Genomic DNA, 144,179 nt, shown 5'->3' on the forward strand with positions numbered 1-144,179 from the left:
ACATTATCCCTGTCACCAAAAAGCATTGATCATCATTGACATATATCCATTTTATTGCAGATGGAGAAACAACTTCTCCTAACCAACTGCATGTCCAAGATGACCAACCTGCTGCTAATTACATCCTGCCACCCATGGACGAAGACATGTTCAGAAAATCCTGGACTACATTGTCCCATCTTCTCTGGGTGTGGCAGGGGCTGACTGCATCATCAAGTCTCCAGAGGAACCACCTACAACCAAACCTATCCCATCTGCAAGTTCCAGTACAGCTTTGGACTCCGAAGACCCCTAGGTAGTATTTCAAAACCAAGCAGAAGGAGTCCAATGACAGATGTTGGATGAGGTGCGGTTGAGAATGGAGAACATTGTGGGTATACTAGAGGGACTCTGTAGGTATCTCAGTCCCATTAAGGACATCTCTGATGCAATTAGAGGCACCTACACTCCACCCCAGAGATGGGAACAGTCCCTGGCTGACATCGCTGGTGTCATGAGAGAGAAGCAACAACAGCATCCCTGCCAATGTGACTGGGGCTATACACACCATCCTTCAATCTGTGGGGCAGAAGTAGGACTCCTATCTCACAAAAATAGCTGTCATTCAACATCACAGTATAGCTGTGCTGATAAGTCAGCTGGCCCTTCTCAGCAATGTGCTGCCTGCGTTGTTGGCACAGGCAAATGCTGCTGGAGACAGGCGATCCACATCTTCAGGCCTTGATGTGTGTGTGCCTCAGATGCCTCCTGTACAAACACCACCACCCTCCCGGGAGGCACACCACAAATGAAAGGAGGAAGATGTGGACTTTCCCACTTTCAGGCGGAGAACTTTCCAGTAACATTTGTTGTTGGCCTTTGGCCAGTTTCTCATTGGACCTGTGTTGAGTAACATACCATTGCCCTTGTCATCTAGAACGCCCTACTTTGTGTTTGCCCATCTGATGCTCTTATCCATTTGCAGACTGTCAATGTGGCCTCCCTTCTCTAATGGCCATTTAGATCTCTTTCTCACAGAAATACTCTTCTCCTCCACATGACATGTATCCACCATGGACTCTGTCTGTACATCCTTTAGCTCTCACACAATGTTGGGGATGTTGCTGCAGTAGCTGCTACTGTGATTGTTCATATTCACACACCTGTAAATAAATGCATTATTGTTAACTTGCATGTTGTATATCTGTTGCTGATTGGATTAAGTAGAACATGGTGGATGTGCTAACCCTAAAGACACTGCCTACTGTCTATTGTGTTTCATAGACCCATGGAAAAATCTAAACAAGCTAAAGAAAATAGTTAAGGTGAACCCTATGTCCAGCTAAACTAGCAAGTTGTCACGCTAGGTCACAAGCATGAAGTGCAGCAATCAGTCAATGGCAAGGGTGAATGAAGTTTATGCCCAAGTGGGGGGCACTGCCACGGATACTAGCCAGCAAAAAACACTGATGTGACAATAAGATGGTGCAAGGCTGACAGTGTAAGTGGCAGGCACCAGTGTGTGACCAAACACAACCTTGATTAGTGACAATTGGTTGACATATTCATCTATACAATGCAAGTACCATAACTCACACACACAGTACAACAGTAGGTGAGTATCTGTTTGGCCTGTGTGTCCATTCACAGCAAGAGGGCATTTACAGTGCACAATCATGGTTGAAGATCCCCTAAGTGACCCCACTGCAAGACTGACAAGATCTTCTAGATAGGTGTTTCACATATTAAGGCATGTATACAAACAGTGCCTGGAAATCCTACATCATGTGCTTAACACAACCTAAGCATATATGACGACTCCTACATAGTAAATCACTAAGCAGTCAAGAAAGTGGAAACATTGTTTATTATTATCTTTATAAAACTTTTAAAATCTAAAACTACCTACACCTCACTACTTAATGTATGCTATCTAAGCCATGACTAAATTAATCTATGCTAACTAACCTACACTACCTTAACTTAACTCTATCTTAACCTACCCAACCTTAACCTATATTACTCTACACATATACCACAACAGACATGTTAATCATCAACCCCTCACTCACCTTAATACACATATTCACACAATACAGACATGAACTACACCTGCATACAAACTAGCTAAACATTAAAATCAAAACAAGCATATCTATTTTGTACTTTTTGTGTTTTGTTTTTAAATAAACATATCCTAAATATCAACCCCAACCCCAGCCCACTTAACAACCTAATTCACCCATATCATCATCTCACAACATCTCATGAATACATTTTTAGGGTCGAGCACAAAGTGCTCTGTCCCTGGTGTAATCTCTCTATGGGCTTGTAACCACGCACATGTCAAGCCCATCAGTTTGGTTGGTTCGTGGGCTTGTCTTTTAAAATTAGCTTGATTTAGTTAGTGAAAGGCATGCATACATCATGCCTTTTTTGGTGTTTAGCCAGCCTCAAGTGCACCAACCAACTACTGAAAACATACGAGGCTCCATGTTTTCCGTATGGTTTCTGCACTATTTTTTCTTTTCATTTTGTAGGCAGCACAATCTTGCTGGGCAGTAGTCGAGCGCTTTGCATGACATTGACCCTGTTACATGGATATTTCCACTTTTGCCTGTTACGTGGATAATTGCCAATATGTTTCACTGCAAGAGAACTTCTGTTTCCTTTTGGGTGTCTTTTTTGCTTACATGGCGGCAGTCGGCTTGCTTATGTGAAACTGTTTTACTTTTCAGTTTATATGGCAAGAAAAGTCTGGTTAGGAGTTTACAATGCTAATAGCTATAACTCAAGTAAATGCGAGACCCATTGCATTGCAAATGCTTGGTAAAATTACTAATACTAAACAAACCTGTCCCTATGCTCCACACTATAAAAGCTAGATATAAGAAACAGGGGAAAGTCTAAATGTCCAAGGGAAAGCTTAATCTGTTTGGCGATCCGATCCACCGACCGTTGCAATGTTTGCACCATCTACATTTATGTGGCTACTCGTAAGTCAATACAGCCACCATTAGTTTAAGGTCTGCAAGGTCTTTACGGGCCTGTTTTTCATATTCCATGTGTCATGGTTGTGGTCGTGGGCTGTGGTGCTTGTTCCGGCTGAGCTGTAGAGGTGCCCGGAACTGCGACTGCTCTGCCACCATGAAGCACATCAACATCCTGGCTAGGGCTTGCCTTGGCCGGTGCTTGTTGGTCCAGAGTTCCAGACTTCCAGGACCCGTCCACCTTTACTTTAACGTACAACTGTCCCATGCACAGTAAGCTTGGGCAAAGTGCCTGATGTAGTGGTAGGTATCTCTCCAACCTGATTCTGTAGTCATGTTCCTGATCAGGCGTCATGTTGTCTGTTGGAGAGGAAGAAAATATGTATCAGACAAAGTTGAACTTGTACATGTTGCCATCATTAACAGGCTTAAGTTTTGAAAAACATCACATGCGGAATGTCCAGCCCCCAACAAATGTATTGATCGAAAAATGACCAACCATCATAAGAAACATACACTTCTCCTAATCTAACAATGCAAAGTACTCAAGTGTTGGCCTTGTAGGTATATGAAATGGCAGTGTCTGCCTAAATAAACATATACACGTAATAATACTAAAACTGATTAGGGACTATGATGGTGTGTACACATGGTCTATCTAGGGACTCCCTGGGGTTTGTTATGCAGCATACAAAAGGGTAAATTCTATGGCCAATAACCTATGTGAAATGAGTATTATAATGTTCTAACAAGTATAGGTATTGTGCCTCAACATTGTGTTACCGATATGCCTAATGCACAAGGCCACACACATTGTTGCATAAACTGACTCTCTGCTAGGTACTTGAAACATAGATGGAGGGTGGCTACCTACCTTAAATTAAACAGACCTGTTGGTCACTTCTCCAATGTTGACTCATGGAAATACCAGGAATCCTATTACATAGCCCATGAAATGAAATTCAAGCAACACCATTTGGCTCTTTACCTTTCCTAGTGTCTGCCTATAACATGTCAGCAAGGAATGTCACCTTCATGCACATCACCTCTAATCATATCCATGTGATGAGTGTGTGCATGCATGCTGTAGATCTCATATATGTAAGTATCTTGTACTGTGTCTTGTAGGTATTTCCCAAAAGTGAATTAAGGGTGACAGCTTTTTTGGGAGCCAGTATGGATAACACCACCAGTAGGTGGACTGTGAAATGGGCTGTATGCTGACAAAACAGTGCAGATATGCATGTGGTCCTTTGGAGATTGGCCTTTTTCTTCACAAAACATTACAAAGGTATGATCATGTGTCACATATAAGACATTGGGTATATGAGGATATGAGTCAGGCATTTAACTGTATTACCATGTGTGGACTGGTGACATGTGCCACATCTAGTCATACCTATTCTATTTGGACTGAGGTAGGAATCCTCACATCCTATCTGGACCTGCCATGCAAAATATCCATACATTGCCATGTGGACAACTACACTAGCAATGTGCATCAGGCAGACAGATTGAAGTTGAACAGTCCAAAGTCATGTTTACATAGAATTTCTCTCCTACATCCTTAAAACCACCATAGCATTTTGCACAAATGCTACTCTGTCACTCCATCTCACAGGTCACTGACATGAAGTACTCTGAGGGATGCTCAGGTACCCAAGATGCTGAATGACGATTGCCATACATCATGATAAACAGGGGCTAGGTGGTGAACCCAAGTAAATGATTACTATGGACAATGAACTTGCACACTCACAGCAACACACAGGGGTATGCCATTTCCACTGGTATTGGTCTAATAAATATTACATTTTAACTTTGCCACCTCACTAATACATATGAAGCATCTACCCTAGGAAGGAATGTTGTTTTGTGATTCCTAGCCTGCTCACATGGTCACACATGTTTATTGGATTCCAAAATTTGTCAAGACACCTAGGTAATGGTGCATGTGTAAATCCAGAAACACTTTTCTGTTTGAATTGCATGAATGTCTGAACATCCTTTTAATCCTTCACAATTTACCAGTTGTGGTAGCGATGAGAAATCTATTCAGCATGTATGGGTATAGTATGATGTGAAAACACAATAGGAGGATTATTCCATTTGAAAATATATTCACTGGGTATAGTTTCCCCTAAACATGTGATATTGCCTATTGGCAATGTGGTCTGGGATATGTGTTAAACCCCAAACACACATGTGTCCTGCTCAAGTTTGGACTTGGGCAAACATACTGTGTCTTGAAAATCTCTTCCCATCTCATGCAACCTTCCTGTCACATAATTTTTGTAAATGTTTTTTTATTTTCTGTCAAAGGTATGGGTGAGAGACATTCGAACTTATGACCAACAGTTGGTCTTGGGGCTGGTGATGATACATGTGCCATAAGCATCCATACCATAGCTGGCCAAACATTACCCCAGCAGATTCTGAGCCATCCATCGTATGGACCTGCATACATTGGCAATACATGCACATTGACATTTGTCCCTATCTATTGCACATGCAACTTTGTCTTACTACAGTTGTGATATAACATGTAAGGAAATTTGTTTTCAGGCAAATGATGACACCACTTACACATCTTGATACAACCAATATCAGAGATCACACATATCATTTCAGAGCACAGAAAACAATTAGGTGGCACTCACTGGTAGCATTGGGATCCCTGAAGGTGTCCACCTCAGCATTGGTGTAGGGTGCAGGCCCACCCACAAGACAAAAACATGGTACATTGCTCTGTGAATATTGAACATGTACACTTTGTACTTATGAAGCACAGTACATTCACCTCACAAATGTGTGGTATTGTCTGCACGCTGGACATGTAGCTTTTGGCAAAATTGACATATCTTAATGATGAACATATCTATGTCATGTTGCAGTGTTTACGGATAATAACAGACAAACCACTTCTCATGTGCACAGAGTGAAGACAATGTACCAAACCATCCTTCGTTGCTACATGGTGCAAGCCTGACTTTGATGGCTTTGTGAACAGAATAATTTGCTAGTATCACACTCTGCAAGGTATTCATTTTGCTGGGTCCTTCTCAACTCAATACATGTTCTGAACAATGCTACACACATCAGATAGTAACCATGCTTGTTTTTCTTCTTTACTTTGCTTCTTACATGTTAATAGTGCACAGTAAATAAACATGCATGTCCTGTACAGGCTCATTAAGGAATTGTGACCAAGTTTCAAAATACATGTATGTTGAATAGTTTGGGGTGAACGAAACACCCTGTACAACATATGGTGTAATGAAATGTGAGTTTGGTCCCTGCAATGTACATGGTGGGTGGCCTCCACAGTTTGGAGTCAGTAATGACCTCGCAGGATTCCCCAGGGCAGCGGAAAACCGGCGGTACACCGCCGGTTTTCCGTTTCTGACCGCGACTGTACCGCTGCGGTCAGAATGCCCTTGGGAGCACAGCCAGCCTGTTGGCGGTGCTCCCGCGGTCCCCGGCCCTGGCGGTCCATGACCGCCAGGGTTGGAATGACCGCCTATATCTGTTATGGGTCCTGAATGACTCATACACATTTCTACCAGTATGAGACACTATTGGTTACATTTCTATAAGCACATTTTAATTCCACATTTATTCCTGTTCTCTGTATCGAAAGATGTGCCTGGCCTGCTACGTTTGGCAGTGCCACAATCTGACAATCACATTTGGGCAGTAGCTTGATTTGATAGTTGTATTGTAGGTCCATTGCCACTGTAAGTGACATTGTGGCCCATATTTAAACTTTTTTCCTACCATATTTGCGTCACTTTTTGACGCAAAAGCGGCGCAACCTTACAAAATACAATTCAATTTTGTAAGTTTGAGTCACTTTTGTGTCAAAAAGTGACGCAAATGCGGCGCAAAAAAAGTATAAATATGGGCCTCTATTTTTCACATATTGGAGTTTTTGTAATCCATAGATAGGGTGTACTAGTACTAACTTGTTTCACACTCACACATACATGTGTCTCTGTGGAACCACTGATGTCATTGCTGCACTAGCCGACAATGACAGAGCCTTTAATTTATTCACTTCCCTTAGAACGTGAAATCTGATGAAAACGTGGTGCATTCTAAACATGTTACCTGGATAGTTGTATGATTCTTTGCCAGCCTTCAGCTGCTGCTTTTCATCAGTCAATATGTCATGGTGCACTGGGATTAACACATAGGTATGCAAAGTGGGGCATCTCTATGTAGAGCACACTGATGTTATAACTGACATCTGTCTAACACAGACCTGCGCACAATACAATGCCATTCACACATATGTGTAAATTGTTGTGGACTGATTGCCTATTTGCAATGGTTCCTACATCTCAAAGCGATGTTGAGGTTGATATCCTGAGTACACTGTGGTGCCTTGTCCAGGTTGTATTACAATTTATGTTGATGATTGTTTTTGTGCCATATTTGCCAACATTGTTTTGGTGTTTGTGACTTGCAAATTGCTGATTTCATATGGTTTTGCTTTGGCAAATTACCGTCAGAACAGGTGAAGCCACACATTGTTTGCATCTGTCATTGAAGTTATATACCTGAGTGTATGGGCGCCATTATGAGTTTAGCGGATGGAAAACTCTGTCTGTCAAACTCCTGACGGGAGGCCGGTGCCTACGCAGCAACCTCCCCACTGGAGCTATTATGGGTTTCCTGCTAAGTCGTCGGGCGGAAATCTAAGTTTCTGCTCACTGGCCTAGAGAGAAACAGGCTACAGCATTGTCTCCGGTTCGTAATCGAGCCGGCGGAAATGCTATTGCCTGCAAGGTGCGCCAGCATCCTTGCAATGTTCACTGTCTGCAAAGCATTACAAGGGTGCTGGCTAGTGAGGCCCCTGCACTGCCCATGCCAAGTGCATGGGCAGTGCAGGCCCCCCTGTGGTCCCCTGCACCTGTTCTCTCCCAGCCTTTTCATGGCGGTGCTACCGCCAATAAACAGCTGGCAGAGAATGTGGTCATAATCCCCAGGGCAGCACTGCTTAGGATAACTGCCACTGCCAGATTGCTGAGATTCAAGATCCTGGTGGAGCTAGTGGTTCGCTTGTGGTCCTCTATAGGCATTTACCCATGTGTGGGACCTACAGTGACATTGGATGGTACACATGGTCTTTCAGAATAATAATTCCTGACACTTTGATACACATACAAGTATACTGGCATATGTGACACACTTACTAATTTCCAAAATACTTTTTCTCACTAGCCTGAAAATTATTCCTAACTGATACGGAGAGTGTGGACACCATTGAGAAGGCACTTATCTCACACTCCTCTATTGTGTTGGCTTAAGACTCATGTTGGCCTTTTTGGCATACATCATGTTTTATTAGTGATTTGCTACCCAGTGCTGATGATGTGGTCCCATTAATTCACAGAGATTTAAACGTGACAGTAGTAGTCACTGATGTGTAGTAGCTACTTCCATTGATACATTAGTGAGTGCATGTCAATGTAGAACCTTATTGTCTACACGTTGCAGTGCGTTTGGGCCTCTATGTGGACAGGACACAAGGACACAAATATTTAGAAATGTAGCACTGTACACTGAATTGGTTCAGGCACAGGAATATTCCAATGCAGCCCTACGAAAAGTGACGCATTGGTGTGACAGCACTGCTAGAGCATCAAAAAATAAGGACGCAACAGTGGCGCAAACTCCTTGTAAATATGCCTCAAAATTTTATATGCATATACATTTAGGAGTGGGTAAGGCTGTAGGGTGGTAAGGATATTTTTAGGTTTTATATATTCACACACACACATACATGTATGTATATATATAAATATATATATATATAATAATATATAATATTATAATATAACTATATATTTATAAATTTATAAATATTTAAACTATCTATATATCTATATCTATATATATAAAAATATATACATATATATATGCAAACAAGGGTTGTCCTCTATGAAAGCGCACTCCCAACAGGTTGTGTATTAGGGAATATGGCTAAGTCAGCAACTTACAGTGATTTTTATTTACATTTTCATTATTCCTGGCCTTATATTTTCATTCATATCTGGACATGTGTTTATGGGTTCATCCCTCCATCAGCAGGGAAACGTATTGTGTAGTGTTTCACCTCAGTAGGTGCAACCAGTGCTGAAAGCGTTCCAGACATCTCCTACCTTGTTCAAAGACCAAGTGCATGGCTGCTCAGCTGGTTTTAATTGCAGGCACCTGATTACCCTGTTTAATACCAGTTCTGCCCCAATGGGCCTCTAAAGTTAGTTGAAAAGTGCATTCTGGTAAAGGTAGTCCTGTACATTTTATAATATTTCCCAAGTGGGTTACTGGAGCCAAGCGAAATAATAAAAACAGAGTTCATTACCTAATGTAGGCAGATTCAATATAAAATCACCGGGTTTGCTGAAAGTGTCCCAACCTGCTGCTCAAAATGTGACAGTCCATTAAGTCACACAAACCTGCTCCTATATATGCAGTGGTGCTGCCTTCCTGGCTGGACAGACCGGTAATTCAATGCAAACAAGGGTTGTCCTTTATGAAAGCGCACTCCCAACAGGTTGTGTAGTAGGGAATATGGCAAAGCCAGCAACTTACAGTGAATTCTTTTGACATTTTCATTATTCCTGGCCTCATATTTTCATTCATCTCTGGACACGTGCTTCCGGGTTCATCCCTTCATTAGCAGAGAAACGTGGTCAGTAGAGTTTCACCTCAGTAGGTGCAGCCAGTGCTGAAAGCATTCCAGACATCTCCTGCCTTGTTCAAAGACCAAGTGTATGGCTTCTCAACTGGTTTTACTTACAGGCACCTGATTACTCTGTTAAATACCATTTCTACCCCAGCTGGCCTCTAAAGTGAGTTGAAAAGTGCATTCTGGTGAAGGTACTCCTGCACATTTTATAATATTTCCCAAGTGGGTTGCTGGAGTCAAGCGAAATAATAAAAACAGAGTTCTTTACCTAAAGTAGTCATATTCAATGTAAAATCACTGGGTTTGCTGGAAGTGTTCCAACCTGCTGCTCAAAATGTGACAGTCCATTAAGTCACAAAAGCACAATTGCAGTCTTGAAAGATATTTTCAAAAAAGAGGGGGCTCCGGTTGTGCTTATCACGGATAATGGGACGCAGCTTACATCGCATGAAATGGTAAAGTTTTTGCAAGCATGGGGTGTTAAACATTCTTGCACTTCGCTACATATCCCTAGGGGGAATGGGATGGCCGAGAGAGCCGTTAGGCTTCTTAAGGGGACCATTCAACTTGCCCTAGCTAATTGTTATGATGTCAAAGAGGTTATTTCTGATATGGTGTGGGAGTATTGTACCACAACACATAGTGTCACAGATAAAATTCCATTTGTGTCTATGCGAGGGCAGTCACAGGGTACTAAATGAGTCCCAACTTGGTTGAAGGGTGCATTGGACGCTCATGTGGAAGTTCACAGACACAATGGTGCTCAACCTCTTAATGAAAAGGGGGTTCATTCCAAGATGCGAGTGGAAGTGGGGGACTGGGTCAAAGTGAAATCGGGAAGGATTCAAGGTGGTTTGGCCAAGTTCAGGGGCCCTTTTAGGGTTCAGCGAGTTGGTAAATTTTTTGTGGTTTTGGAGAATGGGGAAAGATGGAATTTTCGGAATGTGGCCTTGTATCAAAAAGGAGGCATGTCAGATGAGTCTGCTGATGACTGTTCCTCAGGATTGATGTTCACGAGTGATGAAGAAATGGTTAGTGGGATCTGAAGCAGGGTTTCACATAGAGATTCTGAGGTTCTGAGAGGTGTGTGTAGGAATGGGTATGAAAAAGGTCCTTTTTTGGGAAAGAGAATTAGAAAATAACCTTATTTGAGTGATTATGTTAGGTAATGTACTTATGGTTTATTTGAGAAGGTTGTGTTGCATAATCTACGTCTTGTTAAAAATTTCATTTATTGGTTAAAATGTGCTGATTTCAGTTTTGTTATTAGTTTCACTTTTATTTTCATAATTATTTTGTTGATGAATGGGAGAGAATGTGTTGTGATGTAAGCGTGATCTAGAATGTGAGGGGTTCATGGTTCCAGAGGCGACAGTTGCGAGTAGCCTCTGGGACGGTCGGACACCAGGTTGTGTTGCAGAATATGCAATTATTTCTAAATTGATTTCATATCCGAAGGAATCCTAAACTCCATAAAATCAGGGTCACCGCTAGATCCAGCTCACCCAGATATTATGACAAAAAAGGTAGAAAAATCATTCTGTACACTTTAATTGACATTGTAAATCAGTCACTGATTAGTGGTAATGTCCCTCCCAAATGGAAAAATGTCATAGTAAAACCCCAGTTGAAAAAACATAGAGCCAATCCACTCTTGGCAGAAAATTATAGACCTATGTTGGAAAGTGGATTATTGGTAAGGCCAGGTAGGTACCTATGCTTAGCAATAGGCCACTAACCCCCACTAGGTCCAGTCAAGATCTCAGTAAATTAATCCTTGCTCAGCCCTTTGTAGCAGTTAGGCTTAACTTAGGAGATAGGTGTGTAAAGTATTTAATATCAACAAAACAATGAATAAGTAAAACACAAAGCACAATAAATATCCAACACCAATTTATTAATATAGATTATATTTTTATCCTTAAAATAACACCGAAACAACAAAAATCCAATGTACGAAATGTGAGATATGAATTTCTAAAGATTAAGGTGGTCATTACAACCTCGGCGGTCTTTTTGCAAGACCGCCAAGGGACCGCCCTGCTGAAGACCACCAGTGGAGGCGGTTTTCTGCTCGGCGAATTATGACTGCTGGCAGCCCTACATCCTTTTCCGGATGGAGAGCCGCCAGCAGCCATGCTGGTGGTCGGCGGGGAAGTGGAGGTTGCTCCACCTCCACCGCCCCATCAACAGAACACCGCCCACTGAATCACGTTCCGTGATCGGCGTGGTGGTGTTCTGTTGACTGGGTGCTGGTGGCAGAGCAGCCCCCATGGATACCGTCCTCTCCCGGAGGATCAACGGACCAGGTAAGTTGATCGTCCGTTAGGGGAGGGGGTGGGGGGGCGTTGTGTGTTGTGTGCATGCATGGAGGTGTGCGTAGGGCAGATGTGCCATATTTATCCTTGCTTCTGGGGTGGAAATCAGGGGGTGCTCCTATACAATCACATGCAGGCCCTCACCCTCTTGAGTAACTACTTCCTGGGAAGTGTGGCAAAAATCAATCCCAAGGAGTAACATTCCTCCAAAATCCAAGATGGCAAAAATTCAGTTTTAAAGTTTAGATCTGGCTGAGTCCATCCACTGATGTGGTTAAGGTTCCCATAACCCACGCCTTTCCAGCCCTCTCCTAATCTAATCAGGGGCACCTGGTTGTCTGAGGCAGCAGGAAATAAGGGAGGTCCAGTTGCTGTCTCAAATGTCGTTCCCTCCTTTGAAGTCCAGTTTGGCCGCTCCCCCCATCCTCTTCTACCAACTGCTGAGGCAGTTCCCCTCCCATCAGATGCTTCCTTTGTTTCAGACCAGGCCACTTCACACCTCATCAAGGCAGCTTAGCTCAGGCTTGCAGAGGGTGACCAATCAGAGAAGGACACTGCAGGGATGAAGTTGGTAACATTTATCAAGAGTTCTAAAACTCTTTCCCTGTTCATGTTATATTAAATTCAACAGTGACAAGTTTCTGGATTTATTATAACCTTGAATTTGATACCAAACTTGCGATATTTAGCTCCTTCCTATGGAAACTAAGACTTCATTATTTTAAAATAAAGTCTCTCCATGTTAGCCTATGGAGCCCATCACTACAATGGGGAAAATGACTTTGGCTGTTTGTCCCTCACCAGGGCTCATAAAACATATTTTAAAAAATCCCTGCTTATAGTTATACTGCACCCAACCCCGGGGGCACTTAGGGCATACCCTAGGGGTGACTTGTATGGACAAAAAAGTAGCTTAGTACTTTGGAAGTAATTTAAATTCCAATGTCAAATTTGGGGTTAACTTTAACTTAAAAGCAGCCATCAGTGCACATATGGGTATACTATCTATACTGGGGCCCTCAAAGCTACATGACCTATCACATACTAGGGACTTATAGGTAGGTAGGTGGAGCAAATTATAATTAGCCATGTTAGACCTGGCATCCTTGGAGTGGTCTCCACTGTCTTTTTTGCCTCTGCTTCCTATGTTTTGACTGTGTGCTGGACTCTGTTTTTGCTGTTTTTGATACTCTGGGCACTTTACCACTGCTGACCAGTGCTACAGTGCAAGTGGCTCCTGTGTAAATTGTATGTGTAATTGGCTTCTCCATGATTGGCATATTTAATTTACTAGTAAGTCCCCAGTAAAGTGCACTACAGGTGCCCAGTGCCTGTAAATCAAATGCTACTAGTGTGCCTGCAGCACTGGTTGTGCCACCCAAATCAGTAGCGCTGTAAACATGGCTCAGACCTGCCACTGCAGTGTCTGTGTTTGCAGTTTCAAACTGCCAATTCGACCTGGCATGTGCACCCACTTGCCAGGCCCAAACCTACCCTTTTTATAAATGTAAGGCACCCCTAAGGTAGGCCCTAGGAGGCACCATGGGCAGGGTGCAGTGTATGTTAAAGGTGGGACATGTACTGATGTGTTTTACATGTCCTTACAGTGAAATAGTGGCAAATACGGATTTCATGGTTACAAGGCCTAGCTCTCTCATAGGTTAACACGGGGTTGCCTTTAAATATCTTTAAAGTTCAGTTTCCCTTTGAGAGCAGATAGAGATCTGGGGTTTGGGGTCTCTGAACTCACAATTTAAAAATACATCTTTTGGTAAAGTTGGTTTTTACTTTGTCTGTTTGAAAATGCCACTTTTAGGAAGTAGGCATTTTCTTGCTTAAACCATTCTGTGACTCAGACTGCTTGTGTATTCAGTTGAGCTGTTTGTAAATCCCCTCTACGCAGTGACACAAATGTGGCAGTGGTGTAACCTGCATATCCTGATGAGCCATCTGGGCTAGAATGGAGGGAGCAGTGGTCACTTACACCTGAATGGGTTGTGCCTGACCTCACACAATGCAGTCTCCAACCCCCTGGTGTGTGTCTGGGGCCAGGCCTGGGCAAGGCAGGATCTTGTGAACAACAGAGACTGTTATTTGAAATTTTCCTACTTAAAAGACAGAACGGGGTGTAAGTAGTGGACCCAAACCCCCAGATTTGTATATTACTTCTGCAACCAAGAGGAACCTCTGCCAAGGAGAAGAGCTGAAGGAGGAGTACTGCCCCTTTGCCTGTGACTGTGCTTTGCGGGGTTGGCCTGCAGTTGCGGCTTCTGCCTGAAAGAGGACAAAGACTGGACTTTATGGTATAACCCTCCTTGTGAATAATCTCCAAGGGCTTGGATTGAGCTTGCCTCCAGTTTTGAAGTCTCAGGGCCATCAAAGACTTCCTCTTCCAGCACCTGGACTCTCTGCTGAGACTCCTGCCCTGCCACGGGGTGCCCTATCCAGTCCCTGGACCCTTTAGAGGTGGAGTTGCCAGAACAAGGACTGAAATCCACGCACAGAACAATGTGCGGGGAACATTTTGATACACCATCTGCAATGCAGCTGAAAAGCGACACACCACCCTCTTCATGTCTAAAATTGAGGAGAAATGACGCAACACCCACTTGCAGCTGCTGATAACAACATGCAGTGTGGTTCTCCAACATTGCTGGGCATTAAAAATAAACACAAGTGTGCATGGATCTGAGGTGCCTGTCCAGAAATCGGCGCATCGCTCTCTTGCGGGAAAAACAACGCATCGCCTACCCGACCGAAGAAGAAACAACGCATGGCCTCACTTGGGAGTAAGGAATCAACACATTGCTGACTTTTTCAATGCACGCTCACTCGTGCAACTTTATTTTTGACACAAACCAGGTACTTTGTCTAACAACAACGTTTCCATTGTTTTCTATCAAGTAAGACTCTTATTCTTTTGAAAATTCATATCCTGACTTGTATATGTTGGATTTGTGTCATTTTGATGTTGTTTGATTTAGAAAAATATTACCTATTTTTGTAAACTGGTGTGGTGTTTATTTTGTAGTGTTTTCTCTGTATTACTGTGTATGTTGGTGCAAATACTTTACACATTGCCTTTGAGAGAAGCCTGACTGCTTGTGCCAGGCTACCAAGGGGGTGAGCATGGGTTGTCTTAGTAGTGTAACTCCATTACTCTGACTAGAGTGAAGGTTTCTGTTTGGACAGAGTGCAAACTGACTGCCAAACAGAGACCCCATTTCTAAGAAGCCTAATTTGCATAATCTATTTCACACAGAGCAATGGTTGTGGGACTTGTAAGCAGTGCCCGGGGCACAGTCAGAGTCAGTAGCCCCCAGTAACAGTGAAAAGGTTTGTGGGTGACCAGGGCAAAAAGGAGGACTTTCCCACAACCTATTTCCCTAATCCCAACAGCATGCAAGTTCTCAAGAAACATGTTAACAAACACCTCTCTATTTTTTTAGAGGCGTGCACCATCCTTCATCCCACCCAAACAGGTTTTATACCGGGTTGCAGCACTGAGATTGCTCTGCTAACAGCCACTGGAGAACTTCAATCAATTATGGATGGACAGAGGCAGCTATGCAGCCATGATAATGTTAGAATTTAGTGCAGCCTTTGACACAGTCTCACATCCAATCCTCATTCAAAGGATGGAAGAAACAGGAGTTTCAAGGGCCACACTCAAATGGCTTCCAGGTTTCTTGGAAAACAGGAGCGTCCAGGTCTGCAAAGAAACCTTTTTCTCAACCATTCACCCCATAATCTGCGGTGCCCCACAGGGCTCCTGCCTGAACCCCACACTTTTTAACTTAGACGTTCTCCCCCCCGGCAGAGATAGTGCAAGGACACTTGCACTTGTTTCATATACAGACAACACACAGCTGGTTAAAGCTCTCATGCCAGAAAATGGACAGACATCTACACAGCTGAACTCATGTCTAAAACAGGTCACTGATTAGATTTTAGAAAGTAGCCTGTGGCAAAAAGACAGATGTGTGAAAATCTTAGGCTTTTGGGTAGACTATAAGCTGTCAATTGAAACGGAAGCCAAGAAACTTGCAGGGACATATTTCGGTATATTGAGAACCCTAAGGAAACTTATACAAAGGCTTCCACCATCGATGAGGAGAGTGGTCATACAGGGAATGACCAACTCTTGACTCGATTGTGGAAAATCGCTCTTCCTGGGAAATCCAAAGTATGTTATAAAGAGACTGCAAGTCATCCAGAATGCTGCAGCACGGAACCTCCAAAAAAATCCTAAATCATCACTAAGCTGCTCCAGCTTTAGCAGCCCTGCACTGGCGGCCAGTGCAGAAAATAATTCAATTTGAGAGACAGTGCATGGCAAATCAGGCAATACACAACAAAGGTCCATTCCTCATTCATCTACTTCTCAACCCTTATAGTCCCAGGAGGGCTCTAAGGTCAGGAATCTTAGGTTGCTGACAGTGCCCAAGGTCAACAAGGCGAGGTACAGCAGGTGCTCCTTTGCATATCTTGTCCCCAAACTATGGAACTACCGTCCCACTGTCCTCAGACTGGACCAATCTGAATCTTTCCTCAGAAACTCCTGAAGATGCATCTCTTTTAGCCTCAGGCTATTTCACTACTTAAAAAACATCTAGAAAACCAGCAGATGAGTTGTCATCAGCGCTGGGAGTCCCATTTTGAGAGCTATGCACTATACAAAAACACCTAAATAGAACAGAAACATAAAATGAAAAAAAAACATAGACATGAAGGGGTTTCGGTAAGATGTTTGACTGGGCTAATTTAAAAGTGCCAGCAAGAAGTGAGAACTGTGTAAGTTGGAAGACCTGGCATTCCTATGGTCCCACATAAATAGAGGTGATAACCTAGGTGCTACAAGGTATATTTTAACTTAATCTGGATCCCTCCATTGTCCTGTAGAATTTGTCTAAGAGCTCCCTCCCACTTGTTACTTTATAGGAGGTTCAGTCCACCCTGGTGACATTGTCCTACCATGGTGGAAAGAGGATGCTGATGATGAAGCATGACACGATTAGTGTGTGAGGCTTCCTCTTTCAGAAAAAGGATCCTCCCTTGTGTGACTGGACATACCAGTAACTCACCGAAAAAGGGTCCTTGTACACATCGCTAAGTAGAGGATTTGATGAGAATTTCTTCCCCTGCTTTTGAGCAGGGATTATGAGGAAGGAACACAGCAATTGCAAGTGGGCGATTAATCTGCTCACTCATACAATCTTTGTAGAAGGCTTCTTGGTCTGTGGCAACATTAGCTGCAGGAAACTTAGGCCCATATTAATACTTTTTTGCGCAAAACTGCACCAACGCAGTTTTGCGTAAAACAATTTACCGCCGGTTAACGCCATTTCTTTGCACCGTGCCGGCGTCAAATTTATACTTTGACGCACGGCAGCGCAAACCACAGTTGTGAGTAATTTTCTCTGACGCACACCACAGCGTCACGTCATAAAGGAAAATGACGTTAACGTGGCGGAAATGACCGTGGGCCAATTTACGACACTGCAAACCGGATATGCGCGTTTTTTGACACAATTGCGTCAAAACTCACCGCAAACACAGCAATTTGTGCAGAGGAGAGCCAAAATGGATCCCAGATGCTTGCACAGACCCCAGGAAGATGACAAGATACCAGGAACCAGCCAGGAGGACCCACACAAGACCCAGGACAGGGAGAAGAAGAAAAGAAAGTGTCGCTTCAGTGCAGAGGAGCAGGAAATTCTGGTTAAAGAGGTGACAGAACACCAGCACCAACTGTTTGTCACCTCAAAGTTGCCAATCAGTAGGAGAGAGGCAATATGGCAACAAATTGTTGACAAGATTAACAGTGTGGCAGAAGTACGCAGAACAGTCATCGACAGCAAGGAACGCTGGCATGACTGCAAGTGCAGGACCAAGGAAAAGATGGCCAGGAACAGGAAGGCAGCACTGCAGACTGGAGGTGGAAGTCCAGCACACCAGGAGGCCCTGGACCACATGGAGGAGATAGTCGCAGCCATCATCCCTGAGGAGATCGTCACAGGGATTCAAGGACAGGACAGCGCAGACTGCTAGGATACAACGCACATGCAGGGTAAGTTGCATGGGGAATTAAAATGCACAAATGTTAACTGCCAGCGGGGGGAAATACCAACTACACAATGCATGTAAGTCATTATATTCAGGGAGTGGCATGGGTAAAGGGGCACGGCACCGGGGCATGACCCGTTCAGAGGAAACCTGGGGCACACCACTACACAACACCAACAACCTTTCCATGGGTGTATCCTGCCATTCTAAGGATGTTGCAAAGGTAAAGCCAGGCCAGGAGGGAATGGCACAACGTCAAACTGGCCTCCTGTCACACGTCAGACACTATACTCCCTACATTTACTAGGGCCCAATTAACAACCTCTAGCCATACCGACAACTGGAATGTAACATTGACAACAGTTGCCACTACCACCTCCGCTGTGTGTGCTGGTCAAGTAGCTAATGGCAGTAACGTCCCCATGGATCGAAAACACCCAAATTAGAGGGTTTAGGATGACAACGTTAACAATCCCCTGAAACAAGACAAATGTTCCAGTCCTGTCAAATGTGAATGTCCATAGTTGCCGCACACATCAGCCAATGTCATCCACATTAGGAGGTACACAGCACTAATGTCATACCCATGCTGCATATGTCAGGGTCCATCCTGTGCCTGGGTCACAATGCAACATCCCAAATGTCATACAGCTCAGACAACAGCATCGAGGGGGAGGACACATGTAACTGCTCACAGCAATACACCTGCACAGTCAGAAGAGGAAATAGGACACTGCTATGACTATCAGGGAAATCCAATGTACCACACATTCCCCAACATCAGCAGTACACATTACCAATGCTGACATCCACATTGTGCCATAACAATGCTATACATAGTATATGCTACATTTCAACTACATATAGGTGGATGTGAAAGATCAGAGACTGGGGAAGGTCCAGATTGTTAAGTGTGGTGCTAGTGCCATCAGAGCACCCACAGCCAGTGAAAGGCCTCACCATGAGAATGGAAGTAGACAGAGGGTTGAGTAGAACAAGAAGGTGGCAAATCACTATTTGGCCAGAACCAACCCCTAGAGGAGATGATGCTGACATGTCGACAAACTGACCACAATACATGTGACATGCAGGTGGGGCATTGGCCTGGGAGAATGTCCATCTGAAAGACAGGAGCAATGAACAGGAACCAAGATCACAATGTGAAAATAATCACAAGGCAGGCATGTCACATTACAAAGCCCACAACACTGACACACTAATTGTACCATATTTCATTGCAGAGGACGATAGATCTCCTGCGGATATGCCTTACAGGACTACCCTGATGACATGGATGACGAGCTGACAAATATCAGCCAGCAGACCCTCCAAGAGGTCCTTGAAACTCTCCAGACCCCACCTTCAGCCACAAGGAGGAGCACAGATACAGCAGCCATCACAGAGGACCCACCCACCACCCCAATTGTACGACCTGCCAGCTCCAATACAGCTGAGGACTCTGACGACACTGGCACCAGCTTTGAGAGAACTGTAGTCGGAGTACAGCGGGAGACGGCCAAGGAGGTGCGGGTGGGGATGCAAACTATGGCAGCCTGCCTAGAGGGTGTGTGTTCGTGCATGATATAAACTGAAGAACAGGTAGCAGCTGTGCAAGGGCAAACAACTATCTTGCAGGAAGTAGAAAAAAGGCTGAAGGAAATCAGCACAGCTGTAATACAGTTGACCCAACACCTACAACAGCAATCCTGTCAACACGTGCACGAATGCAACATTGAACCCCTCAGGGCCGACCTGGCTGCCTACCACCGTGATGTGGCTGCTATTCTTAAGGACCAGCAGATCCTCCTTGCTGCAGTACTGCCCTTAAGACCCCCACAGGTAGCAGCTACCGGTATGTCTGACTCCATGTCTACACACACTGAGGTGTGTGTTGCCCCTTCACAACCACCACCACCAAGGGCAGAGGAGGCAACACACACATCAGAAGATGAAGACCAGGAACAGAGCACCTTCACACGTAAGAGTACCGGTAGCACTAGACAATACATCTAATGTACTTGTAACAGCACATATCATCAAAGAGATCATTTATTGTCCCTGAGGAAGTACATGGCAAGCCAGCCTACAAAGGTCCTATCACACATAGCACATCCAAACCCTACCAGATGGGTAACAACTGCCATGATTTTGGCATCATAGTTCTGCCAGTTGTCAGCTAAAAATCATGCTGCACATCCTCCACCACTGCCAGGGCAACAAATATCATTGTACGGGATGACAATCTAGGGCCACATGATCTGCGAGTTGTAAATGGACTTTTCAGTGTAGAATGCAAGTGCTAATCATGAGTGGGAATACTAGGTTCAGAGAAGTGCTTCACTGATTTACATGTCTGTGTACCAAACTTGTATCATCAGTCCTAGGTACACTATTCACAACCCTACGCCTGTGTCCGAGGGGGGGTGGACAATCAACTAATAATTTCTAACAACAAGGACACACAGGAAGCTTAGGAAGGCTGGACATGGGTTTGGCCCAGCACACACACCACAGGTAAGGAGGATCTCCAAATAGGAGACAGCTAACCCTTGGACAATCCCATCAACACTCATGTTTGTAAATGCAGACCTTTGGCCACATCATTTACTACCAGTAAGCCATGACTTACAACAAACTGAGAGATGCAAGAACATCTCTGGCCATGAGTTGCATGCACACCTAGTGCCACATACTCGTAGCACTACATGTGGAGCTACATGCTGCTAGGAAGTTTAACATACAGTTCAACATGTTCATTAGTGAATAGGGAAGCAGAAGTCTGTGGGTTAGACTTTGGCATCCCTATTCTGGGAGAATTCGGGTCTGACTGGCTGACTAATTCACTAATATGGTCCAATGCAACTTTTTCTGAATCAAGTTTTATCCACATTACTCATCCCTATTCACATTGCCGTGCCTACAGGACTGACCTAGAATACCAAAATATGACAATACGATAAGGATTGGCCAACTCAGAGATGGTGATATAATAATATTCCACTCATGGAACAAAACTAATGATTGGCCAGCGCATCACACCTTGCTATGTGTTCAACACACAGGAGTCCATCACACATCACCAGCAAACACAACATATAACAGAAATATCAACACTTACTGGAGATGTCTGGGTCCGCAAATCGAGCCACCTTGCCAACAGTGTAGGGTGCAGGTCCACCGGTAAGGCATGGAAGGGAGAAATGTGCTCAATGTCTGTGCACTGTACAACAATTCAAAAGTCAAATACTATGTGTAAGATCACATCAGAAAGTAAAGCCTCTCAGACATGATGATACTGCATCCTACATACCACGACAAACATGTACAGACCCAGGGACTCCAGTGAGTGATACACACACATCTGCACTCATGCAGTGGCCCTAACTATCATGTGGTGGCAAACATGCTCCTTCATTAGTGAGCAGACAAAATCATGGAGTGTATTCGTCTCATCATGTGTATCCATGAGAGACAGCCAAAGCCACTTTCCATGAGGACTGCATTACCAGTCAACCAGCCATTGTGACTATGACCAATTTATGACACACAGGTACAATGTACAGAGGGCCAGGGACAGTTGTTAGCCCTCAATTTGTTACAGTTTCTTCATTTGATGTGGCACAGCTATGATGAGTTGCACCGACCATAGAGATATGAACCCATGTGCATACCTTTTGCCAGCCATCCCTAATTTAAATGTGGCACTACAAACTCCAAATACCAGTTTAAGATGTAAGCTGAGCGCAGCTATAACTTGTTACCTATGTGTCCAAATCCAGATCAGACGTGTATCCGAAATGAAGCAGGGGCACAATAAATCCTAATATTTTCAGGATTTCCATGATCGGTTTCCTTACACCCTCACCGAACACACATGAGACATATGTTTGCGCCACATTGCTATCATCAATTGACGTGAAGCCTGCACTAATTTTCAGGCTCCTATTGCGTATATAAAGTTAGTCTAGCTGTTGCGTCAACAAATGACGGTAACGTGTAGGGAACTTCCATACCTCAGAGGGAACTGTGGCCTATATCTATGCATATTTGGCACCTGATTTGTGTTGCTGTTTGACAGAAAGGTGGCACTAACTTATATAATACAAATGTATTCAGTAAGTTTGCAGAGCTCTTGCTTCCAAACAGGTCCTTTACAAAGTAGAAATATGGCCCTGTATGTTTCACTAGCATTCCACACGCTCAACAACATTGCCGGCAGATATTGTAAAAATCAGCTAATGTCACTACAGAGCATTTAAACGTGCTCATTTACATGATTTGTACTCACCAACAGGGCCACCAATCACTATCCCCGGGTGGGCCAGCAGATCTTGCTCCCTGGAGACAAGGTCAGCCCAGTGGTGCTTCAGCTGGTGGTCGTTTCTTGGTGTGTTGTAGATCCTCTGCAGATGATGCAACACCTATGCCCACCGGAGCCTCCATGCCTCAGTGTGATGCCCCTGGATCACACGCCCACCTGCCTCAATCATCAGGGGTAGGAAATGGCACACCAGCCAAATGAACCCACCCAGCTCCTCCTCTCACATCCTGCCAAGACGAGGCCTACCCAACATAATGGTACAAAAAATGAAAATAGGGGATAAAGGGTAATAAAGGAGAATAGGGGGAAAATAGGACAGGAAAAATAAAAAAAAAATACTAACAGAGCCCAACTACACCCAAACTAACACTGCCCACAACAGACTCCCAACAAAACAAAGACAATTGTTTACAACACAAATGACCACAAAAACACTCAGACAGGATACCACAGACAGATTTTAATCACAAAAAGACAAATAAAAGACCACACTGGAGACAAATTCACTAAATGCCCAGAGACAAATCGAAACACAGCCACACAGTCAGGAAATATCACAGACTGCAAAGTGAAAGTTAAAGGACACCCACTGTACCTATTCTGTAAACAGGATATCCTATTACATCACTTCCTGCCTAAAATGCGGTGCGTTTTTATTGTCATGCGTCAAAATATTAATACGCATACAGTCTGCGCGTCATTTTTTATTGACACACAGGAGTAGATTTCACCCTGCATCCATATGGTTCAAAATTGTTTCAAACTTAACCAATTTTCGGAGGTACAGTGTGGAAGATACCGCTCAGGGCCAATGGTTCTTTCAGGGCATTAGGCGTAATTTTTCAGGCATAAGCGTCAATTTTAGACGCATGTGCGTCATTTTGTGATGCATATGCGGCAAAATTTCAGGCATTAACTGGGTTTGGGTAATTTTACCATTTTAATGGTACATTACAGTTGAGACAATACTGAGATGGGCTGATTGCACCCACTTTGGGCATGATGGTGTATGGGTACATGTGACACATCATACTACTGCGGACCATGATCCGCTACTTCATGTACAGGATTTTCACTCTTGACTGATGCAATAGATGGCCAAACGTGTGGCCTACATATATGTATTACACAAATCGGGCATGTTTGGCGTCAGGAGAGGATAGCAAGGTGACGCACATAAGTACAATAACTCAATGCTTATGGGTCAATGTGTGTGCTTTGGCTACTAATATTGTTGTTGACCCACTGTGTGACCATCACAAGATGCATTATAGCAAATATGCTTGTATGCATGTGGAGTCAATGTGTCCAACCCTCAGATGCAAGTCAGTTTGGAAATGAGAGAGGACATGTGTTAATCATACATGCAGCAACAACTGCTGTGTGCACTTTCTATTTTTTGGGTAACATATACGCCACATTTAACAAAGCATGCACTGGATAGATAGCAGACGGTTGTTCATGTCAATGGTCCAAAACTTGGCCTTCACATGTCCTGGAATTTTGGATACAGCTTCCTAGGCACTTGTTGGTGAACCCACATGTACATTCTGAGTGGGTACCGTGTTAGTGACACGGAGAGCCAAAGATAAGCCACATTTGTAATGTCACGCCACAGTTGAGGTCATATAACTGAGCCACAACTCTCCTGTGGCAGTGGAGGACCAGCAGACCAAGCAGCACGTGGCCACATATTTCCAGTGATCAAATGCACAGAGGTGTCTGGTTCATATGTGTGGGCCAATGTTTAGCCTGTCTATTTTTAGGGGTCTATGTTGTCACAGTTACATCCAGGTCTAGTCATGAGTCTGTGGCGGCTATTCCTGTATCTAATAAGTATCCTTCGGAGATTAATGGAAGTAAAGCCAATGAGGATTTGAGAACCCACATGGGGATGTTCCTACCCTGTCACTGCAGACATGTTATGAAACTGTCAACAGGGCAACCTTGGTGTGCTGAGTAAAATAATATCTCAGGATTCTTGTACCGGCAGGTGTCATCACAACATTTGTACACAGGTTGGCCTCTAAAATTCCCACTGCATCTGGAAACATCATAGCCTCTGTGCTGATTATTCTCGCAGCTATTCACCACGCACGGCCCATCAATATGTTGTGATCAATGTGAATCAGCGTGTGGACTGTCATGGTCCTAACATGTGTGAACTTTTCATGCACATTATCTGACGTTGCTGGTTCTGCTGGAGGCACCATACCCAATCCCTGCATACGGCCATGGTACATTGTCACAATTTGTCACTCATGCATACATGACACCCAGACAAGGGATAGGCCATGATTTGGGTATTTGGAGACAAGTTCCCAACACTGGTACTATAAATAAACAGATTATGCTATACAATGTATTTGAGTAAGCATTGTAGACCCACCTGACAAAATAACCCAGGAGGAATGTGAGGGTTGGGAAAGCAACTATGATACAAATGTAGCCAGAAGGAACCTTTATGGTAACGCACAGACAGGAGCCAGTCAGGCTAACAGGATGCAGGGTCAATCAGGATCCAGACATTTCACAAGGTAAATACTCAGTGGTCTGACTGAGACTGGTCAGTGGAGGAACAAGACAGTTGAAATGGAAAACTGTGTTAGTCCTGTGTTTTGGAAGGTGACACATTAACCCAAGGGCTGTGGTACACAGCTGATTTATATGGCAAGTCATAACAGTTTAATCAATAAAATGGCAGCTTCTATGCTGTTCCAAGCATCTGCAAGGGCAGTGCATGTTCAAATGGCTGGTCTGCATGGAGATGCTCACAGGTGTGTGCTGCATCAGTCTCTCACAAGTCCTGTAGGTGAGATTCGAGTTCAAATGGCCAACAGTACCTTTCACATGGGAAGCAATCTACAGGTGATAACAGGGCTTAGAGACTACAAGCCAGTGCATTATTTAACCTGACGTCCATGCAGACAGAAGTACAATGACTATGGCATACCATACTAAAGGGTAAAGCACACTGGATTAACATTGTGAATCTGGGTGTGTGTAGAGGAGGGATTATCTGGGTACACATATTACCATTCCAGGGACCTCTTAAAACTGATTGGGTGAGACTGAGAACATGGGTGTGTCAGGACTTAGGACATGGGTTGACATGTACATGGAATGTCATGTGCGCAATGCTTGTCATAGCTGTGACACTTGTGATATCTATTTTCTGCTTATATGGAAATCTAGTCACACATAGTCCTTGCAAACATAGTTGATGTAACAGTTACTGCTGTCAAGGGTCTGGTCATACATTCCTGTTACTAATCCAATTGCACATCCACTGCCTCATGTATGATGCTTTTTGTTCCATTATTGACTGATGGTGTCTTAGTTGTGTGCCATATGCTGCAATGAACCATGTTGCCAACATGTATGTGTGAAATAGGTGTGGTCCTCTGCTATTGCCCTTCAAAGGTGAAATGCACAGGATATATGTCTTTTACAGTGTGTGTGAATGTGACTGTTGATTCATACGCATCACAATTGCTTTGGAAATTTCTGTGTCCTGATCGTTATATCAGCAATGCTCCATGAAGCTACACTCTTATTCTGATAGTTAGAGATAAAGGTAAGCAAAAATGATTACCCATACCATGATATGGTGATTATTATAGGTGTTTATTTACATATGTTAAAAAAGTAGTGATGGTGAGTTAAGTCAAAAGAAATTGTTGACAATATGTTGGGGCCTACGCAATCCTGCAGCTGTGTTTGGTTGGTCCCCCTCATGTTGATGACCAGCATCCTCCTCTTCCTCCTCTTCAGGCATTTGTGACTCTGGTTCTAATAGGGGAATGTTCCTTAGTACACAAATGTTGTGCAGGATGGCACAGGTTAAAATGATCTTGCAGACCATTTCTGGTGAGTATAGGAGGCTGCCTCCAGTGATGTCGAGGCACCTGAATATTGACTTCAGGATGCCAAAGGTCCTCTCGACTATGGTGCGTGTCCTCCTATGTGCTTCATTATAGGCACGCTCTGCTGCAGTGCTTGGGTTGGCAAATGGGGTCATAATCCATGGCTGGATCCCATACCCCTGATCAGCTGAAAGAGAAAATGATTGAGATCATGTTGATGTAGCTTGCCCCATTAATATCACCTTGCATGGCAGTAGTTCTCTTGTGTTGTCTGTGACTCATTGGTGTTTGTGTTATTGTGTCGATTCCTAGGCTTCTAGGATGTACCATCAGCATTGGGTTGTTTCCTTGGCTGAACGAACGTTTGGCTGCTGACTGGATGTCAGCAGTATATTTTGAGAGTTGCAGTACAGTGTGTACTCCCTTGCATTGTGCCTTGTGATACAGGTGTCCCTGTGTCTTCACTGGGGGTAAGATAATAGTTTCATACACAGAATCAAATCAACAGTGGTGGTAACACGTTTGCATCTATGTACCCTGGACATCCCATACATTTTGAGATATGCAATAGTTTAATTTAACCATCAGTGAGACACTTACATTTTGCAAGGTGACAATTAGCCAAACTTCTCCATACGTTGTGATCTCTGATGTGTTAACATTTGACTGTACACTAATTTCACATGTGTGACAAGTTCACTGCAGACCTATTTCTCTGCCCTTTGCAAGTTGACTCAGGTTGTAACGTCTATCTAGACTACTGCACATGGTCTAGTTCAGCGGGCTAACTTTGTTTTGAGGTTGCCGTTTTGAGTTTCAGAAGGTCCGAATGGCAGTACATCTGTTGTGTGTGTGTTAATTTGTCACAATGCATATGTGTAGGAATGTGCACTTTCCATATTGTCCCATCAAGATGTGTTCTTCGCACAGTCCACTTGCCCCTTGGTAGTGGGCAATGTGAGAGCAGGAGTGATGTGAGATATTGGAACGGTCCTCAATGATTGCATGTGACCTTTATTGTAGTCATCATAATGCTATGTGTGTCATGGTGTTTGACCTGCAGCAAATAACATTCCACACCCCTTACACAGTACGTATTGATTTGAATGGTGTTTGATTGGGTGTTATTGATGTGTTATTGAAGTTTAATCCTCGCAGATGTACTGCCAGTTGGGGCCATGTGTTTGTTATTGTGTTGTTTTACATTTTCCCCTTGTGTCTGTGGAGTGGCATCAGTTTTTATTTGGAACAGTAATTTGTCCCTAGGTGTGTCTCCCATTGGGTGAGTATATCAAACATGCCTAGCGATGTCACAACTTCAGTGTGTTCCTGTTCACATGTCGATGTTGTGGTGGATGTGTTGTTTGTCCTAGAGGGTTGCTGTACAGTATGTATATAAGTAGGTTTCTGTACTTACCAACAAGTAGTCCATTTCCATATCGTCCATCCTGGAAGTGTTGATTGATGGTGCAGGGACGGAAGATGAATGAATCATGTACACTCCCAGGATATTTTGCCACGATGTTGGTGATCAATCCCTGGTGATCGACAATGGCCTGCACATTGATGGGGTGTGTGTGCTTCCTGTTGCGGTATAGATGTTCAGTTTCAGAAGGTGGCACAAGACGTACATGTGTGCAGTCAATGGCACCAAGGACATGTGGGAATCCATTAATGAGGTAAAACTCCTGTTTTGTCTCCTGCTGCTTCTGCTGTGTTTCGGGGAAGCAGATGTGGCAGGGTGTGAGTGCGATGATGGCATCCAGTACCTTGGGCAAGAAGGCAGAGAATGATGGCTGTGAGATCCCAGCAACCAGGGCACCAGTGGTTTGAAGGAGCCACTTGCCAACATGTGTAGTACAGCTAGCAGCTTGGTTTCTGGTGGGATGGTGCAGGCTGGGTGACAACTGTGGCTCAATGTTGCGCAGCAGCTGCTGAATGGCTTGCCAGTTCAACCTGTACCTCTGGATGATGTTGTGTTCCCTGAGGCCATGAAGGGTTGTCCTGGTGCAGAATATCCTCTCCTGCCTTCTGTGCTGCCTTTGGGGTCCCTGCTGGTGTTGTGGAAGCTGCTGTTGCTGGTCCTGTGCTCTGCGTCTGCATGCATGTCTTCCTTTTGGAGCTCTGCTGTTGCTTCTGTGTGTTTTCATTATATACAGGTGTGTTTGCCCCATTTTAACGCCTGACCTTACCTAGGCGTTAATTTTTGATGGAAATCGGGCCGTGCGTAATTTCCCGACTCCGCCTCCTGGCCGTGCGTCATTTTTGCGCGGTAGCATAAATAAGGCGCATAGGTGTTTGAGTCATTTTTTGGACGGAAACGCCTACCTTGCATGTCATTAACTCAAGGCGGTTTCCCGCATCCAAAAAATGACGCACATGGCGGGATTTTGACGTCCACGGGCTTGGGTGTCAAAGTTTAAATATGGTGCACGGTTTGCACCGAATGTGTGTCAAAATCTTTGACGCACATTCGGCGCACATGGAGTATAAATATGCCCCTTAGAGCCATTTATTTCCCTTCATCCAGGATTTGGAGAAGGTATTTACTAAGTCCAACAAGAGTAGCTTCTGGTCTACATAAGGACCAGAATTATAATTTAAGTTCATGGTGGTTGGCATCTCAATTGCAAGGGGCTTAATGATGACTATTTCTCGCTACAGGGTTCTGCTGATATAAGGCCAATGTAAGGGAGGTTTCAAATAGACCATTATGCTCTGAGATAATTGAGGATGTTTTTAGGTGTTGTGTAGTGGTTGTTAGTGCTGTTCTCGAATTGTTTTTACAGAGAGGCGTGACATCAGTTGCAAGCAGAGAGCATTTTCTTGTAGAAACTTAACAATTAAATCAATACATAACAAACTAAGGGGTGAAATTAAGAACCCGTAGTGCCTCCTTGCACCACATTAGCGTTGCTTTTGCTGGGTGGTAGGAAATTTGTGCCAGCACACTGATGCCACACAGAAATGTGAGAAAAATGTGACTTTTTAGCTAGATTTGAGATTTGCAGGGGATTCTGGGTAAGAAAAAGTTGGAGGATCTACACAAGCTACAACTTCCTGGACTCCCCCGGGTGTCTAGCTTTTGAAAATGTCTGTTTTTTTTTAGGTTTCCCTAGATGACTGCCAAGCCTGGGACCAAAAATGCAGATGACCCCCTTGCAAAACTAGGTTGTTTTGTGATGGATAATTTTGATGTCTCAACAATACATTTTGGGACGTTTCCTGATGCATGCTTTAGGCCTACCCACACAAGTGAGGTACTATTTTTATCAGTAGAATTGGGGCAATGCTGAGTGGAAAGAAGCTTGTGGCTGTCCACAGATTCCAGAACTTTCCATCAGAGAAATGTGAGGAAAATATGTTTTATAGGTTTGCAAGTGATTCTGGGTACAGTACCTGGTGAGAGCCACACGATTCACCTCATCCTGGATTCCTCTGGTGTCTAGTTTTAAAAAATGTACAGGTTTGCTAGGTTTCCCTAGGTGCCAGCTGAGCTTGAGCCCAAAATCCACAGCTAGGCACATTTCAAATAAAGGGTCCGTCTTCAGTGGAAAAACGTGGTGTCCATGTTGCATTCCCTGTTGCTGGTACTAGGCCTACCCACACAAGTGAGGTACCATTTTTATCGAGAGAATGGGGGAATACTGGGTGGAAGGAATTTTTAGGCTCCCCTCAGATTCCAGAACTTTCTGTCACAGAATTGTCAGGAAAGTGTGTTTTTAGACAAATTTTGAGGTTTGTAAGGGATTCTGGGTAACAGAACCTAGTGAGAGCCACAGAAGTTACCCCATCCTGGATTCTCCTGAGAGTATAGGTTTAAAAAATGTACAGGTTTTCTGGGTTCCCCTAGGTCCCGACTGAGCTAGGGCCCAAACGCCACAGCTAGGCACATTGTAAAAAAAGTGTAAATTTTCATTGGAAAAATGTGAGGTCTCCACGTTGCTCTTTCGGGCACTAAGCCTACCCACACAAGTGAGGTAACATTTTAATTGGGAGACATAGAGGAGCAAAGAATAATAGAACAAGTGTTATTGCCAATTGTCTTTCTCTGCAGTTGCACCTTCCGAATGTAAGACAGTGTTTAAAAAAGAAGTCATTTTGAGACATGCCCCCTAATTCACATGCTTGTATCGGTATCCACAAATTCAGAGAGGTGCAAATAACCACTGCTTCTAAACTCCATATCTTGTGTCCATTTTGGAAATACATAGGTTTCCTTGATACCTATTTTTCACTCCTTATATTTCACCAAATTAATTTCTGTATATCCGGTACACAATGAAAAACCATTCCAAGTTGCAGCTCAGTTATTGGCTCTGGTTACTTCGGGTTCTTGGTAAGCCTACAAGCCTTATATATCCCCACAACCAGAAGAGTCCAGTAGACAGAAAAGTATATAACTTCCTAAAATCTGCCATAGTTTAAAGAAGTTACAGATGAAAAAGTAGACGTAAATTGCTTTTTTTCAACTCAATTTCAAATTGTTTTGATTTCAACTGTTACTTTCTATTAGAACAACTTAAAGGAGCTACACAAATGACCCCTGGATAAATTCATAATTTTGTCTACTTTTCAGAAATGTATGGCTTTCCGGGACCCACCATTGGTTTTACACCCATTTCTACTACTAACTGAATGGAGGTTGAAAGCACAAAAATAGGAAAAATAGGCTATGTCTCAGTAAAATGTCAGAATAAAATATGTTCAAAAATTTGGTTTTCTGACTCAAGTCAGAAAGCTGAAAGCTGAGAAGATGGTGACTGCAAACCCTTTGTTGATGCCATTTGCAGGGGAAAATAGAGACACTTTCTTCTGCAGCACTTGTTTCTCATTTTCCCCCCCAAAAAACTAAATTTAGCTGTGTTTCAGATGATTTCCCTGTCCCCTCCAAGGAAATCAACAAACCCTGGGTACTTTTAGAATCCTCAGGCTGTTGGGACACACATTTGGCACGGATACCTTCTGTAGACAAAAGTTATGGAGTCCTAAGCACAAACTTCTCCAAATAGCCCAAAAAAGCTTTGGCCAGAGAGGCGGGTGGAGGGTGGGGTGGGGGGGGCATAGCAGCAAAGGGGTTAATGGAGGTTCCTTTCTTACTTTCTCTGTAAACAAGAAAACTTTTCAAAGCAACGAGGTTAAACACATTTTGAGGATCCATTCACTCAGAGGACGACAACTGGGCTAAAACCCTCAATATTGTAAAATCTTGAAGAAAGATTACTGGTGCAGGAAGAAACAGCTCTTCTTTTGAGCTCTGCTTTGGCGGTTGTGCAAGCCCTAGCCATTGGGTTATAACATTGAAATATATGTTTTTTCCTGTGAGAGCCAATAATGACAATTACTGGATCCGGATCACACCTTGTTGTGGCTCACTCGACCTGATTCACAGCAGTGAGAATGGAGGCGCCTCAGCGAAATGACAGTATTAGCCATAGGAGCCCTAAGAGTGGACAGCAGAATGGGGCTCATGATCAAGTGGCTTGCCTTTCAACAGAGTTACCAGCAGGGGCACCACTGTGTTTACCAGATTGAGTCAGCTCCCTGGGAAATAAATCAGGTTGATGATTACAAAGAGGTGCATAGTTTCCCAGGAATTATGGCTGTTGATGGACTGGTGAGCAATGGGTTAGGACAGGCAGTAACTGGCCAATGAGGTCAGAGCGGATGCAGACCCCACCATTGGCCACCTGGACACAGTTTCAACTGCTAACAGAGAAGCTGGGACAGTGAATGCACAGGCAGAGAGGCAGAGAGGCACACTAGCATGCACCAGCCCAGCTGGGTTTTAGTACAAGGGAAAGCACCAGCAAAAAGGCAAAGAGAAATCTGAGACCCTCATCAGATAGAAATATGAATAGTTTAAGGGATGCACTACCTAAAGCACCTCTGCTCTCTGGCCTCATAAAAATAACGAGATGAGACAATCAAAATCTGGTGGTGGAAGGGTAAAAGTAAAAACGTAGGGTCTGATTTAGAGTTTGGCGGAGAGGGTTACTCCGTCACAAACATGACGGATATCCCGTCCTCTGTATTACTATCCCATGATAACCTCTACGGCAGACGGGATATCCCTCATGTTTGTGATGGAATAACTTGTCTGCCAAACTCCAAATCAGGCCCTTAGTCACAGATTTACTAGGATTTCTTGCAGCACAATAAGGGAAGTGGCTAGACTGCGTTGCGTGAAAGGGAACTGTGCAATATTTACAAAGATATAGTGCATATCTGTTGGTGAAACGGTCTTATGTAAAGGAGGTAGTAAAATAATTAATATCACCATCCAGTTCACCAGGTGTGACTTATTTGTAGTTTCACCATAAGCATAGTTGATAATGATGGCTGTGTTTGAACTGTTCTGACTGAGGGCGGACCATGATGGGGATGACCCCTATTTCCTTTGTATATTCTATTTTGGAATCTTTGGCAGCACATATACACAGACAGGATAGTGTACAGGTCAGTCCAAAACATTTGAGTGCCTCTAAGATCCTACTGTTTCTGATGATTGAGCAAAGTTCCTAGCATTTAAGTGGAAAATTAGAAACCTTAAAATGGTATCAAAAGTAAGAGTGTTCCCCGAATATAAATCAAATCACTAAAAGCAAAACAAAGTTAATTCTAGTGAATGCATTGGAATGAACTCTTGGCATAAAGTTGAGAAATAGGCATAAATCAAATTGAATTAGATATCTAAAATATTAAAGACATATCAAAACTTGAAGAACTATATAGATTAAATATAGAACTTTGCTAGGTAAGGTTAAAAATGTCAATGCAAGATGTATCCAAAACAACCCTTCATTACTAGGGTGCATAATCATAGTAAAAAATTAACACTATACCTTTTTCTGTTTATTTTGTAGGTGCATTCTTTTTTCAAAAATCTAAATTCATTAGTTACACCCTTCATCTGGGCCAATAAATTTCCATGAATGGCATGTGTTAGACCTGACAGACTTAGGGTGGTCACCCCTAACTTTTTGCCTGCCTCCCTCCACTTTTTGGACACTGTTTTTGCTGGTTTTTAGACTCTGCGCACTTTACCACTGTTAACCAGTGCTAAAGTGCATATGCTCTCTCCCTTTAAACATGGTAACCTTGGATCACACCAAATTGGACTATTTGATTTACTTGTAAGTCCCTAGTAGAGTGCACTACATGTGCCCATGGCCTGTAGATTAAATGCTACTAGTGGGCTTGTAGCACTGGTTGTGCCACCCACTTTAGTAGCTCCTTTACCTTGTCTCAGGCCTGCCATTGCAAGGCCTGTGTGTGCGGTATCACTGTCACCTTGACTTGGCAAGCCTAAAACTCCCCTTTTTCTACATATATATCACCTCTAATGTGTGCCCTAGGTAACCCCTAGAGCAGGGTGCTGTGTGGGTAAAAGGCAGGACATGTACCTGTGTAGTTTACATGTCCTGGTAGTGTAAAACTCCTAAATTCGTTTTTACACTATTGTGAGGCCTGCTCCCTTCATAGGCTAACATTGGGGCTGCCCTCATACATTGTTCAAGTGGTAGCTGCTGATCTGAAAGGAGTAGGAAGGTCATATTTAGTATGGCCAGAATGTTAATACAAAATCCTGCTGACTGGTGAAGTTGGATTTAATATTACTATTTTAGAAATACCACTTTTAGAAAGTGAGCATTTCTCTGCACTTAAATCTTTCTGTACCTTACAATCCACATCTGGCTGGGTTTGGTTGGCAGCTCCTTGTGCATTCACTCAGACTCATCCCAAACACAGAGTACTCAGCCTCACTTGCATACATCTGCATTTTGAATGGGTCTTCCTGGGCTGGGAGGGTGGAGGGCCTACTCTCACACAAAGGATTGCCACACCCCCTACTGAGACCCTGGCAGACAGGATTGAACTGAAAGGGGACCTGGTGCATTTCTAAGCAACTCTTTGAAGTCTCCCCCACTTCAAAGGCACATTTGGGTATAAAACAGGGCCTCTGCCCTACCACCTCAGACACTTCCTGGAGAAGAAACCTGAACCAGAACCTGCACGCTGACAAGAAGAACTGCCTGGCTGCCTAAAGGACTCACCTGACTGCTTTCTACAGAGGACTGCTTCCTTGCTGTTGCCCTGCTGTCTTGCTGATCGCTTGCCTTGCTGCCGAAGTGCTCTCCAAGGGCTTGGATAGAGCTTGCCTCCTGTTCCCTGAAGTCTCAGGACCAAAAAGACTACTCTCTTGCAACTGGACTCCTTGCGCAGCGAAATATTCGACACACAGCTTGTGTCGCGGTGAAAAATTCACTGCTCGCCGAACTGGAACGATGCCACCCGACTTCGTGAGGAAAAGATCGAGGTGGCGCCAGCAGTGCGACCGGAACTTAGACGCACGGCCCACCTGGACAACGCCACCCGACTTCCAGAGGGGAAATCGACGCAGCGCCTGCCGTGAGGGAGAAATTTCCCCACATCGCCCACCGGAGTGACGCACAACTGGTCAACAAGCCCAGGATTCCACGCACAGACCCTGGGGCGTCTGAAAACCCCGCGACCCAAAGAGGCCACCCGTCCGTGCGGCGGAAATCGACGCAACGTCTTCCCCACGTGAAAAAGAACGACACAAGTCCGTGTGTGAAGGGGCGAAACCGCCGCACACACCATTTTCCACACATCTCCTCCTCTCACTCCAACCATGTACTTTGTGCTTGAAAGAGACTCTGTTTGCTTTTTAAAGACTTAAGACACTTTATATCACTTTCCAGTGATATCTTTTCATTTTCATATTGCATCTTTTATCGTTTTGACCTGCAAATATCCAGATAAATATTATATATTTTCCTAAACACTGTGTGGTGTATTTTTGTGGTGCTATATTGTGTTAATGTATGATTTATTGCACAAATACTTTACACATTGCCTTCTAAGTTAAGACTGACTGCTCAGTGCCAAGCTACCAGAGGGTGGGCACAGGATAATTTGGATTGTGTGTGACTTACCCTGACTAGAGTGAGGGTCATTGCTTGGACAGGGGGTAACCTGACTGCGAACCAAAGACCCCATTTCTAACAGCCTGGAGTCATTATAAACCAAGCTGGAAAAAGGAAGATGGACCCTCCTTAAATATGAAACTTTTTATATAGCTGCAGTAGTTTAGGAACTCAAAAGGTTAGTAATTCCAGATGTCAACAGGGAATTTTCAGAGGCAATTCTTTTAGTGATGGTAGGAGACAAATCTTGATTTTTATGCCCTTAGATGCAATGGCATTTCGCTGTGAAAGACAGTTAGCTATTACATACTACAGACACATTGTCAGAATTATGATTGGAGTCTTAGGAAGCAACAACCACTAGAAAAATTCAGGTGAGTATACCACTGTGGTGAAATCCTAGTTTCTAACCTAGTTCTACAACTAATCCCCCAGAATGGGAAATTACGGGATTAGGGAAGGACTTTTAAAAAATGGTGCTATATGTGATCAATTCATTTCCTTACATTAAGGTAGAATTTAATTTACCTTTGCATTGAAAATATTATAAGCACCTGCAATGGCAAAACTTTCTAAATGGGCAGATAAAGAGGTCACCCTCATATATTTATGACATTGTATTTCAGAGATTTGCTAATACATATTCCAAGGAACTATGAGTACATAAATAGCTCAGTTCATACAGTCATAGGAAAATAGGAGCTAGATGTGGTACAGGGTACAGGGTTTACTATAGAAGAATGGAGGCAAATAACTAAAAGAAACACAATAGTGTCATTTTAAACTCAAACCTTAGAAATACACAATACTACTCAAAGTATCAATTATCTTATTTATCAGGGGATTGGCATGCATTTTCAAGTAAACGTTCAAACAAATGTTTGAAATGTAAGGAAGCCTCCGGCATTTGGATACATACACTATACACTTGCGCTGTGTTGCACTCTCATTGCCATACTATATTCTCAGAAATGAGTAGAATATGCAAAATCAATCTTGCTCCAGACCCACGTTGGGTCCTGTTGGCAACCTCACATTTTTTGGGTAAAATGAGTAACAAGATGAATAATTACACCTTCTTTGAATTTATAGTCACTTGGACATTACGAATAAACACCCTCACCTGAACGACAGCGGGAGAAGTTGGTGTCCTGTGGTTTAGTGCTGACAAAATCATGAGTTATTGGTAAGCAACATTTTGAATAGAATGCACTGAATGTTCAGTGTTTTCTCCCGAAAATCCTGTGCTCTGCCTATATCGCTGCGACCAGTTTTGTAGCAATGTCAAAATAGCTAGCCAATGATGCCACAGAAATGTGCCACGTATTCACCTTTTCTTCGAGAATATGTTGCATAATTTGTTTTAGCTTAAGGGTGAATTCCCTGCCTCATGATTGCGGTGGCACCGAGTATACCATGTTAACGGTCTACAGCTGTTAACTCAAAGTGCTTAGCAGACTGTGCAGACTGTGCAAGTCCTTATTTGGCTGTATGATATTTAGAATTGTGGAAAGATATTATTTATGCTTGAAAAAAGAATGTCCACAGTAGCCTATCACATTTCTAAAGCAGTATGCTTACAACTATTAGATGAATATTTACAAAAACATAAATAGTTTACAGCTATTGCTTAATTTTCTTTTTTTCTTGTTCTGGGTGCAACCTTCATGCCAGTTTTACAGGATTTTGTTTACCCAGCCATGAAATATTTGGAGTTGCAGATGTTGTTTGCAGACAGTGGGCAGAATATTAAGATTGTTACAATTGAGTATCATATCAGTTAGGAGACTGGAATGCGGAAATTAGTGCTTGCTTTAGCACAAAACAATGACAGTGACAGGATCTAAAACAGATGACTTGCAATCATTATTGGACAAGTGACTTTGATTTCTTTTTAGCATTATCAATAATACAAAATGTGTTTAAAATAAAATGTATATTTATTCACAGTAACTGAAATAAACCACGTAAGCTGCTTTAACAATATTTATAAGTAAACATTTAAAGGTACTTAACATCTTTCTAATGGGGCTTTCACGGTATATTCTGCTGATGAAACTACCACTGAGGCGCCCACTACGCCAGTCCATGTTATTCCTGAACTTTGCATTATGAAATTTGTAAGCATATTTTGCATCGTGTTTGGCTTAAAGATCATGTACTACGAAAGGCATTTAAATGTCTGAAGAAGTTAAACTCCTATGGGAGGCTAAGTTCATTAGAAACGACATGTTATTGTTTGTGCATGTACAAACTCACAGCATAAATAAGCAAATTAGTTGAAAATTGTGTGAATAAGGCAAATTACCTGTCTTTTCGACTTGCAGACACATTATCATTCCTTTTTACTTGGTTGCAAATATAAATACCTGTAGCAACTGCATGGTTTACAATCATCAGGAAAGCGTGGAAGTTAATCAGTGGAATGCCTTTTTACTCCATTTTCAATGAAATCAACTGAAGATATGATTTGGGTTAGTTTACCTAGACAATATGAGCATTTTCACTCAGACTCTCATTAGGTGCACGTCTCTCCCAGATCTCTTGATACTATGGGGAATGGAAATTCTTGGCATTCCGTTTTCCTCAAGTAATTCCTGTTTAACGGTCATTTTCAGGTACAAAGTGTGCCCAGCTTGAGGAATGTCTCCTCCTAACACCTGAGTGCAGTAATGCAGCATGGGGAATTACTGTAATTCTTGGATAACTGAGTCAAACTGACAATCCAGTTTCCACTTAAACTAGTATTTCAATTTATTGTACTTTGTTGGTCTCAATGTTGTGACAGAATATTCATAGTGCAATTTAGCTTTTTCAAAACTGTTTGTATAATCTTCCCCGCTAAATAAATAATACTCAATTCTTAAAGAAAGTTGTAAGTCTTCACCATGAGGTTTAAGACTCTAGGTAGGTTCAGACGTACTACTTTAAGGAACAATAGTTTCCAGAGGTTTGACTGGAAAAATGTAACAAATGCCGATTTTCAGTGATTCTCCTGGAAAACCTTGGTGAATTCCAATTCTATACCTTTAAACTTGCTGAAGCAAAAATCTGCCTATGCAGTATGCTAGCAGGCACACTGGGTGCAACAATATAACTGCTATGTGTTAAAAGCAGACATCTAAGGCCAGATTTAAAGAAAAGTGGCGCAGTGCAGTGCTGCGTCAAAATTGGCAGCGCTGCGCCAAATTTAAGGGAATACAGCACACCTATGTGTTTCCCTCTGTGCTGATGCTTAATTTAGCTGCCAGTGCCAACAGAGGCATCCTTGCACCATCGTGCAGGGATGTCTGTGTTGAGGAGTGTGATTGTTTATGTGTGGGATGGTGTCCCCGCACATAAACAATCACTAATGGCTCTTTGGCACTTGTGTGTGTGCTGCACAATGCAGCACACACAGAAGTGCCAAAGCATAATTTTCAAATGATTGTTTATGTGCAGACAGGGGCACCTTCCCACACATAAACAATCCTTTCTGGCATTTTGCTTCTATGTGTGCGGCAGAATGCAGCATGCATAGAAAAAGCAAAAAACACGGAGGAATAAAAGTATTCCTCCTCGTTGCGCCCTGCTAATACCACCCCTGGAGATGGCGTTAGTTTTTGGCACTGCCTCAGGTTTACGAGATTTCATAAATCTGAGGCAGCGTCAAAATGCAATGGGTATTGCTGTGGCACTCCCACAGCAACACCCATTGCAAGCACCTTCCACGCACAGTGCTGTGTGGGAAGGGGCCATATTTACAAGGTGGCGTTAAGCAGCAAAAAGTGGCTTAACACCACCTTGTAAATACGGCGCTGTGCTTAGCGCCACAGGAGTGTCACTAAAAGTGACACTCCTGTGGCACTAGGGGCCTATAAATACAGCCCCTAATTTGATGTGATTACAAGACAGCTCTGCCACAACCTGCCAAACAAAGGCAAAGAGTGTGCAGTCTTACATGTGCAGCTGGCTTGGGAAGGAAATGAATGCCCTTCTATAATACTTGAGAGATTCAAGTAACCTGCCAGCAGTTCCACGAAGCAAATACCAATCCATGAATCAGGAGCAGAGAAAGAGGTTGTGAAAACTCTTGTCCTTAGATTGTTAACATGGTTAATAGTGGCCCTTCCAGTACAGTCTACATGCCTGCTACTTGTTGCAGAGGGTCTGGGGTGGGACAACAGAAGCATAGAACTGACTTCAACCTTCAAATGTGCAGCATTACCCTTCTAGCGGGACAGCAGTGAAAAATGAAACTACTGCTGCTGGCACGACGGAGCATAGCATCGAGACCTGTGTGTGTGTTGAATAACTTGATGGTAATGAAGCTATAGGAAGTGGCTTCGGGATTACCAAATAATTCGCTCCTGAGTAAATTAGGGTTAATGGATTAGTATCTGGGGGTCAATGAAATATCACATAGGCCAATTACTGAACTAGGCCAATTAAGAACTACAAACAATCTATCAGCTTTGTTGGTAATTGGGTTTTGGAATGAAACACTGATATAATTTAGTAAAAAAGGAGTTAAAACTAATGACTTTGCACGAAGGACAAATAGAAGGTATTATACTACAATAATGACCTAATTCATTATTTTGGCTTGTAGGTTATTTATTGGCTTTTTACTGCCCGGAGGCATCATCTGGAATGATTAACCAAACATTTCATTTGGTGTACCGAAATAACCATATGTGAACGTAACGTGCCAGCTGCAGCTTCAAAATGGCGCTGTTGGTTTACAAAATCATGCCTTGTGGATATTTAAACTCTCAGATGAAACTCACTAGTTTTGGCGATAGAGTATGCACGTCTGAGAAAATGAGAATTTAGGACCAATATGAAAGAGAGAGAGAGAAAAGATGATCTTGACGACTGACTGCTTCTTTCCCATCATTATCTGGACGGCTGAGAATTTTCTCAGTAAGTCATTTTGATTGTGTCCCCTTCCCCCTTCAATCATACCCTTAATCCTAATGCAGGACTATCAAAAAAGCATATACAGTGCCCCCAAGCCTCGGCAGGATAAGAGCAACTCTGCTGACCTTGCCCCTGCTGCAGCCATGATCAGTAGGGTGGGATACTACAGGCCATGCTTGCTCTCCCATGGCGGGGATCTGGTGGCTGTAAGTAGTGGGGACTATTCCCCATGGCGCAGTTGGCAGAAGTAGCATTTTCGACCAAATGACTGCCCCTATTTTGGTCACTGTAGAACAGAGGTCGTGTCATAGTGTTGCGACGGATACTGCTTGTCATATCTTCATACACTGTGTTGGGGACACGTTTCTTCTTTGGAAACTGACTGTTTTGCTTTATCTACAAAATTAAAAGATCAGGGTAGGTTAGCAACAATTTAAACAAATGACACTCTATTGATAGCAGTAGTGGAATCGTCAGTGACTTGTGAAGCATGGTGGCGATGGGCTAATGATTGAATGGGAAGCCGAGACAGTAGAATAAAGACAGCTAATTGTAGGTAAGGGATAGGCACAAAAGAAGACACAGTTACACATACAGAATTAGCTGCTACTAAAGAGTTAGAAAAAGGTAACGCAAGTGGTAACTGGAGAAATAGTTGCAGATGAGAAATAGTGACAGATGATGCAACAGTGGAACGAAATACTTGACATATGTACCAAAGCTTGCAGATAAGCTAATAGTTGCAGAGTATCAAATAATGGTAGATGGAATCAGGGGATCATAAATTATTAGATGGAGAAATTCTGACAAATCAACAAATAACGAGAATTGAATGGGGAGATGAATAAATACTAGCAAATAAAGTGATAAAGGTAAATGAAGCAATAGTGAGGAGAACTTGACAGACCAAAGGATCATGGTGGGTGACAATGGCAGATGAAAAAATAGTAATAGATAAAAAGCAACTGTGATTGATAAGGCGAGTCATAGAAGAAACATTATGTACAGGTTTAAACATAATGCTACCCTTCTTGACATAACATATGATGTCACTGTTAAGTAATGTTTTCACAATTTATGTATTAAAATTGAATTTTTGCAAAAACATTTTTTTCTAATGTGCTCTCACATTCACAAACTGTAATATCTAATTAACTGAGGAACCTGGGTTGGTTGATGGTGTGTTTGTTGCTACAGGGGCAGAGGAATCTTGTTTAGCACCAAAAGGCACCCTTCATGCTCCCGCTGTGTGGAATCCAGTATTGTTTGTTAGTGCTTTTCCTGCCTGGGAGGAATAGATCAAACTACTGAATCTTATCAAATATACAAAAGGTGATGGGAGGAACACTTGCAATTGCTATCTCCACTGGCAATCACTCGGGTACCATGCCAACCCATCATTCTTTTGCCCACCATGCGACCTCAGTTTGGACACAGACATACACAAATCATTGTTCACCCTTCCTCATTAGGAACTGTGGAGCCCGAACTGCCAGGCCAGTTGTGAACTACAACACAAGCAATGGAAGATTCGTTTTGCCTTCATTGAGACTTGTGAGTTGGGTGCAGCGTGATTCCAGTGGAACAATGGGCACAAGACCCATATAAGGTCATACCCTTCCCACTTAGGGTGGTACATCAAACACACAAATGGTGACAATGGTCATGTGCCTCCCTCTCTTGTAGAAATGTTTGTCCAATTAAAAATCATGGCTGTTCATCCGGTTGACTCCCAGATAGGAGGAGGCTGTCAGGTGCACGATGATATTTTTAATGCAAGGCAAATTCCCTAGGCTATGAATGGTATGAAGCACTGGCCAGGTGAATGCAATTTGATTAATTTTAAGAAGGGCTGTTTAGATGGCAATATTTTATGTAAACTGAGATGTACCTAGGTTCCTTAGGGTGGGATCGAAGCATTTCCTCTTATTTTGTTCTATAGATACCTCTCATTAGAAAACATGTTGGAAATGGTCCTTTTTGCAGGGTTATCCCCAAACATTTGACCTCTGACCTCCTGTTTTGACTGTGTGCTGCATTTTTTTTTGCTGGTTTTAGGACTCTGGGCAGTTTACCACTGCTGGCCAGTGATAAAGTGCAAGTGCTCCCTGTATAAATTGTTTTGATGACTGGTTTCTCCATGATTGGCATATTTGATTTACTAGTGAGTCCCCAGTAAAGTGCACTATGTGTGCCCAGGGCCTGTAAATCAAATGCTACTAGTGGTTCTGCAGCACTGATCGTGCCACTCCATGAGTAGCCCTGTAAACATGTCTCTGACCTGCCACTGCAGTGTTTGAGTGTGCAGTTTTAAACTGCCATTCGACATGGCAAGTGCACCCACGTGCCAGCACAAACCTCCCCTTTTACTACATCTAAGTCACCCCTAAGGTAGGCCCAAGGCAGCCTCCTGGGCATGGTGCAGTGTATTTAAAAGGTAGGACATATACTGTTGTGTTTTACATATTCTTGTAGTGGAACGCTGCTAAATTTGGTTTTCCCTATTGTAAGGCCTATCTCTCCCTTAGGGTAACATGGGATTGCCTTGAAATATCTGTTAGGTATAATTTCCGATTGGGAGCAGGTAGATAGGTGGAATATGGGGTCTCTGAACTCACAATTCAAAAATACATATTTTGGTTAAGTTGGTTATTAGATTCTAAGTTTGAATACACGTCTGGGTCAGGGTGACAGTTGGGATGTTTGTGAATTCACTCTAGACAGTCACACAAAGGGAGCTCGGGTGTCCCCTGCATATCCTGATGGGTCTTACTGGGCTAAAGTGTTGGGAGGAGCTGACACACCTGAATAGGGCTGTGCCTGTCGTCACAAAAAGCAGGCTGGGGGCCAAGGCAGGGAAAAGCAGAGTTTTGTGCACTACAAATACTTCTCTTTGAAGTTTACCTACTTCAAAGACAGAAATAAGTATAAGTACTGAAACTCCGACCCCAAAATTTTGAATCCTTTAGACTGAGAACATTATGCCAGGAAGTAGTTCTGGCTGCTGTAGAAGTAGGAGTTACTGCTACTCTGCCTGTTTCTTTTCTGTGCTGCCCTGCTGCTTGCTGCCTCTGACTGGGAGTGAAAGTACTGGACTTTGCTTTCTACATCCTGCTTTCCAAGGTTCTGCAAGGGCTTGAACTGACCTTGCCTCCTGTTAAGAAGTCTCAGGGACATCAAATACTTTATCTGCCTGTGCCTGAGTTCTCCTGCTGAGGTTCCTGACTTGCCAAGTGGTGCCAAATCCAGTCCCTGGGCTCTTGGAAATGAAAGCTGTTGACCTGAAGAAGAAAATCCATGCATCGGTGTGCTGTAGCAGATATTCCGATGAAGTGCCAGTCTTGCAGCAGAAGAATTGACGCATTATTTGTTTCAGTGCGGAGCTGCATCTGGATTTTCCGCGTATCGTCCTAGGGCATCATTTTCTCATCGACCCTGCACCGCAGTAAGGAATTGATGCATCGCCTCCCCTACGCTGTAAAGAATTGACGCATTGCTTGCATTTCTGACACATCACCTCCTTTGTGACCCGTATCATCTTTGTTTTTTTATGCATCCCAGGTATTGTGTGTTAAAAGGCTATAACCATTGAATCCTATGGATTAAGACACTTGTAAACCTTTAAAAAGAAATATCTTTATTTGTGTATGTTGGATTTTTGTTGTTTTGGTCTTGCTTTATTCAGATAAACATTGCCTATTTTTCTAAACTGGTGTGGAGCACTTTTGTGGTGTTTTCACTGTGTTACTGTGTATGTGTGTACAAATACTTTACACATTGCCTCAGAGACGCGCCTGACTGCTTGAGCCAAGCTACCAAGAGGGTGAGCAGGAATTATTTTAGCTATGTGACTCGCTTGCCCTGACTAGAGTGAAGGGGCCTACTTGGGCAGGGTTTAAACTGACTGCCACCTAGAAACCCCATTTCTAACATTTCTAACACAACACAATAACCTCACCAGGAATTTAGCATATGAAGTGTTTCTCATTCCAGTGATTATACTATACCTGCATCCGAGAGGTTCGATCCATTGGGTACAATGAACAGTAAAGATTGACTGGACTGTTTGCATTCTGTGTAAATGAGTGTTTGGCTGTTTGTAATTCTATGATAACCTTGTTTAACTCGGTCACTGTTAACTTAAAAAATGTTCAGTGCCTCATTTATTTGAAAAGTTAGCAGATCTAAAAAATGGTTTGATGTCACTTGTACGACAGCCCATCACAACCTACTGATAGAATTAAAGAAGACCCAGAGTGATAACATTGAGGTTTCAGGTTGTAAATTTAATTAAAAAATATATAGCTTTAAAAATTGACAATGTGAAAGTAGGCCTATGATAAGTTTGACTCAGCGAGTACATTAAATGACCAAGAGACATTTTGGAAAGTGATATACTCTCCTTTCCTTGGGAACAGTATTATAACTTGTCGAATAGACAACAATTCAGCCTGATGACTGGGTCCCACATTTTAGTAACATCTTTTAACTTACGATCATCTTCATTAATTAGATGATTGTCGGGGTTATAGTGTTAAGGGGGAAAAGCCTGACCCTGATAGGGAACAATGGATTTATATAAAATAACCCCTGATCTGTAGGCCTCGATAACATGAATACTTTAAACTCTGCAATTAGCTCTAATCTTCCATTCTTATTGTCCCAATCAACTACTGTTTCTATTTACAGCAAGGGATATAAAGAAGACCCTACCTGTTATCTCCAAATATAATTGATCCAATCAATTGTCAAAACTGCAGGAGTACTTATAGACATGCCATCCCAGTGGGCCAAGGACAAGAGCATTATTTCAGACCTTTAGTTTGGTTTTAGATCAGGATTGGGTACCGTGCATCTTTTGAAAAATAAATACACAGTCACCAAACAAGGGTCAATGTACTTGACTTCAATGGAATTAAGGACCTGCCTACGATCTAGGAGGATGACATACTCCGAACAAATGTGATGGATATTCCGTCTGTAGTATTACGATCTCCATAGGGTATAATGGAATCGTAATACAGCAGACGGGATATCCATCACATTTGTGACAGAGTAACCCCGTCCGCCAAGATCTTAATCAAGCCCTGAGTTTGGCTTTCGACCATGTTAATAGAACCAAACTGTGGTTCAATTTTTAAAGTTTGGGCACTACCTTTTATTTATTGACCAACCCAATTTGGATCAGTAAGCAAAAAGAAATAAAAGCCCCTAAGCATCACTTCTTCAGCTGCAGTATTGCACATTTTTTTGGTTTAATCTCTGGCAATACCCCCGAGCATCGCTAAAAATCATTTTCAAAGCCAACATTTCCCAAAGGTGAGATTTATTGGCTTTGCCAATGCTTGTTCTACTACTTCAGGGAAGCCCAATGGGTAAGATTGCAAGTGCAGCAGAGCTCTGGCACCCTGGGCTGCATTTCCCACCCCATATTTGCACAGTCATAGAGGTGGAGTTACCCAGGTACTTTCATGCCAACTGTTGCTATTTGTATCACACTTCAAAACACTCTCAGTTGCTTCAAACCGACTAGGTGAAGTGCTGATTTTAAACCTTATATACACCATAGTCTCAGACTAATTGGTGTAATATGCTGTGATACAACTATAAGAGTGGTATATTGTCACCTTTAGTAAAGATAAATAGTTTTTACAGACGCTTCATTTGATGAACTTTTCTTTTGAATTTCCATTATGAGTCTCTTGCACAAATGTATATCTGATTGCATGCCCTCATGTTCACCAGCGACTCACTTCTACCGTTACCCTTCTGCTTTTTAACAGTTGCCTGCTGCTTGAGTGCTTCTTGTGTCAGCAACTTCTAGTAATTTGTAACTATGTGCAGCAACCTGAATGCCTGATTTATTTAGTCTATCAATTACAGCTTCTCTTTCATGGCCTCTCACACAAAGAATTGTAAAATAAGTGCACTTTAGGAAGAAAATATCAGCTTTTCTTTGAACAACAAATGGTACAGTTGTGAATATAACATTTTAAACCATCCTTCATCATGCACGTTTAAAAAAGATGTCAGCTCTCCTTCAAGAAGTTCTCTTCAACATTACCACCTTCACAAGTCTACTTTCAAAAGATGGTGCTGAAAGGTATTTTTACCAATTGTTACCTTGCTTACCACCGAGAACGTGTAATAGTTCCATCCAAAAGTGTTTTTAAATGACCCTCCGAGGTAAAAGCCCACAAGAGATTTGTTCTAAACATGAACTCCTGATGTTTTCTAAGAGCAAACAGTGCTGCGAAATGTTGAGAGTCTCATGGCGTTTCAGAAGTAAAAAGAGTCCTTTGGTGGCTACAAACATTTCAGATTCTGATTTTGTGAGTTTAAAATAAAAAACGAATTGCGTTAGCGTAACCACTTCAGCCATCTTTAATCACCCTGAGGGCCCATCCAAGTTGCAGCCATCTATGATGTATAATGCCTCATTTATATGCTAGGCACTTGGGATGAGAAAGTTTTGATTACCTTGCTCAGCAGCAAATGTTTAAATTTTTATCTATTGAAGGTCAAATTGTAATTTCTCATGACTTCAGGATCCTGCACCCATGTAACTTGTTTGATTTAGTTTCCTTACACGATTTCCATTGATGCATTGTCTCTGTTTAAGCAGCTGATGCTCACTAGGATCGTAGGAAGATCCTCCTGTTGCCAAATTCTTTGATTCACAGGTATTTGTCAATAAACATTTGTAGATTCTTTTTTAAACTTACTCCTACAGATTTTATTTACTTCATAAGGAAATGAATGACGTTCACATTCCTTTTATGCGGTCGATAGAAGAAGAAAATGTTATTTTGCAGAGACGGCTGCATCCCCAACCCCTGGTACACACAGCAGGAACAGGAGAACACAGAACATGCCACCTTATATTCCCAGTAGTAAGCCTGACACATTGAGATGTGCTCATAGCCATCAACCATTTGGTACCATAAGTATCTAGTGGGCTTTACCTACCATCAGCACCAATATGGTTGTATTCTTTGCCAGGCCGCAATGCGCTGTACTTACTGCAAGTACTCACAGTGCTGGACTTACTACTTGTATACTCACCTACCGAGTGTACACTTGGGGTTGTACTTACCATCACCTCCCATAGGTTTGCATTTTTTGCAACATACACATATATATATTTATTGCCAGCAGTTATTACGATATACTTGCTGTAAGCAACCATTAGATTATTCTTACAGTAAATACCTTTTGGATTGTGCTTTCCACCAGAGCCACAAGGCTGTAATTACCACCAGCCCCGTGGGGTTGGACTTACCAAAAGCATTCTTTGGGTTTTTGCAGTAATGGCACCCATTGGGTTATGCTTACTCTAATCAGCCATCAAATTTACTTACCGCCAACTTATTTATGATAATGACTGCACACAAGGTCAGGATCACGACTGCTAAACCGATGAGTAAGGTGTACTCCCACTTCCAGGTATAACCGAGTTGACATGATTGCTCCGACTGTTTTGCCAGCTTTGCATCTGAAAGAAAAAAGTGAGAATTTATATTTTCAACTCATGGTGGGCAGCTTTGGAAAGAAATCAGTGAGATTTCACTAGCAGGTCGCTGCTCCTTACATGCCAGTAGGCCAGAGTAACAAGATGTCCACAAGACTGGCACACATTTTAAGTGTGAGCATCTAGCATAATTGACTTATCACTCTCAGCAGGATGCAGAAGAAATATCTTAGTTTCTTCCAAAACGTTCCACCTCTGCTTCCCACTGCTCCTCCCCAGGAACCGTAGGCACCCAAATATATAAATCCATCCGCAATGTCCTTCCAGGAAAAGACTTTTCATTGGTGGTGGTGTCCGACGAATAATGTCAGGGTCCTTTCATTCATCGAAAATCAAATACGTTCACATGCTTTAAAGATGAGTAATTGGTTTGAAGAGCAAGACCCCGAAGAATACTCTACAGATAACATGGATGGAGTGAGAGTGTTTGTAGACAGTCACATACAATGCAGACTCCACCCGCCCCAACTTTAGTAGCAATTTATCTGTTTTTTAAATTTTAAGTTTTCACTTTTACCCCCTCATGCAAGTTCAGAAACTATCCTGTAGATGTAATTGAAACAGGAATAGGCGCTGCACCTTTTCTGTTACTCTTTAGCCCACCCTGTTCGCTCTCATTATAATCTACCCCTTGTTAATGCTGAATTTTACTAATGAATATTCATGTATTCTTAGTGTTGACTTTGCATTGAAAACGAATTAACTTAGAGAAAATTAATGCATGCATTTGAAGTGACGCCCACCTGAGTGGCTTCCAATGTTCAGAAGGTATACTTATTAATAGCGCATTAATGTTAAATGTTGAGCATTTGTTTGATTAAAGTAGTAATATGTCATATTATAGGTTATGTACTATGTATTAGCTTTATTAATCTTAGATTTTAACTTAGCAAGGTCTTGGGCCTAGTTACACGGCCTCATGTCAAGCTGCATTTTGTAGGCGCCTTATAAAATGGCTGCTTAGAGAATTAAATTGTGATTTTCCACTGTGCTGACCAAATGCTTGGAGCTGAAATACTTTCTCATGAGAACTGCTTGGTAGAACATGTTGTACTAGCTAGGGATACAATGTTTAGTGTAGTAGGTGTAAGATTGACCTTCCCAGGAGAAGACAATGGATGCACTGACTGGAGTATAAGCTGCAACAGTATTGAAACCTGACAAGCCAAACAATGGGAACAGGCGAAGAGGAGCCAATCATCAACATGTGAACCATGTACTAGTAAAACTTTAGATTTGGAGGTTTATTTTCATTGGACTAAATGCAAACATGCAATTCTTTCACCAATGAGGACGTGGGAAGTAGTTTTAGGAAATCTAACTTAGTTGGACTGCACCGGGAGGAGAGACGCCATTCTCCCAATTCTTCTTGAGCATTAAGTGATTTTCTTTCCCAAACTGAATGAAGAGACTTTGCTTTTCTGAACTCTAATGCTGAATCCTGATGTCTTGCTTACCAAACTACTGTCCTATTGACGAAGACTGTCACAGCTTGCTGAACCATACTGAGGCCAGGTATAAGATGATGTTACTGATTGTTATGTCTATTTGCTTTTGTTCCCAGGCACCAACCGCTACTTCTGATCGAGCCATAGTAGATGTTTTTTCAAATTTGTGTGACTAAATTGTTTTGCATGAAGTCCAAACATGCTATTCTAATCTGATGTTAGTTAGGGTTCTCATTGATTAGGTCCGGTATGTGTGATGACAACTGATGTCTTCTCTTTGCTGAATCTAAATGTATAGCATTTCTTTTGTGCAGTTATTCTTGCTATTGATTTGCACTGTAACTTTGGACTGTGTAGTGTCTCAAGCTTTGATTAGATTGCGATTTTTGGGCAGCCAGTATTGTTTCTGTATGTTTATCATTTGATTTCTAGATTAAGTTACGTGACATTAGCATTGTTAATATAGGGACATAAGCATTCAAAGCTTTACATAAATGTGTGGTTATTCATGGCCGCAAGGTCATGGGGTGTGCAAATTACTGACTCCTATTGTTTATTGATGTCATTGATTGTTGCTGTTATTGATTTGTGTTCGGAAGGGTGCAGTCAAAACGTCCATCGGCCTATATGCGTCTCCTTGTAAGTTTACTTAATAAGGTCCGACGCGCTAACACCCTCAGTCACTCTCATTGTTTTCTATTGCTCTCCGACATTTTACTCTCATCTGTCTCTAACCCTTCCTGGTGATTTATCTTTCTCATTTATTTCTCTTTCCCTCGCTCTCAATGTTTCTATCCCCTATCTTTTCCTTTCAATACTTACACTTCCCTCTCCCTGTCTCTCTCTCTCTGTCTTTCGCTGATCCTCTCTCGTTTTAGGGTCGAGCGTGCAAGCGCTCTGACCCCTATTGTAATCTCTCTATGGGCTTTTAACCATGCCCATGTCACACCCATCACTTTCATTGGTTCGTGGGCTTGCCTTTTAAAATTTGCATGATTTAATTTGTCACAGGCATGCATACACCATGCCTTTTTAGGTTTTTAGCCCTCCTCGAGTGCACCAACCAACTACTGAATACATACTAGGCTCCATGATTTCTGCATGGCTTCTGGACTACTTTTTTTTTTACTTCCTACACAGCGCGATGTTGCTGAGCAGTAGTCGAGCGCTTTGCATGACATCGACCCTGCTACATGGATAATTGCATATTTGCCGATACTTTGACTGCGAGCAAACTTCTGTTTCCTTTTGTGCCTCTCCATCGTGCTTCATACTCATGCCGAGGCACTTGAAATCGGTTTTCTTATGTAAAACTATTACTTTGCATTTTATGTGGCAAGAAAAGTCCATTTAGGACTTTACAACGCTAATAGCTTTTTAGTTTCCTGGAGCCAGGGCACAGTTGAGCATGCTATGTTGTATGGGATACTGTTTTCCAGGGGGGACCATGGAGAGCTTTCAACGTGGGAGTGTTGTGGTCTGACCTCTTATCTTTTCTGATGATATGAGTGGCTTTGAATAGGGGAGCTCTCATAGAAGGCTGAGCTTTTTTGTTCAGACCTTTCCCCCATTGAAGTGTGAGACAGGACGGCGGATCCAAAGTTTTTGGATAGGATGGACGTCTTTCATTTTAATAGAACACGCACTTGGGCCAGAAAAGTTTGTTGGGTTTAAATGCCCCAGAGATGATGGTATGTACCACTTGTGATAAATATGTCCTCGCCACCACTCGAAGGCACTCACAATCAGGGCCTAGGTGCCACTTCTGCATATGCTGTAGAAAACAAGTACAGGTGGATGGCATATCTGCATGGTCGGAGGTCCCTAACTCTGTGCATTAGCAACCTTTTTGACATTCCAGATTTAACTTACTCTCATGCTGCGGAAAAAAAACGTTATTAATCAGACCCATGTTGTTTACAAAGGTACACATTCAGCAGTCGGAACTGTGTACACTATTGGAACACATGAAAAATGTAGGAGGCTAAGCGTGTCATGTTCCTAAAGAAAGGAAGGAAACTATGAAATACAGTAATAATCAGGGTTCAGTGGGCCCCAGTGTCACTGCGCCATCTGCACCAGTGGAAGCTACACCCCTAACTAAACAGCCGTATGCTTTCTTGGTGTGAGGATGACATCTTCACAGTGCAGTGACACGTAAAACTGGTATTGTGGTTTCACGTGCTCCCTAGGATCAGACAGCGTTAGTTGATATGTAATTCTAAATGCGGAATTATAAATATCTAGGCATTGGACACAATGCTCTTAGTAACAACAGTTGTCCAAGGAAAATAATATTATATCCCACAGTTTCCCTGTGACATGGCCTCAAAACTAAAAACGCCCCATACAAACCCCTTCGTCTAATTATGCATGTCTTGGTATTTACATAGCACAAACCTAGCTGTATATTAATTGTGAAGGAACAAGAGGTGATCTTGCACAGCGAGAGGGATTACACAATTAATTTAATTTTACAGTTTTGTGCATGGCAAGTAATTTGTGCGGAATCAATCGATCAGGAATTTGTAAAGCACACTACTCACCATTTAGGGTCTCAAGGCACTGAGGAGGGGAGGGGGGGGGAAACGGGGGGATGGTGCTGCTAATGCTCGAACAGCCAGGTCTTGAGAAGTTTCCTGAAGGTAAGGAGGTCTATGGTCGGGCGCAGGTGGGTGGGAAGAGTGCTCCACAATTTGGCAGCGAGGTGTGAAAATGATCTACCACCGGTTGTAGTTCTGCAGACGCGTGGGACGGTTGTGAGGGTGAGGTCGGCGGAGCGAAGATGACAGGTGAGGGTGTAAAAGGAGAGTCGTCTGTTGAGGTATTCTGGTCTGGTATTGTGCAGTGCTTTGTGAGCGTGGGTGAGGAGTTTGAAGGTGACTCTCTTGTTGACTGGGAGCCAGTGCAGGTTTTTCAGGTGGTCTGTGATGTGGCAGTGGTGGGGGATGTCCAGGATGAGGCATGCGGAGGCGTTCTGGGTCCGTTGCAGCCCCTTCTGGAGTTTGGCTGTGTTTCCTTCGTAGAGGGCATTGCCGTAGTACAGTTTGCTGCTTACGAGGGCTTGGGTGACTGTTCTTCTGGTTTCAGTGGGTATTCATTTGTAGACCTTTCAGAGCATGTGGAGGGTGTTGAAGCAGGAGGAGTAGATGGCATTGATTTACTGGGTCATGGATAGTGAGGGGTCCAAGATGAATCCGAGGTTGCGTGCATGGTCGGTGGGAGTCGGAGCGTATCCGAGAGTGGCAGGCCACCAGGAGTCATCTCATTCGGAGGGGGTGGAGCAGAAGATAAGGACTTCCGTCTTGTCGGAATTCAGTTTCAGACAGCTGCACTTCATCCATTCAGAGATGGCCTTCATTCCATCGTGGAGGTTGGTCTTGGCAGAGTCCTTGGTGTGGGGAGAGGATCACCATGTTGATCCAAGTGCTGAGATTAGTACCCGGACAGGGATCCACAGACTCTAAACTCTGCAGCTCTTGCCACTAGGGCACATCACGTTTAGCCAGCAATTATGTAGGCATTTGTGGAGCCCCCAAACAAAATGACATTTTTCCGTTTGGGCACTCTCTTATCCCAAGCAATGACTTTCCTGGAGTTATTTGTTGCACTGTGGGGCACTGCTTTGGCCGTTTGTTCGAGCATCCCCAAACAGTATCCTGCAGTGATTTCAGTGTTGCACTGGCTCTGATTGCAGCATCCTCAGAACACTTTATAATGGCTCACTATCACACCTGCGTGCCCTTCTCCGATTCCAGAAGTACACCTCAAACTCTAGCGTCACTTTCTTATTCCAAAAAAACAAAACAACAAATGCAAACCAGTTTAGGTTCAGGAGCAAAACATGAGCCTTTCACCAAAATAAAAGAAGCATTTCCGCATCATTTATTTACCTTCGAGGCTCCTGATTGCTTCAGAATCGGTATTTATTTGTCATTTTAGCACGGAGGCACGGCATCCAAGTACACATAAAAATAGATAATAACATGTTGTATTAAAATGAACAACGCGCCGCCAGGATTCACATTTTAAGGATATTTATAAATGTGTTAACGTGTTTATATAGATCAGTCTTAACAAACTATGTCACACTAGTCCAATTTCTTTATTTTTGTTAAACCAATCTAACTCGGAACAGAAAAGTTTTTAAAAAGCGAAGCGCATGCGCTGCCACACGCAAGGATGTCAATGCACCTGCATTAGCAACATAATTGCACATTTAAAAAAAATAAAATGTCCCATGCCGCTCAGCATCGGTAAAAGGTAAGGTTTTTGCGGATGCTGAACTGCATACATGTAAGTGCATTTCAGCATGCATAATTGTGCTAGTAGTACATGTAAGCAAGAGAATATTTTACTGACTTTGCACACTGGCAGGATTTTTTATTTTTAGTGCAACTGAAATCTTCATGTGCACAAATAATTTTCCTGTAGAGAAACTCCTTCCTCTGTAGCCCTCCCTTTTATTGGTGCGTTCTCTTTCCATTCTCACCCTGGAAAGGGATTTGTTTTTTCAGCCTCTTTGTGGCGCTTGAGTAATTCCCACAGACCCTCAGTTGGTTGTTTGCCAAAGTTCAACCCTGCCGTGGAACGTCCATTTCCCACCCTCTCTGCGGGATTCACTCATCAGCAATATCACTCCATTGTAGGGTGACACTGGATATGAGTACACAGATTTATGGGTGCAGGGTCACCCTATGTGAGCAGCTTTCACTCCTAAATGGAGACCATTATGCACTGAGGAGCATATTTGCAAGAAACTGGTGCATCAGTGCTGATGCTCCACATTTCTTGCATTGCCCCTGCCCTACCTAGCGACACCATGGGTGAACTGTATTTACAGTACATGCATCATGACACGCGTTAGTCCAATAGCGTCAAAAGGTTTGATACTATTGTGGCACTTTGCTGTACTAGTGTCAAACATTTTGACACTACTGCAGCAAAGTGCAAGGAGGCCCACTGATTACAATGGGTGTGTCACTTTAACACATGCATTGAGCAGGCATTAAAAATTATGCCAAAAATGGCACAGTGAAATCTTGTAGATTTCACTGTGCCATTTTGCGGGCCTCCTAACCTCAGATGCTCCCCTTGCATACATTACGCCTGACACAGGCATTATGTAGTGCAAGGGGGTGCAAAGAGGCACAATGCATATATTGAGCCACTTTGTAAATCTGGCATGGTGAAAATTGCCTCCTAGAGCCACATTAGCAAACAAAATGACACAATTGTGCTGCTAGGGTCTTGTAAATCTGGCCCTAAAGTTGGTGTGTGGATCGAGCTCAGAACTCGCAAGTACTCCAAGTTACTCAGGGCCACTGTACACAACACTACCTTGTGCACATACATAAATCCCTCTGTGCTGATAGTAAAGTGAAAATAAACATTACACTGGCCCCAAAACACTGATTTCTGTTCATTCATTAATTCTTTATTTATTTCCAGAGGGTAAAGATGCATTCGAAATTGCTGTATTTTATCATTTTATGTCCAGCTAACTAACATCTGAGCTTATTACATTATTTTTAGTTTAATCAGGCAAACATCAAACAAAGGATCTGAATTACAAACACCAGGAAATATTTCACATTTTTATTTCTGGTGTTAGTCATGCCCTTTGATTTTCAACACAAAATATATGTACAATACACTTATTTAAAGGGGCTTTCAATCAGCTTTCTTCATCCACTGATCTGTTTGTATGTCATTCACACTTTCCTTCCACCTACAATGGCATACAGGAGGGGGCAGTGGTTCAGCCCAATTCAGCCTCTGGATAACTTCACTTTGAGACTGCAGTTTGCTCTTTCACAAGCAGCACATCAGCACACAAGCTAGTTCCCTTCTGTACCAAGGTTTTTGGTTCTCATCTATCACTTTCTGGCCCATATTTATACTTTTTGACGCACAACCGCGCCAACGCAGTTGCGCGTCAAAATTTTTACCGCCGGCTAACGCCATTCCAACGCGCCATGTGGGCGCCTTATTTATGGAATGACGTTAGCCGGCGCTGCGGACTGGTGTGCGTCAAAAGAAATGACTCACACCAGGCAGCGCCGGCATATGGGAAAATGGAGGTTGGGCGTCAAAAAATGGGGCAAGTCAGGTCTGAGGCAAAATTCAGGCCTCAACCCGATTTGCGCCATTTTTTTTTTGACGCACAACCCCCATGGGAATGACTCCTGTCTTAGCAAAGACAGAAGTCATGCCCCCTTGCCCAATGGCCATGCCCAGGGGACCTAAGTCCCCTGGGCATGGTCATTGGGCATAATGGCATGTAGGGGGGCCCAAATCAGGCCCCCCTATGCCACAAAAAAAATACGGAAAAAAATACTTACCAGAACTTACCTCAACTTCCCTGGGATGGGTCCCTCCATCCTTGGGTGTCCTCCTGGGGTGGGCAAGGGTGGCAGGGGGTGTCCCTGGGGGCATGGGAGGGCACCTCTGGGCTCCTTCTGAGCCCACAGGTCCCTTAACGCCTGCCCTGACCCAGGCGTTAAAAAACAGCGCCCATCAGGCTGTGCGTCGTTTTTTTAAGGCCTGCCCCCTCCTGTGCGTCAAAATGACATCACAGTATAAATATGGGGCACAGGCCTTAAAGTCATTTTTTGGAAGGGAATGCCTACCTTGCATATAATTAACGCAAGGCTGGTTCCCCCTTCCAAAAAATGGCGGACATGGTGGAACTTTGACGCCCGCTGCGTCGGACGTCAAAGTATAAATATGGGGCAGGGTTTGCGCCGATTGTGCATCAAAATTTTTGACACACATTCGGCGCAAACAGAGTATAAATAGGCCCCTTGGTGTTCAGAGTCTGATGTTAGAGCAGGGTGCTTTATATCCGTGAGCCTGGTGATGGCACAGGCTACATTCCGCACTTCCTGAGTTCCTGTTTCTGAGCAAATGCTGCTGTAAATTCCTTTTGGAGTGTCCTTTATCTGTCTGCTGGTATTCCACAGCTTAACAGACTGCATTCACTTGAAACTTTTCTGCATTAAGCTATCAAAAGCTTCAATATTATACACATGAATTTAAAATCAGACAGTTCTTCGGACACCCTTATTCTGGGTTCAATTTCACCAATAGGTCTTTACTGAACTTTGCCCAGGAGGATAACCAGTGCCTATCATATTAATATTTCATGCCTTCTTTTCTTAGTTATTTCTTTCTCTCACTCCTGTCTTTCTTTCTTTCCCTCTTTCCCACTTTCTTGCTTTCATTCATTTTCCTTCTTTCTTAATGTTAGAAATGGGGTCTTGGGTTGGCAGTCAGGTTACCCCCTGTCCAAACAGTCAGGCTTAACTTAGAAGGCAATGTGTAAAGTATTTGTGTAATAAATTATACACTAACACAGTAAAGCACCACAAAAATACACCACACAGCATTTAGAAAAATATATAATATTCATCCGATAAGATGCAGGTCAAAATGATTAAAATGCAATAAGTATATGTTGAGATATCACTGTAAAAGTGATATAAAGTGTCTTAAGTCTTTTAAAAGCAAGAAATGTCTCTTTCAAGCACAAAGTACCTGGTTTGCGTGCAAAATCTCTGCAAAGGACCGCAGAGGAGGAGATGCGTGGAAACAAAGGGGTGTACATCGATTTTTCAAGCCGCACACGGTGATGCGTTGTTTATTTTCATGCAGGGACAGCTACGCGACGATTTCTGGCGCTCGGTTGTGAATCCTCTCCGGGCTGCGGGGTTTTCGGATGCCCCGGGGACAATGCATGGATTTCCTGCGCTGGCAGGACGAAGTCACAGGAGCTGCGTCGATTCCCCTCTGGAAGTTGGGCTGCATCGTTCCGGCTCGGCTGTGCGTCGATCCAGTGGGCCCTGCCTCAGATTTGCAGGCACTACGCTGGCGCTGTGTCGATCTTCTCGATGTGAAGTTGGGCTACGTTGTTCCGGTTCGGCATGCAGTGTTTTCACCGCGGTGCAGGCTGTGTGTCTTTTCTGGCAGGCTGTGCATCGAACTTCAACGCACAAGGAGTCCTTCTTGTAGAGACAAAGTCTTTTTGGTCCTGAGACTTCAGGGAACAGGAGGCAAGCACTATCCAAGCCCTTTGAGAGCACTTCTCACCACAGCCAGAGAGCAGCAAGGCAGCAGGGCAACAGCAAGGCAGCAGTCCTTCACAGAAAGCAGACAGGTGAGTCCTTTGGGCAGCCAGGCTGTTCTTCTGGGCAGGATGTAAGTTCTGGTTCAGGTTCTCTTCTCCAGGAAGTGTCTGACTTGGTAGGGGCAGCGGCCCTGTTTAAATGGCAATGGCAGGCCTGAGACAAGGTTAAGGAGATACTTAAGTGTGTGGCACAATCAGTGCTGCAGGCCCACTAGAAGCATTTAATCTACAGGCCCTGGGCACATATAATGCGCTTTACTAGGAACTTAGAAGTAAATTAAATAGTCCAATTGGGTATGATCCAATGTTACCATGTTTAAAGGGAGAGAACATATGCACTTTAGCACTGGTTAGCAGTGGTAAGGTGCACAGAGTCTTAAAACCAGTAAAAACAGTATCTAAAAAGTGGAGGGAGGCAGGAAAAAAGTTAGGGGTGACCACCCTAAGGCTGTCAGGTCTAACATGTGTCCCCCTCAGCTGAAAGTGGGGAGAGCTACCCAACCTCCTGGGAGCTCTCTTTGCTAAGGCGGAAGTATCTGGAGAGACCATCAGCGTTGGCGTGGTCAACCCCCTGGCGATGCTCCACTGTAAAGTCCATCCCCTGTAGGGAAATGGACCACCTCAAGAGTTTAGGATTCTCACCCCTCATCTGCATGAGCCATCTGAGGGGCCTGTGGTCTGTCTGAACCCGGAAGTGAGTCCCAATTAGGTATGGTCTCAGCTTCTTCAGTGCCCAGACCACAGCAAATGCTTCTCTCTCAATAGCACTCCACCTCCGTTCCTGTGGTAATAGTCTTATTCTTAAAGACTACTGGTTGGTCTAGGCCCTCCTCATTTAGCTGTGCTAGAACAGCCCCTATGCCATGCTCGGAAGCATCTGTCTGCACAATAAATTACTGGGAGTAGTCAGGGGACTTAAGCATGGGGGCCGCGCACATGGCTTCCTTCAGGGAATCAAAGGCTTTCTGACAAGCTTCTGTCTAATTTACCAACCTAGGTTGATTTTTGGAGGTAAGTTCTGTCAAGGGTGTAACGATGAATCCATAGCCCTTGACAAACCTACGGTAGTATCCAGTGAGGCCTAAGAAGGCTCTCACTTCGGTCTGTGTTCTAGGTGGTTGCCAGGCCTTGTTAGTTTCAATCTTGGCCTGGAGTGGCTGCACCTTGCCACCACCTACTTGGTGTACCAAGTATACCACGGAACCCTGCCCAATCTGGTACTTACTAGCCTTGATGGTCAGGCCTGCCTGTAGCAGAGCCTGAAGCACCTCCTTGAGCAGGTGTTCCTCCCAGCTGGAACTATAGACGGCTATGTCATCTAGGTAGGCTGCGCAGAAGGAATCCTTGCCACCTAGGACCCGTTGACCAACCGTTGGAAGGTAGTGGGGGCATTTTTCAACCCAAAGGGTATCACCCAGAACTAGTATTGGCCATCAGGTGTGGAAAATGCAGATCTCTCTTTAGTCCCCTCAGTCAAGGCGATCTGCCAGTACCCTGATGTGAGATCAAAAGTCGCCTAGCCTGTCTAAGAGCTCATCAGCTCGGGGGATGGGGTGAGCGTCAGTCCGTGTGACTGAGCTGAGACCCTGGTAGTCTACACAGAACCGTAGTTCTGGCTTGGCACCGGGTGCAGCAGCCTTGGGTACCAACACCACAGGGCTGGCCCAGGGACTGCTGGACCTCTCAATAAGCCCTAGGGCCAACATCTTGGAGACCTCCTCCTTGATGCTGGCGTTCACCTAATCTGACAACCTGTAAATTTTGTTCTTAACAGGGGGACTGTCTCCCGTGTCAATATCATGGACACACAAATGGGTGAGTCCAGGAGTAAGGGAAAACAGGGAAGAGAACTGCTCAAACAACTCATAGCGGTCTCCTCTCTGATTCAGAGTCAGGGAGTCAGAGAGATTGACACCCTCCACTGACCCATCACCTTCTTTGGCAGAGAGGAGGTCGGGGAGAGGTTCACTCTCCTCTTCCATGCCTTCATCTGTCACAAGGAGCATACTGAACTCAGACCTCTCAAAATGAGGCTTGAGTCGGTTATGGTGGAGAACCCTTAGGGGGTGTCTAGGGGTCTTGAGGTCCACTAGGTAAGTGGCATCCCCCTTCCTCTCATTGATTTCAAATGGGTTAGACCAGAGGTCCTGGATAGCTCTAGGCTCTACTGGCTCCATTACCCAAACCTTGCCTTCAGGTGAGAACTCGACCAGAGTAGCCTTCCGGTCATACCACTCCTTCATCACCTCTTGACTGGCCTCAAGCTTACTTTTGGCCTGCTTCCAGAGGCGTTGGGTTTGGTTGCGGAGGGCCAGCATGTAGCTGACCACATCCTGGGGATGTGTCTTGGGAGCTTTCTCCCAGCCCTCTTTAACTATGCTTAGCGGTCCCCTGACAGGGTGACCATAGAGAAGCTCAAAGGGGCTGAACCCCACCCCCTTCTGGGGCACCTCCCTATTAGCAAAGAGCAGGCATGGCAAGAGGACGTCCCACTTACGCCTCATAGCCTCAGGTAGGCCAGTGATCATGCCTTTAAGAGTCTTGTTGAATCTCTCAACAAGCCCATTGGAGTGAATATGATAAGGGGTGGTAAACTGGTAGGTCACCCCACACTCATCCCACATGGACTTCATGGATGCCGACATGAAGTGTGTGCCTCTGTCAGACACAACTTCCTTAGGGAATCCCACATGGGTAAATATTCCCATCAGATCGCTGGTCACCACCGGTGCAGTCACTGTTCTCAGAGGGATTGCCTCTGGATAGCTGGTGGCATGGTCCACCAAAACCAGGATAAACCTATTGCCCAAGTAAGTTTTGGGGTCCAAGGGACCAATGACGTCAATGCCCACCCTTTCAAAGGGGGAGCCAACAATGGGGAGTGGGATCAGGGGGGCTTTAAGCCTTTTCCCTGTCTTCCCACTAGCCTGGCAGGTGGGGCAGGCCCTGCAGAAAGTATCTGAGGCTACTCGCATTGTAGGCCAATGGAAGTGGGTGACAAGCCTGGCAAATGTCTTGTCTTTGCCCAAATGTCCTGCCAGGGGGATGTTGTGAGCCAGAACCAGTAGGAAGGCCCGGTAACACTGGGGGACCACGAGCACACGTGCTGCCCCAATAGCCTGAGCCTTAGGCTCACTGTAAAGGAGATCATTCTCCCAGTAGATGTGGTGATCGCCAGAGGCTTCACCAGCTGCTTGGGCTGCGGCCTGTTGCCTCAGACCCTCAAGGGTGGGGCATTCTTTCTGCGCTTTGCAGAATTCTGCCCTGGTTGGCCCCCCGTCTACTTGCCAGCCAGCAAGTTCAGGCAGGTTGCCCAGGTCAGCAATGTCCTCTCCGGTTGGTTCAGGGCCCTCCTTCTTCTCAGGAACACCGTCCACTAATGTGGGAACATCCAAGGCGGGTTTCCCACACCTCTTGCCATTCCTTTTTGCAGCTGTCTGGGCCATTGTTCCAGGCTCCAGGCGCCCTTGACTCCCTTTCCGGGCAGCCATGGTCCTTGTAGTCATGCAGACCTACTCAGGCAAACCTAACATCTCCAGGTGGGATCTGAGCTCTACCTCTTTCCAGACAGTATGCTCTAGATCATTGCCTAACAGACAATCTACAGGCATGTCAGGACTCACAGCTACTTTCAGAGTACCAGAGACCCCCCCACTCAAAGGGAACCAGAGCCACTGGTACATGACTCTCACGATTGTCAGTGACTATGACCTGGTGGAATGTATTAGGGACTATCTGCTCTGCTGACACCAGCTGACTCTTGACAGTAATCATACTGGCTCCTGTGTCACACATAGCCTCCACCCTTTGCCCGTCAATGGTGAGCCCCTGCCTATACTTTGAAGTATTGGCAGGCATGTGGGCTTTTGGCACCATCTCCTTATCTCCCAGGGATACTAGGGACATCTCTGTCTGCCCCCCAAAGCTAACTGGGAATATCTCCCCCTGAGTGCTACAGTAGCCAACCCAGGTGTCCGTCTTCCAGTGGTGGACTGTGCTCTCTTGGAACACTGAGAGTGGCCTTTAGAGTGTCCATGCTGGTAGCACTCTAAGCATTTAGGGATGAACTTCCCTAACTTCTTATCAAAGTACCATGGTTTCTTATCAAACTTATAAGAGGAATGATTACCACCCCTCTTGAGAATTGTTTTGGGGGCCTTTTGAGTGTTCCTTATTTTTAAGTTTTTTTCCCCCCTCTTTCTTCTGTTGGGAACCCTGACCACCTTTGTGGGTGTCCCCCCCAGATGCCTTTTTGGACACTCTAGTGCTAACCAAAGGTCCGCTTCCTTAGAAAGCTTCCTGGGATCAGCTTACTATTTACTAAGTGCTGGCGCAACTCAGTAAAAGAAATACTAAGCATATGCTCTCTCAGAATCAGATCGTATAACCCTTTGTAATAATTTACTTTGCTGCCCGCACCCATCCATTCAGTGCCTTATTGGAGTAATCAAAACAGTCTACCCAAGTCTGTGTGGAAAGTTTGGTGCTGTCCCTAAACCTCTGATTGTATTTCTCAGTATGCAGGAACGCGGCCCCCAGGTAGGTCCCCGGTCTGAATCAGAAGCAACGGGATACCGCATACCTGTTTCTGGGCACGTGCATTCCTATGGAGCCTTTATTTTAATTTGGGATGGGCGACTTGGCGACTAGACTGACCATGATGCGCAGTTGGTACGGGTAAATGACCGGAAAATATCTGCTTAATTGAATCCTATTTAGGTCTATGTAATATTATCAGGAGAAGTTATGTTTTTGGTCCTGAAGAAGCGTCACTGGATCCTGTGTGACCACCCAGATGTGAAACATGTCGACCTAGCACTATCGGAGTTTGGATATTGTCCACCTCCCTTTACATACATGGAATGAGAGTGTGGTTGAGCTTTATCTCCATAAGCACTCCCTATATCATTTTTTAATCTTGGTCTAAACCATATTCTGAATTATTAAATGTGATGGTTACGGTTTAGAGCCAATTTTACTCTTCACTTTTCTCCCCTGTATACACCTATAGTTTGTGTTCATCCTTGGCATAACTACCATTGGTAATAGATCTCCGGCTAAGAGCCACTCTCTTTTCTTAAAGGGGTGGCCAATCAGACATTGCAGTGCTGGTCTGAGCTTGCCCAGTGATGAAGCTTGACATCCTATTGGGTGTGTGAGGGCTCTTCTGCTCCTAGCTACCAAGTTCCCCTGTGTTTTATTTGTGTCTCACTTTAACATTTTTGGAACAGTGTACTTTATAATTGTTATAGGTTATATTCGGGAGGCTGTACACTGGACCATCAATCTCCCTGTTCCCTCTCTTTTTAGTTACAGTGGTATTTCTCAGGGGTCAGTGCAAACTTGGCCAATAAAGCGGCTTTCATGGGTGCATAGATATTCTGATCATGTGGATCTAGGGTAAGAAGTGTGTCCCTCCCCACTGCTGGTACATAAAACCACAAGGCCGCCCCCCATTGCTCCTCAGAGGTCCATGGGCCCTTAGTGCAACTTCATAGGCAGCCAACCACTTATCAATGTCATCTCCCACCATATAACTTGGCACCACATTCTTGAGTATACAAACCTTTTTCTCCTCAACAGGTCCTGCACGTATGCTGCCACCATCACTGCTGGACTCAGACTGTCTCGCCTTGATCTCCAGCTTCTAGAGACTCAGTTTATGAGCCAACAAAAATTTCTTCTCATCCAAGGCTCTCTCAGCTGCAGCCTCAGTTCTCTCAGCTTCAATCTGCTTGGTTGCTCTTTCATCTTCAGCCTGTTTGGATTCTCTCTCTCTCTGCCCTCCTTTCGTCCTGTTGAGCTACAATCTTTAACCTTGCCATTTGCAATTGAAATTCACTATCTTCTCTCCTTTCCTCTGAGGTTAGGCCCTGATCATAGACACTGCTCCCTGGTTTGGCAGGGGGCACAGTTGCAGTGGTAACTTCATCCACTGATGGCATAAAATCCTCTGAGGGGCCATCCTCTGGACCCTCCTCCTCAACATTCTCCTCAGAGTGGGCTTCTACCCAGGCCCTAAGCACCATTTGGAATTCCTCCTTTCTGCAGGCTATCTGGGTAGAGACTCCCATATCCCTGCAGAACCCCTTCAGCTGTTTAACAGTGTAGGTCTCCAGCATGGGCAGATCAAAATCTTCATCTCCTGCTTGAGACCCAGCCAGAGATATGTTGTCAGGAAAAACGAAATTGCAGAAAAAGGTTTAAAAAAATCAAGTTGACCTTCAACTGTGGGCAGATAGTGAATACTTAGCTACTGTATGTCGCTGCACAAATACAAGCCCTATCCTCACTTCTCATCACCAATGTTAGAAATAGGGACTTTGGTTGGCAGTCAGGTTACCCCTGTCCAAGCAAGGACCCTCACTATAGTCAGGGTAAGTCACACACAATCAAAATTACCCTGTGCCCACCCTCTGGTAGCTTGGCACTGAGCAGTCAGGCTTAACTTAGAAGGCAATGTGTAAAGTATTTGTGCAATAAATCATATATTAACACAGTATAGCACCACAAACATACACCACACAGTGTTTAGAAAAATATATAATATTTATCCCTTAAGACGCAGGTCAAAACGATTAAAATGCAATAAGCATATGTTGAGATGTCACTGTAAAAGTGGTATAAAGGGTCTTAAGTCTTTTGAAAGCAATAATTGTCTCTTTCAAGCACAAAGTACCTGGTACCTGGTTCATGTGCAAAATCTCCGCGAAGAACCGCAGAGGAGGAGATGCGTGGAAACAAAGGGGTGTGCGTCGATTTCTCGGGCCGTACACGGCGATGCATCTTTTCGTTTTCATGCAGGGATGACTGCGCATCGATTTTCGGTGCTTGGTTGGGGATCCTCTCTGGGTTACGGGGTTTTCGGACATCCTGGGGACGATGCGTGGATTTCCTGCACTGGCAGGACGAATTCACAGGAGCTGCGTCAATTCGGTGGGCGTTGCGTGGACATTTCTACCGCATGGCTCGATCCAAATGGCGGTGCGTTGAATTTCCGGTCGCTATGCTGGCGCTGAGTCGATCTTCTCGATGCGAAGTCGGGCTGCGTCGTTCTGGTTCGTGTTGCATTTTTTGTCTTAGGGGCGGGGTAGGGGTATTTTCAGTTCTTAGGGGTTGGGGGTCAGGTGGTTTAGGGGCGGGGAGGGGGGTCGGGCATTTTTAGTTTTAGGGGTGGGGTGGGGGGTCAGGGTATTTTTAGTGTTTCGGTTTGGGGTGGGGGTGGTTTAGGTTTAGGGGCGGGTGTCGGGGCATTTTTAGTTTTAGGGGCAAAGTGGGGGGTCTGGGGTGTTTTTACTTTTTGGGGGTGGGGGTTGGGGTAGTTTAGGTTTTAGGGGTGGGGTATTTTTAGTTTTTCAGGCGGGGGATTGGGATGGCTTAGGGGCAGGGGAGGGGGGTTCAGGGCATTTTTAGTTTTAGGGCTGGGTATTTTTAGTTTTAGGGGTGGGGGGTTGGGGTATTTTTAGTTTTTGGTGGTGGGGTGGTTTCGGTTTAGGGGTGGGGGTCAGGTATTTTTAGTTTTTAGGGCTTGGTGGGGTATCTGGTGTATTTTTACTTTTTGGGGGTGGGAGTTGGGGTAGTTTAGGTTTTAGGGGCGGGGTGGGAGGTTGGGGTGGTTTTAGGGGCAGGGGTGGGGGGGTCACTGTAATTTTAGGGGTGGGGTGAGGGGTTGGGGAGGTTTTAGGGGCGGGTTGGGGTGGTTTTAGGTTTAAGGGACGGGGTGGGGTGGCTTTAGGTTTTAGGGGTGGGGTGGGTGGGGGGTTGCGGTAATTTTAGTGGCGGGGTTGGGGTGGTTTTAGGTTTCAGAGGCAGGGGTGGGGGGTCCGGGTGGGAGGTTGGGGTGGTTTTAGGAGCGGGCTGTGGGGGGGTTGTGGTAATTTTTAGGGTTGGGTGGGGAGCCAGGGAGGTCGCATGCTGAAGCCACGCATGCCGTTCACTAATGCCTTTACCAGGAATGCCTTTACAACGAAAAATTCAATGGAAACCTAAGCTGATTTAACACGGCCATTCACATAGTATCCTCTTATGTAAGTCAGTGTGTTCTTCTTTGCTATAATTAGTGCAAGATTAGACATAGCTCATGTATGTCTTCAGGGTGAACCCCCAAATGCAGGAGCTTGGTGGCAGGAATTTCTATTGTTGTGTGGCTTAGATTTATTGGTCATACAAAGTGACCCATGCATGCAAAATCTAAGGCCCAGATTTAAGAGGGCGTAGCGCCTCTTTGTGCCACTTTAATGTCATTTTTTATGACGCTAATGTGGCTCTAGGAGGCCACATTTGCTGCACCATAGTTACAAAGTGGCGCAAAGCATGCTTTACAACATTTTGTAACCCCTTGTGCCACATTATGCCTGCACCAGGCCTAATGTATACAAGGGGGGCATTCCCCCATTAGGGGGACCCCAAAAATGGCACAGTGGAATTTAAGAGATTCCACTTTGTCATTTTTAGTAGCTATTTGCTCAGAGCAGGCAATAAAAGGGGGCATACCATTGTTTTCAATGGGCCCCTATGTACTCTGCAGGATTAGCACCAAAGTTTGGTGCTAATCCTGCACAGTACATCAATAGGGTAAAAATGTTGACACTATTGCCCCTACTCTGCACCATGGTGCGCCACATATTAATTAATAATAGGTATGGGGGCGCTAAGGGGCTCAAGAAAAGTGGTGCTGCATTGGATGCAGCACCACTTTTCTTAAATTGGGCCTAAAGGTTATATGGCGTCCTATCATAGACTAGTTTAGCAATTTGATTCCAGGTTGTATTACTGAACGATGAATTTGAATGTTTTTGAATTACCTTGCTTGAATGGATTTTACTTGATGTATGATGGTGATATGAATTGTATTTTACTCTGTATAACTATCTATATATGCACATTAGTATGCTTCATATTTACCCAAACAAAACAGTGGAAAAGTGGGTAAGGGAGCGAGAGAGGCACAGGTAACAATCTTAAACTCATTCAGGAAGGAGGCAGCAGGTTCAATAATGAATGTAATTAAACTCTATGGCAGAAAGCGCTGCATTGAGCCCCACATTGAATAGGATAGAGGTTTGGAGCCCCAGGGCACCATGAGAGCCAAAGAGCTGCATGAGGTAAGGAAGCATAGAACTGCACGCAAAATATCAAGGACCCTGCATAACCCATTCAACCGGGGGGGGATCAGAAAAGGGAAAAAAGGAAAGTGCAGGGAGCTGTAACGATGATAAACTAATCAGATCAGGAAGGCATGCAACCAAACAGAAAGTTCTAGGGCAGCCAGAAGTTATTGAATGGAATCCACAGTGAGAACTGTCATTTGCCACAGGTATCCTACAGCCTCCTGTTCTCCATTTGTTCTATTGACTTTCCAAGGATATTGAGGCAAGCAGTCTAAGTAAAATCCAGGAGGAGGAAGTGGGTCTGTATTCAGATAATGCATGACACGAGTCATTATTCGCAATTAAGTCCATTGCCAACAAAAAATCTATCTTCTGAAAATAATAGATGTTCATATAAAACTTGAGCAGCGAAATGAGCCCAGAAGAAATTGCAGAGCGTACATGCTATATGACACTCAAATTAAATTAATATGAAGCCTGAGGTTAGTCTGTTTCTCCTGCTTTCCTGATAATTCTTTGGTCTTTATTTTTTTCTAGTTTTTTTCTGGAACATCACTTTTTTAAACAAATTTTATTCAACTTGATATTTTATAGGTGGTTAACCTCCATTAGATACAGATGAGGTGTTGTCAAATATATATTGTTGGACCTGACAGCCTTAAAGTGGTCTTTGCCCATTTTTCACCTGCCTCCTTCCATATTTCTGATCACGTTTTTTTCTGCTTTTAGGACTCTGCTCCCTTTACCATCGCTGACCAGTGCTAAAGTGCTTGTGCTCTCTCTCGTGCACAGGGTACCTTTCACTCCTACCTAATTGACATATTTAATTTACCTATACGTCCTGAGTAAGGTGCACTACATGTGCCCAGGTCCTGTACATTAAATGTTAATAGTGGGCCTGCAGCACTAATTGTGCCACCCACATAAGTAACCCCTTAACCGTGTCCCAGGCCTGCCACTGCAAGACCTGTGCATGCAGTTTTCTGCTACCTCGAATTGGCATTTAAAACCCTCTGCCAAGCCTCATACTCCCCTTTTATTCCATATGACACCCTTAATGTAGGCCCAATGCAATCCACAGGGCAGGGTGCAGTGTATTTGAAAGGCAGAACATGTACATTTAAGTTTTACACGTCCTGGTAGTGAAAAACTCCCAAAGTCGTTTTTCACTATTGTGGTGAAGCCTGCTCCTCTCATAGGCCAGCTCAGAGAATTCCTTCAAAATACTTTAAAGCTGTAATTCATGGTCTAGTATTTTAGAAATTTCACTTTTAGAAAGTAGGCATTTCTCTGCTCTTACTGCTCTATGTGCCTTACAGCCTGTCTCCAATGCACATCTCGTCTGTGCTGTGTGACAGCTCCCCTTGTGCATACCATACAGACAGCCATACATACAGGACACTCAACTGCATCTGTATTCATCTACATACTGATGGGTCTTCCTGGGCAGGAAGGGTGGAGGGGCTTGTACTTACACTTCAAAGGGTAGCAGCCTGACCCCACACAAAGGACTGATAAACTCCCACAGAGAGCCTGGCAGACATGCCTGAGCTGAAAGGGAACTGGTGCACTTCAAAATCACTCTTTGAAGTCTCCCCCACTTTTAAGGCACATTTAGGTATTAACACTGGATCTCTGACCCCCATCAACTTAGACTCTACTGGACCTACAACTGGACTCTGTCAGAAGGACTGGAGTGCTGCTCAAAGGACTCAACTGGACCGCTTTTCTGGAAGAATAGAACAGTGCCATCTACGCTGAGCTTAAAAACCTTGCTAGAAAAACAGACATTTGAGGTGAGGAAATCTAGAGTGTCGCTGGTGTTGCAGGGTGCTTCTTACTGGAGTTGCTCTCCACCTGAAAGTGGGAACTACCAGAGTTCTCTCTTCTGTTTTGCATATTTTATGCATCACTCTAATCCTGAAAAGGTTTTCTCTTACTTATACTGGGTGCTCCCTTGTGTCTGGAAAAAACTAAACCTCTCTGATGAACTATAATGATAGTGAAACATGTGCCAGATGTTAAATTTGCTCATTCCAGATTGGCTTGGATGGTATACCAATCCAAAGCTATAATACTGTGCCTGGAATGGTGAAAGGCTTTTGTCATTTTACTTCTTGGCAAGGGTGGCACTGTGCAAATCCTATTCTTAAAGGTTTTGCTGTACAAATGGTAAGACACTTTGGGCCTGATTACAACTTTGGCGGAGGGGGTTAATCTGTCCCAAATGTGACGGATATCTTGCCCGCCATATTACAAGTCCATTATATCCTATGGAACTCGTAATACACAAAAGCACAAAACTACCCTTTCTGAGTGAAGTTCTTATGTCAAGCCAAGTTATATGTTAATCTATTCAGATATCAGTTAGGGGTCTCTAGGATTCACAGTTGTTACCCTTGGATTACCTCTTGCTGCCCCTGGCACTGCGCTTCTGATTCCCTGGTCTTGCAGTTCACACAGGTAATGCTAAAAAAAAACAGATGCAGGATGGGACTATGGAACCCCATTTACTTCCTGTTGCTACGCTATAGCTGTGAAATATTAATTCATTGGAATGTTCATCACACTTAAGAACGTTTTTCTTTCCCAAAATGATTTTTGAAGTGCATGTGATGCACACTCTAGCAGCCAGGCAGGAACAATATCACTTGACTGTAACCTTGGCTCCTACTGGTCTCCATTCCAAAAATCAACAAGCATTAGCAAGGCCAATAGCTCTGGCTTTGGTTACTGACCTTTTAGCGTGACTATTGCTTGTGGTCTTTGGAAATCGTCTTTGTAAAACACAATTACGAAAGACACTCAGAATGTCTGACTGTGCATGCACATGCATCTATAAGGACCAGTATAACAGAAACCACTGAAATGGCCACCTATCCATGCACATGTGTTTGCATGGACACGTGGCCATTTTTAAATGGGTTTTGTGAAAGAAAAATCACATTTAGCAGAAGGCACTGCAGAGATAGGTCAGTCAGTAGCCTCACTGAATTACAGACACCAGATGCCATGTAGTAGGGCCTAGCATCACCTTTTTCCCATGTCCATTGACATGGGAAGACATGGGGTCATGTCAGGTCCTATCATGCAATTCTGGTCAAACAGTGTGTTGGCTTTTTGGTGAATCAACGTACATGCAGTTTGTGCTGCTGTGGTGACCAAATGAGACAAGGGCTACTTCGAATACAATCTTGTTTGAGATCAAATTAACATGCCTGTTATCCCGGAGGTATCTAACATAATTACCAAACAAAAGCTGCTCCTTTGTGACAGCTTTCTCGTTGTTATTCAGTTACCACGTCCTTTCAGGTAATTGTTTGCAACAGCAATTGCATTCTCAGACCATGAATGGATGCCACTGTGAATCATTGAAGGGGACACTTCTGTTGTGCCCCATCAGAATGGTACTTCAGTGTGATTTGCATAGCTTTTTCCAGTACCATTTTGCACTTACAGTCCCTTTGATTTTACAAATCACAGGGTTTGCGACTGCAAAATGGTTTGGTACATCTGGCCGTACAATTCTAATCTGATGTTATGGAACACAAAACACTAACACTTTACAGGTCTTTTTCTTGATTTTACTATTGCATCAACTTTCAGAATTTGTAACACGGGTTAATAAAATGAGCGATTGAAGTACTTAAGGCAAGATGGTTCTCAATTATAATCAAATAACTAAGAAATCAATTGGACAGTGACTTTTGATGTGCAAACATATTTACGCTAAAATAATTGCATACACCTGCTGCTATGAATTAGTATTCTGAGTGCTGAACTAGAAATATTTTCACTGCAACGTGGCCGAAGAGTTATTGATCTGCATTTAGTCCGTAAGCTCATGTAATGATGTACAAAGTGATGTCTGGCACAGGAGAATAGCAGTAACATTTTAAAGCACAGTTATCCAATAGTAACTTGCTTTTATGTTGCACTTTATAACACACTTCTCAATAAACAGTTGCTGCTATTACTCAAATTATAAACATTAAAAGGGAAGGCTGAGAGGCCACTAATTGGATGGGCTTGTAGGCTGCACATCTTTACGACCCACTGATAGGCACTGCTAGGAAGCTCACACTGCATTTAGCTTCAGTTCTAGAGTTCGCAATCGTGGCCTGCTACAGGTATCCATCCACAGCCTGAACTGAAGGACAAAGAGGCTACAGACTACACAGGACACACTGTAGAGTAACATGCTGAGCACAAAACTTATCGGAAAGAGAAAATAACCTCAGGAAATGCATAAAACATAAAGTGAACATGTAAACTGTAAACCGGAGCCACATCTGTGACATAGATTATCTTGACGTTTTTTTCTAGTCATTTCTGAAAATACAGATGTAAGGAAACCGATTACTGTTCTCACCTGTAAAGTTTTGAACGTGAATATTGGACTCTGCAGTGCCCATTCAATGGTCAGTTTTCACATATCCCTGGCCCTGATACACGGAGGGACCTGTCTCACGTAAACCCCTAGAAAGACTTCATAGTCCTACTCAGCATTCAACTAACTTCACGATGAGCAAATCTCAACAGATGTCAGCGATGGTTGTTCACTCACTGAGCCATCTTGCTAGTTAGGTTTCGCTATCAGATTTTTGTGTTAAACAGATGGATAGAGCAAAACCACCCCCTTCCCAGGTGTTCCTTTTCCCAGAGTCCACTGCTGCAGATTTTGGCGTTACACTGTGCCTCACTAAAAAAATACGATTATTCATTACCTTGTATTTTTTGGAAGAGGGAGGTGCTCAATGAAAAGATAACAAAAGATGAGAACACTTTGATACCTGTCACAATCAGCAGAGTGCCGCCTCCGAAAACTTCTTCAACGGGGCTGCCTTCTTTAATAACAACACTGTGGCACATGTACCAGTCAGTGTCGTTTTTCCGCAACTGGTGCAGTGTTATTGTTGTATGAATTGCCGTTCCAGAAACCAGGGAACGCTTTTCGAATTCATTTCCCTTCCTACTATGCACCTGTTTTGTCTCAGAGAAGTATACGAGCTCCCTGAAACGCCGATTGAAATTCATCCCTTGCGGCTTCCCAGGAACGGTGATCAAGCAGTTTACAGTGACTGATCTGCCCTCAGGGACTGAAATGCTGGGTGGTGATTGGTCGATTTTCAGTGAAGGCGCTGCCCCTAATGAGAATAGAAGAGACAAGCTGATTATAATGTTATGCCATTAGGAAATTATACACGGGTTCTTATTGCTTAACTGGTCAAGAACAAGGCTCTAATTTTGACCTGTCTTGTTTGTGTGCTTTTCACATTTTCAGTGACACATTTCGGCTGATGTTCTAATCAATAAATCAAGAGTATCTTTAGGTTGGATGAAACTATTTGAGTCTCTCATAGAATTAGTCCAAGGCTATCAATAAAGCTGGTAATGACAAAATTCTGAAGTTATTAACTGTGTGCGTTTGTTCAAAATATAGCTTAATCACTAAAGGAAAGATAGTTAGCAGATCCAGTAAATTAACAAGCAAACTCACATGAGGACTTTTTTCCAAAGACAACATCAAAGAGCTGTCAGAACAACCTCAAAGAGCTGTCAGAACAGAACCATAAATGTTAAAGCAGGTTGTCAATGAAAATGGTCTGCTAGCAAAAGGTCTGGCGCATCTCCAAGTTCTTTGAAAAACAGATATCAGTTTCATTATATGATATTAAATGGAAGAGTTAGAACAGAAATCTTTCAATTATTACAACTGATCAGTCTATTAGTTTGCAAAATCACCTCCAGAAAGTCTTACTTCCTAATAATCTTATTGTTTAAAGCTGAAGATAGTTAATTAAGGATTTGAAATTTGCTTGTGAAATCACAGGAATACAATAGATTGTTTAACTAAAAAGGCCTGAGCCCATTGAAGAACATGCAACAGAAAGAACATCCTTCCTCCCTTCATACACAAGAACAAATATTATACCATGTAACAGCAGATAGACCATGGCTAATGATTTGATGTGAATGCTTTTCTGAAATAGAGAAAGACACTTGCACTTGGAAAGCACATTCTCACTTTGTTTTAGTAAATGTGAATGATTTTCAATGCAGAAGGCTGCCGCCTAGTCATGACAACTAACATACTCCTAAATTAATCATTATTTAAGAAAGTAAATTAAGAACTGTTTAAAATTACCCTTGAAAATTATCACACTAGTTATAAAACTACACTACCCTACTATTGCATTTCTTTAATGGTTCTTGGTTTTGTCAATTTCTTCTCCTGCAAGGCCTTGAAGTCATCGTACATTTTGGCTTTCATCTCATCAAGTGCATTTCTTTTCTTTACCCATCCATTTCATTGACTTATTTTTCTTGCCTCAACAATCACAACTTTAACCCTCCAATGCAAGATGCCTCTAAAATCTTGAATATTAGTATAACACCTATTATAGTTAAAATTAATTACTATTAATTCAGTTATTGTTTTCATTAGTATACGCTTACCAAACCAAGCCCTGGACCTATTTTCTTCCAAATACAGGTTCTCTCATTGGATGGATCTTACTTAGAGTATTAGTTATGTTAGCAATATATTTCTTAATACTCTTACTATTATCTCGGATGTAAGTGCAGCACTGACTCCCTATTACACTATTGACTCCTTTTGCTAAACGTATATCTATTGGCAAGGTGTTTTTGGATTACCATAGATATTATAGCAAACACATCTTCATTAATCTGAGTTAAAGCACCTGCTGTGTTACTTGCCAAACACTCTGCTAAACTAGACAGTGTTGTAATCGTTGCATCATTTAGAGCTATTCCTATAAGAGGAATCAAAACCTCAAACACTTCTAGTACCTGTTGGCATGAACCTTTTCTCTATACTCTTCCATGATGTACTTCACTCAGTTCACTCAATTATTCAGATTGTACACTCTAATAGACACAAAAGCTGACTAATAAGTACGTGTCTTTACTTGAGGAAGGATGAAATAGGCAGTCTTATTTTCTTAAAACATAATGTTATTTCCTAGCAGGTAAAACTTATCTAATAATTATGTGTAAATGCACTATTCCCTATTACTCTGTCCATTATACTCACAAATTTCTCAGTCGTATCAAAAACACATTCCGTTCTTGCTCTATACAAATTCTAAAACTAGGATCTATTTGTGTCATTGTAATCATAGTCTCTTCTCCTGACTAAAACGTAAGACCAGATTTACAAGAAACTGGTGCAGTGCTATGCCGCGCAAAAATCAGCAGCAGCACACCAGTTTTGAAAAGCAGGGCTGCGCCATATTTACAAGTATACGGCACATCCCTGCGTTTCCCCCTGCACAGGCCCTAAATTAAGCTGCCTGCACCAACACAGGCATCCTCACACCATAGTGCAAGGGTCTCTGCCACGGAGGGGAGTGCACATGAACAATCTACTATGGCAATTTGTGTGCTGCAGTACCAAAGTGTCATTTTTGAATGAATGTTTATGTGCAGGAAGAGGCACCTTCCTGCACATAAACAATCATCCATGACATTTTGCTTCTTCTATGTGTGTTGCAGAATCCAGCACACATAGAAAAAGCAACAAACGAGGAGGAATGAATGTATTCCTCCTCGTTTTGCCATGCTAATACCACCCTTAATGGGCCATTAGTTTTTGGCACTGCCACAGATTTACGATTTCTCTAAAATATGGGGCAGGGTCAAAAGCAATTGGTGTTGAGATGGACACCCATTGCAACACTCATTGATCACCCTTCTGACGCAGAAAACTGCGTTGGAAAGGGCCCATATTAACAAGGAGGCGTAAAGCCACAAAAAGTGCTTTTACACCTCCTTGTAAATATGGAGAAGTGGATAGTGCCACCAGAGCGTTGCAAAAAGTGAGGCTCCGGTGGCGATAGGGCCTTGTAATTCTGTCCCTTAGTTTCTCTTGAACCTTTTGACAAATTTTCTTTTAATATTTTCCTGTTGTAATCTCTAATGAAGTCGCACTCGACCTCCATTAGTCTGCAAACAGCTGAAAACAGGTCTAAAACGTTCAAATACCTCAAGAGCTCTAGTATTCTGTAAACTATTAAGGGACAAATTATAATCAACATGACTCTCTTCTAAAATGTCTTGGTGCATTATCAAAGAGTAATACACTGAACAAAACAAGAAATAAGATAAGGACAACTGAACATAAGTCTCTCCCTCTGAAACAGAAGTAGGCAGATGAGTACAAATATAACAATCAGAAAAATTAATTATGTCCATATAGATTTTTAGTAAATCGAAACAAGAATGTATTCCATACTCTTCACTATAACTATCTTTATGAATTAACCTATCATAGTTAGTATCTGTATCATTGTAGGGCATTGGGCTGTTATTTTGGATGGAGAGATATTCAGCAGTAAGACATAGATGTATCAAAACACCAATTGTTGTGGACAAAGTAAGAATTAGAAAATTATTTGGAAAGCCCAGCAAAGTAATTAATTTCTTGTAGGCATCTCCTCTAGTTAGGCTTTCAAAATAACTTTGACTTTCAAAGCAAAAACAGGAAGAGTCCAAAAAGCAGTATGAAAGTAACTCATTTAGTCACAAGTAAATAAGTGTTGTATAAGTAATCTAATGCTACCAAAAGCAAAGGTTCTAAGAAAATTCAGTGTTTCAAAATCTAGAGCAGCCGTTTACTTTTTCATGAAGAACCTTATTTAGCCTTGATCAGTTCATAGATCTTTTGGTACTTCATGAAGACATACATTACAAATCTTCAAAATTGATCTCTCTTTCACCTGGCACAATTTTTTTCAAACATGCCCATTCAGGAGCAGTGTATTTCTTGTTTAGCACTTTCTCTTTTTGATCTTTTTGATGCAACACCTATGGCTGACTTCTCAGATGAAAATGTACCTATGTTTTGCTCAGTCATTTTGTTAACACTTTCTTTCACTGCTCCAGTTGATTTGTCACCTCTTTTCTTCAATCTGCTGTTGCTTTGCAAATCTCTGCTTCTTTCTCCCACAGTCACAGGTAAGTAATTCAGCTTGAATCGAGCTTTCATCTTTAGTTTAATTTGCTTGATCTGCTTGTGTTGCATCTGCTTCTTGTTTTGCACAATTTGCAAGAGATGCACTTTTAATTGTTCTTTGAGTTTTCAGTTTTTTTCTCCTTCTCCTTCTTTTTCTTTAACTCTTTGTTCTCCAGCCCCTGCATCCATCTAGTGAACTTGAGTTTGGCTTTGTGAGTCAACATTTTGTGTCACCATTTCTTCATTAGATTTTGTTGAAATGTAAAAATCTGTGGAAAGCCCATTTCGTTTTTCTGCATTTGATGTTGTAAAATGGGAGCTGAAACTACAGTTCCACACAGTCTTATATTCTGCAGTTCCACACAGTCTTATATTCTGCATGTTCTGCACAGGTGCTGCTAGGGCTAGGACTGTTGACTCTGTCATCCCAGTCTCTGCCATTGGAGTCATGTTTTGCTCCATCAGATTCATTTGAGGCATCATTTGTGTTTCATTTGCAAATTGTTTGACATGCAGTGCCCATCTCTGAAGAAACTCCAGATTTCATATGAAAAGTATGAGCGTTATTATTTGAACCTTTACCTCTACCACGGAGATCATTTCCGCCAACTCACGGAGGACTCTGAAATTGCACACCAAGAGCTTGGAAAAATCTTGGCAATCTTTCTGATAACAATGAGTCTGGCCAACATCAATGTCTTTATAATGGATTTCTTTTTCAACTCACAATAATCACTATTTTGCACTATTTTGCATAGTCAAAATGTCATCCAGCAATTTCTCTTGCCAACACATCACATTCTTCTGAATCTAAACTCAACTTTGGCGCAAGTTCAACAATAAATCTAAATAAAGCTCAACACACCTTCCTTGATGGATAATCCATTCCACTGTGCTACATATAAATCTGCATTCATCTCTCAGAATATGCATAAATTACTCATCTGCAATTTGTGTTCAACTCATCAATTAATTTGTTTTATTACAGCCTTTCCCTTTAAATACTCAATTACTTGAGCATATATTTGCATGGCATTTAATGAGGGCTTGTAGCTAGGGTCATCTTTAGGCAGTTCCTCCTTGGTGGACTTTTTTACTTATGCAGGGTCATCCCCAATCTTATTGCCTCCTGCCCCCTATTTTTCCTGACCTGTTGCTGTTGGCATTTGAACTCTGAGCATTTTACCACTGCTAACCAGTGCTAAAGTGCACCTGCTCTCTGTGTAAATTGCATTGTTGATTGGTTTATCCATGATTGGCATATTTGATTTATTAGTAAGTCCCTAGTAAAGTGCACTAGAGGTGCCAGGGCCTGTAAATCAAATGCTACTAGTGGTCCTGCAGCACAGGTTTTGCCACCCACATAAGTAGCTCTGTAATGATGTCTCAGAAATGCCACTGCAGTGTCTGTGTGTGCAGCTTTAACTGTATATTCGACTTGGCAAGTGTACCCACTTGCCAGGCCAAAACTTTCCCTTTTCTTACATTTAAGACACCCCTAAGGTAGGCCCTAGGTAGCCCCAAGGGCAGGGTGCAGTGCATGGTTAGGGTAGGACATATAGTAATGTGTTTTATATGTCCTGACAGTAAAATATTGCTAAATTCGTTTTTCACTGTTGCAAGGCCTGTCCCTCTCATAGGTTAACATGGGGGCTACCTTTAAATCTGATTAAAGTGTAGATTCCCTTTGGGAGTGGATGGACATGTGGAGTTTGGGGTCTCTGAGCTCACAATTTAAAAATACATCTTTTAGTAAAGTTGATTTTAAGATTGTGTGTTTGGAAATGCCACTTTTAGAAAGTGAACATTTTCTTGCTTATACCATTTCTGTGACTCTGCCTGTTTGTGGATTCCCTGTCTGGGTCAGTTTGACAGTTGGGCTGGTTGCACCTCACACTAGACAGTGACACCAAGGGAGCTCGGATGTAGCCTGCATATCCTGATGAGCCATCTGTGCTAGGAGAGAGGGGAGGAGTGGCCACTCACACCTGAAAGGGCTGCGCCTGCCCTCACACATTGCAGTCTCCAACCCCCTGGTGAGTGTCTGGGGCCTGGCCAAGGCAGGATTTTACATTCAAAGGAGACTTTACTTTGAAGTAGGCCTACTTCAAAGGAGAAATTGGGTATAAGAAGGGCACCCAAAACCACAGAATTTAGAAACACTTCTGGAACCAAGAGGAACCTCTGCCTAGAGAAGAGCAGAATAGCTGAGGAAGAAGAGCTGCCCTGTGTGTGACTGTGCTTTGTGGAGCTATCCCGCAGTTGCTGCTTCTGCCAGAGTAAGAGGGCAAAGACTGGACTTTGTGTGCCTTCCATCTTGAGAAAAAATCTCCAAGGGATTGATCTAGAGCTTGCCTCCTGTTGTTTGAAGTCTCAGGGACAGCAAATACTTCTCTCTGCCAGCACCTGGAGTCTCTGGAGAGACTCCTACTCTGCCCTGTGGTGCCCATCCAGTTCCTGGGACCCTGAAAGGAGAAGCTGGCAGCCTAAAGACAAGGAAATCCACGCACAGAGCGCCGTGCGGGGAAAAGATTGACGCAACTCCAATCTGTGGCTGAAAAAAACGACGCGCCGCCGGCTCCACAGCTGAGAAAACGGAGCTTGCAGGAAACGCAACCAAAGAATCGACGCACGGAGCAGGAGAAACTGCATGCAGCTTTGCTGATGGAGGCTGGGAGATCACAACCTGCGATGCGGGGACTTTGGATCCTCATGCGGCTGGATTTCTGACTCACGTATTGCCGTGCTGAGTTATTTTTGATGCACAGCCACCCGTGAGGAGTTAATGTTTACGCACACCAGGTACAATTTCACACTAGCAGCGCTAGTGTGTGTTTAAAACTACTTAAAGACTCTTTTGGGATTTTTATTGATGACTTGTGTATGGTGGATTTTTGTCGTTCTGATCTTGTTTTGTTTAGATAAATATTTCCCATTTCTCTAAACCTGTGTTGTGTCATTTTGTAGTGTTTTCATTGTTACTGTGTGTGTTGGTACAAATATTTTACACCTAGCACTCTGAAGTTAAGCCTACTGCTCTGCCAAGCTACCAAGGGGGTAAGCAGGGGTTAGCTGATGGTGATTCTCTTTTACCCTGACTAAAGTGAGGGTTCTTGCTTGAACAGGGGGTAACCTGACTGTCAACCAAAGACCCCATTTCTAACACTCCTCTGGCCACTTTAAATATTCTTACAGACATTCCATAATTGTTTAGGCACAATAATCGCAAAAAATACATCCAAATCTTCCCAAAGCACTGATAAAACAGCCACAATCCTCCCCACTTCAGTATACCACTTTTCAGGTTATTCCCTTAGTTCTAAAAAAAGTTTTGTAAAGGGCCTCAAGTCCTGTCTGCTCCATAGAATGCACTCATAAGCCCATATGTGGGTTGTGGAATTAGGAACCAAAAATGGCCTGGTATTCCTGATCTGCCCACTATTGAACCTAGAGTCTCAGATTAAGGGGAAAGGGGACCTGGCATTCCTGGCTTGTATGTTTTCCCCATGCCAAGGTCATTAACGTGCAATGGCAGGTATTTGGTACTGGGATACAAGCTGGAACTGTAAAGGTGCAAAGTTTTGATTTCAACTTTCACGAACTTCTCTACATTTTTACAAATACTGTGACTACTTCCTATAGTTCATAAATATTTCTACTTATAGTTTTTTTCAATAAATGTGAGTCAGTTGCATCCCTGTTAAGTTAGTTCAAGGTGAAAAAGTTCACTTAAAAGCATTCCGTGTTAAAGTCGGGAGCCAAACAGATTTCAAGTTATCTCACAAGAAAACAGCACACAAATTTTACCACCAGAGAGCACTCACAATGAATTATTACTGGTATGTGTGAAAAACAATGTGACAGCATTGGCTTAGGAAAAACGGGAAACTATAACTTTACTTTACTTGCGTCATAACAGTTTTTTGCAGATCCCATATCCTTCACTCTTTTTTTGATAGTAGGTATATTAGGTGATATTTTTTGTGGATTGCTCTCACTGCAGTTTAATAGCATCATGAACTCTTTGGTATGTAAGTGCTTTCTAAAGCATAAGAATGTAACAAAATATAATAAACACCGGTCTGTCATAACCTTTGTTTTGTTGTCTCTTTAACATTTCCTTATAATTTTTCAATTGATCTTTTACCTTGGGAGCAGTATCTTTTTATGTTAATTTTGTGACTTGATAATAGTTGTTCTTTTTGGCCAGTGAGTTTAATTAGAATATTCGTAGATTAGAGCTAGGACTAAGACAGAGGCCAGGCATATCACAGTACACTGGAATATTGGTAAAGCATACAGGCTCCTTTGTCATTGGTAAACCATTATTTTCAATGGTGTGCTTCTTCCGTAGATATACCTTGCTCGTAGCCCAGTGCTTTACCTTTGTTGGCCTCAATTATAAGTTCTCCAGGATGGCGGTTACTCACAATGTGAAGTTTACAGCACCCGCTGATTATCAGGTGTAGTGAAGTGTGAGCCCCATTTACATTATGGCAGGTGAAACCTGTAGAAATTTACTGGGAGTAAACGTCTGTGCAGAGTTTTATATGAAAAGCACTGAAATGCATATGTGATACCCAACCTTAAAGTGGGTCTTACCTATAGCACCTGCATAAATCACGAATTTACAGTGGTTGATTTTATCAGATGCAATAACGATTGCAACCCTTCACTGGGGCACTTGTGAGGGGCTCATATGCTAAAAAAGTGATTGGGTTCATTTCTCAAACGCAAAAGGTAATAGGACCTTCCATTTTTGTATTTATTTTCATTTTTCAATTTTTTTTCTTGTGAGTAAATATATGTTCTGGTTCGAAGACATGGCTCTGAATGAACTTTGACCTAACTATATGTTGTTGCCTGAGTCACCAACACTGATCACCTCATAAAAAGCCTTTGCTGATTGAACACTGTAGTTTTTAAAAGGCTAATGCCCAGAAAGGAATACTTACCAACCACTCAGCAGGTCGGTAGCACCCAAGACTGTGGGACCCCAATTTTAATTGCCATTTCTGCATCAAAATGTATACTTTTCAGAGCCTGTGGTTCTTATTTTAGGTAGTGTTGATAAAAAATGGCAAACAGCAATGATACAAATGGACAATTTAAATACCACAACTCCAGAAGATGGAATTTTATCTAGTTTTATAAATATTTGAAATATAAAAGAGAAAATACATAGGGGAAAGATGATATAGAGTAAACATAACGGGGAGAGGGCGAAGTGATAGGCAGAACTACTAATGAGATATGTTGGTATTTTAGACAAAATATGGTGTCCTCACTTGTATATAATGAATGTAGTCTCATGTATCTTCTAATTCTGGTGGCAATGGCTCAGTGAGTTAACAGCCTTCTGTTTAGATGGATATGGTGATTAGTTGGTCACAAGTTGGGAACCTCACAAAGCCAACTCAACCTTCCCTTCTTCAGTTCTGAGGTTGGTCATCTATCTATCTATCCATCTATGTAACTATCTATCTACCATCAGCAACTTGAGTATTTTACTTAGGTGCCATATGACTGGTTTATACGGCATATATTCTTATATTGTACAATAGGGAAGAATACACTGGTCGTAAGATCACCAGTGACTGGTTGACATGGCATATATTCTTATATTGGACAAAAGGGAAGAATACACTGGTTACACAGGTGTATTTCTTTCTTAAATACATTGTGATTATCAGTAGTCTGTTTACCATGCCTATTGTAATTTCTCTCGCTTCACTATATGAAGAATACAATGTGTCACGTGGCTTATATTCGGTGACATTACACTTTTTACTAATTGAGAAATGAAAGGCAATATGACCTAGCACACTACTTATTTTCACTTTTTAGTTTTTATCCAGACAAACATGTATATGTATTATTGTTCCCTTGTTTTCACTGCATTGATATAGCAGCAAAGTATATCAATATTAGGAGTGGGCAAAACTTTAGTTACTTCGAAGTACTTGGAATAATTTTAGTAAGTATGCACTGCTCTTGTGAAAATTACCAAAATTACACAGTTACTGCAGCTTGAGCAAGAAAGTGTAATTTGTTGCTATTTTGTTAACGCAAAATGGCTCCTGTGTGTATTTTAAACACAAGGTTGTATTTTGCAGTAAGAAAATGGCGCTAAATTGTAGATTATGCTTCTCACTATAATTGCTAGTACTTGTCCAGTAATAACAAGTAATTACACTAAAGAGAATTATGCCAGCTACACGCAACCTTAATCAATAGATTTTTCTTTTCTGTACCATAGTTTTAGAATAGACAATCTTTTTACCATGTCAATGAGTACATAATGTCTTGTTAAGGTGAATGGACACAAACAATGATATAGTTTTTGAAAAAGCACCAAGTTGAAATAAGTTACCAGACACAATAGAATGGGCCTTGAGTGCCATTTGGACCTTCTTTTGGGGGATTATCCCTTTTAAATATTATATATTGGACTTGCACCCATAATACTGGCACCTGCGCCTCAGGTAGAAGAAACCAGCCAATTTGCAATGATGAGGAGGAAGATCATACTTTGCAGTTTGCCGATGCCCTGCACAGTGTAATGAGTGACTCCTTGGAGTTGGCTGGTCAAGCATTGGGCAGCGATGGAAGAAGTAAAATATCTGGCTAACTCCTGCCCACTCTTGGGAGACAGTAATTGCCTAGGACAGTCCAAGAGACATGTAGGTGCACCATGACATCATTGCAATCAGTATGCAGTGGGGATCCGGACTGATCAGACCACCGTTAATGACAGTGGAGGACTGCAAGCATGATGGCTCATGTTATACAAAACACATTGAGGGAATACACTGATTATTTCATTAAAAAGCAAGTCATTCAGATTTAGAACTTGGCATGGTGAGTAGTAAAGGTAGTAATTTGTATGGTAATTTAAAACAAAAGTTTCAACTTACTAAGAAGGAAATCGGCAGGTGGTGGTAGGTAACTTTCATTAATCACTACACTGAAGTGGGGAGAGTACCCCATGAACTGTGTATCTTTATAATACTTATCTATGAACATCTTGATCAGAAGTTGTTGGAGGATGGGGCAGAACTGATCGCAACAACATGATGGGGCTGCTCTCGAAATATACAATAATTGAACTGACAGGGTATGTGATTATATAAAAAATTAAAGGAGTAGTTGACGAACATCAAGACCGAGAGACCATAAAGCCTTTTTTCTCATGATTAGAAAATAAATTATGAGGAAGAAATAAAGCAGAAAAAAATATATGTGCTGTATTTGTAGGTGATATACAGAACTATGACAGAGGAATCAGGGAGGAATTTAAACAGATCACTGTTTAGTGATAACAGGAACTATTTACAGCTGAATCTGGTTAGAAAAGCTACTCTGACCTAGACGATCAGCCTGGGACCTCTATCGAAACATCAATTCATTTCAGCACATTTTTAGATGAGTTTCCCTTTTGAGGCAGGAAAAGAAAAACAGGGACTCCTAAAAGGCAAACAATTTAACAGGGAAAATGCCCAACGAGAAGGGGATGGAGTGGCCACAGAAATTGATAAAATGCTGCATGGGAACACAGTAATTAAAAAAAGAATCAATAATGAGTGATAAAAATGTCTGTTGTTAACATATCATCTCCTAACCTAACGGTTGATTGCTGACAATCAACCTTTACTCAAATTAGAACTCTCTTTTTATCCATCTGTTAACTTTAACTACAGAGCCATGTGCATTGACCTGTTTCCATTTATTAAAATATTAAAATCTTTAATCAACAACACAAATGAAAGCCTGCTTGAAAAAAGAAATGCCTGAATGTGATGAAGTATATGAAAATGTATGCACAGTTGATATTGATGGTTTAATTACCATAATGCATTTGCAGTGTGATTGCATCTTCTGGAAAACAGAAGGGAAAATACTTCAAGAAGGTAAGGAACCTACAGCAGTTATTTCAAACCTACACCAGGGTGTAATACCACCACCGCTCAGGAGAACATAGACACCTTTCATGTCCTGGTTATCAAAGGTTTGGTTGCCTCATGGTAGAATACCCATAGCCAACATGCTAACACCTCAAGCAAATAACCAGGGGAAGCATTACAAAGTTGGCAAAATGATCCCAATATAACCATCAAGCCACCTGATAAGTCAGGTAATGTGCTGACATGGAAAAAATACAAACAAGAGTCGTCCAATCAATTAGAGAAGTCTGGATGCTGTGACTTAGTGTTACAAAAATTAAAATAACAAACAATGACCACTTACCATCAGTTTCTATGGGACAGGATGGAACAAGATTCTACTCAACAATGATGAATTTAGGTTTCTACATACAGACACACTTGTGGTCTCCAGTTTTTATTTCTTACTCATAATACTGAAGTATCCATGAATCCACCTGCCAGATGCATTGTCTTATTAAACAGTACTTTCATGTACTTTGACCATTTCCTCATGCAATGTGTCCTCACCTTACCATCTTATTTTAGGGGCAGTATGAATTTCCTTAGAAAAATCAGGATATATATATATATATATATATATATATATATATATCAGGAATTCCAATCAATCAATGATGCCATTTAAAATGGCATCAGTGATGTCATAAATTATGTCATAGAACATTTCATGATTGGTGTCATATGTGAGGTCATACGCAGTTCATGACAGGGGGTAAAAGTTATAGTTAGTGCTGCTAACTATAACTGGTGTATTTCTGTGTTTTGTTCATTCAAAACCTTAAAGTTGTCATTGACAAATTCACCTAACTATAACATTACTTTATCCTTTGTTTTTTCAGTGGATTTCTAAGGATGTGTTTTTTTAAAATGTTTTTATCAGAATTAACTATAATGTTACTTTAATCTTTGTTTTTCAGTAAATTTCTAGTTTTTTTTTTTTAAACATAAAGTAATATTTGATTACGTATGCAAATCCAACAGAGTGTTTTTTGGTTTGCTAATACCTTTGCCCTCCTTTGACAAATCTTCATGAAACTTTCCTAAAAACTTCGCACACCTCAACTCCTTCCTGTAAAGTTTTGGGGTGATCTGTCAAGTGGGGCAGAAAAAAAGTGGGGGAGTCTCAAAACGTAAAATTCCCATACATTTTCCATAGACTTATTTAATCATGGCTACAGCAAAAACTGCTGAACAGAATTACACCACATTCAGCAGGAGGCTAGATCCTGGTCTGCAGATTGTGTTTTTTGGGACTTGGTGTAAATCCATTTAGTAGTTTTCTGAGAAATTGAGGGTAAAGAATATTTGGGTGGTTGGGCTTGTGAGAGTCCTGAGAATCTCCTGCAAGAGCGCACATTTAAAAATGGAGGCATGTGATAAGTCGAGAGGCCTGTTTTTCCTGAATCTTCACACTCCCATAGGAGTGAGAGGCTCCTGTGAGATCGGCTGGCTGTTAGAATGTTAGAAATGAAATGACCACCATTACTGTTTACTGTAAAAAATTCGAGGTGTTATCAAAAAGAAGTAAAATGGTATATAAGTGGGCAGCAGAAGGGCATGCTTCCCCCCTAGATTCAGAGAGAAGGTGTCTAAGGAATAACTAATCTGAAGATTATAAATGTGTCCTGTTTTTAACTAATTTTCACAATGATCTTGCAGGACTTTCGTGGAATCGTGAATAGTAAAAATGAGTAGATTAGTTCACCATTCTTTTCATTAGTAGGAATGGATATTGCGGTGCTTGTTTGAAAGAGAAAGCATGTAATAGATAAGAACAGTGATGAGTAGATGGTTATTTCCTATTTAAAAAATTGTAATGCTCTTGCTAGCATCTTGTGAGACTTACATGGAAAATTACTGGGCCTGCCACAATGTTTTGTATGATAGCGCAAGTGTCTTGCATGAACATAGGAGGAGAAGTAAAAAGAGGGCCATGGCTCAACCAATAATTATCATTTTTAATACATGTTTGAAGAAACGCTGTTATGCAGAACCAGTGATAGTTCAGTTTGTCCTTGGTGCTGAGGAGGATGAGGAAGCCTCTTTGAGGTGTGTTCAACAGAACTTAATATATGGGGAATTGAAAGAGATTGAATTTAAGAAAGAATTCTAAGTTCAGGTATTTAGTATATATTTCATGAACTGTGTTGTGAAGTTTCAGTAAGTGTACTAAAGTTAGTAAACTTATTCTACGCTATGTTTATAGAGTGAAAAAAGGTGTTTGGGGAAGTAGACATGTGTTAATAGAGCTTTTGAGAGGTATAGATTATAATGTTGAGAGATGTGAACAATGTTTGCATATTGTGTATTAGATGTAAAAATGGGATTTGGGGTGAAAAATGTAGAACAGTTAATAAAATATACTGTTGTATCTCTGTTATTAATTATTGACCTGTATGTATATTTTATCTTTTTGGTTATTTATTTATTTTTAACAGGACAATGGAAACCTGTATCTGAGCAAATAATTATCTGCTTTCATAAGCAGCAAAGAAAAGCCTTGTTAAAAGAATCAGGATTATTGTGCTGTTCAGCAGTAACTATCTCTTCAGCCACAGTGTATTCAGTATGGAAGAATGTCGAGTATTGCAATACTCAGTAAAATTAGTGGTTCCATATTTAGCGACTGTGAATATGCTACTAATTGTATATGTATGCCAATGGTACTATGCGCATCTTTTATCCTATGGAGATTTAGTAATTGAGGAGCTAATTATTTTGCTATGCAATTATGGTTATTTGTCATGCAACAGTGAGGTGTTGCATGCTGCAGTATAGGAAACTGTGATACAAGGGAGGGGCTTTCGCACAGAGTGAAGTGCATGCTTATACTCTACCACACACTGCTATCATCTGCTATGCATCCTCTATCATGTTTGGGTGATAACAGTTGGAGGAATTTGAAACACAGGTATGTATATTTCTACAATGAAACATGGACACAAGTTATCCAAGACATAGTTCTGAAAAGAGAGGATATTTCATTTTTTAATGTACTAAGGACATTCGTCAGTATGAAAAGAGATATGTGCCGAGAGAACAGTCTCTACCCACTGCCCACACGTAACCCTTAACCCACATGCTACTCTGGGGAGATGTCTCACCTAAGAAGGCAGTGTGTTTTCAAATCATAGTCTCTTTAGATGTAATGGAAGACAGACTTTTAAGCAAGACGGTCATCTTAACTCCATACTTTACTTGTGCTTCTGTCATAGTGGGGAAATGTATGACTAGAAAGGTAAGACACTTTTCACACCCTAATTTGAACAAGCATTATCCGAGAGACACGTCACAAGAGGGAACCTGTCTCTCCCCACACTATACTACACAGAATCATCATACAAGAGACTTGTGTCATGAAACATGGCAGTTTCTCCTCATAGCTTACTAGGCATACCTGTCAGCATGAGAAGAGGTATGAGTAGAGAGAGACATTTCTCACAAACCATACTAGAGACACTTCTTACCTTGGTAAGATGTGTTAGCAGAGAGATGATTCCCTTTCCACGCAGCACTGCATATCACTATCGTTCTAAAGAGAGGTGTGAGGACAGAGGCCACTGGATCACTACAAAGTACTCTACACTCAGGTTGTCCTGGAGATAGGTGTTAATGCAGAAGACAATAATTTCCTACATACTAATGTATATGTCTGTCATGTTGGGGATTGCTGTGAGTGGGCATTCCCACACCCTAATATATATGGCTATTTCCCTGGGGAGAGTTGTTAGTGGAAGGCTAGTACCTGTTAAACTTAGTATGGAAGAGTGAGGCCTTACATGTGAGGTGAGCACCTTCCCTTTCATACTATGCAGACTACTGAGCTTTGGGTAATGGTGTGAATGGAGAGGCAGTGTCTCTTTACACCCTATTTTACACACTAGTTATCTTTATGCAACATCTCTCTGGAGAAGTCAGTCTCTCCCTATAGTCTAGGAGTGGGGATTGTAAGAGGCATGTTATTATTTAAGCAAAATTTAAATTCTTCCTCTAAAGTAATTTTATGATCCTGTGAGATTCCAGCAGTATCATACAAAAAAGAGGAGTAGAAATCTAGTGCATATCAATTATACATGTTACAATAGGATGTGTTCAATGAAAATACAAATTCCATTATGAACGTACACTCTCACCATATTCTCATGAGCATAAAGAAGCAAACACTGGCCCCTCACAGTGGACTGTGTGTCTGGACCTCCCAAGCCTCTGGCAAGAGTCACCCATGCTATGTATGAGAGCATCATGGTGCTTGTGAGCACCTCTCAAGAGTCATCAAGAAGAAAGAAAAAGGGTAACATAGTACAAACAACATACGTAATTAAAGTATACAGTTGCTCTGAAAAGAGCTTTTGAAGAATTTTTTTGGAAAAACTGTATTTTTGTGTTTTTTAACATTTGTAACTGTTTTTAATTCTTTTTTAAATAGGATAAAACAAAAGGAAGAACCTGGCAGTAAAAAAACATCATCTTCAAAACAAGGTGGATAAAAAATGTTAAAAGAAAACTACTGCCTAGGTGGGCATTTATGATCTCGTACAAGCTTATCCTGTGCAGCGCTGCTTGTCTCAGAAGAAACAATGATCTGTTTGCATAGGTAGCAAAAAAGGGCTTTGTTCAAATAAGCAGGATTGTTATCTGCTTGAGTGTTAAGTACCAAAGCAGGCACAGTGTCACCAGGTTTAAAATATGTGGATGCCCCTGTGGAATTATCAAGCTCTACAGCATGGGATAACTCAGCCCAAGCCAGGCGATGAGGGTGCATAATCCTCTAATGTCACCACATCTTAGTGGTACTCTTTCTGCATTGCCTGTTCCTGCTGCCCCTGCAGAACTCCTTTTTGCATATTTTACATATGACGTATTTAGTAGACATTTTTTCCCACTAGCCCTTGTTTAAAGAAATGACCACACCGAGGACTCCTTGGATGACTGAGGTGGCTGATTTGCAGGAACAGGAGTAGGGTTCTCATCTGCATTGGAGAATGACATTCTGGTGACAGAAAACCAGCAGTGTCAGAGACCTAGCCAGAAAAGGTATAACCACAGCAAAACCAAATAACCAAGTAAAGCAACAAGAAATATATCTTTCTTTGTCAAATAAAGACATCCATATGAACCAATCACAATCCTTCATTGGGATGTCTTTACTCTCCTGAGCACCTCGCTATCATTGAACATGTCATGAGTGATGTGATATATGAGGGTAAAGGCAATGCATAGCGAGGGTGTGATTTTATGAAATAAAAGGCAGGCTTAATGGCTTTGTCAATTGGCGACTACACCAGTATACAAGACAATCTAGGGTTATTCTTTTAAAATTATTTCTGGGGGATGCTGCACTCCTTGCAGCCCCCACAACACTTAAATGACATGCTGGTAGTGTCCCTGCCCAGATTGTGGCATCACCTTCAACCACAATATATATTAATTAGGCTATGAGGGGCATCATGTGTTTCTCCAGGCCAGGGGCAGTGAATAATAAATTAGTGGCTCCAGCATCAATTTTTTTAATTAATTCCTGTTTTTTTTTTTCATTCTTTTTTCTGGGTGTCTCGGTTCCACCAGGAAAATCCCCAGCTTGATTGTTTTTGCTGCAGGCCCCCATGGCCAAGTAATGGCATTTAGGAAAGGGATCACATGCCTTCTCCCCTTCCTTTTTTGAAAAAAAAACACATTGGCCCCAGAGCCAATGGTTTCTTATATTTCACATCTCTTTATTAAATTGAAACAAAAGATTTTATATGACTGTACTTTGTGCAGTTAAAGCACCCAAACATTACACTCACATACTGGTATAAAAACCCATATTTTTGATAGGGCACTGTGAAATACAGAATATTTTTTCACACTTATCTGTGAAATGTGGATTCCAGCATCAGAATGCCACCCACAAGCCACTCTGTAGAGCTCTGCCTTTCTCAAGGATATTAGGATTATGTGGCTCAGAGGGCTTAATTCTGTGGAAAGTTACCATAACTATAAAACACGATCTCTGGAAGTATTATATTCCGCAATCTGAACTAGAAACATGGTGAAATCTATGAATTATGCAAATTGTGTTGTGAATTATGTGCAAACACTGCAGATACAGAGTTGCATAATTCAACTGTTCATAAAGCAACATTCCCAACTACTTTATCAACAATTTATTAAACAGAGACAAACAGAACCTAAACATTCAAATTCCAATCATTGCCCATTGTTAGCTGTACTTTGAAGTAGTCTACCCTAATATAAACATGAAATCTATATAATCCGTAACAGGTTATATGTGTGAGATGGCCTTATGTAGTCATCATTCGGGACTGCCTTATGGTTAATTACTTCAATGGTGATTCTGGACCATAGTGTACAGTTTTCAAATGTGTATCCTCTCTCTCTGTCTCTCTGTCTCTCTCTGTCTCTCTCTCTCTTTCTATATATCTATATATATATTTTATTTTTTATTTTTTACATATGGGCAGCTGCCACTGTGCAGTTATGGTTCTGCTATTCTTTTTATTGAAAAGCCTTGTTTTGCATTGCCCATAACTGTTGGCTCCTGTGGATGGATCTGCACCAAATTTGACACTCCCTAGTGTAATCATTTAATGTCTGCCATTCCAAATTGTGTGTGGTTCCATGGCAGGAGAAAAAGTTGAACATCATAGTTTGCATAGGGCACATGCTTGCCTCTGTAGCCAAAACATCTGATTGGATTTATGCCAAACATAGTATGAAAGTAAAACTTTGCTAAAAAAAGCATGCTTTTTCTGTTTTTGTGTAAATCCATTCAAGCGGTTCTGGCTTTAGACCTGAACCAATTCCCTTGACAGACAGACCTTAGTGCCATCTTAGAGTTTCAAATTTGCAGCCTAGCTGTTGAGGCCTCAGATAATCATTGCCATTTTGGGTGTGTTAAGTCTGCAGCTTTGAAAAATAGTCTGCCGACTACTGGCACATTTCGGGCTGTTTAGACTGTGAAAATGTAAGTTGTTCTACAAAACAACAGTCATAATTTTTAGAGGGTTTTTGATACTGAACCCAACCTTTTTCCTGTGCACCAGGTCTATGGTCTCTCTCTAGACCACAGTCTAGGCATGCCTAGCAACGAGGGTTGGATTTCTTGTATAAACCCCAGACATCCATGGACTATTTTACATTTAAGGCAATTTGGAGATTCTCACTGTCTCAGAGTTAGGGTATCTTTACACAACCTCAAAAAGTGTCTTCTTTTTGACAGGAATAGGAAACACATCTATCATTTTGGGAGGAGCAGGAGACATGCTCAGCTGCTACCCTCAGCTTGCCAATGGCATAACCCTGTGAGAGATACTGTCTAATGCCATTCATCCCATCACTTTTTGTGTGTTTGGTGTAATGCCCTAGGGTCAAGGGTAGGGACAGATCTGGTCCCTTGCTTGCTGTGCCATAGGATCCAAGTTGTACCTCACTGACAAGGCCTAACAAGGCGGAGACCATACTGTTGTTGCTTGAGTTCTCTTCTGGAGGGGGGCCTACATTTCAGTTCAGGATGGACTGTTCCCATGAGAAGCAGAGTCAGTAATAATTTGCATAAGGTGGATTTAAGACTAGGGTAACACAGCGGATGAAAAAATTATGTGCTGGGATTCTAGCTGGAGCAATTGCCAGTTTGTAAGTATTCTTCCATCACCTTTTTTGTGTTTGATTAGTAGAAGCCAGGTTAGAAAATATAATTTGTCTTTCTCGGGTTGCACATAGTGCTGAAAAAAAAAAGTTAGAGTGTCAGAAAGACATGAATCAGCATCATGGCAGATAATATTCTAATAATTAGGGGAGCACTAGCCTGTGCCCCTATAACTACTAAAAGTACGTAAATACAGAATATTAGTATTAACAATAATAGCATCAGGGAAAGGAGAAAATAAACACTAACAGTAAATTTAGAATCTTGGTAGGGCAGGGGGCATAATTTAGAAGACCCCAAATAACAGTATTGATTGACATATCAAAATTAAAGAAATACTTACAACATATTTATCATTATGTAAATGTTCACAATCTTCAGACTGGTTTAGAAAAGTCAGAGGTTTAAAGCGTATTGTTTTATTTAAATAACATTTCCCCCAGTGCTGTCCAACTTTGAGCTCATACTTTTCACAAGCAGAAAAATAGCTGCAAGCTACAAGTCACCTGCACCTTTCATCAGGAAAGGAGGCACTGCAGGTGAGACCAACATTTTTCAAGTGAAGAGGGAAAACATTGCAGTTATTTACAAACAAGGTCTCCATGGACATCAAATCATGGAAAATGAGAGCTGATGCAGAGCTTGCCTCTGAGGTGAGCTGTAATAATGTGCTCTTTGTTGCTGATCATTGCTGATGGGTTAGGGAAAGAGCAAGAGGTGGAAACTAAAGAGAGTTGTCATAAATAGGCCTCTTATAGTACTGTTTACTTTCTGTTTCTTCTGCTGAATTCTTGAGAACTGAGAATGGGTAGCAAGAGTAATGCCAGACTGTCAGTGGTACTAAAGGGCAAGTGCAGAAACTGTAGTACAGCGGACTCCTAATAGATATCTGAAAAGGTCCTCAAACTTATAAGATTATGGGCAAAGAAAGCAAACATTTGCAGCACATCCCATTGATGTATTTTGCAATATTTTGCAAAATGCAAGCCAGTTTTAAGCCCCTTAGACACTCTGCCCAAGTTTTGGTTTAATGCAAACTTACAAACTCGAGTGAGGAAACCTGATGGACTGTAACCCACAAACCACCTGTGCATTACCTGAGGATGTTGTGTTCTGAGTAACGATCAGTTGTGCGAGATTTACTGTATCATTTGTTTGTTAGTGAGCTCCAAACTTCTTTCACCTTGGATAAACACTGCAAGAGTCCACCCTATATATTTTTAAGACTTTATTAAAATTAAGGTCCTTATCTAATGCAGTTAACATTTGTAAATGTAACTAGAAATATAAACAATAAGTTACCAAATAATGCAATTAATAAGAAAAATATTAGAAAGAATTACAGCTTTGCAACAGTATTTCATAAGCTGCTTTCATTATTTGATGGAAACAGTCTCTCTTCAATAACCTCACCCTTCCAGCCCTTAGCTACACTGTCATAGCACCAAGTGTAACATCTGAGTTTCTTGAAGAGGCCTTTATCTCACATACTTTAGGCAATCAACAGGCCTGTTGCTCTGTGTTTTGCAAAGATCACTTTTTGTCTCCATTTTGGTGTTCTGTAGTGAGCTGTTAGGTGAGGCTGACTCCAAGATGTCCATTACCTTCACTCAGGATATTTACAACTTCAGATCACACAAACCAAGGGCCACATTTATACTTTTTCATGCAAAACTGATTTAGCACACTTTTGCGTGAAAAAGTATGGCGCCAGCTAGCATCACTCCAAGACACCGGCCGGGTGTCATATTTATGGAATGGCGCTAGCCAGCAATAATGTCCTGCTAGTGTCCAGAAGGCAAGTAGTTACAGTCATAGGAAAACATGTGTTAGACCTAAGGTCTGGTCTTTTTGCTAATGGACCTGCAGATTTATCTAAAACCTGTACAAATATGTATTTATTGGCCATATGGATAAACCATCAGAAATGACAGATGTTAAATAGTATGTTCCATTCAAAACCATTTTGTTCAAGGCCTAATAAACAATGGTTTTGTTCCATTACCAATCTGAACAATGTGTCAAATTAATTTTTGCTATTGATGGTGTTTTTAAATTTGAAACTAATGCAAAACCAATGCAAGGTGTTTGCTGAGCAATTTGATTTAAATATAGATCCTCATTTACAAAGATGTGCAGGATAGCACTGCGGATAGCACTGCGGCAAAATTGGCAGCGCTGCACGGCATCATTTCAGAAATGCAGAGATGCACCACATTTACTACAATACAGCGCACCCTTGTGTTTTCCCTAGTGCTGGTGCTAAAATTAGCTGCCTAGCGCCAACGGAGGCACCCTAGTGCAAGGGTGCCTGCATAACAAAATGCAGCACACAAAGAAAAATCAAAAGTGAGGAGAAATAAAAGTATTTCTCCTTGTTACGCCACTCTAACGCCACTCCTGGCGCTGCCTCAGTTTTTTGATTTCTCATAAATCTCAGGCAGCATCAGAATGCAATTGGTGTTGCAGTGGAACACCCACAGCTGCACCCATTGCACACCCATTTCACGCAAAGTGATGCGTGTAAAGGGGACATATTTACAAGGTGGAGTTAAGCCACAAAAAGTGGCTTAACACCGCTTTGCAAATATGGAGCAGGGCACTGCGCCACCGGAACGTCGGAAAAAGTGACGTTGCCCTTGTAAATGAGGCCCAAAATGTTTCTATGAATTATACATGCTCTGAAAAGGTGTCATTACCCTGAATTTATCAAATTGTAGTTCCCCTACTACTGTTCATGTATATTTCCTTCTTAATTCATGTAACCTTGTTCTAAAAACAAATCAATGAACTGCGGTGAATAGATAAAGCTATTATGAGTAATTAGAATCTTTTCAAGATTTTCAGGTCATTGAAAATAATACAATTCAGACTGATCTGATTCGTCATCACTGGTAAAATATGTTAAACGTCTATGAAGCCTTGAAGACTAATAATTGATTGAGGTCCCAAAATAGTCGTATGGTGTAATTCTGGTAAGAAGCTGGGTTATTTGTTGAGAGGAGTGGGAGCCCACACTACGCAAGGTGAACAAGATCCTTGGGTGTCAACAGTAGGTCATGAAGAACTCTCTGGCTGAGTTAGCCATTGTATTGATGCACGTTTGGAAAAGATTTTTTTTACTACAGAATCACACGTTTGAATCCTCTGTGGTGAATGAGGCAAATCATGTGAGCAGTGGGAGATTGGATTTCCACCAGCTCATTTCCAGTGATTTGCCTTGGAATTTTAGGAGCTGTAGACCATTAAAGCACCATTTATAGATTAGTGATTTTACTAAGTTAGTTACGCCCTCATTAGAACCCTGGAGGTCGGTGATAAAGGCCAACGTTAATAAAAATGGAATTTTGACCACGGCGGAAACCGTCAACACCGACAGCCACTTTAACACACTGACCGCCACGGTGGTAGCAACAAGCACCATGGCGGTAACGCCAACAGCCAGGCGGAAGACAATGTACCACCCACCTTATTACAACAAGCCAATCCGGCAGATTTTCTGGGGCAGTATGAATGCCATCAAAAGCACGGTGGAAACAGAACACAGAAGGGAAACAACTCACCTTCCGACACTCAAGGAAGAACTACGACGTCATGGACCCCGAACTGCAGGTGTTCCCCATGTTCATATATTTCTTCCTACACCAGGAACAGGAACGGTGCCGAGTACCAGACCTGGCACACAAGGGAGGGGGGAGGAAAAAGAGAGTGACACACACACAAAACGCAACACCCCCACCCCCAACAACATACACACAAACAGATGCAACAACATTACATGTACACCTCGTACCCATCAGGAATAACGCAAGGACAAAAGGAAGTGAGTAAAGTAAGTGTAATTATATAAATGTCAAGAAATACATCCTCAAAGCACAAAACAGTATTAACAATATATACAAATGGAGGGACAAAGCCCAGTCTAAAATGTCCGTGGACCACAGGGCCATATCACATAGGCAAAGGCCACACTTGACTCCTGCCTCAATATGGAGAGAACATTGCTGGGGCATCAGGTTGAAAATACACAGGCACCTCAGGGGGAAGAGGAAGAGGGTGTACCTCAGCCAGAAGATGGTACAATGCTACTGCTTATGGAGGGGGCTACATGCCCTCTGCGATGTCCTGGGGAGTTCAAAGGCACAGTCTCTCTAGTGGGTGGTTTGCCCATTGCTTGGTCCTGGGGAGTGCAAAGCCATAATCTCTCAGGTGGGTGGTTTGCCCACTGCTTGTTCCTGGGGAGTGCAAGGCCACAGTTTCTCTAGTGGGTAGTTTGCCCACTGCTTGGTCCTGGGGAGTACAAAGCCACAGTCTCTCAAGTGGGTGGTTTGCCCACTGCTTGGTCCTGGGGAGTGCAAAGCCACAGTCTCTCTAGTTGATGGCTTCTCCACTGGTTCTGGAGGGGGCTTTGTGCCCAGTGTGTTTCATCCTGGCAAGGAGGGGGTGAGTGGATGTCTTCTTCCACTGGTTCTGGAGGGGGCTTTGTGCCCAGTGTGCTTCATCCTGCCAAGGAGGGGGTGAGTGGATGCCTTCTTCCACTGGTTCTGGAGGGGGCTTTGTGCCCAATGTGCTTCATCCTGGCAAGGAGGGGGTGAGTGGATGCCTTTTCCACTGGTTCTGGAGGGGGCATTGTGCCCAGTGATGCAGATCTTGGATGGTGCAAGGTCACAGTCTCTCACCTGGGTGTCACACCTACTGTTGTTGCAGGGGCCAGGATGCACTACAGCCCATGGAGGCACGACTACACACTGCCTGCCGGTGGTGATGGCTGCTCAGTGGTGGCAGTGGCCGGGCTGGTGGCAGTGCTACCAGTAGTGGGGGAGGCTCCAGCCCTTCCCCTGCAGCCTCGGACGGCTGCCCACTCGGGCTACTGCTGCTAGCAGTGGTGCTGGTGGTGGTGCAGGTGGCGGTGCCGGTGGCAGTGCTGCCAGTGGTTGGTGGAGGCTCCAGCCCTTCCCCCGCAGCCTTGGACGGCTGCCCACTGGGGCTGCTGGCAGTGGTGCTGGTGGTGGTGCAGGTGGCGGTGCAGGTGGCGGCGCAGGCAGCGGTGCTGGCGGAGGTGCTGCCAGTGGTGGGGGGCAGCTGCAGCCATTGTCCAGCATCCTTGGACAGCTGCCCACTGGGCTGCTGCTGGCAGTGGTGCTGGTGGCGGTGCAGGTGGTGGTGCAGGTGGTGGTGCTGGCGGCGGTGCTGGCGGCGGTGCTGGCGGCGGTGCTGGCGGCGGTTCGGCCAGTGATGGGGGGAGGATCCAGCCCTTTCCCCGCAGCCTTGGATGGCTGAAGTGCCATGCCTGGTGTTGTTTGCCCAGATGCTGCTCCAGCACCAGATCCATCTTGCCTGCTGCGTCTGCGCCTTTTTTACGGCCCTTGGCAGCTGGTGTTCCCTTCCTGCCCTTGGCAGCTGGTGGTGCCTCCTTGCCATTGGTAGCTGGTGGTCCCTTCTTGCCCTTGCCAGCTGGTGCTGCGTCCTTGCCCTTGGTAGCTAGTGGTGCCTCCAATCCCTTGCTAGCTGGTGGTGCCTCCTTGCCCTTGCTAGCTAGTGGTGCCTCCTTGCCCTTAGTAACTGGTGGTCCCTTGTTCCCCTTGGCAGCTGGTGCAGCCCACTGACAGTGCTTACAGGTGTCTCCTTGGAGCCACTCACACCTGCAGTAGCTGCAGAAACTACAGTGGCCGTGGACTGGGTGGCAGAGGTGCTGGCCTGGGTTCTGCCCACCCTGGCTCAAAGTGAAGGACGGTGGGGGAGGGGCAGGGAATAGGTCAAGAGTGGAGAGGAATAGCCTCTTAGGTACACTGGGGCTGGAAGAGGGTGAAGGTTTGGGAGTGGAAGGAAGAGGGAGTGGTGGTGGGAGGTGTCTGTCTGCTGAGTTTGGGTGCAGGTGCATGGGCTGGATGCTGTTGTGAGGTGGATGGCTGTTGGGTGTCTGAGTGCTTGCGTTTGTGTACTTTGGGAGGAGGGGGCACAGACACAGTGGGAGAGGACACAGGGGACGTGTGCATGGATGGGGGGGTGGTGACTGCCAGTGAAGGGTGTGATGGTGATGGAGGTAGTGGATGAGGATGTATTGCATGCAAGTGCGAGTGGAGACGCTACTGGGAGGGAGGTGGACGACGAGGAGGAGGGGGACATAGTGGAGGCAGTGGATGTTGGTGTGTCTGCATCTGTATGGTGCTTGTGTGAGTGTCTGTGGGATGAAGTGTGATGCTTGTGTTTGTCTGAGCCCCTTCTGTGTGTTGATTTCGGTGCATGCTGATTTGAAGGTGTGCTTGGGATAGGCTGGGGTTGAGGGGAATGGGACTGGGTAGAGGAAGTTGGAGGTGGGAAGCTAGAGACAGGGACAAAGGCTGCCTTCAGGGAATTGGCCAGAGCCTGGAACTATCTCTGTTGGGACACCATGCCAGAGTGAATGCCCTCCAGGAATGCATTTGTTTGTTGCAAATGACCTGTCAGACCCTGGATGGCATTCACAATGGTTGACTGCCCAACAAAGATGGATCGCAGGAGGTCAATAGCCTCATCACTGAGGGCAGCAGCGCTGACTGGGGCAGGGCCTGAGGTGCCTGGGGTGAATGAGATGCCCACCCTCCTAAGTGAGTGGGCATAGGAAACACGCTGAGGGGCTCTTGGGAGGGCAGTGCTGGTACGGGTGGCAGCTGTACCTGTAGTTAGGGTGGCCACAGAGGTGTCCGCCACCACCAGGGAGCTTCCATCGGAGGAGGTGTTGCTGTCAGAACTGTCCCATCCCACTGGTGCCCTCACCTTCGGTAGATTCGGCCTCATGGGCCATGTGGGATGCAGCTGCCTCCATCGCCAGTGCCTCGGCTCCTCCGCCAGATGATGCTAGTGCACACAAGGACAGGGTGACAAAACAAAAAGGGGGGGGAGACAGAGGATACACTTGGTCAATGCCAGCAACAACACCACTGTTGGCATACAAAACACACAGGGAACAGCCCTATGCACTACGCCATGCACTACCAGTTAAAATGCTAGTCACCAGGCCATGGGGTACGATGCCTAACGCCAATAGCAGCAAACCTGAAACCCACAGGACCCTGCCCAGTAGCAGATGCCCACTAGCATATTTTGGTTTGGAGTGCATCTGAGCCTGCCCATCATTGAACCTACCCTGCCATGTTCGTCCTGGCTTAGGGGCACCCACAGACCCACATCCCCCACCCAGATAGCACCTCAAGAGGGGTGCAATTTCCTGATTCTGAAACTGTACTCACCCCCTTGTGGCTGCTGTGATCCCTTCAAGCGCCCATCCAACTCCGGATAGGCCACCGTCAGGGGATCAGGGTATGATGGGCACCCCTTCCTCATTGGGAGGCCATCCCCAGCTGGACCTCTGCCATCTCTGGTGGCCCGAGGGTCCACACGTCCTTGGCGATGGCACGCCCAATACACTTTTTCTGACTTGCAGAAAAAGATACATAGGGCCTGATTCTAACTTTGGAGGATGGTGTTAAACCGTCCCAAAAGTGGCGGATATACCACCTACCGTATTACGAGTCCATTATATCCTATGGAACTCGTAATACGGTAGGTGGTATATCCGCCACTTTTGGGACGGTTTAACACCGTCCTCCAGAGTTAGAATCAGGCCCATAGTCATCCCGTCCGGCCTGTTACACTCATGGCCCACCATATCCCTCCCATCCCCTTACGCACAGACATTGCCCACCAAACATTCAGCACTCTGCCCAGGACCCCTCAGCCACCCCCCCCACACAAGGCTTACACACACAGCACTCCATGCATTCATGCCACATGCATCGTGCTCACAGTGTACTCACCTTTTGGTCTGGAGGACCATAAAGTAAATGGTACTGTGGTAGGACCCCATCTACTAGTCTCTCCAACTCATCCGAAGTGAAGGCAGGGGCCCTTTCCCCAGACACTCGAGCCATGGTAGCTTCCAGACACAGGTCACAGCAGCACTTGCAGTGTAGGTCCTCTTCTGTTGAAGGTAAGGTAGCAAGTTAGTGAACAGATAGAAAATGGTGGTCACGTCCATGGCGGTGCGTACCGTAACCACCGGAGTACATCACCATTGTCTCATGGAACTCATAGGCCCCAAAGATAACCAATGAGGTGTTGCACGGCTGTCGTCGACTGCCTCCCGCAACGGCGCACAACGTCAGCGTAATTACCTCATTTCCACTTGTCCCTCCTCACAGGTCAGGTGGCCACCATTTCAGGGGGAACAGGCCATGGCACATAACTGCATCACAGCAGACATAGGCAAATTAACAGACCTACACGATCACATACTGTTTCTGTCACAAAATGCAAGACATTTTACTCTGAGGATATCTTTGAATATGGCCGTCTGCTCACCGTTTTTCATCCTAGAGTTCAACCGCTGAGGATGAATAGGAGATGGAGACATAACCCCGTGTACAGACCCCTGGTGGACCTGGCAACAATGGAGGACAGGCACATTATCCTAACCTACAGACTTGATAGGGCCACAATCCAAGAGCTGTGTGCCCAATTGGAGCAAGACCTGAACTCATCTATCCATCACTCCACTGGGATCCCCCCTCTTGTGCAAGCCCTGTCAGTGCTCCATTTCTTGGCAAGTGGCTCCTTCAAAGCAACAGTGGCCATGGCAGCAGGGATGTCACAGCCTATGTTCTCAAACATGATGACCAGAGTGTTGTCAGCCCTGATGAAACACATGTGCAGCTACATGTTATTCCCCCGGGTGGAGGATTTGACCACAGTGAAGGCTGACTTCTATGCACTGGGACATATCCCCAACATCATTGGTGCTATTGATGGTACACATATTGACTTTGTCCCCCCCCCGGAGAAATGAACAAGTGTTCAGAAATCGAAAGAGCTTTCACTCTCTAAATGTGCAGATAGTGTGCCTGGCCAGTACATCTCTCAAGTGAATGCAAAGTATCCTGGTCTGTGCATGATGCCTTTATCTTGAGGAATAGTAGCATTCCATATGTGATGGCCCAACTCCAGAGGCACAGGGTGTGGCTAATAGGTGAGCCTATGGTCCCCACCCAGTGTCTGTTGGTATATGGGTGTGGGTTTGGCCCTAAGGGTGAGTGTCTGGCTAACAGGTATACCTCAATGGTAACAGGTGACTCTGGTTACCCCAACCTCTCATGACTACTGACCCCAGTGAGGAAGGGCAGGACAAGTGCAGAGGAACGTTACAATGAGGCACATGGGCGACCAGGGAGGATCATTGAGCGCACCTTTGGCCTCCTGAAGGCCAGATTCCGGTGCCTCCATCTGACAGGTGAATCCCTATGCTACTCACCCAAGAAGGTCTGCCAGATCATCGTTGCATGTTGCATGTTGCACAACCTGGCCTTGAGACGCCAGGTGCCTTTTCTGCAGGAGGATGAGGATGGAGATGGTCGTGTGGCAGTGATTGAGCCTGTGGACAGTGACGAAGAGGAGGCAGAGGAAGAGGATGTGGACAACAGAACAACTATAATTCAACAGTACTTCCAGTGACACACAGGTAAGACACTGTAAATTCACCTTCCCTTGCAGTTTTGTGTTGGACATTGTACATGGAAGGCTGATTTTTGCAATTCTATGGCCACTTACTATACCCTTTGGCATCTCTATTTTCAGATATCTGTGCCACACTCTGGTTCCTGGTGTGTTTTCTGCTGCCCACTACGGGTCATACCTATTTATACATAACTGTACAGTTGAATTGCAATGTTTACAGCTTGTTAAACGAATACATATTTCAATCAATTGACAGACTCCACACTTGTATTTGTTCCAGGAGTGTTTATTTAGGTGCTAATAAGTAGAGGGGGTATTGCAATGGGCTGAGTTGCTGATGGAGGAAAGTCCAGAATAGAGTCCAGTCTATTGGTATCACAGGTGAATTGTCCAAGGGGGCATAGGAAGTGGAGCAATGGCAGCTCAAGGTGGACAGGGTGACAGAGTGGGACACAAGGGTGACAATCATGAAAGTCGTATTTACTAGGGGGGTTTTGGCAATGTTCTCTGGCTTCTGCCTGGATCGCAGGGACCGTTTGCGTGGTAGTTCTCCTTCGACAAGGGGAGGGGTGCTGGTGGCCTGTTGTTCATGTGGCGGGGCCTCCTGTCCACTAGCGGCAGTGGAGATGGAAGGCTGGTCATCGGTGTGGCTAGTGTCAGGGGCCCGTTGTGTGCCACTGCTTCCCTCATGGTGTTGGCCATGTCTGCCAGCACCCCTGCAATGGTGACCAGGCTGGTGTGGATGTCCCTCAGGTCCTCCCTAATCCCCAGGTACTGTCCCTCCGGCAGTCGCTGGGTCTCCTGCACCTTGGCCAGTATCTGGCCCCTGGTCTCCTGGGAATAGTGGTATGCTCCCAGGATGTTGGTGAGTGTCTTGTGGAGAGTTGATTCCCTGGGCCTCTCCTCCCCCTGTCGCACAGCAGTCCTCCCAGCTTCCCTGTTGTCCTGTGCCTCTGTTCCCTGAACCTTGTGCCCACTGACAGTGACCCCAGATCCCTGATCATCCTGTGTTTGTGGGGTTGCCTTAGGTCCCTGTAGTGGTGTGTGGGGACAGTGGTATCGGCTCACTGGGTGGGTGCTGTGGTGGTGTTTCCTGAGGGAGGAGGCTCTGTGGTGGCATGGGACTGTGTCTGGGTAATCGACTGTCCAGAGGTCCCTGATGGCCCAGGTAGGTCATCCTGATCCAGGTGTGCAGGGCTGCTGTCATCACTGTGGGCCTCTTCAGGGGTGACTGGATGTTGCTGGCACCTCCTCTCCGGTGACGTTGTGTCGGGGTCCTGTGGGTATGTAAAAGCAGTGTTATTGTTACTGCGTGTGACATCTTGTGCATGGGTATGTTTCCCCCTATGGTTGTTATTACCAAGGCAGCTTTGGCTTGTGTGACTTGTTATTTGGTTGGCTAAGTGATTGTCACTAGTGTGCATGCTGTGGTGATGGGTGTCCATGCAGGGCTGTGAGTGGTGTCCATGCATTGGTGGTGCATACAGTGCTGGTTACTGGAATGGGTGGGTTGTGATGGTGGGGTATATGTGAGGTGGTGGGGATATGGGGGTGAGGGTAGGGGTATGTAATGGCATGCAGGTGGGGGGTGAAAGTAGTAAAGATTTGACTTACCAGAGTCCAGTCCTCCTGCTACTCCTGCCAGGCCCTCAGGATGCTTATTGCCAAGACTTGCTCCTCAAATGTTGTTAGTTGTGGGGGAAGAGGTGAGGGCCCACTGCCAGTCCTCTGTACAGATATCTGGTGTCTTTCAACCACGGAACGCACCTTCCTCCATAGGTCATTCCACCTCTTCCTGATGTCATCCCTTGTTCTGGGGTGCTGTCCCACAGCATTGACCCTGTCCACGACTCTCCACCATAGCTCCAACTTCCTAGCAATGGACGTCTGCTGCACCTGTGATCCGAATAGCTGTGGCTCTACCCAGATTATTTCCTCCACCATGACCCTTAGCTCCTCCTCTGAGATTCTGGGGTGTCTTTGTGGTGCCATGGGTGTAGTGTGAGTGGTGTGTGTGAGGGTGTGTGGGGTGATGTGTTGGGGTGTGTGCTGTGAGGTGCGTGGATGTTGTATGGGTAATGGTGTTCTGTGGGCGCTCCTGGCGTGTCTCTCTCTCAGTTGTAAATTGTTTGTAGTGGTAAAGAGTTGTAGGTAATGTGGGTGTGTGTTTTATAGTTGTGTGTGGGTGTGGTGTGCGTATGTGTGTCAGGTGTGTGTAGTTTGAATTGTCCAATGTGGTGTTGTTTTGTATGTGTGTTTGTATTTTGAACGCAGCGGTATGTACCGCCAGTGGTTTACCGTGGTTGAATGTTCGCCTCTGTGATTCCTGGGTCATAATGCTGTGGGCGTAGTTCTGTTGGCATAACGGTGTGAGTTTTGGTACCACCAGTTTATCACAGACCTTTGGGCTGGCGGATTTGTGTGTGTGTCTGTATAGTGGCAGATTTCTATGTGTGGGTCATAATACGCATAGCGGTATACCGCTGCGGTCGCGGTATGTTGGCGGCAGTCAGCATGGGGGTAAGCGGCACTTACCGCCAATGTCATAATGAGGGCCTTAATGTTTTCTTCTGATTCTAGAGTTAATTTGTCAATGGTGGTAGTCAAATATTTCTCAAGTAACAATGACATATGAGAAAGTGTATATCACAACAGGCCTGATAATCAGGCCAATAACACTATCATGAGGGAGTCACTGACCATGTTTTTTGAAGATTCTGTAACAGATGACAGCAGCTTTGCTGTTTTGATAGGTATCCACTTTGTTGAGTTTGCTATGGATGGAGTAGGAGATGCAACATATGATCAGCACAGGACAGTGAAAGGGTTGCATGAAATTGTAAAATCTTCTAATTAAAATAAAATGTGGTCATGACCTGCTGACTGTGTCTTTGAAGAAAACCAAGAAGATCATTTTCACGATTCAGTACTTGGGCATAAGCACTTGGGCATGAGATCTAATTTTGAGACTTCCCAAAAGGATGGCACTCTTGCCAATGATTACGATGTTTTGGGCCAAGTAAAAGAGATTGTTTAGGAAACATAATTAAAGGCTATTGGGGAATAAGACTACAATTCAAGCTAAGGAACAGAAGATCCATTTCTTGTGCCAGTATCACTTCCATGCCATGACCTGTGGTTTTGTTGTGCATGAGGAAGTTACAGCTTGCAGTAAAAACAGCATGGTGATGCTAAAAAGAGCCTGATGTCCAGGATTCTGTAATGGTGAGGAAGTGAGGGAAGGTGTTTTTCATTGGTTTACTGATGCCAGAGACATGCTTTATTGCAGATTGGGCATGAAGAAGTGCACTTCTGATCAAAGATGGCTATGATGAGTCAGGGGAAAGTATGTGTAAATCGGTATGGTAAGCCGGTCGGACAAGAGGAGTAGACGGGAAGGGTTAGGGCTTAGTTTGGATCATCTTCAAGCTTGGGATTTTGAGCGTTTGATGTTGTTGTTCATTGGAAGTGTCATGATTAGGGAAATGAGATGGGGAATTAAGTGACTGAGGTTCCAGAGGGCTGGTTGTCTTTTCATCATAAGCATTAAGGTGATTGGTGAGTGCAACTGAAATGCTGAGGATCATTTGAAGCCCAATGCCTAAGGTGCTGCAAGTATTTAAATGTTTGCTATCAATATCAATACCATACATTTCAGACAAATTGTCAAGGGTTTTTCCCCTGGAGTGCCCTTGGGAGCGGAGGAGGGACATATACAGTTTAGTGCGTGTATCTGCCCATGGTGTAGTCACACTTGAAGGGGCAGTTATAAATATCTACAAGGAGCATTTCTAAGCATAAAGTTAAGACATTTCTCTGTTGAAATGCCTTTTAAATTTGTGGGAGTAACACCATGGGGCATAATCACAATCAAAGCCATAATCCCAGCGTTTGTGAATAGATCTCGCTACAGATTGGAGGTGGACTCCATGGACACATCGGGATTGGGAGGGAGAGCATGGTAGTAGATATTTAGCTTCTTCATTTAGAGGCGGTCAAAGAATTATGTGAGGTTCAAGTGCACTAGGCGACTCTGCAATAACAACCATGAGAACATACGATTGTGACACGCAGTAAAAGACATCTGTTTCCATTGTAATAGATATCAAAATGAACATTAAATGTGACACAAGGAAGAGAAAAATATCTCTGGGTATGTTTCATTAATTAACTTTCTCAAACCATTTACAGTAATTTTGGGTAATAACTGAACAATGGTGTTGCATGGTAAGTGTTGTTTTCAAATATGCCGTCCACCAAAAGTATTGGGGTAGAAGTGAGTCCTAACACATTTTAAGTACAGAGAGACTTGATTAGGAGTGCTTTAAATGTAGCCAAATTATTTCAGAAGAACTATTTGTCTATTGTGTGAGGGTTTGAGAAGTCTGAAGGTGGGGAACTGGAAAATGATGATGAGGGCTGGCGATTCCAGATCATCATGTTTGAGTGTTGCCAGAGTGTGCTCAACCTATTTGATTTCTCTAATTCCCCGCCCCTAGGCAATGTATTTTTACACATTTGCACTCACTAGGTCTGGGTTGGAGTGAACGGAGTCCTACTTCGTGGAATTCCATGGAGTTGAAAAAAACTCAGTCTAATTCCGCAAGGCCGGAGTTCTGTGCCCTGTGGAGTCCTCTTGAATGCGCCCATCTCGAAAATGCTAAGCACGGTCAGGCCTGGTCAGCCAGGCCCAACCCTGCTTAGTGCTTCTAAGATCGGGCACACTCAGAAGGGCTGTAGGCAGTGAAAGCTGCTGTTTCAGGACTCTTGTGCACCAGCCTGTCTAGTGTGTAGTGAACACGGGGCAGGCCCATGGACAAGTGGCCTGAAACATCAGTACTGCTTCCGGCCCTGGCCTGAAAAGGGACGTAGGCAATGAAAGCTGCCAGGCCTCTTGTGCACCAGACTGCCCGGTGTGCAGTGCACACAGGGCAGGCAGTTGCACAAGAGGCCTGAAAGTTCCCTACAAGTTAAGTTGTCTAGCATAAGTAAAGACTAATTTGGGCGTGTCACAAATTTGGCCCAAAATAAAGAGTAAATTAGAGACTGACGGTTATTGCTTTGAGTAACCAAATGTAAATGCAAAATGTCTGTGATCTTCCCCAAATGCTGTCTGCTCTGCAATCTGATATGAATAGTTTCCATCACAGAATAGTTCTTTACATAGCAACCCCTTTGCCTGAAGAAGCCGCTCTACAATTTCCGTGGAAATATGTGTATCAAAGCAAGTTCAACTTGAACAGACGCATACTTTCTTTGTCGCTGCAGTGTGCCTTATCTGACTTCAAAAATACCTTTTGAGCAGGATGCAGTCAAAAGGGATTGCAACGACCTAGCGCTGAGGACTGTTACACAGACCAAATGTAAGTGACTGCTAAGCATTCTTTCATGCATGATCTTGGCCATAAATGCTGTGCAAAAAGAAAAGAGTGGTATCACAAAACATTTTTGTCTGGGGAAATATGTGCCCTTGTTGGTAAACAAAGAAGCACTTGACCAATTCTTATTCCTAATTTGTAAAGAAAAGGTGTTGAAGCTCTACATTTTACTAAAAAGTGCATGGCCGCGCCACAAGTATTGAGGGTGCTGACTACTTGATTCCAGCTCATGTTTCTTTAATCCACTGTGCTGATGGGCCCCACCTGCTGCCACATCTCAAAGTAAGCACTGGTGACTGGTTCAAATACATTTTTCCACCATACTGAATGAGGTTTGTGAGGTTTGTGGTGGTGGTGGTGGTAATGTGTGACTAGAATATTTGTGCATACTTGTTATGTTGCATTTTTGTTGTGTTGTATCGTGTTGCTTTTTGTGTTGTGTTTGTGTGCTGTATGGATTTATTGTGCCATTGTCATGTGGTACTTTGGTTGCTGTGTGGTGTTCTGTTTTGACTGCTTTATTGTGTCATGCCACATTAAAGTAACGTTGTGCTGTTACTTTGCTCTTTATTGTGTATTGTGCTGTGCTCTGTTGTGCTGTGTGAATAATTTAGAAATGTCAACAAATGCTGATATATTTTCAGCCAATATAAGACTGATGCTCGGAAACTGCATCCATTTGTTTTTTCATATAGTAGCTGTTGGACTTGGCCTTTTCTGTAGGGTCATCCCCAGACGTTTTGCCTTCACCCTGTTTTCTGAACTGTTTTTGTCGGCTTTTACAACTCTGCACCCCTTGCCACTGCTAACCAATGCTAAAGTGCTTGTGCTTTCACCCTACAACATGATAACATTGGCTTACACCCAACTGACATATTTAACTTACTTGTAAGTCCCTAGTAAAGTGGTGCTACTTGTACCCTTGTCCGGTAAATTAAATGCTATTAGTGGGTCTTCTGCAATAATTGTGCCTCCCACTTATGTAGCCTTTTAAACATGTCTCAGGTCTGCCATTGTAGCCTGTGTGAGCAGTTTGAGACTGTCATTTTGACCAGGCAAACTAAACCTTTTGCCAAACCCAAACCTTCCTTTTTTATATATCTAGGTCACCTGTAGGGTGGGCCTTGAATAGCCCATAGGACAGGGTGCAGTGCATTTAAAAAGTTGGTCATGTTCATTTAACATTTATATGTTTTAGTAGTTCAAAAACTCCTACGTTTATTTTCACTACTGTGAGGCCTGCCTCTCCAATAGGTTGACATTGGGTTAACCTATTCCATTTAATATTTGATAACTTTAAATTGGGAGCAGATAGGAATGCCATGTTTGGTGATTGAGCAATTGGAATTAAAAATCCTCTCTAATGGTAAAGTCGGATTTTAAGTTACAATTTTTTAAAATGCCACTTTGGAAAGTTGGCAGTTTCCTGCCCTAACTACTTGATGCCTGCAGCCTGTTCCTGGGTCACATGACTAGGTGTCTCTGGCAGCTGGACTTTGTTTAATCCTCCCATACAGCTGCACATTAGTGGGATTAGGTGTGCATGAATGGGCCATCAACTGGCAGGATAGGGAAGGAACTGGGCACAGCACCACTTGCAACTGAATTGGCTGTTTTATTGCCTTCACACAAAGGATTCTTCACCAATTCATTGTTCATGCAGCCAGCTTCGAGCCAGAACATTGGAGACAGCGAACTTCAAAGACGTCTAAGGGAATTCATTAGAATCTTCTCCTACTTCAAAGTGGACCCAGATATAAATACTGGACTCTCAGACCCAACTCTTTATTGCACATTTGGACTTCTGGAAGACTCAGAAGGACTGCTGTGCTATTATGCAAGAGGGACTGCTACACTGTTGCCCTGCTGCCTTGTTGTCTGAGTGCAGAACTGGACCTGCATCCTGAACCCAGGACCACCAGAGTGACTTCAATGGCTAGTTGGCTGGCCTCCTATTCAGAGCCTCAGGGACAGAAAAGGTTCCAACCACCTTGCACCTAATATCTGGATTCTGTCTGCAGTGAGTACTACCACTCAAGCGGTGCCACCCCAGTCCTGGACCCTTAAAAGTGGGCATGAAGGTGCTCTGTCAGCCCAGTTGTAGTTCTGTGAGCAGAACTGATGCATCATGACGCATCTTCTCACAGATGCATTGGAAGTGCTACAGCACAACCCATCCCTGATGCTGGACCGCGCATCGCAGCCTGCAGTCTCCTTGGAACCACTGCTGCACAATGGATCCTTGACACAGGCCTTTGCATCACAAACCATTCATCGATGGCCTCCTCGATGACAATGTAGGACTCTGCACAGCAGCCCTGCAGCTTCCTCCAAGCCCACCTGTGACCGGTGTATCTTCGACTCAGGACTTCACATCACAAGTCCTTTGTCAACAGCATCCTTGATGACGATGCAGGACTCCACATCACAGACCCACTGCTCCTTATAATTGAATCTGCGCAACACATCTGTGACAGTGGATCTCTCAATGCATCTCAAAACAGGAGTTAAGGTACTTTGTTCAGGTGCCTTAACTGGGTCCCTATATCCTGCACACATGCCATCACGGTTGGTCTGAACTTGTGATTTTGTCCCAGTCTGGTGCAACCAGATAATCACAGTTGCCACTTTGTGTGGTTTTAAGCACTGTTTTTATATACAACATGTAAAATGCATATCTCCAGTTCTACTGATTGTATTTTTGTTGTTTTGGTCTCAAGTAATTTGTAACATCTTACTCTGTTTTTCTAAATGGTTGCGGTATTTTTCTTGTGTTGTGTTATGACTGTATTACTGTTTGAAGTGCTGCATAAATACTTTACATATTGCCTTCAAGTTAAGCTTGATTGCTTTTGTACCAAATTACCAGCGATTTGAGCATAGATTCATCTGAGGTTTGCTTGTATTTCACCCTGACAGAGATTGTGATTGCTGCTTGAGTAGGGGTTTTGTCCCCCTCAGCCAGTAACCTAATTTCCAACAGTAGTTTTCAGTTATGCGCCTGATTACTTGTGACAAATTGAAGTGCACTTCTGACTGCGCAGGACATTGACACTTTAGTACATGTTTTCATCCTGGTTGTAACACCATGATATGATTTAATCAAAGCCAAAGGGCTAGCAATTAATTCATGGAACTGTTATTCATGTGTAAAAGATGCATGCAAATTTGCTATTTCTGCTTCAAAGTCACAGGTCCAAGTACCAAATCATTTCTCTGATTATAGATATTGATTTACGCATATATATGTGATAATAATACATGCTTATTGAGTCAGTTATTATGATTTGCATACAACAGACCCTTTAAAGGGCCCTTTTTAATATTCAGTTGTACTGGGTCAAACTCTAGAGTCTTTAAAAGAGCTACACACCTTTTGTATGTACATTTGCAGACAAAAGCAAAACACGTCCTGTAAAGCTGTAGATACAACAAAAATGTATTAATGTTTGACACATCTCCAACTCTTCAACTATCTAGAACATCATATGCCCCAAACTGTACGCTTTAAATGATCACTTCAAGTTCTCACTTTATATTATAAGCCGATGCCTTAGTTTATAGAAAGCATTATAAAGGAAACATCGATAACAACGCTGGACTTTTACTGGTTCTGGGACTAACAGTTCAACAATAAGCACAGATGATATGAGCCTGTGAGTATTACAAAAGGAAAATCATTTTTTTGTTTTTGTTTATTTCGCGATGGTTGCCTTCTTCGTGCCACAAAGTTAATGAAATCACTTGCCATCAGAAGCTGTACAGAGAGCACACCTCATCATAGGCTGCTCGGAAGACCCCACTGGCACAGGAAGGGTAGCATGAGGCCTAATACTAGCAAGGAAAATGTTTCCCTGCCTTCTTGACTGGATAATTAATTACAGCCATAACAGGGGGAAATGGGGCCCTCTGCTCAATGAGGGGTGAGTACATTATTAATGTATACGTTGGACTGAATGTCTTTTACACAGTTTTTGAATACCGTGAAGTTAGTCGCGTCAGCAACACGATATGCCTTTGCATACAGATCTAACAGGCTTCTGTGCACAACTCATATACACTCCCAAGAACATCTCTTGGTGCTATTCACAGATAATGCCTATTAAGTGTTGCCCACTTCAGTGGTAGATATTTTATCAGCATCAGAAGGATAAAAGACTGAGTGCACCCACTAGGATTTGAACGGGTGGCTGTGGGTTGAAACACAGATACTGGAGTAAATGTATCAGTCAACTGAGCCACCAGACCCAAATTAGATGCGCACATACTTGCCACATGGCTGACTGCTATGAATACCAACAGCAAGGGTTATAAGCCATGGAAGAAAATGGGTCACCTGCCCTTCTTGGATAGTAAAATACTTGAGGTGCATAGTACATCTGGGATGCCCGGTCGATGTGCCGTTGCACCTGCTGCATCCGTTCTTTGGGCTCAAAATGAGAACAAAAATCTGCAAATTGTACAGTACATACCGGTGCAGCTGCAAATGAGCAGAAACCAGAAATACAGCAACCGCGGGCAGTCTGGAAACAGCAGCATGTCTACGCCAGTTGTGAACATCGCTCTGCGCCCTTTCTCGCCTGCACTGGTAAAAGGACTGAAACCATTCAGGCCCCTCCCCCAGACATCCTCTTCCCCACTGCGGTTATAAAGCTGACAAATAGAGAATCGTTAAGTTAGAGCTAGTAACATGGCCTAGTGAATTAAGTGGGCTGCCCTGGCATCTGTTGATGACCAAAACTGCAGGTCATGAGTCTGAATTGTGGCAGCACCTGCCTAGCTTTTCGTCTATCTGACGTACGTACATTAAGCCTGCAGTGCTTTAAATGGGCCGGTACTGTCCGGTACTGAGTACCGGCACTTTTTTATTTTGAGAGGGAGAGTACCGGCACATCTCAAGAAAAACGCAATACTTTTAATTAGAGAGTACCGGCACTTCTCAGAAACAAGCAGGTACTGTGGCACAACAGAGTACCTGCACTTTAATTTTTCAATTTCAAGCACTGCATTAAGGGCTATACAACTGAGCAATAGTGAAAGGTGTCTTTTGCAACTTTTACAATCTTACGTGCTGCATAATTATTATTTACTTTGCTTATATTGTGCGTGTTAACCAGTGCCTTAACTCTAGTCGATGACAACATGTTATGTAATATCTAATTTATCATTGAATCGGTCTTAGGATAACTACAAATAAAAAATTTATCAGACTTTGACGCACATTATCCCTTCAACCCTTCCTCGACCCTGTCGTTAACTTAATCGAGGAATGTTCACCTCCCAAAAACACCACGTGATCTCGCTAAAAAATAAACGACCCGAGCGACCTACTCCGACGTCACTCTCTGGCCTCTCTATAAAACGCCGGCCCACGAAATGGAGGAGGCCCAAACAAACCATATCCTGTTCTTTTGTTTCCGTTTCTACTGGCAGCAGTCCATAACGATTGGCTTCAGGACGTGATTCCTTCTAGTATATATATTTTTTAATTAGTTCACTGGCCTCAAATGAGCATTATGTTGAGCTGAGCTCACTGTCACGGGGTAAGGCTTACCCGTTGCAAACGTCTGGGGCTGTCGGTCTGTGGGCTTGCAGGGGCCACCATGCTTTTCCTGTTGGCTGTTTTTCAGCCAATGCAAGTATATTTAGTACCTGGTAGTCTATTGGGATCCTGCTGGGCTGTTTCTCATGGCTCCGCATCTAGACTTTCTTTTGCTTCTCCTCTGGTGTGCCTTGGCTATCGTGTACCTGGTTGGTTTTTCAGGCCCAGAGAATTGATGGATCTGAGAGGCACTGGCCCCCTCCCATGAAGGATGCACCTAGACCCTAACTTCGGGAGGGATGGAGGATCGCTACTACTTAAAGTCGGAGTGGTGGGGCTACCACTTCATGCAATGGGGCTGAGACATCTGCATAACACATGCAGATAGCGTTTGTGCATGCCTGAATGTTCATGCTTTGGCACGTTAAAGTCAGTAAGAACTGGATGTCTGCAAGATGGCTTGTACTGAGTGAGCCTTGGGCCTGTGTGCATGTCTCACACAGAAAAGAAAACACTGACACCTTATTGGAAATGTGTCTTTTCTTATTAAAAGCAACATAAGCTGCATCATAAACATATGCTTCAGGGAACAAGAAGAGGTTTGTGGGACGATCGTCCAATGAGCACAAGAAACCAATCCCACAGACCAGATAAATAGATTTATATGAACCCTATTAAAGGTGTGGCATAGATACTGTGATAAAGAAAATTATGAGGCACCCCAATTAGATTTCCCAAAATGAGGCGGGTTCAGTGACAGCTCAAAAGAAAGGGGCATTCCTAGAGTATAATAAGTGGGGTAACTGTTCACATTATAAAACAAGTATGTTTGTATTTATATAGCACAGACTTAGCTATAATGTGATGTAATATAGATTTGTGGAGCATGGACTTGTGGGTATCCAGGTGCTGAGTAGTTGCAGGATATGCAAGCAATTTTTCAGTTCCTTGTAGATCTCCATAAGAGACAGTGCTGTCTTGATGTGTTGGGAGATGTCATTCCAAGATTTGGCTGATTTGGATACGAGGGGGTCAGGGGGAAAGGGAGGCCATGGCTGAGCAGAGGTTCCTAGTTGGTTGGTGGAATTTTAGTCAGTGGTTAAGGTAGGGGGGGCTGGTTGTGTAGTGCCTCATAGGTGTGAGTAAGCATCTTGAAATGGAAGTGTTTTTGAATGGGGAGTCAGTGAACTTATCAGAGGTGATGTGTGATGTGCATGCAGTGAGGAAGATTAAGAACTATTCTGGCAGCAGCATATTGGATAGTTTGCAACTTGTACAGCAGGTGAGCGGAGATGCTGTAGTAGAGAGCATTGTCCTAGTTTAGTCTGCTTCTGAGGAGGGCCGAGGTGACGATCTTTCTGGTATCAGGTGGGAGCCATTTGATGATTTGTCTGAGCACACAGAGTATGTGAAGGCAGGCAGAGGTGATGGCATTCATCTGATGACTCATGGTGAGGTTGGTGTGCAAGACTATGCCCAGGTTTCTGGTGCCGTCAGAGGGTGTGGGGTTGGGGCCTAGTTCTGTGGGCCACCAGGTGAAGTCCTAGGGTGAATTTGTCTTCCTAAATATCAGAACCTCCATCTTGTCAACATTGAGTCTGAGGTAGTTAACTCTCACCTAATTGGCCACATTGGTCATGCACATCTTGATGTTACTTTTGGTGATATTTGTGTCTTCTAAGAGGGATAGGATGAGCTGGGTGTTGTCGATGTAAGAAATGATATTGAGACTGTGGGTCCGAATGATGCCTGCTAGAAGAGTCATGTATACGTTGAAGAGAGGCTGAGTGAAGAGCGTTACGGGACTCCGCAGATAAGGCCCTTGGGTTCTAAGGTGAACGGAGGGAGCTTGACCCAATGTGTTCTTCCAGTCAGGAAGGAAGCTATCCACATGAGAGTCGGATCTTGGATTCCAGTTTTGTGGAGTCTGGAGATGGTGTGTGATGGGAGACTATGTTGAAGGTGGCAGAAAGGTCCAGGAGGATGAGTGCAGCAGTCTGGCCTTGATCTAGTATGGTGCGAATATCGTCTGTGGCTGCCATGCGGGTGGTCTTGGTGCTGAAGTTGCTGTGGAAGCCTGATTGTGAGTTGTCCAAAGGTATGTAGTGTTCAAGGTAGTGGGAAAGCCGATGGTTGATAGTCTTTTCTATTATTTTTGCTGGAAAGGAGAGCAGGGAGTTGGGTCAATAGTTGTTGCGAATTTCAAGGTCTGAGGATACTTTCTTGAGGAGCGGGGTGACTTCAGAGTGTTTGCCAGGCATCCAGGAAGGTTGTTTTAGTTAGTGAGGTGTTGATGACGATTTTGAGTGTTGTTCTTATTGTGGGTCTCCCTATGTTGAAGAAACATTGGGAACATGGGTTGTTACTGGCTTCAATCCTCTGGATCTGAGCATTTTTCTTTGTCTATCAGTTTGTGGAAGTAACTCATAAGTGAGATCTTGAAGGCATTCCTGGAGGTGGGCTCTTGTGAGGTTCTTCATTTTCTTTCTAACTGTTGACATTGCCTCTAGGGTTTGTCAGTGTGAAAGCACCCTAGTTTGTTTCTCTTCTTTGGGTTAGTGTTTTTGAGGGATACAAGGATGTTGGCACTTGTGGGGATCCACTTATTGAAACAGTGTGTGTTAGTGTTGGTGTCATCAGAGAAGGTTGGGATGAAGCTGGAGGGTGTTGAGCTAAGCAACTTTGGTCACATTCTTCCAGCTGCAGCTATGGGTGCATAGCCTCTCAGGTGGTGCAGTGGGTGCTCTTGTGATGTTAAAGTGTATGATGAAGTGGTCTGTCCAAGCGAGCGGGAGATGTGTCTGATCTTGATTTTGTCACTGGAAGTAAATATGGGGTCCTGAGTGTGTCCTGCAGAGTGTGTGGGCTTCTTCATGAGTTGAGTGACGTTGATGTTTTGTAGGCTGTCTAGTAGGCCTGTGGTATTGGAGTCTGTGGGTTTGTCAAGATGGAAGTTGAGGTCCCCTAAGAGTGAGAAGTCTTTGGTGTTAATGGCAAAAGGGATGACAAGTTCGGTGAGGAGGTTAAGGAAGCTGGTCCGGGATCCTGTGGACAGTATGCAAGGATCCCCCTGATAGTGGATTTGCCATCTGTCTGGAACTTGAAATCTAGGTGTTTCATGAAAGTAGTTTCTGGGTCTTTGGTGAAGGTGCATCTTATGTTGTCTTTGTAGATGATGGCGATGCCACCTGCTGGTTTCGGGGTTTGTTCCTGGTGCAGGATCTTGAATCCTGGTAGATTGGCATTGGCGATGTCAGGAGCATATGAAGGGTTGAGCCATGTTTCAGTGAGGAAGACAAGGTCAGGTGCGTGAGTGTGGATGAGCTCCCAAACTACAGTGTCATGCTTGTTAAGCAAGTGGCTGTTGAGAAGCATGCAAGTGATTGTTGGTGAGTGGATGAGGTGATGTGCGATGTGTGAGTGTGGGTGGTGGAGTCCGGTGGAATGGAAGCCTCTGAGAAGCCACAGAGTATCGTACACTATGGCAAGTGATGGAAAACAAACCAAGAGTGTGTACATCAAGTCATGATTGTTAGAAATGGGGTCTTTGGTTGGCCGTCAGGTTGTCCCCTGTCCAAGAAAGGACCCTCACTCTAATCAGGGCAAAGGAGAAACACACCTGGTTAACCCCTGCTCATCCCCTTGGCAGCTTGGCACAAGCAGAAGGCTTAATCTAGAGACGATGTGTAAAGTATTTGTATCAACACAATAATACAGTGAAAACACTACAAAATGCAGGTTAGAGAAATAGCCAATATTTATCTGAGCAAAGCAAGACCAAAACAACAACAATCCAACATACACAAGCAAAGTTATGAATTTTTAAAGATTAAACACAAAAATAGCGCTTAGAAACACAAATGCTTTGATGAGGTGATATTGTGGCGTTGTAACGAAGTAATTCCCAACAATCTGATGCCAATAGCGCCAGCCACGGAGTCACAGTGAGCTCTAGGTACAGTACCATGTGAAAATGAGTAAACAAGCCGGTGCATGGAGGTGGGGATTGCAGCGTCACTGGATCCAGGGAGGCATCGATTCCAGTGCTGCAGAGCGAAAGAGCGGAGGTGTCACGAAGAGGCATCGGGTCCTTGAGTGCTGGGGACGAGGTGTGCCATGCACTTCCGGCAGAGTCGATGTCTGGCAGTTACGACGTGGTGCGGTGACTTCTATAGAGTCGCAGACTTCAGCAAGGCTACATCGGTATCGGACCTGCGGGTTGTCACACTCCAGCGAGGATCACGGTTTCGCCTGCAGACGGTGTCATGGGATTCAGCAGCGGCATCAGTCTGGAGTTGTCCGAAGTCAGTTTACTTGGTTCTTCATGGTATTCACACCAACTTCTCCTTTCAAGGGCCTAAGGACTGAATTAGGCACCACTTGGCAGGGCAGGAGTCTCAGCAGAGAGTACAGGTGCTGGCAGAGGAATTCTTTGATGGCCCTGAGACTTCAGAACAGGGGGCAAGCTCAGTCCAAGCACTTGGAGGTTCTTCTCAAGCAATAATATACCACAAAGTCCAGTCTTTGTCCCCTTTTGCAGGCAGAAGCAGCAGCAGCAGCTGCAGGATAGCCCAACAAAGCACAGTCACAGGCAGGGTCAGCACTTATCCTTAGCCCCTCAGCTCTTCTACTTGGCAGAGGTTCCTCTTGGTTCCAGAAGCAAATCTTGAAGAAATCTAATGTCTGGGGCTTTGGGTCCACTACTAATACCCTTCTTTGCCTTTGAAGTTGCTCAACTTTAAAGAAAGTCTCTGTTGTTTACAGGATCCTGCCTTACCTAGGCAATGCCCCAAGACACACACCAGGGGGTTTGAGACTGCATTGTGTGAGGGAAGGCACAGCCTATTCAGGTATAAGTGACCACTCCTCCCTCCACTCTAGCCCAGATGGCTCATCAGGATATGGAGGCTACATCCTAGCTCCTTTGTGTCACTGCCTAGGGGAGATTCACAAACAGCCAAACTGCCAGTCTGACCCAGACAGGGAATCCACAAACAGGCAGAGTCACATAATGGTTAAAGCAAGAAAATGCCTACTTTCTAAAAGTGTCATTTTCAGAATAATAATCTAAAAAACAACTTCACTAAAAGATGTATTTTTAAATTGTGAGTTCAGAGAACCCAAACGCCACCTCTCCATCTACTCTCAAAGGGAAACTACCCTTTAAGAAAATTTAAAGGCAGCCCCCGTGTCAACCTATGAAAGAGATAGGCCTTGCAACAGTGAAAACCGCATTTTGCAGTATTTCACTGTTAGGACATGTAAAACACATCAGTACATGTCCCACCTTTAACATACACTGCACCCTGCCCATGGGGCTACCTAGTCCCTACCTGAGGAGTGCCTTACATGTATAGAAAGGGAAGGTTAGGGCCTGGCAAGTGGGTATCTATGCCATGTCGAATTGGGAGTTTAAAACTGCACACACAGACACTGCAGTGGCAGGTCTGCGCCATGTTTACAGGGCTACTCATATGGGTGGCACAGTCAGTGCTGCAGGCCCACTAATAGTATTTGATTTACGGGTACCTCTAGTGCACTTTACTAGGGATTTACTAGTAAATCAAACACACCAATTATGGAAAAGCCAATTAAACATACAGTTTCACAAAGGGAGCACCTGCACTTTAGCACTGGTCAGCAGTAGTAAAGTGCCCAGAGTAACAAAAACAGCAACAACAGAGTCCAGCACACTGCAACAACCTGGGAAGTAGAGGCAAAAAGTTAGGGAAAACCACGCCAAGGACAGCAGGCCTAACAGCAATTAAATCTTTGAATTACACAGAGTTACACACAATTACTTCATCATGACACAATAAGTGATTTGCCCACTACTGCACAGTTTTCATTCAACGACCACACTGGATTCAATACCAGGTAACCAGTTTAACTTAGTCGCTACACTATATCTTCCTTTGATGAAGTAAAACATTTTTTTAAAAGATTGAGTTCATAATGTAGTTAAATATACTCCAAAAGTTCACCTTCAATACTCCTTGTGAACCCTTATATCCTTTTGATATGTCTCCATAGGTATTCTGCTGTGTTCCTTAGGCTGTCTAATGAGTTTAACAAATGCAAATTATAGGAATATGTAGGTATTATACAGGGATCGGACCATGATTATGTTGTCTCTTCGTTTAAGGTTTAGGTTTGTCTATCTGCACATAAAGTATACTGTGACATATAAACATTTACATATTTCTCAATGATGTAATGAGTTATTGATAGTGTTGTATCTCCATTACACCTATGAGGGTAGAAAAGAGATCACGGTTCAGATGATGAGTGCCTTTTTTTACTGTGGTACTTTCTATCTTTTAACTCATTCGCTGCCAGGCCTTTCCCCCCTCAGACGCCTGCCCTTTTTTTGGCTATTTGGGGCAGTTCGTGCTTAGACCCTTGTTAGACTTTTCATCCTTGGCGTGGTCTCCCTTAACTTTTTGCCTCTGTTCCCCAGGTTGTTGATGGGTGCTGGACTCTGATTTTATTGTTTTTGTTACTCTGGGCACTTTACCACTGCTAACCAGTGCTAAAGTGCAAGTGCTCCTGTTTAAAATGTGTAAGTAATTGGTTCTCCATGATTGGCATATTTGTTTTGCTGTAAAGTCCCTAGTAAAGTGCACTAGAGGTGCCCAGGGCCTGTAAATCAAATGTTACTAGTGGGCCTGCAGCACTGGTTGTGCCACCCACACAAGTAACCCTGTAATCATGTCTCACACCTGCCACTGCAGTGTCTGTGTGTGTATTTTTACTCTGTAAATTCGACTTGGCAAGTGTACCTACTTGCCAGGCATAAACCTTCCCTTTTCTTACATGTAAGGCACCCCTAAGGTAGGCCCTAGGTAGCCCCAAGGGCAGGGTGCAGTGTATGGTTAAGGTAGGACATATAGTAATGTGGTTTATATGTCCTGACAGTGAAATATTGTTAAATTCGTTTTTCACTGTTGCAAGGACTGTCTCTCTCATAGGATAATATGGGGGCTACCTTTAAATATGATTAAAGCGTAGATTCCCCTAGAGAGTAGATGGACATGTGGAGTTTGGGGTCCCTGAACTCACAATTTAAAAATACATCTTTTAGTAAAGTTGATTTTGAGATTGTGCGTTTGAAAATGCCACTTTTAGAAAGTGAGCATTTTCTTGCTTAAACCATTTTGTGACTCTGCCTTGTTTGTGGATTCCCTGTCTGGGTCAGTTTGACAGTTGGGTTGTTTTTCACCTCGCACTAGACAGTGACACAAAGGGGGCTGGGGTGTAACCTGCATTTCCTGATTAGCCATCTCTGCTAGGAGGGAGGGGTGGAGTGGTCACTCTCATCTGAAAGAACTGTGCCTGCCTCTGACAATGCCGGCTCCAACCCCCTGCTATGTGTCTGATGCCTTGCCTGGGCAAGGCAGGATTTCACAAGTAGGTGTGAGTCCCCTTTGAAGAAAGGTGACTTCAAAGACTAAAATGGGTATAAGAAGGGCGCCCAAATCTACAGACTTTAGAAACACTTCTGGAACCAAGAGGAACCTCTGCCTGGAGAAGAGCTGATAGCTGAGGAAGAAGTGCTGCCCTGCCTGTGACTGTGCTTTGTGGAGCTTTCCTGCAGTGCTGCTTCTGCCAGAGTAAGAGGGCAAAGACTGGACTTTGTGTTCCTTCCATCTTGTGAAGAAATCTCCAAGGGCTTGAGTTAGAGCTTGCCTCCTGTTGTTTGAAGTCTCAGGGACAGCAAAGACTTCTCTCTGCCAGCACCTGGAGTCTCTGGAGAGACTCCTGCTCTGACAAGTGGTGCCCTATCCAGTCCCTGGGCCCTTGAAAGGAAAGCTGGTGGAAATCCAAGGAAATCGACTTCGGATGACTCCGGACCGACGCCGCTGCTGAATCCTGTAACGCCGCCTGCACCTGACGCCGTGACCTTCGCTGGAACGCGACACTCTTCGCAGGCCCGTCGCCGCAGCAGCCTCGCTGAAGTCTGTGACTCCGTGGAAGTCGCCGCACCACGTCGTGACCGATGCCGCTTGAAGTGCACGGATTCAACGTTTCGCACAGACGCCGCGATTCCTGACTTCGCGCCTCGGCTTGTTTTCACTCTTCACCAAAGGTACTATACTTGGGGGTCTACACGACTCCGTGTCCGGCGCCGCTGGTGTCGGCTTGTTGGGAACGACTCCCTCACGACGCCGTGTTAACATCTCATTGAAGCATTTTTGTTTCTAAGCGCTATTTTTGAGTTTAATCTTTAAAAATTCATAACTTGACTTGTGTATGTCGGATTTTTGTAGTTTTGGTCTTGTTTTGTTTAGATAAATATTTCCTATTTTTCTAAACCAGTGTTGTGTCATTTTGTAGTGTTTTCATTAAGTTACTGTGTGTGTTGGTACAAATACTTTACACCTAGCGCTCTGAAGTTAAGCCTACTGCTCTGCCAAACTACCAAGGGGGTAAGCAGGGGTTAGCTGAGGGTGATTCTCTTTTACCCTGACTAGAGTGAGGGTCCTTGCTTGAACAGGGGGTAACCTGACTGTCAACCAAAGACCCCATTTCTAACATTGGTGATCAGCGGTTGGGATTTGGACTTGTATTTGTGCTTGACATACAGTAATTAAGTGTACACTACTGTTTGAGTTCAGACCACTACGTGACCACATACTACTAGTCTTGTGATTTTTGTTTTTTTCTATTTGGACTGTTTTTGCTCTGCATTCAGTTTCTTTTTTCACTGATCCGGTGATTGACTTTTCTGGAACTTCATTTGAGAACTTGCTTTTCTGCATTTGGAACTTTGCACTCTTTTAACCTTTTATCATGTCTCTACTTGGAGATGCATCAGTTGAAGCTGTTTTTGACACGAAGCAATTGGATAGTTATAAAGAGGCTCAGCTAAAGCAGTTTTGTAAAAATTTTGGTTGTCCCATTAAGAGCTCTTCCAAGAAGGATGAGCTGAAAAAGGCGCTGAGGGCCTGGGTGACAACCAGAAGCACTGGAGGGCACACTGAGGATGAGGAGGAGGATGAGGATGAGGAGGGAGAGCAATCAGTACATAATGGTATAGTGGAGGGACCTGTTATTCCCAGGGAAAGAGTCTCTAGGGCAAGTAGCAGTGTATCCTCCAAGGGTCTGACACCTGGAGAGTTACAGGACAGACAGGCAGAGAGGGAGTACCAATTGGAGCTGAAAAAGCTCAGTCTAGAGATGGAACAGAGAAGGCTGGCCATTGAGGAAAGGAAGTTAGCAATGGCTCATGAGCTCAGTTTAAAAGAGATAGATCAGAGGAGTCAGCCCAGTAGGGATGGTGGCAGCAATCCTACAGTGCAGCCTGAGAGAAGGGTACACATCCCAAAAGACCTTGTGAGGGATTATAAGAGGGAGGATGATATCTACTTGTGGTTCAAGGGTTATGAGTCAGCTCTCCACATGAACCTGGTCCCTGAAGTTCATTGGGGGGCAGCCCTGTGGAAGCATTTTGAGGCAGAGGGGAGGGACACACTGACAGCCTTAGGGGATGCTCAGGATCTCTCCTACCCTGTCATGAAGGAGGCCTTACTCACCAGGTATGGTCTCACCCCTGAGCAGTACAAGGAGAAGTTTAGATCCTACAAGAGAAAGGAATCCCAAACATGGTTGGAATGTGTTGATTCTTTTTGCAGGTCACTGGATGGTTGGGTGAAGGGCAGTAAGGTAAACACACATGAGGGGCTTTACAATTTAATTGCTTGGGAGCACTTGTACAGTTTATGTTTTCCAGAGCTGCGCCAGCACCTCATTGACAGCAAGCTGACTGACCCCAGGAAGCTTGCGCAGGAAGCGGACCGCTGGGAGAGCACCAGGGTCCAAAAGAGGTATGGGGGAGACCACGCCAAGGGTGGGCAGGGACCCTCTCAGAAGAAAGGGGGGGGTAAGGGCAAACACGGGGAGTTCTCTAAAGGGCCCCAAACTGATTCCCAGGGTAAGGATTCCCAATCCCCCATTGAAAAGAAGCCATGGTTGTCCAAAGGGAAGCCAGTGGCAGGTGGTCCCCCACGTAAGTGCTATGCATGTGACCAGGTGGGTCATGTGAGGGGGGACCCCAAATGCCCCAAAAGTACACCGGCACCCACTGGTGCACCGTCCCAGGGTTTGGCCAGTGTAGCGCTTGGGGAGGAGTTGGTTTCAGGTGGGTGGGAACCAGCAGAAATGACCCTTGTCTCACTAGGGGACAGTGAGATGGTCCAGAGAAACCTAGTGCCTGATAACACTAAGAAGTACAGGCAATGGGTGACCATCAATGGACAGAGGGTAGAGGCTCTGAGAGACACAGGAGCCAGTGTGACTACAGTGAGGAGTCACCTGGTGTCTGAAGAGCAGATTGATCCCTGAATACTTCACCAAGTAGTTGCGGTAGACAACTCTGAGCGCCTCTTCAGAGTGGCGCAGGTTCCCTTTGAATGGGGGGGGTCTCAGGTTCCTGGAAAGTAGCTGTGAGTCCAACCATGCCTGTTGATTGTTTGCTAGGTAACGACCTGGAGGATTCCCCTTGGAAGGAGGTGGAACACAGGTCTCACTTGGAGATGTTGGGTCTGCCTGGGTGGGTATGCGTATCCACCCGGTCTATGGCAGCCAATCAGGGTAGTCAAGAGCCCCTGGAGCCTGAAACAGTGGCCCAGGGGACCGCCAAGAAGAGGAAGGGCAGGGGGCACGGGAAACCGGTCCCAGAAGTTCCCACGGTCCGGGAGGAGGCAGAGCCTGAGGGTGATGCCCCGGAGCCTACAGGGGAACAGGTGGCTGAACTGGGGGAGGTCCCTGAGCTGTCGCAGTGGCAGCAGGAAGGGGGACCCACCAGGGAAGCATTCTGCACAGCGCAGAAGGAGTGCCCTACTCTTGAGGGGCTGCGGCAGCAGGCTGCAGCCCAGGCGCCTGGCGAGGCGCCAGGTACTCACCTGATTTATTGGGAGAATGGCCTCCTGTACAGTGAGCCTAAGGTTCCTGAGCCTGGGTCAGCTCGTATGCTGGTGGTACCCCAGTGCTTCAGGGCCTTCCTACTGGGTTTGGCTCATGATGTGCCTTTGGCAGGACATCTAGGGCAGGACAAGACCTATAAGAGGCTTGTCTCCCACTTTTACTGGCCCTTGATGCACAAGCAGTCAGCTGCTTATTGTAGGTCTTGTTAGACTTGTCAGGCAAGTGGCAAGAGTGGGGGGAAATGCAAAGCTCCCCTCCAACCTTTACCTGTAGTCAGCACTCCCTTTGAAAGGGTAGGAATTGACATTGTGGGGCCTCTGGATCCCAAGACAGCCATGGGCAACAGGTTCATCCTGGTCTTGGTGGACCATGCCACACAGTACCCAGAAGCCATTCCTCTAAGGACGGTCACTGCCCCGTGGTGGGACGTGCCTTGATGAGGGTTTTGACCCGCATGGGGTTCCCCAAGGAGGTGGTATCTGATAGAGGTACAAACTTCATATCCACGTACATGAAGTCTCTGTGGAAGGTGTGTGGGGTAACCTACAAGTTCACCACCCCTTACCACCCCCAAAGTAATGCTCTGGTTGAGAGATTCAACCGCACCTTGAAAGGCATTATTCAGGGCCTGTCAGAGCCCTTGAGGCGTAAGTGGGACGTCCTCTTGCCATGCCTTCTGTTCGCTTACAGGGAGGTGCCTCAAAAAGGACTTGGCTTTAGCCCCTTTGAGCTCATCTATGGCCACCCTGTGAGAGGACCGCTCAGTCTGGTGAAGGAGGATTTGGAGAAAGCTCCTAGTAAACCACCCCAGGATGTATTTAGCTACATGCTGGCACTAAGAAACCAGACTGCCCGCTTCAGGAGTCTCGCTCAGGAGAACCTGGAAGCAAGCCAGGAGGATATGAAACGGTGGTACGACCAGAATGCCACTCTGGTTGAGTTTCAGCCTGGACAAAAAGTGTGGGTCATGGCACCAGTGGAGCCTAGGGCTCTCCAAGATAAGTGGACTGGGCCTTTTGAGGTGGTGGAAAGAAAGAGCGAGGTCACCTATCTGGTAGACTTGCAATCCCCCAGAAACCCTTTGAGGGTCCTACATGTCAACCGCCTCAAACCACACTTTGAGCGAACTGAGCTATCCATGCTCCTAGCGACAGATGACGGGGTGGAGGAAGAGAGTGAGCCTCTTCCTGACCTCCTGTCTGCAGGAGAGAAAGATAGGTCTGTGGAGGGAGTGATCCTCTCCCCCTCCCTGACTGAGGAACAGCAGAGGGACTGTCGCCACGTGCTGGGACAGTTTGCCTCGCTGTTTTCCCTGATCCCAGGAGTCACACACCTGTGTACACATGATGTTGACACTGGGGACAGTACACCTGTTAAACATAAGGTTTACAGGGTGACTGACAGGGTCAGGGCTTGCATTAAGGAGGAAGTCTCCAAAATGTTAATCCTAGGGGTTATTGAGCACTCCAGCAGTCCTTGGGCCAGCCCAGTGGTCTTGATCCCAAAGGCTGCTGCTCCTGGTGCCACTCCAGAACTTAGGTTCTGTGTGGACTACCGGGGTCTAAATGCGGTCAGCAAGACTGACGCACACCCCATCCCCCGAGCTGATGAGCTCATTGATCGGTTAGGAGCTGCCAAGTACCTCAGTACGTTTGATTTAACATCTGGGTACTGGCAGATTGCCTTAACTGAGGGGGCAAAGGAGAGGTCAGCATTCTCTACCCCAGATGGGCACTTCCACTTCAATGTGATGCCCTTTGGGATGAAGAATGCCCCTGCCACCTTTCAGAGGTTGGTCAACCAGGTGTTGGCAGGACTGGATGAGTTCAGTGCCGCCTACCTGGATGACATTGCTGTGTTTAGTTCCACATGGGAGGAACACCTGCAACACCTCTGGAGAGTGTTAGAGGCCCTGCAGAAGGCAGGCCTCACTATTAAGGCGAGCAAGAGCCAAATAGGGCAGGGTTCTGTGGTGTACTTAGGACACCAGGTGGGGAGTGGCCAGGTGGCACCCCTACAGCCTAAGATTGACACGATTCTGGCTTGGGAGCCTCCCAAGACCCAGACTGAAGTGAGAGCCTTTTTAGGTCTCACAGGATATTACAGGAGGTTTGTTAAGGGATATGGTACCATTGTTACCCCCTTAACGGAGTTGACTTCTAAGAAGCAACCCAAGAAAGTGATCTGGACAGAGGCTTGCCAGAACGCTTTTGATGCCCTGAAGGCTGCCATGTGCACAGCACCTGTGCTGCAGGCACCTGACTACTCCAAGGAGTTTGTTGTGCAAACAGAAGCCTCAGAGCATGGTATTGGAGCAGTACTCTCACAGCTTAATGAAGAGGGCCTAGATCAACCCGTAGCATTCATTAGCAGGAGGTTACTACCCAGGGAACGTAGGTGGAGTGCCATTGAACGCGAAGCGTTTGCTGTGGTCTGGGCACTGAAGAAGCTAAGACCCTACTTGTTTGGAGCTCACTTCAGAGTTCAGACCGACCACAGGCCCCTCAGATGGTTAATGCAGATGAGGGGTGAGAATCCAAAACTGTTGAGGTGGTCCATTTCCCTACAGGGGATGGACTTTACGGTGGAACATCGTCCTGGTACAGAGCACGCCAATGCTGATGGTCTGTCCAGGTTCTTCCGCCTTAGTGATGAGAACTCCCATGAGGTTGGGTAGTTGCTCCCCACTTTTAGCTGGAGGGGACATGTGTTAGACTTTTCATCCTTGGCGTGGTATCCCTTAACTTTTTGCCTCTGTTCCCCAGGTTGTTGATGGGTGCTGGACTCTGATTTTATTGTTTTTGTTACTCTGGGCACTTTACCACTGCTAACCAGTGCTAAAGTGCAAGTGCTCCTGTTTAAAATGTGTACGTAATTGGTTCTCCATGATTGGCATATTTGTTTTACTGTTAAGTCCCTAGTAAAGTGCACTAGAGGTGCCCAGGGCCTGTAAATCAAATGTTACTAGTGGACCTGCAGCACTGGTTGTGCCACCCACACAAGTAACCCTGTAATCATGTCTCACACCTGCCACTGCAGTGTCTGTGTGTGTATTTTTACTCTGTAAATTCGACTTGGCAAGTGTACCCACTCGCCAGGCCTAAACCTTCCCTTTTCTTACATGGAAGGCACCCCTAAGGTAGGCCCTAGGTAGCCCCAAGGGCAGGGTGCAGTGTATGGTTAAGGTAGGACATATAGTAATGTGGTTTATATGTCCTGACAGTGAAATATTGTTAAATTTGTTTTTCACTGTTGCAAGGACTGTCTCTCTCATAGGATAATATAGGGGCTACCTTTAAATATGATTAAAGCGTAGATTCCCCTAGAGAGCAGATGGACATGTGGAGTTTGGGGTCCCTGAACTCACAATTTAAAAATACATCTTTTAGTAAAGTTGATTTTGAGATTGTGCGTTTGAAAATGCCACTTTTAGAAAGTGAGCATTTTCTTGCTTAAACCATTTTGTGACTCTGCCTTGTTTGTGGATTCCCTGTCTGGGTCAGTTTGACAGTTGGATTGTTTTTCACCTCGCACTAGACAGTGGCACAAAGGGGTCTGGGGTGTAACCTGCATTTCCTGATTAGCCATCTCTGCTAGGAGGGAGGGGTGGAGTGGTCACTCTCATCTGAAAGGACTGTGCCTGCCTCTGACAATGCCGGCTCCAACCCCCTGCTGTGTGTCTGATGCCTTGCCTGGGCAAGGCAGGATTTCACAAGTAGGTGTGAGTCCCCTTTGAAGAAAGGTGACTTCAAAGACTAAAACGGGTATAAGAAGGGCGCCCAAATCTACAGACTTTAGAAACACTTCTGGAACCAAGAGGAACCTCTGCCTGGAGAAGAGCTGATAGCTGAGGAAGAAGTGCTGCCCTGCCTGTGACTGTGCTTTGTGGAGCTTTCCTGCAGTGCTGCTTCTGCCAGAGTAAGAGGGCAATGACTGGACTTTGTGTGCCTTCCATCTTGTGAAGAAATCTCCAAGGGCTTGAGTTAGAGCTTGCCTCCTGTTGTTTGAAGTCTCAGGGACAGCAAAGACTTCTCTCTGCCAGCACCTGGAGTCTCTGGAGAGACTCCTGCTCTGACAAGTGGTGCCCTATCCAGTCCCTGGGCCCTTGAAAGGAAAGCTGGTGGAAATCCAAGGAAATCGACTTCGGACGACTCCGGACCGACGCCGCTGCTGAATCCGGTAACGCCGCCTGCACCTGACACCGTGACCTTCGCTGGAACGCGACACTCTTCACAGGCCCGTCGCCACAGCAGCCCTGCTGAAGTCTGCGACTCCGCGGAAGTCTCCGCACCACGTCGTGACCGACGCCGCTTGAAGTGCACGGATTCAGCGTTTCGCACAGACGCTGCGATTCCTGACTTCGCGCCTCGGCTTGTTTTCACTCTTCACCAAAGGTACTGTACTTGGCAGTCTACACGACTCCGTGTCCGGCGCCGCTGGTGTCGGCTTGTTGGGAACGACTCCGTCACGACGCTGTGTTAACATCTCATTGAAGCATTTTTGTTTCTAAGCGCTATTTTTGAGTTTAATCTTTAAAAATTCATAACTTGAATTGTGTATGTCGGATTTTTGTAGTTTTGGTCTTGTTTTGTTTAGATAAATATTTCCTATTTTTCTAAACCGGTGTTGTGTCATTTTGTAGTGTTTTCATTAAGTTACTGTGTGTGTTGGTACAAATACTTTACACCTAGCGCTCTGAAGTTAAGCCTACTGCTCTGCCAAACTACCAAGGGGGTAAGCAGGGGTTAGCTGAGGGTGATTCTCTTTTACCCTGACTAGATTGAGGGTCCTTGCTTGAACAGGGGGTAACCTGACTGTCAACCAAAGACCCCATTTCTAACAACCCTCATAACATTTTGTCCACATAAGCTATCCACGCCAAATTTGCATCCTTTTTTGCAACATCCTAGGGATTCTAAAGGTACCAAGAGTTTGTGGGTTCCGCTGGAGGAGACCAAGAAATTAGCCATAGTACAGCAAACATTTAGTATTTTTTTTAAATGAGAAAAAAGGGCTGCAGGAGAAAGCTTGTGTTTTTTTTCCCTGAAAATGGCACTAACAAAGGGTTTGTGGTGCTAGAATCACCATCCTCCCAGCTTTCAGGAACAGAGAGACTTGAATCAAAAAACCCAATTTTTAAACAAAATTGTGTCATTTTACTGGGACATACCCCATGTGTACAATTTTTGTGCTTTCAGCCTTGTTAGAAATGGGGTTTCTGGTTGGCTAGGGTATGCCCCTCAGCCAGGCAGAACCTACCCACTCTAGTCAGAGCTTGGGAGATAACCCCTGCTCACCCCCTTGGTAGCTTGGCACGAGCAGTTAGGCTTAATCTGGAGGCAATGTGTAAAGCGTTTGCACAACACACAACACACGTGATGCAAAATATACACCACAAAGTAAACACAGCACTGAGCTATGTAAAAATAATATGTATTGCACAAAACATAATTAGACCAACATTACACGTAAGTAATACCCTGCTACCTTAGCAGTTGTCAGAGGGTTACACAAGTTACTAATACTCTGCAAGAATATGCAGTTGTCACATTAGAACACGTAAGTACTCAGGATTCTGCAACATAAGCAGTAGTCAGGAAGTATAGTAAAAGGTATACGCACTTGTCTTGAACAATTCCTAAACACCCATAAAAAGAACATTAGAGAATACACCACAAGTCATATAAATACATATTAACTAGACATGCCTATAAAAGGAACATTAGCACACATATGTATTACCAGTAAACAGGGAGGAAACCTAAAACATTATGAATTTGTATTAGACTCCTAAAGCCTGGATTTCCTACAAAGTACCTATTTCCAGTTGATTTGGGCACTTCCAGTGTCTAAAGGTGGGTGTAGAGGGCCAGCAGCGCTCCGGTGCGCAAAAACGGGGGCTGTGCAAGGTTTTGGAGGGAAGAGGGGCGGCTGGCACCCTCTCCTTATGAACGGGCTCCTCCGGGGGCCTCAGTTCGGGGTGGGTGCCTACCTCGGCCTCTGCACCCCCTGTCTGTGGGGGTGGGGGCTGGGGGCAGCCCACCAAATAATGCTGGGGCCAAAGTGGGAAGGGACCTCCGTCGAGGTCTCCCTTCTTAATTCTGGCCGAAAAGAAATGCCCCCGTAAAAGGAAAGGAGTGTCCTGCTCCTGGTGCAGCGACTGGGAAAGGGGGCGCTCCCTGAGCTTTCCCTGAGTTCTGCCTTACGGGAGGAATGACTCTCGGACCCCTCTGGGGGCCCGAGGGAACACTCGCCCGCACCCGATGTGGTGTGCAAGTGAGGGAAGCCTCTCCTGATCCGCCGGGAGGCTTCCTGGAAAATGGAAGGTGGCTGGTGCCCCAGGGGAGCACTCGGAAGCGGGAAGTACCTCGGGAACGCCGAGAGGAGCACGCTTGCTCTGAATCTTCTGTTAATGTGCCCCGGGGGCACTAGAAACAGCGCGGACCCGGCACTGAAGGAGAATCAAAAGCCCGGGTTGCGGCGGTGATCTTGGGGAGCAGAGCACAGCGCTTTTTACAGCACTAAAGGCAAACTTGCAGCCTGGGCTGCGGCGGTGATCGTTTCCAGAACTTTAAGAGAAGAGCGATTTTCCCAAAGTGCTTAAGCAAATGCTGGAGAGATCAGTGCAGGGGTCGGGGCACAGCACCCTGCCCCTGGGAGCAATCAAGAGTCAACAGAAGCACAGGGCTGGAGGGCCCATCTACAGGCCAGCACAAGGGATGCAGATGGTGGCAGTTCCTCCAAGTGACCAGGCAGGTCACAGGTCAGCACTACAGCAGCAGTCCAAGGTGGTTTCCTGGTGAGTCCATTCATCAGCGTTCTGTATCCAGTTTCCAGTTCCAAGAATGTTCAAATTGTGGGGAAAATTCCCCTGTACTTATAGTCAGTTCTTACAGTGTTTCACAATGGTAGGGAGAGGAGGGTCCAGCCAGTTACAACTGGTTCTGGGAGTGCCCCCTCTCTCCTTTCAGCCCAGGCTCCAAACAGCAGTGGGGGGTAACAACCCTATTGTGTGAGGCCAGGGCACAGTCTTTACAAATGTAGGTGTGCCCCGCCTCTCCCTTCTCTCAGCCCAGGAAGGCTTTACAGTATGTAGATGCACCTCTGTGTCACCTCCACCCTCCCTGTGTTCAGGCTGTCTGAGAAGTATTCACAAAGCCCCAACTGTCAGTCTGCCCAGACATTGATTGGAGACAAGCTGCAAAACACCAAAGTTATAATCACAGATAAATGCGCACTTTCTAGAAGTGGCATTTATGTGATAGTAATAAAAAATACACCTACACCAGTAAGCAGCATTTCTTACCACTGTCACAACCATTCCAAACATGCCTACGCTACCCCTCATAAATCAGACAATACCCCTTACACCTAAGGCAGGGCATTTCCAATGCAATCCTATGAGGGGGCAGCACTCACAGCTGTGAGACACCAAGTTAGGCTGTTTGTCACTACCAGGACAGGCCACGCAACATGGCACATGTCCTGCCTTCTACATACATGGCACCCTGCCCAAAGGGCTAGCTAGGGCGTACCTTAGGGGTGACTTACATGTAGTAAAAGGGGAGTTCTGGGCCTGGCAAGTAAATTTAGATGCCAGGTCCCTGTGGCAGGAAACTGCGCACACAGGCTCTGCGCTAGCAGGCCTTAGATAGGTTTGACAGGCTACTTCAGTGGGTGGCACAAGCAGCGCTGCAGGCCCACTAGTAGCATTTAATTTACAGGCCCTGGGTATAGGGATACCACTTTACAAGGGACTTATAGGTAAATTGAATATGCCAATCAGGTAGAATCCAATCATACCAAATTTGTAAGAGAGAGCACATGCACTTTTGCACTGGTTAGCAGTGAAAAAGTGCTCAGAGTCAAAAAGTCAGCCAACAAAGGTCAGAAAAATAAGGAGGCAAAAGCAAAAAGTCTGGGGAATGACCCTGTAAACGGGCCAGGTCCAACAAGCCTCCTTCCAGTTAGTGACAGAAATGGGTGTAAAACTAATAATGGATCCCGGACAACTAAACATTTTTGAAAAGTAGACAAAAGTCTGAATTCAGCAAGGGTTCATTTGTGTAGATCCTTCAAGGTTTTCCTACAGCTAAATAAAAAAAAATATTGAAATTGAGGTGAAACAAGAGCTATTTCTGTACACATTTTCTTCTATAACTTCTTTCAGCTATGGCGGATTTTTGAAATCAACATACCATTAGGTCTGCTGGACTCTTCTGGTTGCAGGGATATACATGGTTTATAGGTTCATCAAGAACCCTAGGTACCCAGAGCCAATAAAGTAGCTGCACCTTGCAATGGGTTTTAATTGTATACCGGTTATACATCAATTAATTTGGTGAAATAAAAAGAGTGAAAAACAGGTATCAAGGAAACCTTTGTATTTCCGAAATGAGCACAAGATAAGGTGTTGAGAAGCAGTGGTTATTTGCACATCTCTGAATTCTGGGGTCCCCGTACTAGCATGTGAATTTCAGGGCATTCCTCAAATAGATGTGAATTACAAGGCACTTCTCAAATAGACATCTTTTTTTACACAATCTTACATTTGGAAGGAAAACATGTAGAGAAAGACAAGGGGCAATAACACTTGTTCTTATATTCTGTATTCCCCTAAGTCTCCCAATAAAAACGGAACCTCACTTGTGTGGGTAGGCCTAATGCCCATGACAGAAAACCCAACATGGACACATCACATTTTTACATTGAAATCTGGCGTGTTTTTTGAAAGGTGCATAGTTTTGGATTTTGGCCTCTAGCTCAGCAAGCAACTAGGGAAACCTTCCAAACCTGTGCATTTTTTAAAACTAGAAATCTAGGGGAATCCAGCATCTGTTACCCAGAATCATTGGCAAACCTCAAAATCTGGCAAAAACACTTTTTCCTCAAATGTTGGTGATAAAAACTTCTGAAATCTGAGAGGAGCCAGAAATTTCCTTCCACCCAGCATTATCCCAAGTCTCCTGATAGAATTGGTACCTCACTTGTAGGCCTAGTGCCCGCTACAGAAAATGTCCCAAAACACAACATGGACACATCACATTTTTCCCCCAGAAAGCTGACCTGTTTTTTGCTAAGTGCCTGGCTGTGGATTTTGGCCTCTAGCTCAGCTGGCACATAGGGAAACCTATCAAACCTGTGCATTTTTCAAAATTAAACACCTAGGGGAATCCAGGATGTGGTGACTTGTGGGGCTCTCACTAGGTTCTGTTACTCAGAATCCTTTGCTGAAACACTGTTACCCCCCCCTTAGTTGGGGTGGGGGCATAACCATGTCCCTGGTGATTGGTAGCCACCACTCTGCTATTTTTTTTTAATTCCCTGGCATCGTGTAGGCTAAACCCTTCCCACCGGGGAGTGGATCGGGGTAATTGCCCCATCTGCCCACCGGTGAGTAGAACAACTTTGTCCCCATTTATTTGTGGTGGGGGTTTTGAAAAAAATCTTCCCTGGTCTCTGGTGAGCTTTCTGCCCCTCTTGGGGGCTGATGGGACTTACAAAAACAGGCTGATCTGCCCCCAGGGGGGCAGAAATGGGCAAGAGTAATGTGCCCCCCTTGGGGAGCGACCCTTGCCCAAGGGGCTGCCCCTCAAACAAAACACATACACACACACACCAATCCGTGGGGCCTAAGTGTTTTCTGCCCCCCTGGGGGCAGATCGGCCTAATAGAAATAGGCTGATCAAATGGCCTAAAATAAATTTGCACCCCAGGGGAGCGACCCTTGCCTAAGGGGTCACTCCCTAGCTGTAAAAAATAAAAATCCCTGGTGCCTATTGGTTTCTGCCCCTCCTGGGGGCAGATTAGCCTAATTAGCCTGTCATGTTTTAGATTTGTATTCTATTTAATTAGGCTGATCTGCCCCAACCACTAGACATAAGGGATTTTATTTTACTTCAGTTTCAGGTAAGGGGAACGACCCTTTAGGCAAGGGGAAGCAGGGAAGCACAGACAGGTGGAAGGTGACAACAGTAAACAAAGAAGGGAAATGTAAGATGTGGCAGGTGGAGAAAAACAAAAAAAGTAATATGAAAGAGAGCAAGAAAGGAGGAAGTGGCATGTGAAGAGAGTAACTAAAATGAAAGAGGGTTGGATAAACATTGCTGAAGCCCAGGTGACTTCCTACGGCAAAATACCTAGGTCAAAATGTGCTGCAGTACATGGGAATGAGAAAGTAGGCTTCGACTGAAAAGCAAAAGACAAAAACTTGAATAAAAGGGGCTCTATGTGGGGGCCACTGGAATTTTGGCATGGATCAGTGGAAAGAGGTAGTTGCCGTCTAATGGCAATTCTTGCCATTGGTTGCGAAAATTCACATTTTTGGCAGGCGCCAGGGAGAGGGCAGAAAAGCCGGGAAATCCCTGTCTAAGGCAAGCCCACCTAAGGTAACCAGCATTCAAGCTGGGAGGGTTGCCTCAGAGTGACATTTTCACATTTTCACCCACAGGTGAACTGCTGTCTCCTTGACCTCTTTTTCCCACCTGCCACTTTCCTGCTTGGGTCCTTGGTCAGACAAAGGCCTTTTTGTTTTACCTGCCTACCCATCCACTTAGCTAGGTTTTTTTGCGGGAGTGTGATGTCTAAGCGTGTATTTTGGGGGTTTTCTGCACTGTTTTGCTGTATTTGCAGGCAAATATCTTGACATCAAACCCTAGAAGGTCAGGTGTATTCTGAATTTGGCTCTAATTATTTTCTCAAGACAGGCTAGAGGAGCACCAAGGCTCAATTTGGGTCCAACAGCGATTATATCTTAGCTGTCATGTGTGCTTCTTGAACACTGGGGTGAATTTGTAGATGGTACTAGTGCCAGGGGATAAAGATATGGCCTAGTTGCCCAGGTCCATCTTCCAAAGGGTGCCACGGGGATGCAAATTTAGCTTTCTCTGGCAGGGTTTAGTGTTCAACAATTGGTGGCCAAATCGGGCATCCCTGCTATGAGGGATTGGCTGTGTTTGTCTAGTAAATTATTAAGTGGGGGCCTTAGTGGGAATCTAGGGGGCTCAAGTCAATTTTTCATGCCAGCCAGGAGGTTTACCATTATTTTGAGAAATTCCAGACAGAAAATGTTATGTCTAGCCTGGTATTAATATAAGTTCTTAGTGTATATAATATGACTATTTTGAAGTGTTTCAATATCAAAAGTATTGGTTATGCGTCTTTTGGAAAATAGATATGGTCGTAGAAAGTCCAGTTCTCAAAACCAGGTTACTTCATTGCTTTGATGATGGAGTGGTGCATGGGATTGGTTTAATGCACTCACCCAGATGTCATCCCGACTCGATGGTTGCTTCCTCCCCTGTGTACTTCATTGCTTTGATGACGGAGTGGTGCATGGGATTAGTTTAATGTACTCACCCAGATGTCATCCTGACTCAATGACAGTTGCTTCCTCCCCTGTGTAAAATGTGAACTCTTGGCTCTGGTTCCAGGCTGGTGCTTTTAAAATACACTCTTTAGTCAGACATTGAAAAGAGGGGAGGCTTCTTGACTATATCTAAGCAACAGGTGCGTCTACTTCTGGCCTACACTTGCCGGTTTGAAGTTGGCATGGGGTATTAGAATGCAGAGTGGGCAACAGCTAAGTGCAAAAGTGGGTCAGCTCAAGGGACAGCAAGGGCCAGAGGTTGCACAGCTGGCATGTGTTTTAATTGACCCTTTTGAGTGAGTGTGTGTCTTGGATTTGGGAAAATCTTTTCTCCATGTTTTCCAACCACTAACTGCGACTCACAGAGATAGTAAAGAGGATGACCCACTCAGCTCACCCACTTCCTCGAAGACAATTCCATCCTGGACCCCTCACAATCCGGATTCAGACGAAACCACAGCACTGAGACTGCTCTCCTCGCCGCCACAGATGACATCAGACATCAAATGGACAACGGCGAAACCTCAGCCCTCATCCTCCTCGACCTATCAGCCGCCTTTGACACAGTCTGCCACCGCACCCTACTGACCCGCCTCCAGGAAGCCGGCATCCAAGATAAAGCCCTCCACTGGATCTCATCCTTCCTCTCCGACAGAACTCAGAGAGTCCGTCTCTCCCCTTTCCGCTCCAAAACCACCAACCTCATCTGCGGCGTCCCCCAAGGATCCTCCCTCAGCCCTACGTTGTTCAACGTCTACATGGCCCTCCTCGCTAAACTGGCCCGCCAACATCATCTCAGCATCATCTCCTACGCCGACGACACCCAGCTCGTCCTCTCCCTGACCAAAGACCCGCTCACCGCCAAAACAAACCTCCACGAGGGACTAAAAGCCATCGCCGATTGGATGAACAACAGTCGCCTGAAACTCAACTCCGACAAGACGGAAGTCCTCATCCTCGGGCGCACTCCCTCAGCCTGGAACGACTCATGGTGGCCCTCCGACCTCGGACCCCCGCCCACCCCTGCCAACCACGCAAGAAACCTCGGCTTCATCCTGGACTCCGCCCTCACCATGTCCAAACAGGTCAGCGCCATCTCCTCCTCCTGTTTCAACACCCTTCGAATGCTCCGCAGAATCTTCAAGTGGATTCCAACAGAAACCAGAAAGACGGTGACCCAGGCCCTCGTCAGCAGCAGACTTGACTACGGCAACGCACTCTACACAAGCATCCCAACCAAAGACATCAAACGACTCCAACGTATCCAAAATGCCTCCGCCCGACTGATTCTCGACATACCCCGCTGATGTCACATCTCCCCTCACCTGAAGGAACTCCACTGGCTCCCGGTAGACAAGAGGATCACCTTCAAACTCCTCACCCACGCTCACAAGGCACTTCACAACACCGGACCCTCCTACCTCAACACCAGACTTAACTTCTACACTCCAACACGTCAACTCCGATCCGCCAACCTCGCCCTCGCCATCGTACCCCGAATCCAGCGCAAGACCTCCGGCGGCAGATCCTTCTCCTTCCTCGCCGCCAAGACCTGGAACTCTCTCCCCACACCTCTACGCCAGACCCAGGACCTCCTCGCATTCAGAAGGCTCCTCAAGACCTGGCTCTTCGACCGCTAAACAGCAGCGCACCATGCCCCCCCCCCCTCCCCTCAGCGCCTCGAAACCCTGACGGGTACATAGCGCGCTTTATAAATATTGTGATTGATTGATTGATTGATTGAAGAGAAATAAGAGCAGGATGGCCTGGGGCACACCATGCTGCTGTGGCAGAAAGCTTTGATGGGCGCTTTGGCAGGTGCTGTCAATGCACACAGCCATGCTGATTCACTTGTCAGTCTATTACATATTCAGCTACCAATAGTCAGGAAAAGATGAAAACATTGTGTTCTGTGAGGTGGAGTGCAGCCCTTGACAGGCACAGTGGAATATTGCACCTCAGGTGTGTCCCTGCTGTGGTACGCAAGTCCCACCCTAACTAAACTGGGCTACTGATCAGTCATGAATTAGAGGAACACAGTGATGGGATGCTCTCTGCTGCTGTCCTTGTATGGCTATTAGATTAACTGTGTGACTGTTAAAGTAACTATATGGCTTGCTGTTGTCAAGCCATCACCCTAACACCTATACAGTCTGAAAGACTCAGAGCCAACAACAAAGTTTGGGTCTCAGCTGGCCTTCTTTCTAGGACACAACAAGCAGCCAGGTACATTTTACTCACAGACTGCCTGCGTGACCGTCTTTTTAAAAGTTCCTGCCTCCACTAATAGGTGCTGGTGCCACCCATCATCAACCACCAAAACTAACTGCTGATCATACCCCTATTTTCAACATTAATTTGCACATTCTTATATTTTATAATTGTCACATACTTTGAATTTATAGAAGCAAAACCACAAGTGCTACCCCGAAGAATGCAAGATGCTATTGCTAACAAATTCTGGACTACCTGATGGACAGTAAATCACTGCAAAACCATTTAAAACATGGAAAAAATTATTTGTTTTAATATAGCAATTGCTACCCTCATCATGGGCAGTAAGCACTGTATGAATGTAATGACATAAAATATAGTGTCATTTTAAGCCTTCTTTGCTTGGAAGGATTGAGGTTAACAGATAGGTTAGGAAGAGGACAGAGAATGCCTTTAAAGTGCAGAAGCTGCTTTAGCCATTGCAGAGTTAATTGGCAATTATTGTCTCTCTATTGAAACAATGAGGAATGCTAAAGTTGATTGCCCATGAAAGCAAGAGCCCCACCATGATGTCTTTGAACCAGCATCTTCTGACTCACCAGTGGCCCCCACCTCCTCCTTTAAATACACTTTTCAGCAGCATGAAAAGCTGACCTTCTCTCAGCAAAGAAAATAAAATGTTTGTTCAAATGCTGTTTCTCGAGCAGTGCTGTGCCCAGGATTTCTGCTTCGACAAGCACCCACGAAGATGCAGCCGGGGCTAGGGCACACAACAAGGGGGAGGGAGGGAGCTAAAGCTCTTTTAGCCCAGTGGGTGTTGCGCGCCTGCTCCACAGTAGGATGCTACTTCATACAGATCGGCATTGCTTGTCCCCCTTCCATGGGTTTAGGATGTATACTGCAGGGTGTGAAATTTTATTTTGGGGCATTGTATACTCTTCCTTCATCTCTTTAGCTGCTTTCTCCTGGTAATGCCCTTTCATTTGGGCACCATTTGTGGATGTACTTCTGCGGGGTTAGTGGTCCCTTGCTTTTCATAGTGCCGTTATTTGGTGATTGATCCCAGTCTTGTGCTTAGTCCAATTGCATGCACTCCTGCCTTACCCGGCTTCAGGTACCACTAAAAGTGTCATGGGGAAACTTTGTCATATTTTTTAACAGTATTCTTTTTCCACTAAAGTTACCTTAAACCCCACTGACTTGTAATGGGAGTGCTTCAACCCATTTTTTGTCTTTTCATTGTTTAGTAGTTTTTCTTTTATTCTGAATAAACAATACAATAAAGACAACATAACTATAAGGACGATCTAATAAAAGACACCATATCTAAAACACAAACACAATTTGAAAATTCAAGGAGGTTTAGCAACTTAATCATTTGCAGTTGCACAGGAAGTACAAGACAAAACTGTTTTGTTATATATTCTGTTAAAGGTAACCATGATTTGTTACTCTTGAAGAATAAATTCGGCAAAGAACGATTAACAATCCTCATTGTATTTACATAACATATCCTATTCTATTAAATATTATGGCACGTTTGGAACTTTCTACAGATCAGTAAATATTTTTTGTCTTTTAAGTTATAATTTTCACTCACTTATGTTTGAGGAATCCAGTCATTGAATTTTTAATATTTTTTTTTATAAAATCTTTGCGCAGACCTTCACGTTCTTTAAGTATCGTCACTCTTTTTATGCAAATAACCTCAAAGTGCTGAATGGAAATACCTCAAATTGTAGTGGCACCGCAGCCTTTCATCTTCCTGCGCTTGTTCTTGGTTTGGTGAATTTTTGCATAGCTGTTTAGGATATATACAATGCAACGAGGCGTATGTGCAGTGCTTAATTTATACTGATGTTTGACAGTGCTTGGCACCAACGCTTAATTCATAATGCAGCTCTTATCTTTGACAGTCCGCCACATTGCGGTAATGTCTATTTTGGAGCAGAGAATATCCGTTTAACAATTAAATATACATTAAAAAATTAATTCAAAATCAATTCGTACAGCTTTAGATGGCCAGGAATGATCCAAATTGTCACTTTCAGTAGGAGTGTGATGCTTAGCAAGGATCATTTATTCTGTCATTTAACAGAGATGGCAGGTCCAGGTTGTAGTTCAAAATGGAGTGACCTCTTGTCACTTATGAGTTTTTTATTTTTAGAAATTAAACACTGTATATGAGTGTATATGAGTGACCAGAGATCATACACTAGTGCTGCATATGTCTCTAATTGTTCTGGATCGGAACATACATGTTTGAATGAAGAAAGTCATTGATCATATAGAGAATACAAATGCCACTTCACTTCCAGCTCTCACGTCACCTCTATACAAACTCTTTATATAAACTCAAATGATCATCAACATTAAATAGAAAACAAAGTTACCCAGACACTGGCACTAACAACGCGCACACCTTCGATATACACATAACCTAAAAGCATTGAAATGATTAGGAACGTTGAATAAAACACCTCTACAATGAAGATATGGGTGAAGCCCAAGCCCTTGCACTTCTACCTTTTACTCCACTAATACACACAAACACACTGTGAAGTTTTTTGGGATACCAAAAACACGCACTCAAATGATAATGAATAATACATAAAATGCGTCCAAAGGCCAGCCATCTAGAACACACGCCCTGGTTCGCACCCACTCCAAAATACACACATGCACAGCAAACATAAATGGGGCCAGTTCTGCTTGTGGTCCTATCATTCGCATATTTCAGTGCTGTTTAGTTTTCAAGTTGAAACCTTAAAATCACTTCTCTTGACAATTCGTTTGACATAACTATTTTTTGGGGTAGTACATTACATTCTAAATTTGAAGAAACAAAGCAGTATCACTTCTGCACAATATCAATCATAATTAATATTATTTATTTATCAAACTAAAGATATATTCGTTCATTAATTATAATAGTTTGTGAGGGTTAGGAATCTGTCTTATAAAAAGTATGTTTTCAAATATGTAGTGATGGATAATGAGGGGCTAATTTGAAACTACATACATGATATTCAAACATTGTCAAGATTTTTTCTTATTAAAAAGATTCATTTGGTATTTTAATTTAAACAAAACGTTTTCACTCTGTGCCAGCTTAGCCAAGAAGTAATGAGTAAATTGTGGGAGAACTTCCAGTTCTGGGTTTGTCTTGTTTACGACCATAAAAACTATCCTGTGAGGGAGCCAAGGTAGTTTGAAGAAAGTTATGATTAGTTTTTATTTCATTTTTAGAATGACACCTTTAAACATGGTTCACAAAAGACAACGTACCTGGTTCACAAACGGACTTTTGACCGAAAATGTCACCATTAACTCATCCCAGCAATTCACTAAAGGATTACAGGATGAAATAACCAGATCTACTACTACAGATTTCTCCACCTCAAGAAGTGGGAAGTGGGCAAAAAAACAGGGGGCCACATTTGCAAGAAACTGGCACACAGGAATCTATGCACCAAATTTCTTGCGCCAGCCCTGGACCCCCTAATGACGCCATGGTATCGCTGTATTTATGATGCAACGCTCCATGGTGCACATTTCCACAGATGCGTCAGAAATTCTGATGCATCTGTGACGCTAAACAGACGCATTGCTGGACTAGCATTAAAAAAACAATGTTACTCCAGGAATGTGAGGGGGGTCCTATGTAAAAAAGCCTAGTGTCACTTTAACCCCTGCTCTGGACAAAAATTTATGTTGTGCAGGTGCAGAATGGTGTAGTGCACCAGTTTTGAGTGGCATTTAACAGGGGAAAGCCTACCTTACATGCATTATGCCTGACGCAGGTATAATGTGGCACAAAGCTTTACAAACTGGCACAATGGTCCCATATGCCAGTGTGTAAATGTGACACAGTGAAGGGGACTGCTTCCACTGCTGCAGCGTCAAAATAGAGTGACACTACAGCAGCGCAAGAGGCTTGTAAATAAGACCCATGGTTTGAATTGTTAGTTTGCAAATACCCACAGACACGCATGTACGTGCGGATTCACACACTTCGATCGGATCTCTTCCCACAGCACAGATGGTCAAAATTGTATTCTATCCAAGTGCTTTTCTGCATGGCAACCCCAATTTTTCTGTCTTTTTCTGGATCCTATTTTTGCTAGTTTTTGAACTCCATGGGCATATTTATACTTTGTTTGCGTCATTTGTTTTACGCAAAAGCGGCACAAACTTAACTCCATATTTATATTTTGACGCTAGATACATCTAGCATCAAAATATTGGAGTCATTTTTGGGATGAGCCAACCCACCTTGCATCAATGAGATGCAAGGTAGGCGTTCCCATCCAAAACATGCCGCTATCCCCTTAGCGCCACATTTATCCCCGTGCTAAAATGATGCCGCCTCCACCGGCTAGTGTCTTTTTTTTTTATCTTAGCCCATGCTTCGCGCCGGCTTGCAGCATTCCATAAATTTGGCACCTGGCTGGCGCTTTGGAATGACGCAAGCCGGTGGTAAACATTTTGCATTAGCGCAGTTTTGCACCAAAAAGTATAAATATGGGCTCATGTACTTTACCCTAGTAAATAGGAATAAAGTGTTGGTGCTCCCCCCTTAAACCTTGGTTTAATTGGCTAACCGCTCATTGACATATTGAACTTGCCTGAAACATCCTATGGTGTAGGAACAGACACGCATTCCTGGAAGTAAAATGGCATCCGCAGACAACAGCACCTACTGTGCCATCCGCATTGTGGGCCTGTAAAACATAAGTTCAGCCCTGTGTAGCCTGCCTGAAGTAGCTTGAAAACCTCCTGTTAGACTTCTCAAAATAACCCTGTTTGACAGGCAAAAAGCTCTACTTTTAGATACAGATAAGTCACCCCTAAGTACACCTGGTTGGTCACAAGGAAAAATGTGTGGTATTTAAAAGTGCAACATGTGTAACATTAAATTTGACATATTCCTTCAGGGTCCAGGACTTAAAAGCACAACAGCTATTTTCACTGGCAGGGGAGTATCTGTATCCTAAACAATGTGAAAGTGTAGGTTATAAACTTCAATATGTAACGTTTGACAGGAAACAGCTAAAACTGGTATTCAAATATTTCATATTTTTAAAAAGTTAACTGATTGGTGAAGCTAGATTTTCCATAAATATTTAGGGAAATTAACTTTTAGAATGTTACTTTCTCTGCCTAAAGCTCCTAGACATTCATTTGCATTAGCCTGCCATCAACTGTCCAGCATGTGCTTGACCTAAAGAAGTTGTTAAAGTGCTCTCAGAGAAGAGCAATGGCTTGGACCTGATGACGTGATGGATTAGTTGTGGGCATTTGATCCTCACCAGCTCAGGAATGACAGTTGGAGTGGGCCCAGTTTTTTCACTAACTTGAAACGAACTGATGTGATGCCTAACGTTTCTTAATTTAGTAGAAGTTGAGGCCTGGAGAAGGCAAAGCCTTTGTCTCCTAGGCCTGCACTAGCCAGGCTGGCTCCAAACCCAGTGGGAGGAAAGCTACCCTTAAAACCGGTTTGGAATGTGCACAGGTGAGGAGACTTCTCTTTTCCCTGGCTACACTTCCGGGTGGACATACAAGCTCTGCAAAAGGGAGAAAAAGATTTCTCATGTAGGATTTTAGGAGTGAAGGGCAATATGGGATTGTTTGCAGTTGGACAAACAGGAACTACTGGAAAAGTGGATAAGTTTGGTCCCTGGAAAAGTTTTCCACATTGGTTAGAGAATGTCCCAGTGTCACTTCTACCCACTGGCACAAAGGAGGCACCCAATGGAACCCTCCTCAAAATACTTTTTCGAACCTTAGGAATTTCCAAAAAGAACTGGACATAACATGCTGTATATGACTTGAGGGGCCCTGAAGGACTGCACCTGCTCCCTCTTTTTTCCAACATATTTCATTAGCAGTTTCAGGATTTTCGCACTACAAAATCAGTAACAAAGAAGTGGCTAAGACATTCCGATCCCTCCATAAAGATCGATCAAAAGTGAGTGGTGAGGGTAGGATACTCGGTAGACATGCTACAGAACAAACCAATCAACACAACTTCCCATCCTCCCCCCACTCTATAGCTTGATCTGAAGGAAGTAATCACACCATCCATCCAAGAGAGAGCAACCCCATAGGCCATCCATCCCAGAGGTCATCAATGTCACATAAGGGGAACAATAGGAAGACCGAGTGAAGCAATAAGGCCCAATTTTCCTCTCGGTTATGTGGGTCAGAGGAAGCTACTGAGCCCACCTCCCCTGGCTGCAGCTCCTCCAGCAACATGCCCAAGGTCCGGGCAACCTTTCATGAGCATTGGCCCCTCTTCTCCTTCCAGAGCAGTTTACACCCTCATATTCTGCCATTTCTGCAACTCTGTCATCCTTTCAGAGATCTGCAGGCCCTGCCTGTTTTTCCAGTTAATTGTGATCTGTTGTTTTGCCAGCATCAAGGCTAGGTCCATAAACCTTGTGGTAACCTTATGGTTAGCTTCCCTCTGGAACAGCATCAGGAGGAAGGCAGGAGGCACAGCAGGAAATGCACTTCATTAATTAAAGCCACTGACCCCGTCCAGTTCTCCTCCGCATGAGAACAACTCCATACCATACAGTACATGTCTGCATCTACCAACTTGCATCTTAGACATTGTGAACCTGCCCCTGGGAAAAATATATCAATCCTGGCAGGGATAAGTTACCCTGTATGAAGATAATACAAGTTAATCAATTTGAAACAAGCATTTTGGGAAACCCCGGGTATCCCAGCCAGAAGTTTAGCGCAGTACGCATCTGCAATGGGAGTGCCAACATCACCCGCCCAGGTGTCCCTGAGGGCACTAATGGGAACCCTAGTGTCCACCCAGATTGCCACATACAGTCCTGTGATTGCTACGTGTCTACCAGAAGAGGCACACAAGACCTGGCAGCCCTGAAGGGAGGGTGGTTCCTCATGCCCCCACCGCCATTGCTGCTGCAGCATTGCAGTGAGTGCACCAGAGAAGACAAAATGACCCGCTGGCAAATCGTAAGTCAATTGTAGTTCCTTAAAGGACCGCAGGATCCCGGTTTCATACATATCCCGAAGTGTCAGCAGGCCCAGACCCTCCCACTTTCCCAAAGCAGGGGTATAGGGTCTGCCACACCTGCTTTTTGCAAATACCGCACCAAGGAGGGCTTGGCCACTGTCTACAATGTTCAGTCTGGACCCTTTTAGGTTCCAGTAGGAGCTGCGTTAACCAAGGCAGTGTCAGCATGCACTCGCCATTAATGGGCCACCCGAAGCTCAAAATCCACCCACCTGGCCACCCATTGGAATTGGGCCACCATATAGTATGCCTTGAAGTCAGGACCACCATCCTGATATGGGGTTTGAAGTTTCACCTAGACTACACAGCAGCCACCCACCTGCAGATGAGGTCCCCAAGCATAGAATGCATCTTCTCAAGTTTTGTTCAGTGGATTACAACAGGGAGCACGGCAAAGTAGAATAACAGCCTGAGCAAAGCAGCCATTTTGGTGATCCCTACCTATGCTGCTACAGATCTGGGGAGAGTCTTCCAGTATATTGACCCACCAAGTGCTGTAAGTGCCCTGCCAAGATTACTTTTAGCAAGACGGCCTCAGTCAGGTACAATTGTACACCTAAATACCGAAAGGTGGTGTTCTTCCACTGCAGTTCCCCAATCAAGGGTGAGACCTCGGGGGCCTCCTGTAAGGGTTACAAATGAGTCTTCCACCAGTTTAACCATAGGCCTGACAGAGTACCAAACTCCTTCAGGAGCCCTGTTGCTTCGGGAGCATTTGTCCCATGGTCTCAAAGGAAAAACAACATGTAATTGGCATACAGCTTAATATGATGCAGAACACCCCAGTGCATAATACCGTTATGATAGACACCCTCCCATGCTCTGCTCGCCAACGGCTCCACTACTAGGGCGAATAACAATGGGAACCAGGGGCAGCCCTACCACCTATGAGTCTGATATCACTCCTCCTATTGAATCCCTCACAGTAGGGATCACTTACTATAGCCAAACCCATGAAAAGGACCCATCTCCTAAGCCTATGCAGTGCAGCATAGCCTATAGATATTCCCTGCCCAGGCTATTAACGACCTTATCAATATCAACGGTAATGACCGCTGCCCATTCAACAAGGGCGGCGGCAGCAAGCAACAGTGCCATTTCCCTCCTGATATTGAATGCTGTGTTCTTTCCAGGGATGAAGTCCATCTGGTTAACATGTAGAAGGTGCAGCATATGAGACAAGCGTTTCGTTGCCAACATGACTTTATAGTCAACTTTGAGCGTGGAGAGAGAGCCCGATATGATGTCAATTCCTGTAGCTGTTGGCCCGGTTTAAGCAGGGGGACTATTAATTGAACTCAGAAAAAACAGAGATCCTCATCGT

General features: G+C 44.1%; 1 protein-coding gene across 1 annotated transcript; it reads right to left on the reverse strand.

Annotated features, from left to right (window-relative positions):
* Positions 1-37,112: 37,112 nt before the first annotated feature.
* Positions 37,113-110,320, reverse strand: LOC138246069 (uncharacterized). The gene is made up of 4 exons (XM_069200271.1): positions 110,221-110,320; positions 71,101-71,454; positions 47,452-47,585; positions 37,113-40,486 (listed from the first exon to the last, which is right to left on the reverse strand). The coding sequence occupies exons 1-4, from the start codon at positions 110,306-110,308 to the stop codon at positions 40,238-40,240; spliced, it is 825 nt and encodes a 274-aa protein (XP_069056372.1). The 5' UTR covers positions 110,309-110,320; the 3' UTR covers positions 37,113-40,237.
* Positions 110,321-144,179: the final 33,859 nt, after the last annotated feature.

The sequence above is a fragment of the Pleurodeles waltl genome, chromosome 7 (assembly GCF_031143425.1).
Source record: "Pleurodeles waltl isolate 20211129_DDA chromosome 7, aPleWal1.hap1.20221129, whole genome shotgun sequence".
NCBI lineage: Eukaryota > Metazoa > Chordata > Amphibia > Caudata > Salamandridae > Pleurodeles > Pleurodeles waltl.

Bases quoted from the DNA above. Each gene is read 5' to 3' on its own strand.
- LOC138246069 (XM_069200271.1), bottom strand. From the start codon at position 110,308: ATGTTCACAACTGGCGTAGACATGCTGCTGTTTCCAGACTGCCCGCGG. The intron at 47,586-71,100 runs GTATCAAAGTGT...TTTTTCTTTCAG, and splicing joins CACTCTGCTGATTGTGACAG to ATGCAAAGCTGGCAAAACAG. The intron at 40,487-47,451 runs GTAAGTAAATTT...TTAATTTTGTAG, and splicing joins TTATCATAAATAAGTTGGCG to ATAAAGCAAAACAGTCAGTT.